The 116,106-nt window shown below is 38.2% G+C and overlaps 5 protein-coding genes and 3 pseudogenes across 7 annotated transcripts in view; all 8 read left to right on the forward strand.

Annotated features, from left to right (window-relative positions):
- The first annotated feature begins 6,321 nt into the window (after window positions 1–6,321).
- Window positions 6,322–6,419, forward strand: LOC131356981 (small nucleolar RNA U3; annotated as a pseudogene).
- Window positions 6,420–15,151: 8,732 nt separating this feature from the next.
- On the forward strand, window positions 15,152–55,423 carry LOC131356276 (basement membrane-specific heparan sulfate proteoglycan core protein-like; annotated as a pseudogene).
- Window positions 25,649–25,835, forward strand: LOC131356971 (small nucleolar RNA U3; annotated as a pseudogene).
- Window positions 55,424–57,663: 2,240 nt separating the features above from the next.
- LOC131356492 (calpain-1 catalytic subunit-like) lies at window positions 57,664–81,866 on the forward strand. 2 transcript variants are annotated; one of them, XM_058395552.1, is made up of 22 exons: window positions 57,664–57,819; window positions 62,719–63,143; window positions 64,404–64,473; window positions 65,545–65,663; window positions 70,760–70,893; window positions 72,209–72,377; window positions 73,078–73,161; window positions 73,658–73,743; window positions 73,826–73,900; window positions 74,117–74,277; window positions 74,442–74,602; window positions 74,700–74,711; window positions 74,875–75,086; window positions 75,901–75,940; window positions 76,626–76,691; window positions 77,453–77,510; window positions 77,698–77,762; window positions 78,652–78,720; window positions 78,933–79,011; window positions 79,235–79,351; window positions 79,479–79,537; window positions 80,173–81,866. In XM_058395552.1, the coding sequence occupies exons 2-22, from the start codon at window positions 62,892–62,894 to the stop codon at window positions 80,197–80,199; spliced, it is 2,115 nt and encodes a 704-aa protein (XP_058251535.1). In that variant the 5' UTR covers window positions 57,664–57,819; window positions 62,719–62,891; the 3' UTR covers window positions 80,200–81,866. The 2 variants fall into 2 exon arrangements, with proteins under 2 accessions (XP_058251535.1, XP_058251536.1); XM_058395553.1 differs by lacking the exon at window positions 57,664–57,819 and adding an exon at window positions 61,166–61,330.
- Window positions 81,867–85,386: 3,520 nt separating this feature from the next.
- LOC131356504 (uncharacterized) lies at window positions 85,387–86,135 on the forward strand. Its single transcript, XM_058395575.1, has one exon. The coding sequence runs from the start codon at window positions 85,425–85,427 to the stop codon at window positions 86,064–86,066; it is 642 nt and encodes a 213-aa protein (XP_058251558.1). The 5' UTR covers window positions 85,387–85,424; the 3' UTR covers window positions 86,067–86,135.
- Window positions 86,136–86,377: 242 nt separating this feature from the next.
- LOC131356502 (calpain-1 catalytic subunit-like) lies at window positions 86,378–92,268 on the forward strand. Of its 2 annotated transcripts, none has more exons than XM_058395572.1 (10): window positions 86,378–86,499; window positions 86,934–86,973; window positions 87,641–87,706; window positions 88,603–88,660; window positions 88,778–88,842; window positions 89,300–89,368; window positions 89,770–89,848; window positions 90,049–90,165; window positions 90,283–90,341; window positions 90,967–92,268. In XM_058395572.1, the coding sequence occupies exons 2-10, from the start codon at window positions 86,938–86,940 to the stop codon at window positions 90,991–90,993; spliced, it is 576 nt and encodes a 191-aa protein (XP_058251555.1). In that variant the 5' UTR covers window positions 86,378–86,499; window positions 86,934–86,937; the 3' UTR covers window positions 90,994–92,268. The 2 variants fall into 2 exon arrangements, with proteins under 2 accessions (XP_058251555.1, XP_058251554.1); XM_058395571.1 differs by having other exon boundaries at window positions 86,453–86,620.
- Window positions 92,269–108,869: 16,601 nt separating this feature from the next.
- Window positions 108,870–114,476, forward strand: LOC131356505 (calpain-1 catalytic subunit-like). Its single transcript, XM_058395576.1, has 10 exons — window positions 108,870–109,064; window positions 109,398–109,437; window positions 110,153–110,218; window positions 110,806–110,863; window positions 110,939–111,003; window positions 111,389–111,457; window positions 111,637–111,715; window positions 111,914–112,030; window positions 112,156–112,214; window positions 113,153–114,476. The coding sequence occupies exons 2-10, from the start codon at window positions 109,402–109,404 to the stop codon at window positions 113,177–113,179; spliced, it is 576 nt and encodes a 191-aa protein (XP_058251559.1). The 5' UTR covers window positions 108,870–109,064; window positions 109,398–109,401; the 3' UTR covers window positions 113,180–114,476.
- Window positions 114,477–115,530: 1,054 nt separating this feature from the next.
- dusp19b (dual specificity phosphatase 19b) overlaps window positions 115,531–116,106 on the forward strand; it is a 6,732-nt gene continuing 6,156 nt past the window's right edge. Inside the window, exon 1 of the mRNA XM_058395570.1 lies at window positions 115,531–116,071. Coding sequence (XP_058251553.1) covers window positions 115,852–116,071 — 220 coding nt within the window. The 5' untranslated portion in view covers window positions 115,531–115,851. The remainder of the gene's footprint in view (window positions 116,072–116,106) is intronic.

Genomic DNA, 116,106 nt, shown 5'->3' on the forward strand with positions numbered 1-116,106 from the left:
GCCGTATCATGGCTGACCCTGCGCTCTGACCCCAACCTCCAAGGATGGGATATGCGAAGAAAGAATTTCACTGTGCTGTAATGTATATATGACAAATAAAGGCTGTTTCATTTCATTTCATTTCAAGTGTGTGCTATCCTGAAGTTGAGAGACTCCGCCTTCAGAGCAGGGGACAGGGCGGCCTTAAATAGCAAGGGCCAAATTGTCCCGAGCCATCAGAGAGGCGAAGTGTGCACACGCCCAGAGAATCCACAGCCACTTCCAGAACAGCAGAGACTCCCGGCGCATGTGGTCACCAACTACAGGACAATTTCACCTGCCTGTGACAGTGATGCCTCCCTTCCAGCCTTCCCTTCTCAGAACGACTTCTACACTCGGTTTGAGGCACAGAACAACACAACAGCGAGGAAGACCATCCCTCCTCCTAATGCAATCCCCAAGACAATCCCTCCTCCTAACCATCCCTCCCTCCTCCCATCCCTCCTCCTATCCTCTGTCTCACCACGGCTGACGTGAGGAGAACTCTATGCAGAGTTAACCCACGGAAGTCTGCTGGACCAGACATTCCTGGCAAAGTTCTCAGCAGATGTCAGCGTCACTGACATCTTCAACATCTCACTGAGCAGCTCCATCATCCCTATGTGCCTCAAGACAATGACCATCGTCCCTGTGCCTAAGAAGTCTACGGTCTCCTGCCTCAATGGCTACCGTCCCGTTGCACTCACACCAATTGTGATGAAATGCTTTGAGAGGCTCGTCATGAGGCACATCAAATCACAGCTACCACCCTCGCTGGACCCCTTGCAGTTTGCATATCATCCTAACCGCTCCACGGACGACGCCATCACCACAACTCTCCATCTGGCCCTCACATACCTGGACTGTAAAGACTCCTACGTTCGAATGCTGTTCATAGATTTCAGTTCAGCATTCAACACAATCATCCCTCAGCAGCTGATTGAGAAGCTGAGTCTCCTGGGCCTGAACACCTCTCTCTGCAACTGGATCCTGGATTTCCTGACTGGGAGACCTCAGTCAGTCCGGATCGGGAGCAGTATCTCCAACACCACCACACTGAACACTGGAGCTCCTCAGGGCTGTGTGCTCAGTCCATTGCTGTGGTCCTTGGTGTCCATCTGGCGGAGAACTTCACCTGGTCACTCAACACCAGCTCCATCACCAAGAAAGCCCAGCAGCGCCTCTACTTCCTGTGGAGGCTGAGGAAAGCCCATCTCCCTTCCCCCATCCTGACTGTGTTCTACAGAGGGACCATCGAGAGCATCCTGAGCAGCTGCATCACTGCCTGGTTTGGGAACTGCACCGTCTCGGATCGCAAGACCCTTCAGCGGATAGTGAAGACAGCTGAAAAGATCATTGGAGTCTCTCTCCCCTCTATCACGGACATTTACACCGCACGCTGAATCCGCAAAGCTAACAGCATTGTGGCTGACCCCACACACCCCTCACACACACTCTTCACCCTCCTGCCATCTGGAAAGAGGTACCGGAGCATTCGGGCCCTCACAACCAGACTGTGTAACAGTTTCTTTCCTCAAGCCATCAGGCTCCTCAACACCCTGGACTGAACTTGTTCTACACTCTCTCACACACACACACACACACTCTCACTCAGGACTGAACTGTATATCAACTCTCTGTCTCTCTCACACACACACACTCTCACTCAGGACTGAACTGTATATCAACTCTCTGTCTCTCTCACACAGATACACACACTCTCTCGACTGTGTGGACACGCACACATAATTTATATTGTTCATTACTTATTGCACTACCTCAACCTGTCATCCGCTGCTATAGTCATGTTTATGTTTATTCCTATTTGCACTACCTCAACCGCTGCTGTGTATTTTTGCACAATTTTTTGCACAATTACTTTTTTTTTTACATCATTTTACTTTATCTTATCTTATTTCACTTACATTCCAGTACACATGTTCTTGTCTTTCTTTTCGGCGCTAAGTGTCCTGTGTTCTTTTGTGTTGTCTTTCTTGTATTTATTGTCTTTTGCACTGTCTTGTCTATGCTCTGTTTGCACCTAGCTGCACACTCTGCACTTTACGTGGCTAAGACAATCTTCTGTCCTAGCTCTGTGGTGTTGTTTTTATGTTGAACTTTGTTGTTGTATGTTTATGTAGCACCAGGTCCTGGAGAAACGTTGTTTCATTTCACTATGTACTGCGTCAGCTATATGTGGTTGAAATGACAATAAAGCTTCTTGAATCTTGAATCTTGAATCTTGAATCATAAGAAAATTTAGAATCCAAATTATAAAATCTACCATCTTCAGGATTTGAGAGTTATTTTTTGGTCACTGACTTTCTGAGGTGCTGAAAAGTTAAGCACGTACTTTCAGGAATCTTTTCTATTGTGTTTAACTTGAACTGAAAGTGTTAACTTGAACTGAAAGTGTATGTCCAGCTGCACTTTAAAGCATTTTACAATTCTTCAGTAACAGTCCATCTTTGTCACCCTTGGCCTTTGAAATAATGGCTGTTGGCAGAGTTTGTACACACAGACTACTTTTAGACCAATGATCATGAATGGTTTGATCCAAAGCTATATGCAAGAAGCAGTCTGACAGTTTGATATACACCGATCAGTCATAACATTATGACAAGATGGAAGAAGGCAAGTAGCCTGATCAGAGCCCTGACCTCAACCCCAGCGAAGATCTAAAATGAATTGGAGCAGCAACTCTCATGATGTTGATTTAGTATCTCAGGTCTACATTAAACGGTTTGCTTAAATATATAAGATGCATATTCATCATGGTGGTGCGCTGGGTAGAAATGCTGTCTCACAGCTCCAGGGTTCAATCTAGAGCTCATGTTACTTCCTTTCAGACACAGGAAGGTGTCCGTGTTTCATTTCTTCTGAGTAAAATGGACTGGTCACTCGATTTCTATCCCGGATATACTCCCATTTCTTGTCGAGTGGTCCTGGGATAAACTCCAGATCCATCAAATCCCTGATCAGGATAAAGCAGCTAGCAAATATGAAAGCAGGGACCCTGGAGCTTTGAGACAGCAATCATAGATAGATAGATAGATAGATAGATAGATAGATAGATAGATAGATAGATAGATAGATAGATAGATAGATAGATAGATAGATAGATAGATAGATAGATAGAAAGCAGGGAGCCTGGAGCCGTGAGGCAGCAACACTATCCTCTGTGCCACTGTGCCACCTATTGTTTATGGCATTCATACATATTTTATATAATTAATGGGTACAGTTTAAAAAAGGTTGTTTTTCCATAGAATGCCTCCGGTATTACAAATCACAATAATAAAAACAGCCCTGCACTTACACTTCCACTCTTACATGCTACTTTATTCAGCCTGTTACTTATTTCATATGCATTCATCAAAGTTTAATAAGGCCAGGTTAAACAGACTTATAGGCGTTAGTTTTTTATTTGACTGTTACACCGAAAATCAAATGATCTAGAATGAATGCTTGCGTCCAAATTACATCGCTAAGAAGGCCAGAACATGGCGACATTGTTTACGCTTCGCAATCACTGTTGACTAATTTTATTCGGGTAATTAATTCCCTCTACAATGCCGTTACCGCCAGCTGCGTTGGGAGATGTGACTGGGGTTGAATATGGAAAGAGTCCGATGTTTTTGCAGTGATGAATAAAAGAAGTGTAGCGCTGTCCCTCCGATTGGTAGAGACCAAAATAATTACCTAAACTGCTAAGTTAAACTGCTGCTTAGTGTCCTGGAAGGCAGGTTTTGTATTCCTATTCCATATTTATCCATTACAGAGTTATTCAGAAAAACGATAATAGAAGTGATGGAAAGGACAAGCTTCATGTTTTATATCTGTTTACACAAAATAGCTTTAACTAATAGCATTAACTTCGTAATATAAGATAACTCTCAGAGATAATCAATACTAATAATTGAGTGACACAGTGCTCGTGTGTGTGTGTGTGTGTGTGTGAGAGAGAGAGAGAGAGAGAGAGAGAGAGAAAGAGAGAGTGAGAGAGAGAGAGAGAGAGATCTATTTCATTTCAGCAGCTGTGTCTCCATGGCGATATTATGCTATTTATACATTTCATCAGTGTACAAAAACAGATTCATGTCACACACCAAGACATGAACCCATCTATTCAAACTCTCACACACATACACACACAGAGCACCGGTGTTACTTGTTAGATTTAAGAGTGTCTGACATCAAGGCACCTGTTCTGTCCGTTTTACTCCTGCACTTCGAGGCTTTAATCAGAGTCTGCTGAATCTATTATTCAAGACCATTAGCAGACTGCGAGCTCAGCTCTCTGGTTGCCAGGCACACACACTCGACACACTCCGACACACTCAAACTGTGGTGCTGGCAGGTTCGTACACAACCTCTCAGCTGTCTGCCTTTTCAACATAATCACAACATGGAGGGAAAAGTAGGGTGTGAGTAGTGTGTGTGTTTGTGTAGGTGAGAGAGAGAGAGAGAGAGAGAGAGAGATAGTAAGCGAGAAAGAGTGAGAAAGGAGTTTTCTTGGATTTTAAAATATCTGCCTTTATTTATTTGTTTATTTATATTGCCTCACATTGCCTCTGTACTGCTAACCCCACTTTACAACACCCAAATACATCTATTTTAAAACAGATGGCTCTGATTGGCTGAAAAACTGCTAAACAATTAGCCTGATATTTAACTTGATCATCTGTTATGTCAGCTGACAGGTAAGTCATATGAATCATGCCAACCAATCACATGCCTCTATATTTCATATTACAGGCCTTGGAGGTTTCACACTCAATAAAAATTGCAGCACACACACACATACACACACACACACACACACTCTGCAGCTTTATTATACCATATAAGCACCCAAAATCCTCAACTTTACCACCATCTCTCTCCCTATCGCTCTATTTCTTTCCTTTCGTCCTCACCTGAGAAGTCTAAACAATCTTCTAAACAATATGAACAGTTGGTTTTATAGGAACTGCTTCAGAAAACCTTCAGATTGCTGTGTCCATTTTGCGTAAACAAAAAATCAGGAAATCAATACTACTTTATAGGCCCAAACAAGACTGTGGTTGTTTTTTGAGTTTTTACTAACATCCCTTCTAGAAACCAAAATCAACAGGCTGTGAATGTAATCCATGCTATAACACTGATCTTTGAGGCTAGCAGACATCTTTTTAGATACACTATAAGAATACAGTAAATGCAGTATAACATTTAGAACTTTAGTTGCTTGTAGGGTTATAGAAAAATGTTGATTTCATAATAAATAAAATCATAACAAGCATAATATTCATTTATTCATTTTTATTTCACGTTTTCCAGCAAAGTGGCAACAGGCTGAGAAGGTCATCTCAGACTTGTTTGTACTCAACCTTCTCAAGCATCTATTGGGGAACCGTCAGATGTTTCCAAGCCAAGTGCCAGAAATAATACCTCCAGGGGGTCTAGGGTCAGCCCCGGTGTCTCCATCCATTGGGACGTGCCTGATATAGCTCTGCTGGAAGCTGCATACTTGTGCAGGAACCGTATTTCTATCTTCCATACTCCAAACCTATTCTTTCTGTCACTTCTCACAGCTCATGATTGCTGGTGAAGATACGGGATATAGATTGCCTGGTACAGTTTGACTGAACCATGCTCTGTTTTTCTATCACACATGAATAAGATCTCAAGATGCTTCAATTCCTCTTCTCTCACCACTCACCTGAAAAGTGTCTAGCAGTCAGAGTTTCTGATTCTCACTCAACAGCTAACCATTCCAGCGTGCGTCGTATAATATTAAAAATCCACTGGTGAGGCATAACTGAAGGCTGAAACCCTTCTACCTCTGGATGAATCCTGAGCTGGAAGCCACTTGCCTATTAAGGCACCTGTGAGGCCTTCCTTATCTCTCATGTGTGCAGATGCTGCCGAAAAATGCCGCCTGCCTTCTGAAGGAACCACATCTGTAGCATTTCCGATTACACCGGATGGTCATCGTGCAAAAGAGAACTCGTTTTTGCACATTGGATCCTTCTGCAACATCAGCATGACAGAGTCTGACAACTAACAAACTATATATTATTCACCTCTAGTTCTCAGGTTCTCAAGAGATGCAGGGACGTGAGTGTGTCCTTAGATGGTTGAGCTATAACTCATCCATGTCCACTGAGGCATGAAGGACTGCAGTACTATTTCCTGGCTCCCGTTTACCCTCTTCTGCTGCTTCTCACCGCTCTTTATACGTCGTGCTGGCCCTGGCCGAGATCACTGTTTTGTCAGAAGTGCTCTACTGTGTAAAGCATTTTGTAAGTCTTATGGCTCATCATGTACTCTTCAGAGCATGAATCAGATTTAAGATAATGATTCTTTGTGGGTTTTAATGTTTGATGAATGTTCTGTTTGAGAAGAAGAGTACATGATCTAAGTGGTTAAGGAGAAAACCTAAAAGCAGATTTACTCTTTTCTCATCTAGGTTGTAAGATTAATTTATTGTGGTTCACTGTCTGCTGCAATGTGTAGCATAATATCTCCATCTGATCACAAAGGTGGAACTCTCCTCAGACCAAGGAGGTCAGAGCTGGTACTGATTAGAGTAATGCCCAGCTGGATCATTACAGTATATCAATAAAGAAGAAAGACAACAACCAACGAATACATAAACTCAGGTTTTGTGTTTAATGACACCTTCATTTTTTGCCAATTACACTGATTACAAGAAAATAATGTAAACAATAAAGACATTTCCATATCCAAAACATCCAGAATTTTGTGACAATTTTATTTTTCACATACATTATGCATTCATTTACCTCCTTCACACAACACACATTAATTACCCAATTACATTATTCATTCCTCTTTTCCACTATAAATAAACTTGACTATCGTGACATTTCTTCTTACTCTTTTTTTTATTCCTATTTTTGCTCTATTCTCTTGCGATATAATCCACCACTTTGGACTGCTGTGTGCTATAAACTGTAACCAAAAATATAACATTGATGATGTAATGTTCTCATCCCTTATACATACATATTTCCCCACAATCAGAAACATATTGAACTTCAGTTGTCTCAATTTTGGTTAAGACTAAACTTCTAAAATTACCACATGGAAATTCCACCTGCTCTCAGTGAGCTTTACACATTTGTGACTGAAACTCATTCAAAACCAAAAAATACAAATATTAAATTATTGACATTCTTATAATTATAACAAACACCATGGGTTACCAAGCGGTATTTTTAAACACACTCAATTTCCTCACCTATATCAATAAAGAAGAAAGACAATGATTAGTAAAGACATAAACTCGGGCTTTGTGTTTAATTACATTTCTCTGCTTTGTCTGAACATGATCTGTATGTTATATTGATGTCTGTATCTTTACTGTTGTCCCCTACAGAGCCAGGCACCATCTAGAGGTGGGATTTATCAGCTGCATTTCTGTGAACAGCTTTACTTACACACTGTACAAATATATACACTGTACAAAGGGCAGCATATCTCTACTGGGATCTCAAAAATAATCAGTTTATTAACTTTAAAAATATTTGCTCATGAGGAGAAGACCAAAATACCTGTGGACAGGTGAAGAAGTCTCATTGAGCGTTACAGAAATAACTTGATTGCCTCAAAAGGTTGTGCGACAAAATATTAAGTAAAGTGTACCAGCATTTTTGTCCAGGCCAGTTTCATTAGTTTGTTTTTTTAAAGGTTCTGTTAAACCACAATCCAAAAGAAATGTCAGATTTTCATTAATCTAGTCATTTTTATTCATTATTACTTTTGTCAGTGTCAAGTTATTTCACCCATTGTGGTTTTTACCTTCTTTAATGGAAGGGTACTACAAATTTGTCCACGTGTGTAACTCAGTATTCGTGCCTTGGGTCACAATAAGACCCAGAATACATTTAATAAGAAATAATCTCAACAAAAAATAAGAAAACGATTCAGATATGCTCAGTGTGAGAGTAAAGAAAGGACAGAATTATGGATTTAAACTCTTATCAAAAATGAAACCAGTGGGAGCTAAACCACAAACATGTCATTTCGTACTTCTATTTATTTACACCATTATTATTAGTATTTTTATTATCCAAAAACCTTTAGGTCGATAAAAGATATTAACCAAAGAGTTAGAGATAGTGCTTCTGGATACATCGAGACACCCTGTATATTACATCAACAACTATTTATCAGTTTAACAAAATGGATTTCTGTTATTTTTTCCTGCATAAATGAAGAGTGCCTCTATATTTAAGACATTTTTAACCAAACAAATACAAGTTGTGTTATAACATGTGGTGAAATATATCTACAAAATAAACTGAGAGATCTTTAGTAGCTGACATGAAGTTTATCCTCTCAAGTTTCTCACACTTAGACACTAAATATTTTTATTATTCGACGTCAAGTGTATCATATATATCATACATATTTCATATATATATATATATATATTTATATATATATATATTTCTCTATAAAAAAGGTGTAAAGAGGTAAAGAGGACTTTTACCTGCATCATGTAGGATTTCAGTCTGTCTATTAACTCTTCTCTCGGGCCTACAGAAAGAACAGCACAACACAAGTTCAGCATTTATACGATAAAATAGATATATTTTATAAAAATCCTCCAGTAGAAGCACTGAAAGTGAGTTAAAAGTAGGATTAAACTCATTGCTGAAAGACTGAGTAAACTATCCAGGAGCTCTGGAGCTCAACATTAGCTTCTTCCCCGTTTGTTTTCCACAAACATGGCGGACAGCAGGAGTCATTATTAATGAAACAGTATCTTTAGTGGGATCACGGTGTACAATACAGATGCAGAACAAGTGTTTTGTGACAAGACACTAATTATTAAGTAAAGCACCAAACTGCAGCTGTTTTTCTCCATTCAAGCTAATGCTAACGCTAATATCTATATGTGCTGCTGCTTGTTGTTAGCCAAGCTAGCTAACTGGTGCACTAACGCCTGAGTTTGATTTAGATTAGCTCATTTTTCTCACCCAGGACCAGCGCTCCGATCTCCGCCAGTTTGGCCTGTAACTCGGGGACTATTCATCCATCCATCCATTCTTTCATATTTTTTACCACTTATTCTACCCAGGGTCATGAGGGTCCTGCATCCTTTTTCAGGGGATCCTGGGCACAAAGCAGGGGACAGCCTGGACAGGGGTCCAATACATCACAGGGCACGCACACACACACACACACACACACACACCTCCAACCTGATGAGGCCCACTGTGGGGTTAAAAAACTGCACACACACAAACCAGTATTTTATTATACTAGTTATGCCACAAGCATTATTGAATCTTGAATAATCATGACTTTTCATGGCTTTTTTATTTTACATTTTTTACTTAATAATTCAACATTCACTAAAGATTAAAGCCAATGAGGAAGAATTCATGCACTGAAGAGTTCATCAAAAATTATCATCATGGAAAACTGGACCGGTTTTTCGAAGCATTTCATCACCACTGGAGTGAGTGGAACTGGCCAGTAGTCATTGAGACTGGAGATGTGGGGTTTCTTGGGCAGGGGTATTATGGTGGAGGACTTCAGACAGGGTGGAACAGTGGACTGGTACAGGGAATGGTTGAATATCTTGGTGTAGACTCTAGCCAGCTGGTCCACACAGTCCTTCAGCACATGTCCTGGGATGCCATCGGGTCCTGCAGCCTTCCTCGGGTTGACGACCCGCAGCGTGCGCTTGATCTCTTGCTCCTCCACTGTGAGGGCGGAGCTGCTGTTTATTGTTCTGTTGTTAAAGTGATGCTAAAAGGGGTCCAATTTTAGAATTTAGGATATGAACAGAGATGTGTGTGAACTGTTCAGAGCATTTACAGAAGAAATTTTGGGTTAGTGTGTGAGCCGTGCCAAGTTTGGTGGGAAAGTTCATTTATCTTATCTGGGTTATTAGATTAATTTGATAAAATACAGCATCATATGTAGCATTGTAGCACATATCTCCTGGTCACAAAGACAGAACTGCAATGTGTGTGTGTGTGTGTGTGTGTGTGCTCACACACATCTTCTATTTGCAGTTGTGGTTAGTTTCTGTTGGTCTTTTATAGAAACAAAAGGACTTAACCAGTCAGCATTAGTGACTCGTACCAACTAGGCTATTTTTTGATTATTATCATGGTCTCTGCAGCAAAGAATTAACCTGAATATCAAACAAACAGCTATACTTACACACAGTACAAGTATATACACTGTACAAAGGGCACCATATCTCTGATGAGTTAATGAACTATAATAGTATACTAATATAGTTTTATATTATATATATATATATATATATATATATATATATACACTGTATTGCCAAAAGTATTCGCTCACCTGCCTTGACTCGCATATGAACTTAATGACATCCCATTCCTAATTCATAGGGTTCAATATGACGTCGGTCCACCCTCTGCAGCTATAACAGCTTCAGCTCTTCTGGGAAGGCTGTCCACAAGGTTTAGGAGTGTGTTTATGGGAATTTTTGACCATTCTTCCAGAAGCGCATTTGTGAGGTCACACACTGATGTTGGACGAGAAGGCCTGGCTCTCAGTCTCCGCTCTAATTCACCCCAAAGGTGTTCTATCAGGTTGAGGTCAGGACTCTGTGCAGGCCAGTCAAGTTCATCCACACCAGACTCTGTCATCCATGTCTTTATGGACCTTGCTTTGTGCACTGGTGCACAGTCATGCTGGAAGAGGAAGGGGCCAGCTCCAAACTGTTCCCACAAAGTTGGGAGCATGGAATTGTCCAAAATGTCTTGGTATGCTGAAGCATTCAGAGTTCCTTTCACTGGAACTAAGGGGCCAAGCCCAGCTCCTGAAAATCAACCCCACACCATAATCCCCCCTCCACCAAACTTTACACTTGGCACAATGCAGTCAGACAAGTACCGTTCTCCTGGCAACCGCCAAACCCAGACTCGTCCATCAGATTGCCAGATGGAGAAGCGCGATTCGTCACTCCAGAGAACGCGTCTCCACTGCTCTAGAGTCCAGTGGCGGCGTGCTTTACACCACTGCATCCGACGCTTTGCATTGCACTTGGTGATGTATGGCTTGGATGCAGCTGCTCGGCCATGGAAACCCATTCCATGAAGCTCTCTGCGCACTGTTCTTGAGCTAATCTGAAGGCCACATGAAGTTTGGAGGTCTGTAGCGATTGACTCTGCAGAAAGTTGGTGACCTCTTCGCACTATGCGCCTCAGCATCCGCTGACCCCGCTCCGTCAGTTTACGTGGCCTACCACTTCGTGGCTGAGTTGCTGTCGTTCCCAAACACTTCCACGTTCTTATAATACAGCTGACAGTTGACTGTGGAATATTTAGGAGCGAGGAAATTTCACGACTGGATTTGTTGCACAGGTGGCATCCTATCACAGTTCCACGCTGGAATTCACTGAGCTCCTGAGAGCGACCCATTCTTTCACAAATGTTTGTAAAAACAGTCTGCATGCCTAGGTGCTTGATTTTATACACCTGTGGCCATGGAAGTAATTGGAACACCTGATTCTGATTATTTTGATGGGTGAGCGAATACTTTTGGCAATATAGTGTATATAGTATAGTATATACTATACTTATAGTTATGAAATAAAGTTTTGTTTGCTATTTGTTGTTAGAATGTTTGCAGGCATAGATGTAGGTCTGAATATCACATCAACTTGCACCAAATAGAAATCTTCCTCTTTTTCTCTTTTTCTGTAAGATGACAGGAAGTGTAGAGGCTTTAACACAAGCTACTGATCAGTCAGTCGTTTATTAGTGTGACAGAATGGAGCTGTGGTCACTCTGTGTGATGATCTGTGAGTAAATCTGTTTTCTTTATGTCTTCATTAGAGTGAGTGGTGGGTTAAAAATGTTCAAATGAAGTCTGATGTCCTGTGTGATGAGGTTAATATGTGTTTAGGACATTGTCTAGATTTAGTCTCTTAGTCTTTTTATTGTATATCCATAACATTTGTGTTAACTAGTATAAACTTTTTTTACTGTGTTTTATTTTGGTTTGATTTCTATGTAGAACAGCATTAATTCCAGCATTAATCCTTACAAGGACAGTGAGATAAATGTGTGTGTAGGATATAGGATAGTCTGAGTGTATAGATGAGAGTATAAACTGCTGTGTTTCTGCTAATGTTCTCAGTGAGAGTGCTGCTATATAACTGCTATTTAATGTGACTTTAGTGACTTTTATGTCTTTAACCCACAATAAATTTGCTGCACCTCTGCATTTAGTCCCTAATCATTAACGATAATGTGACTGCAATAGATGTTCACTAACATTCAAGAGTTTAAGATCACCTGTAAAGCTCATTGTTTTCCAGTTGTACACCAGGACCTCCCACTCCTTTTTCTGTACTGGTGTGAGCAGTTCATTAAGATAATTTCTTAGTATTAATATTTTAAGCCTTTAAACAAACACACAACTCCTGATGCTCCAGATACTAAATTAACCTAAAGAAGGACATTTTTATTCCTCCCTTAATCAGTACAACAGTCTTCATCTGTGAGAGCACTAAAGGGGTTTCTAATAATCATTTAGCCTTATAAAATGAATAATTTGGATTAGCACACATAGCATGAGATTGAAATAGAGTACTGATGGTTGCTGATAATGGGCTTCTGTGCGACAATGTAGATTTTGAAACAGTTAAAAATGAGATTTTCTTTGAAAAAACAAGGAAATTTCCAAGTGATCCCAAACTTTTGAAGGCTAATGTGGGTGATTAAATAATTTATAGTAGTTAACATTTTATTAATAAATACAGTGCAATTAAATCTGATATGTGAAAATAACAACTTTACAAACAGTACAGACTTTCCAGTATGAACTTTTTCCAGTATGTAGTATGAACTTCCCAGTATGAACTTTTTTCCAGTATGAATGCAGTTCAGCTTCAGATTAGATTAGATTAGATTAGATGCAATTTTATTGTCACTGCACATGTGGGTACAAGGCAACGAAATACAGTTAGCATCTAACCAGAAGTGCATTTCGCAGTGCAAATAATTAGCATATATAATAAGTATATAACAATAAATTTTGCATGCTCTGGTGGGACAACGCTTCCTGTAAATGTCCTCGATCTTAGGAAGTGGCACTCCTACGATGTGTCGTGCAGTTTTCCCCACCCTCTGCAGCGCTTTCCAGGCTGACACAGTGCAGTTCCCATACCAGACAGTGATACAGCTGGTCAAGATGCTCTCGATGGTGCAACGGTAGAAGTTCACCAGGATGTCTGAAGAGAGATGGTTCTTCCTCAGAGCCTGCAAGAAGAAGAGGCGCTGGTGAGCCTTCTTGACCAGACTGGAGCTGTTGGTAGTCCAGGAGAGATCCTCGGAGATGCGGATACCCAGGAATTTGAAGCAAGTGACATGGTCCACCACCTCTCCATTGAGATGAATAGGTGTGTGTGTGTCACCTTTCTCCTTCCTGAAGTCCACTATGAGCTCCTTGGTCTTCGGGGTGTTGAGCAGCAGGTTGTTGCCAGCACACCACGCAGCTAGACAGTCCATCTCCTCTCTATAAGCTGACTCATCGTTGTCTTTGATGAGTCCAATCACCGTGGTGTCATCTGCAAACTTGATAATTGTGTTGGAACTATGTACAGGCTTGCAGTCATAGGTGAAGAGAGAGTAGAGGAAGGGACTCAGCACACAGCCTTGTGGTACTCCGGTGCCAAGGATGAGGGTGGAAGAGCATTGGTGATCTATCTGAACATGCTGGGGCCTGTTAGTCAGAAAGTCCAGGAGCCAGTTGCATAGTGATGCGTTGATGCCCAGGTCTCCAAGTTTGGTGACTAACTTGGAAGGGATGACAGTGTTAAACGCTGAACTAAAGTCCAGGAAAAGCATTCTGGCATAGGTGTCTTTATTGTCCACGTGAGAGAGGACTGAGTGCAGCGCTGTGGAAACTGCGTCCTCCGTGCTCCTGTTCTGACGGTAAGCAAATTGATGAGGGTCAAGGGTGGCAGAAAGACAGGTTTTGAGGTGTCTTTGGAGGTGGTCTTAAGGCAGGTGGGCACAATAGCTTGGGCTAGAGACAGGTTGAATTAGTCTGTTAGGACCCCCGCCAGCTCCCCAGCACATGCTCTGAGGACGCGCCCAGGGATACCATCAGGCCCTGCTACTTTCCTTGCATTGATCCTGCTTAGTACTGCACTGACGTCATTAGTGGAGAATGTGAGTGGCTGGAAGTCTGCTGGGAGCTCGATTTTGATTGCTGGCTCCAGATTATCCCTTTCAAAGCGAGCATAGAAGTTGTTTAGCTCACTGAGAAAGGAGATATCAGTAGACGGGGGTGAAGGGTCGATGGGCCTGTAGTTGATAATGGCCTGAATGCCCTGCCACATCTGCTGGGAATTGGAGTTGGAGAAGTGTTCTTCAATACTCAGCTTGTAGCAGTACTTGGCCATCTTAATGCCCTGTTTCAGATTGGCCCTGGCTGTACTGTAGGCCTGTGTATCACCAGATCTAAAGGCAGCGTTGCGGGTCTTCAGTAAGAGGCGAACCTCTTTGTTCATCCAAGGCTTAGCAGATGTGGATTAAATTATGCATGAGACAGTAATGAGCTGTGTAGTGACCTGAGTGAAAGTAGCTTCTTTAAACACCACACATTATTGGAACAGGTAAATATTTTGCCTGTCTTATAGCTGAAGTGAAACTAAAAATATAGTTTTTTTTATTTTCAAGATTTGTTTTCTTAAAACTGCTGAAACTATTCTTGTCTTTGCTTATATTTTATAAGAAAAGGTTATAGAGTAGTCCACTTAATTGTAAATATAAATATCCATTTCAGCTGAAACTTTCAGTGCCAAACTTTGACAAAAACAGAAATTCACAATATATTTTTTATAGATAGATCTCTGGCTGCTATCATGACGTTTGACACAAACACCAGAATGATCTCATGGTTTCTGTTTCCTCTCATGGCTATTATAAACAGACAGGAGATGAGTTCTGAAACCATCATATGTAGCAGAAAATAACTTGTCAGATCATGTTCATCAGGTTATATTAAGGTCTCATACTGAATCATCTATACTAGAAATATTTTACTATATATGTGAAAAATCAAATGAATTCTACACTTAAATGTGAAATACAAAAAGTGATAAATTTGACAACAATTCTCTGTTCCTCTTCCCTTTTTAGTGTTTATTTCAATTATCCAGGTTGGAAAAGCTCAAGGTGATTTCTATATATTTTATTGCTTATGTTGTGTTGATATTGGATTTGTATTAAGATGGAGAAGATTATGTTTGTACATTGTCATGCAGAGTTTAAGATATTTACATTGACAGTCTGTGTTTGTGTTTTGACTTTTCCAGCAGATAATAAACCACTTCTGACTGTGCAGCCAAATTTATCACAAATATTCAGAGGAGAGACGGTTACACTCTCTTGTAGAATTTTGGGAGGAAGTGGACCATACTACTGGTACAAAGATGGTGTTCATGTTCACCTCTCTGCTGAAAAGGACTACACTATAAAAATAGATCAGAGTCACAGTTACAGATGTTACGGTTTTAAGAATGGATGGTCAACAGCAAGAAGTAATGAAGTGACTCTCTCAGTGATAGGTACATGTCTGATCTTACACTCCTGTAACATGCACTCATACATAATCGTTACAAAACACACTGATTCAATATCAGATGGTCAGAGAAGGGTGTGTTTGACTGATTTGATGTATTTGGTGTAACTGCAAAGAGAGACCAAAAGCTGTTGTGACTCTGCAGCCTGATGGAGAGATATTCAGTGGAGAGAAAATCATTTTAACATGTGAAATATGAAGACATGCATACATTGTGGATGGGAAATGGATGTACAACTGGTATAAAGATGGTGTCCAACTTTCTGACCCTGTTGAGAACAGAGAATATTCATTTACTGCTGTAGAGTCTTTCAGTGGTAAATATACCTGCAGTGGACAGAGAAAAAGTGACTCACAGACGTCAGAGACCAGCACTGCTGTTACACTCACTGTGTCAGGTGTGTGTGTGTGTGTATGTGTGTGTGTGTGTGTGTGTGTCTTCTTCACACCAGTATATATTAACTTCAGCATCACATCACTACATTTAGTGCAGATTAAGATTACACGTTTACTTACACTCATGAAAATGTCTCTTTGTTCCTCCTGGATAACTTAATGGTTTGAGGTGAGTGAGCTCAGCACTTCCTTAGATATTAGTTTTAGTTCTTTATTTACTTCCTGTTCCAGTCATTCAATGCTCTTTTAGAGGAATTATGGCAGGTCTGCCTCTTTTTCTCATCTCTGCCACAGTTTCTTCTGATCATGGCACAGTGTGCTTCTTGTTGAAATCTTTTACTCTACTGTACACTGTGTGAAAGATTCTGTTTATATACAACACGAGCTGGCAGTAATCAAGCCTGGGTGTGTCTAGTCTGTTGAACTTAGCTATCAATAAAATCAATAAAAACAGAGTAACTGTTATAGTAATTTAGTAAGTTGGGCATTATATTTTTACACAGAGCCAAATGGTGTTGGATTTTTTCATTCATAAACAGTATTTAAAAAACCTGTATTTGTCTACTTGCCTTTGTCTTTTAATTTTTTTTTTTAATCTGAACTCTTTAATTTTGTATTAAAGTAGATGAAATCAGGAAGAGGGCAAATTCCACTGCATTTACTAAAAAATACTTTGACAGTTATTAATGGAATATTTATTCATGGGGAGTGTTTTTACAGTGTATTAGTAACAGCATGTCTCTGTCTGTAGCAGTGTAGTATTGATTAGTGAGATAAACACTCTGAGAGCAGCACATGAACTGTGTGTTTCACCTCCAACTACAGAAAAACCTAAACCTAAACTCACATCAAACCATGAAGGAGATGTACTGACAGGAAACTCAGTGACTCTGTCCTGTACACTGAAGCTACAGTCTGCTGGATTGAAGTTTTACTGGATCAAACCCACACAGAGCTCTGAGACTGAGACTGAAACAGACTCCTACACCATCAGTTCAGTTAGAGTCTCTGATGGAGGTCAGTACAGGTGCAGAGCTGGAAGAGGAAACCCAGTCTACTACACACACTACAGTGATTCACTCTGGGTAAATGTTACTGGTGAGTAGTGTTTAAAAAAGTTTGCAATGTTTAAATAAATATATACAACCTGTGCAAAAGTTTCTGAACCATGTAAAGAAATCATGTAAAAATGAACTAAAAATTATGAAATTAAATGTTTCTACATTAAAAAACAGAGAAAGAAAAGTGACTAGTAAGTCAAACCCCAACAGCTTAATTATGTTTGTCTGAAAAGGTGTTTATTTTGAAATATAATGCTTTTTTTTCCTATATATTTTAGGCAATGTTTGTAAAATAAAAAAATGTTTTTATTGTGGCTCAATAATGCAAAGGTCATAGAATAAATATCAATAACAAAATTTCTACTACAGCAGGGTGCTCAAGACATTTATACAGTACACTTGTTAATGAACTTTAGGTAACATTATTACATATACACTATACCATCACTAATTATTAGACTAATCACAGAGTAATGACAGTAGAATCAGAACTGTATTTATTACAGTGTTTATTTTGTGGTGTTAATAATAAGATTATGTTTCTACAGAGAGTCCTAAAGCTGTGGTGACCATAAAGCCTGACAAACATGTGTTCAGAGGAGAGACTGTGACTCTCAGGTGTGAAATACAGGGAGGAGGAGACACTGAGTGGACATACAGCTGGTATAAAAATTATGAACTCTACGGAGAACACAAAATACAGGAGTTCAGCATCTGGTCAGTTAGAAATGAAGACAGTGGTAACTACACCTGCAGAGGGAGGAGAAGCAGTGACACTCAGGGCTCAGAGATCAGTGATGCTGTTACTCTCACTGTATCAGGTGAGTGTGTGAGTTTGTGTTATCTTGTCATTAATTATATGTAAACTTTGTATGATTTTACATTTTTGTTGTCCATCAGATGTAGCAGAGGCAGTAGTGAGTGTGTCTCCATCGAGCTGGCTGACTGAAGGAGATTCAGTGACTCTAAGCTGTGAGGTTAAACACTCCTCTACAGGCTGGACATTCAGCTGGTACACATTTGTGTCCTACAGAGACAGTCAGGGTTTCATCAGGTACAGAGCATTGCTCCTCTCAGACAGCAGCAGAGGATCTGGAGGCTCCTACACTCTCAGTCCTGTTACTCTGAATCACACAGGAGTTTATGTGTGCAGAGCAGAGAGAGGAGTCTTTCACACACCTTACAGCAAACTACAGCCACTGTGGATCACTGGTGAGGAAATAAAACATTGTTGAGTTTAATCAGAGTAAATATGTGTAAATGAATGAATAAATGAATAAATAGTGAATTTATTAAATAAAGAGTAACACACATCTAGAGGAGGTTCAGGACTACATTATTTTCATATAGCAGTCTGGTCTGAAGAGGTTTATGTAGCATGTAGTTACAGGGGGTCTCCTTGTGGTCTGAAAAGTAGGCAAGTAACTGTCCAAAATTGTGCTTGCAGTTAAATGCATATGTTTTGGTGAGATGACAAATTATACAAAAACAAATCATTAATGATTTGATTTGTTAAATAAATTAGTAAGTATAAAATTGGTATTATGATCTACTGCTTGATTAAGCAATATTTAATATTATTTTAATTAATTTTAAGCAATATTTCCATATTAATAACTAACCATATTACTTCCCATCAGTGCTGACATCCTTGTGAGTTTTCATCATGTTAATACTACATGAATTAATCACACTTGATATACTTTTTAAACATTTTTTCTGCAAATTATGCATATTATTTTTTTCTAGAATCTAACTTACCACATATTCCTTTCTCTCAGTATTTGCTTAAATGTATTTTATTAGCCCTTCTTTTCCATAGTGAGATTATTTTCTAATCTCAGAGCCTATATGATTGTTGCTACATCTGATCTCTCTTGATTATACAAATTACTTTGTTAAACAAAAGTCTATTTCTAAACCTATTTTTTCTTCAGGGGTCTCCAACCTTTTTTCCTCTAATATCATTATCAATACATTGTTATATTATTATTAGATAGATAGATAGATAGATAGATAGATAGATAGATAGATAGATAGATAGATAGATAGATAGATAGATAGATAGATAGATAGATAGATAGATAGATAGATAGATAGATAGATAGATAGATAGACACTTTATTCATCCCACTCAGAAATTTACAAATGTATTTACATATCTTATTGCCATAAACCAAACCAGCTGAATAAGCTATTTTTCTGTAAACTTGAGTAAAAAATGTCAATAATGAACAGTCATAATTTGCTATAATTCATTTTAAATTCACATAAGCAGCATGTTAATTGTGGAGTTGAGTTAAATGATTTAACACAATGGGTTTGCTGACAAGATTTATTAGTTATTATTGTCAGATTTCATTCATTCACATGGATTGTTACTTATTAGTCCTCTGGCACATACCCTAATGACCCGAAGACTGCAAAAGACTCTTTTCTTAATAAATTGGACCACCTTTAATATTGAAGGTAATAATAATTTTGAAAACAGAGACCTGAAATTGTAGAGTATGATTTGTCTTTGATTTGATTTGATCAATTTTATACATATTTTATGTACTTTTAGGTGAACTACTCAGAAGTGAGATCGATGTGTTGGAGACCTCTGTCTTTGATTATTCATACTCTGCTTTACAACTCCCGGTGTATGAACATTCAGCTGTGCTGTCCTGTAACATAAAATAATATATCTCTGTTAATGAGTCCTGTAATAACTTTTTTTTTAAAGTAGTGAGGCGGGTGAAACAGACTCTAAATAATCTAATTGAAGCAATTAGGTTTAGTAATTGGATTAATTTTTAATTTTACACATGATAATAAACTGTACATATACAGGAACATTATAATAAAATCATTAAACATTTGAATCATAATGATTTCATAATAAAATGTAAATTATATGTGTATTTCAGGTGAATCTCCTCCAGTGTCTCTGATCATCAGTCCGAGCAGAACTCAACACTTTACTCCTGACTCTCTCTCACTGAGCTGTGAGGACCAGAGTGACTCTACTGGATGGACAGTGAGAAGATACAGATACAGTGAGGAATTGGTCACTTGTTCATCAGTTTCAGGATCTACATGTAACATCAGCTCCCTCTCTACATCACACACTGGAGTTTACTGGTGTCAGTCTGAATCTGGAGGATGCAGTAATCCTGTCAACATCACAGTGCACTGTGAGTCTTCAATGTTCTCATCTGTAACAGATTTACAATATACAGGACTAGAGATAACACTTTTAAACTCTACTGAATCAGTGTAAAGAAATGATCATTGTGTTACACTCTCTCTGATATTTACCACTGATAGAGCTCTCTGTGTTAAATTCATTACTGTATTTTACACACATTCTATTTTCAGTGTCTTCTTTCTCTTTCCTACAGATGGTACTGTGATCCTGGACAGTCCTGTCCATCCTGTGACTGAGGGTCATCCTCTGACTTTACGCTGTTTATCTCGCAGCAAAAACATCCCAGACTCTGGTGTTGATTTCTATAAAGATGATTCCATCCTCCAGTCCCAGACTACAGGAGAGATGACCATCAGTAGTGTCTCAAAGTCAGATGAAGGTTTCTACCACTGTAAACACCCAGAGAGAGGAGAGTCACTGAAAAGCTGGGTTTCAGTCAGATTGAAAAGTAAGCTGGATTTGATTTTTTTCTAACAATAATATTTAAAATGTGTAGTCATTACTACTACTACTGAAAGTAATGATAATAATAATAATAATAATAATAATAATAATAATAATAATAATAATAATAATAATAATAATAATACATTTAATTTATATATCAGGTAATATAAAAAGAGTAGGATAAAGACTAGCAGGAGTGAGGGTTAAGTGATGGCACAAAATTTGTTTTTAAGCTAAGTTAAAACCCTTGGGGTGGATGATACTAAATATTCTGCCCATTAATAGATCAGTAGTGGTGAACCTAAGACATAAGACATAAGCCATCTCTTGCTTACTGTGTGAAAAATAAGAGTTTCTTTCAAAGGAAGTAAAGGTTCATTTGAAGAGAACATTCGTAGAAAGTTAAACATTTGTAGAAAGTTGAACGTTTGTAGAAGGTTAAACAGTACTGAAATGTCAGCAGCTTTTTTATCTGTGTCTTTTTCTTTCATCTGTCTCAGGTCCTGGGTCCAACATTGTACCAGTAGCTGTGGCTGTGGGACTGAGTTTGGCCTTGCTGTTCATCATCCTTTTACTGATCCTGCTGTGGAAACACAAATCCAACAAAGGTCTGATAATTATGGTTTCACTAAATTCTACACTAAGCATAGTGGATAAATCATGAAATTATTTACATTACACAAATATGGGAATAACTTTTCAATAATTAATCTTATTACACTTTATTTTACATATTCTTAATTACAAATTAAATACAAAATAACACTTCTACTAAATATGAAATAGTTATAAGCTAATAAATAGGAAAATAATCACATTGTATTTACAGTTACACAGTTTGGTATTATTTATTAATCTTTACATTTAGATTTCACAAAATAGCGCTCCCTAAACTATTGTTTGTCTGGTTTGTAAATTGAAGAAATGAAGAATTTCTGTCTTGTCATACAGGAAAGGACAGAGGCATACAGCAGAACAGCAATCAGACACCAGGCCAGAGTCAGTCAGGAGCTGAGGATTCTCAGTCAGGAAACACACCGCTTCAAACCGGTCAGACAGTGTGTCACATCATCAATACTTTCCTTATGTATACAGTAATTCAATATAAGAATATATTCATACTAACAAGTTCAACAGCAATCATTTCACTGGAATTACTTTCAAAAAGGTCACAAAATCTACATTATTCTCTTTGATTTGATTTTTTTCTCTAGGGAGTGAACACATTTATGCCACCATGGACAATGCAGGTAAAAGTGAAATAGATTTCTCTATTTCATTATTTCATTTAAAATTTTTCTAATTACTCTCAAAGGAATAAATCTCAAAATAAACCCATACATTAAATACAGTAAATCTCCTGTCATGATTCCACTGTGAAAAATATTAACAAAAAGAAACACTTTCATTGAAATAATCACAAACAAAACACCAATTTACTGTAAATTAACAGACCAAGAAAATATAAGCATCATCTTAGGTCAGGGCCACACTGAAGCCTTCGCTGCAAAACATATGTAAAATATGGGTGGTGGTAAGACTCTGGGTTGTTGATTGGAAGGTCTTGGTTCAAGCCCCAAAACCACCAAGCTGCCACTGTTGAGCCCTTGACCAAGGCCCCAACCTCCCTGCTCCAGGGATGCTGCATCATGGCTGACCCTGTGCTAAGGGTGGAATATGTGAAGACAGAATTTCACTGTGTAGTAATGTATATGTGTCAAATAAAGGCTACTTAACTTATGTGACAGCCTGAGGAACAGTAAGAGACCAAGGGTCCTGCACACAATGAACATACACCATACAGAACATATCCAAACAGGTCAAAGCTGTGTTTGTTTTGTTTTGTTCACTGTCAATGCAGATCATGATGCTGGACCCAGTGATGTAACTTACGCTCAGCTTGAACTGAAGCCACAGAAAAAGCAAGGTAAAGACAAAAAAATACATATAATTCAGTCGAACACCTGTATGTACGTAACCTTTTAATGTTTACTGATAAATTAACCAATTTTAACCAATTTACTATTTGAACCAATTCATTTAGCTAACCTCTGTCATGCAATTCAGATGGATTTTAGTTGACTGTGGATATTAATTCAGGGTTTCTTGTTCTTGTTATCTAGTAAAAGCCATTGTTGAACCTGATACTGTTTACTCAGAGCTGAAGCAGAACACATAGGTAAGAACACATAGGTTGTCTGTTTACAAATCTCAAACTGAGTGAGAAATACTTTAATACTGTAATAACACACATGACAGTTTTTCCTTAAATAATAATTTAGCACTATTTAGTACTTTTTTTTTTTTAGAATTACCGTATGTAGAGAAATATGCATTTTTCCTTTTAAATGTTTCTTACTGATTTGCTGTTTGCTTAATATATAATAAATATATCTTTAAATATGTTAAAACCTGAAATCTAAAACATCTCTAAATGATCATTCATAGGTGCTGAAGGTGTGTGTAGAAATCTGAAGAGATGAGAGAGAAATCTGAAGAGAGAGAGAGAGTTCATCTTGTTCATGTGTGCATTTACAATAAAATTAGAGTGAGATTTGTTTATACATGAACTTTTCACTTAATTGGCTTAAACTGGATGAAGGAAGAGGAATATATTTTAGCAATGATCTAAAGTATTTAATCTAAACTAGAGAAAATAAAGAACATAAATAGTGAAAATAGTGTCTTTATGCTGGGTTTTATTTGTAAAACCTCTTTATAAAATATTTAATTGTGTGTATAGTCACATAGTTCAACCTCAGTCAGGCTTGTAAGTTATACTGCATTTAAGGCATTGTTACAATATGCAATTTCCTCCACATCTGGCTAAAACTCACCAAAAACACCTCCTCTAATAGAAATTTGTACTCGTCATCTTGGGGTCTTCTCAGTTATCAGTTCTTTCTCTGTTTACAGAAAGACATTAAATCATTAAACTGTGAACAGTGTAAAATCCCCCTTCTATACATTGTAATTAGTTTATAACAGTATTTGCTTTAGGTCAGTTAATATACAAACACCTGGGCATACTAATAGCTTGTTGCTAAGCTACTCACTGTTGTCCACTGTCCTTAAACTGTTTCATGAATGTAAATGTTAACATAGCTTTTTTATGAGCTTTACTGTACATGCTCCATCCTGATCCTACCCATTTACAGGCAGAAGCTGAAACAGGAAGCCCCCTCTCTCAGGAGAACACAAGTGCTGCTCGGACCAATCAGATTCTCTGATACAGGATTGTTTTGATCATTTGACCTGAGAGACTTTCTTATGCCTGCAGTGAGGCATATTCGGATACTGTAACGTGATTCTTCAGGAAATGCATAAAAGCTTTAAATCTCCCTAAATCAGAGCTTAATTAAAGGCACTCTTATAAAAACATCCTCTGTAAAACCATCAAAACAACAACGCAGTCTCACACAAGAATCACGATTCAACACCACAGACACAAGAGACATGTAGCATGTAATTAACAATATCACAATGAAATAAACACTCCGCTATGAACAAAGCTTCCTCTCTATGCTTGCTTCAACACAAACAACCCCACAACTCCCCACATAGAGAGCTCCCAATACTGCAGAGGTTACACACTCTGTCTCTGCTTCACTCACACTTAACCAATGATGAAGAAAGCTCACCAGCACCTCTTCTTCCTCAGACTGTGGAGGATGTTTGGTATGAGCCCCAGCATCCTGAAATCATTTATAACCTGCATCTTGACTGGCTGCGTCACTGTCTGGTACAGGAGCAGCACATAACCACAGAGCTCTGCAGAGAATCCTGCAGACATAGTTGGTCTGTTGGTCTTTCTTAGAAACAAATAAGGCCTGAACCAGTCAGCATTAGTGACTTATACCCACTAGGCTATTTTACGATTATCATGGTCTCTACAGCAAAGAATTAACCTGAATTTTGCTGTACTTACACACTCTACAAATACACACTGTACAAAGTCTCAAAAATAATCAGTTAATCAAACATTCCTATAGTGTTTAACTTGGTGAGGTGAGTTGAAAATGTTGTTTCTCTCTAACCATGATGAGGAGGAGTTGATTTGCTCTTCAAAGCATGAATAGGATTTAAACCAATGCTTCTTCATGGGCTTCAATCTTTAGTCAATGTTCAGTAGAAAAGGAAGAGTATGTGATGCGAGTGACTAAGGAAAAAATTAAAACAAACAAACAGAAAAACATTATAAGTCATGATTATTCACCTGTTATGCTTGTTGCATAACCAGTATAATAAAATATCGGTGTAAGTGTGTGCAATTTCTTAACCCCACAGTGGGCCTCATCAAGCTGGAGATGAACTGATTTATGTGGAAATTGTTCATGCAAGACTTAGGTATGAAATAGTTTCTTAGGTATTAAATAGTTCTTTATTACTTATGGAGTAAGCTTAAAGGGTCCTAAAAGGGGCTTACTTTAGCAATCAGGATATGAACAGATATATGTGTAAATTATTCAGAACATTTACAAAAATGTTGGATTAATGGGTGGGCCGTGTCAAGTTTGGTGGGGACGTGCACTTATCCTGTCTAGGCTGTAAGATTAATTTGACATAATACACTGTCTACTACTGTGTGTAGCATCATGTCTCCTTCTGAGCACAAAGAAGGAACTAAAATGTGTGTGTCTGTGTGTGTGCTTCATTAAGAGGTTGTGGTTAGTTTCTGTTCATCTGTTTACTCCCTGTGAGGAAAGGAAAGCCAAGTATGTGACCAGTTTATTTTTAAAAAACAAGAAACATTCCTGAAAGTGTATGGTTCAGTCTAGGTTTTGTTAGTGATGGTGGAAGAAACTGAGTATTTCTGATTGTTTTGAATATTTTAACTGAATGATTAATTTTCTGTTCTTTTAAATTCCAGTTATATTGAAAGAACAGGAAAGAGGTTTTACATATTCTTTTTAGTATAAAGACAGTCTACCATCTTTAGAATCTTTCAGGAATAATTTCTGTAGTGTTGGGGAGCATAAGTTATATTACGTCTTTCTAACCACAGTGGTTAGTTCTGATGTACTCTCCAGTATGTGAATCAGAATTAAGCTCATGATTTTTTTGTCCGCTTGAATCTTTGATGATTGTTCTGTATGTGATGAAAAGTACATGATCTAAATCGTTAAGCTTTCTAGAAGCTTAGTCTAAATAATGATTAAAGCTTGTGTTTTATTTTGCTCTTGTAGTTTGTGTTGATTTACTTGTGTTTTTTCAGGTTTCTTCATAGGAATTGTGTTTCAACAGCATTTCCTCATAAACTATGACACAATCTACATTTGTGAGAAAATCACAGGGAAGTGGTTTCTCTTTGCTTTTTGAAAAAGGAAAACATTTTTTTGCTTGAATATGAGTTGATTTCTGCAGCACAAGGACGATTGTAGTTTAACTGAGGCATGTTGGAACAACAGCAATGCTCAGAGAGATGTTGAAAGTGTCAGTGAACACATCCACTAGCTAGTCTGTGCATTCCCTGGGCACACTGACAAGAATGTTGTCTGGTCCAGCAGACCTCCATGGGTTAACTCTTTGTAGAGTTTTCCTCACATCAGGCATGGTTAGACAGGGCACCTGATTGTTGGGAGGGGGGATGGTCTTCCTTGCTGACACATCATTCTGCACCTCAAACCAAGTTTAGAAGTTTAGCGCATCTGGAAGGGAGGCATTACTGTCACAGTTAGGTAAAGTTGTCCTGTAGTTGGTGATCGCCTGGATGCCCAGCCACATGTTGAGTGTCACCTCTGTCTTGAAAATGGCTTTGAATTCTCTGGGTGTGCACCACATGAAGGGGTGGAAATTGTAAGTAATGTGAAAATGTGCAAGTATGGATAGCTTTTCCTTTCAGTGTGTGTTTAATTTGTGTTTAATTTTGGGTCACTGGCTTTCTGAAGCGTTGAAATTTCAAATCTCTTCTATCATTGATCGTTTGCATCTCTCTAATCTTTTCTTAAGTATATAGACAGTCTACCATCTTCAGGATCTGTGTGTTATTTGAGGTCACTCTCTCTATTAGAAGATAAAAAGTTCAGACTATAGTTTCAAGGATTGTTTCTATAGTGTTTTAATTGAACTTGTACATGAACTGTTAATCAGAAAATTTAGAAACAGCTTTGTAAGTACTCTTTAAAGTTGCATTTTTGTTGCTATAAACTTCCATGAAAAAGACTATCTTGAAAAACATGTGTTTTAATTTAATTTAATTTTAGTTTATTGTGGTTACTTAGTAAGCTCATGTGTTTGTGACAATCCCTTTTTTTGCACAAATGCTCAACTACAGTGAGAATGTACACTGGTTGGCACTATTTTTTCTGTCTGCGCTGTAGTGTTGTGTGTGTGTTATGTGTAGAATCTGGAATCTACCCTCTTTAGGGTTTGTGTGTTATTTTGCATCTTGACTCCACAAGGGGCTTCATTTTTCAAACCAGATATGATATAAATTGTTCTTAAGAGAATCCAGAATTTAAAATCTACCATCTTTAGGTAGGTAGTGTATTGTTTTTCAGGTGTGTGTTGTGTATTATTTTGTATTATGACTTTCTTAGTTATTAAATAGTTAAGGTTTTACATTGAGAGATCTGAGTGTGAATCAGCATTAAGCTCATGATTCTTTCATGTATTTATGATCTTTATTTCTTATAAAAGGTTCCTGATCAGTGTTGGCAACAAAACAGATGTTGTTTTTAGATTTATATTTTATGATTCTGTGGTTAAAGTGATGCTAAAATTTAGGCATTCTTCAGAGCATTTACACGAGTACATTTGGATTAATGGGTGAGTCGTGCCAAGTTTAATGGGAAAGTTCACTTATTCCATATAGGTTGTATGATTCATTTGAAGTAATACACTGTCCACTACTGTGTGTAGCATCATACACACTGGTGTGTGCGTGTGTGTGCATGTGTGAGTCAGTGTATGCATGTCCTTTTACAATTTGTGGTTAGTTTCTGTTGGTTATTCCTGGAAACAAAAAGTCCTTAACCATTTAGCATTAGTGACTCATACCCACTAGACTCTTTTGTGATTATTAGGGTCTCTGCACACATTAACCTGAATATCAAACATACAGTACTTACACACTGAACAAATATAAACTGTACAAAGGGCACCATATCTCTGCCAGAGTCTCAATCATAATTGGTTAATTAACTTTAAAATATATGTATTAATGTGAATGTTTAGTGTGTATGTCCTCCATCATAAATGAAAGAAAATGGCATTTCACTAGCCCATTTTGTGATTAGCAGAAGCCCAGCCTCAATAAAATTAGATAACTTAATATCTTGTTGAGACCAATTATAAACCTGGTTAAGGTAGCAGAGGAACTGTACAAGTTCATTCAGGGACATAAAGTTATGTTCTGCAAATTGCTATTTGTTGCTAGAATTTCTGGAGGCATAGAGGAGGGGTTCATTTAAAAATATCACATCAACTTGCACCAAATGGAAATTGTTCTTTCTCTTTATAAGTAAGAGCAGAGGAAGTGTAGAGGCTTTAACATAAACCACTGATCAGTCAGTTGTTTATCAGTGTGACAGAATGGAGCTGTGGTCACTCTGTGTGATGATCTGTGAGTAAAAATGTTTTCTTTGTGTCTTCATTAGAGTGACTGGTGGGTTGAAAATTTCCACATGAAGTCTGATGTACTGTGTGATGAGGTTAATATGTGATTAGGACATTGTCTAGACTTAGTTATGTGAGCGAGTCCATATGACTTTAGACCTTGTGATAACTTGTTTATTTGTTTAATATTGATGTTTTTTTTTTGTTTAATCTTAGTTTGATTTCTGTGTAGAATAGTATTAATTAGCTGTATTAATCCTTACAAGGACAGTGAGATAAATGTGTGTGTGTAGGATATACAGTGCTCAGCGAAAATGAGTACACCCCCTTTGAAAATTAACATTTTAAGCAGTATCTCAATGAACACAAAAACAATTTCCAAAATGTTGACAAGACTAAGTTTAATATAACATCTGTTCAACTTATAACATGAAAGTAAGGTTAATAATATAACTTAGAGTCTCTGGAGCAAATGTTTAATTTAACAAGAATTCAACCACAGGTGAGTGTAATTATTCATTACACAGGTCTCCAGAAGACAGTTGACTATAAAGGGGTGTTATTTAAAGAAAACCCCTTCCCATTTCATACGCACCACATGGAACAGAAATGTTACAAGACCTGAGAAAGAAAATCATTTCTTTACACCAGAAAAGTGATGGCTACAAGAAGATCAGCAAAGATTCACTTATCAGTCAGAATAATGTAGCAAAAGTGGTACAAAAATTGGTGCAACCATCTCACAGAGACGTCCAGGTCATGCAGGGAAGTTAACGCCTCGACAGGAGTGTTTTGTGATGAGAAGGGTTGAAGAAAATCGGCATGCAAGTTCACTGCAGTTATCTAAAGAAGTAGAAAGCCAAACTCTGGGGACTGTTTCCCATGACACAATACGGCGTACACTGCAGAGGAATGGCATGCATTGGTGCCGTCCATGAAAGAGGCCTGCCTAGAGTTTGCCAGGGCCCATGCTGACAAAGATGAAGACTACTAGGATTCTGGAGTGATGAGACCAAGATAAATGTTTTTGGAACTGATGGCTTCAAAACTGTATGGTGTTGCAAAGGTGAAGAATATGAAAAATGCATCGTGCCTACAGTGAAATATGGTGGTGGCAGTGTCCTTACATGGGGATGCATGAGTGCTGCTGGTGTCGGGGAGCTGCATTTCATTGATGGCATCATGAATTCACAGATGTACGGCTCTATACTGAAAGAGAAGTTGCTACCATCACTCTGTGCCTTTGGTCGTCATGCACTTTTCCAACATGACAATGACCCTAAACACACATCTAAGGCCACTGTTGGATTTCTGAAGAAGAAGAGGGTAAGAGTGATTCAGTGGCCAAGTATGTCTCCTGATCTGAACCCAATCGAACACCTATGGGGAATTCTGAAGAGACAAGTTGAGCATCACTCTCCATCCAGCATCCAGTCTCTAAAAGAGGTCATTATTGAAGAATGGAAAAAGATAGATGTTGCAAAATGTCACCAACTTCTTCATTCCATGCCTAGAATACTTGGTGCTGTTATTAAAAATCATGGAGGCATTGCAAAGTACTAGATGTAGTAGTTTTTGTTGTGGGGTGTACACATCACCCTAATTTGAGTAAAACTGAAAAATGTGTAATCTAAGTTATATTATTAACCTTACTTTCTTGTTATAAGTTAAACATATGTTACATTAGACTTATTCTTGTCAACATTTTGGAAATTGTTTTTGTGTTCATTGAGATATTGTATAAAATGTTACTTTTCAAAGGGGGTGTACTCATTTACGCTGAACACTGTAGGTTAGTCTGAGGGTTTAGATGAGTGTATAAACTGCTGTGTTGGGACTGCAATACATATATATGAGATTAATAATGTGTACTATTTGAACCTTTTATTAATAAACGCAATTAAATTCATTGAGTGAAAATAGACTGCTTCTTCTTTAGAGCAGCAATTAGCTTCTCTAACTCATCTGAACTTCCTAGGAAGTTCCCAAAATTGGTTTTGTGGTGCAGTTGAATATCTAAATTGTTTAGGCACAGAAGTTTCCTGGAAGCAAATTAAAGAAGTAGTTTTGTGGTTTATTTCCTAGAATAAATATCATTTATCTTTGTGGCAGAATGGAACTGTGGCCACTCTGTATGATGATCTGTGAGTAAAAATGTGTGATGGTGTAATATGTGATTAGGACATTGTCTAGACTTTAGTCACTTAGACATTTCAGTGTATATCCCTACCAATTGTGTTAACTAGTTTAAACTTTTTTTGCTTCATTTTGGTTTGGCAGTGAGATAAATATATGTGTAGGATATAGGATAGTCTGAGGGTAAAGATGAGTATATAAACTGTTGTGTTTCTGCTAATGTTCTCAGTGAGAGTGCTGCTATTTAACTGCTATTTAACGTGACTTTAGTGTCTTTAACCCACAATAAAGTGGCTGCACCTCTGCAATCAATCATAATCATAAACATAAATAATATAACTGCAATCGATGTACACTAACATTTAATAGTGTTTAATATCATTTGAAAAGTTCCTTGTTTTCCAGTTGTACACCAGGGCCTCCCACTCCTTTTTCTGTTCTAGTTAGAACCAGTTTGCACTGTTCTATGAAGGAAGTAGTTCACAGCATGGTGAAACTATACAATGCAAAAGAGGTTTCTAATAACCAATTAGCTTCACAAAATGAACAATTTGGATTAACAAATGTGAAATGAGCTTGAAACAGAGGACTGATGGATGGCTTCTGTGCGACAATATAGCTCTTACTTTTAAAATCATCTTTTTTTTGTTTGTTTGTTTTTGAAATGGACAACAATTGGTTTTTCTTTGAAAAGCAAGTAAATTTCCCAAGTTATCCCAAACTTTTGAATGGTTGTGTAGGTGATTAAATAATTTGTAGTAGTGTAAGAAGTGTAAGGTTACAGAGTTGTCCATTTCAGCCGAAACTTTCAGCGCCAACAAAAATAGAAATAGATCTGTTGTTTTTTTCATAGTAAAGATCTCTCATGACATTTGTCCCCATGTCATGCTCTAAGACACTGAGTGGGCGGTCCTCTCTGACACTCATGAAGGCTGAAACTCCACTTTTAGCAGTGTTGTCCTCGAAGCGCACATAGAAGGCTATTATAAACGGACAGGAGATGAGTTCTGAAACCATCAGATGTAGTAGAAAACAACTTGTCTGAGCATGTTCATCAGGTTATATTAAGGTCTCCTATTGAATCATCTATACTGAAATATTTGATTATATGAGTGAAAAATCAAATGAATTATACAATTAAATTAGAAATTTAATAAGTGATAAATTTGACATAAGAATTCTCTGTTTCTCTTCCCTTTTTAGTGTTCATTTCACTTATCCAGGTTGGAAAAGCTCAAGGTGATTTCTTTATTTTATTTCTAATGTTGTTTAAAGGTTGGATTTGTATTAAGATGGAGAAGATTGTGTTTGTACATTGTCATGCAGAGTTTAAGATATTTAGTCAAATGCACTAATACATAATTACATTACAAAACACACTGATCAAATATCAGATGGTCAGAGAAGTGTGTGTTTCGCTGATATGATGTATTTAGTGTGCCTTATGCCTGGCAGCTATTGTGACGTTTGTCACACACACGAGAATGAGCTTATGGTTTCTGATGTGTCTCATGGCTATCATAAAGTTATTCCAGTTGTCCTGGTTGTACCAGTTATTCCAGTTATTCCAGTCATCCCAGGTGTGCCTGTTGTTCCTTTTGGATTTGTGTTCATGTTGGATTTGTATTAAGATGGAGAAGATTGTGTTTGTACATTGTCATTCAGAGTTTAAGATATTTACATTGATTTTCCAGCAATGATTATACCACTTCTGATCGTGCGGCCAAATTTATCACAAATATTCAGAGGAGAGATGGTTACGCTCTCATGTAGAATTTCGGGAGGAAGTGGACCATACTACTGGTACAAAAATGGTTGTCTTATTTACAGCTCTGCTGAAATGGACTATACTATAAAAGTAGATCAGAGTCAAAGATACACTTGTTATGGGTTTAGTAATGGATGGTCAACTGCATGGAGTTATGAAGTGACTCTCTCAGTGAGAGGTACATGTCTGATCTTATACTCCTGTAACATACACTCATACATAATCATTACAAAACACACTGACAGAATAAACATATGTAACAAAATTTGTACAACAACAGAGTTCTCAAGAATTTTATACAGTACACTTCTTAATTAAGTTTAGGTAACATTATTACATATACTCTATACCATCACAAATGATTAAACTAATCACAGACTACTGACAGTAGAATCAGAACTGTTGCTGTGTTTATTTTGTGGTGTTAATAATAAGATTATGTTTCTGCAGAGAGTCCTAAAGCTGTGGTGACCATAAAGCCTGACAAACATGTGTTCAGAGGAGAGACTGTGACTCTCAGGTGTGAAATACAGGGAGGAGGAGACACTGAGTGGACATACAGCTGGTATAAAAATGATTACAAACTCTACTCAGAACACAAAACACAGGAGTTCAGCCCCAGCTCAGTTAGAAATGAAGACAGTGGTAACTACACCTGCAGAGGGAGGAGAAGCAGTGACACTCAGACCTCAGAGATCAGTGATGCTGTTACTCTCACTGTATCAGGTGAGTGTGTGAGTTTGTGTTATCTTGTCATTAATTAAATGTAAACTCTGTTTGATTTTTTTTCACATGTTTGTTGTCCATCAGATGTAGCAGAGGCAGTAATGAGTGTTTTTCCATTGAGCTGGCTGACTGAAGGAGATTCAGTGACTCTAAGGTGTGAGGTTAAACACTCCTCTACAGGCTGGACATTCAGCTGGTATGTAGATGCTTCCTACAGAGACAGACAGGGTTTCATCAGGTACAGAGCATTGCTCCTCTCAGACAGCAGCAGAGGATCTGGAGGCTCCTACACTCTCAGTCCTGTTACTCTGAATCACACAGGAGTTTATGAGTGCAGAGCAGAGAGAGGAGTCTTTCACACACCTTACAGCAAACTACAGCCACTGTGGATCACTGGTGAGGAAATAAAACATTGAGTTTAATCAGAGTAAATATGTGTAAATGAAAGTATCAATGAATAGATAGTGAATTTATTAAATAAAGAGTAACACACATCTAGAGGTGGTTCGGAGATACATTATTTTTTAAAGCAAATAAAGATTTAGTCTAGATAACAGATAATACAGAAGTATTATAATAAGTCATTAAACATTTGAATCATTATGATTTCATAACGTAATTTAAATTATCCATGTGTTTCAGGTGAATCTCCTCCAGTGTCTCTGATCATCAGTCCGAGCAGAACTCAACACTTTACTGCTGACTCTCTCTCACTGAGCTGTGCGGACCAGAGTGACTCTACTGGATGGACAGTGAGAGGATTCACACACACTGAGATGTTATTCTATTGTTCATCAGTTTCAGGATCTACATGTAACATCAGCTCCCTCTCTACATCACACACTGGAGTTTACTGGTGTCAGTCTGAATCTGGAGGACGCAGTAATCCTGTCAACATCACAGTGCACAGTGAGTCTTCAATGTTCTCATCTGTAGCATCTTTACAATACACAGGACTAGAGATAACACTTTTAAACTCTACTGAATCAGTGTAAAGAAATGATCATTATGATAATATTTTTATCCTCATCAGGTTGGTTGCCTGAAGACACTCCAAGTTCAGGGCTCAGACTGATCAGTAGTCTAGTGACGGTTTCTGTGTATCTGCTGCTGACCATTGTTGTGGCAGTGAAATGTTGCAGAGCTCGAGGTAAAAACATTTTCAGTCCATTTGTACATTTCACACAATAAACACACTGACATGCAGTAACAGGAGAAGTAGAAACATTTCCACAATATACACTTTAGTTACAGTATTAAAGCTCTAAAATGCAGTTACAGTCATGATTACATAATTAAAGTAGAGATGCTAAGAAATAACAGTTATGTACACTTGAATATGTGATTATGTGATTTAATGATTTCTGTATGATTCAGATGAGAGGATGTTAATGTGGTTGCAGGAAACCTTCACAAATTAGTTGTAATAATTGAAAGAGAGGTTTATGTAATTAATGTTTATTATTCTTGAACACAGGCATTTGTAGCCATTTTCTCTAAGCACTTCCATGAAAAGTGAAAACCCTCATCATTATCATGTATCAAATTTCATTCAATATTTGTCCATAAATACTGGTTTTTTTTTGACAGTTCAGATGGATGAAGACAACACCCAGAATGCTGTCATAGAGGAGTGAACAAAAAAAATTTTGAATTGTAAAATAATTTTGATTTCTCTCTCTTGAATATTTACTACTAGCCGTTTTTGTTCAACATATTTTAATGCAATGTACTGTAAAATGAACTAGATATTAAGACCACATTATTTTTTTAAATTAATACCTTAATAATCTCTCTATTGTTCATCTCTTTTCATATGTCTTCATCTAACTGGATAAAATATTTTGTAGATTTATTATTAACATTTTGTACATGTGCCATATATCGTATATGTATATTGTTAAATATAGCATGTGCTACAAAAGTTTGTGGACATCTGACCATCAAACCAATCTGTGGTTGTTGAACATCCCGTTCCATGTTATAACCATCTCCACTCTTCTGAGAAGGCTTTCCACTAGATTTTGTAGAGTAGCTGTGGGGATTTGGGTTCATTCAGCTACAATAGCATTAGTGAGTTCAGACACAGATCACAGGTCAGGTGAGGAGGTTTATTATTAGTTTATCATTATAGTTTATGATTAATCTAAATGCTTTAACCAAAAATCAATAAACTTTTTATAGTATTCATCTGGACTTTTTAGCGTGTGCTGGAAAGAAAAACCACACTGTCTTCTTCTTTTTTCGTCTTTTCCCTTCAGGGGTCGCCACAGCGACTCATCTCTCTCCACCTATCCCTATCTTCTGCATCCTCAACACTTGCCCCCACAAGTTTCATATCCTCATTTATTACATCCATATACCTCCTCTTTGGCCTTCCTCTTTGCCTCCTGCCTGGCAGCTTCATGTCCAACATTCTCCTACCAATATACTCACTCTCCCTCCTCTGAACATGTCCAAACCATCTTAATCTGGCCTCCCTAACTTTGTCCCCAAAACGTCCAACATGAGCTGTCCCTCTGATGTACTCGTTCCTAATCCTGTCCAACCTTGTCACTCCCAAAGAGAACCTCAACATCTTCAGCTCTGCTACCTCCAGCTCTGACTCCTGTCTCTTTCTCAGGGACACTGTCTCGAAACCATTGTCACCATTGTCTTGTACACCTTTCCTTTGATTTTTGCTGATATTTTTCTATCAAACAGAACTCCTGACTCCTTTATCCACCCATTCCAACCTGCCTGCACAGGTTTCCTACATCTGCTCCCTGCTCTTACTACAGATCACAATGTCATCTGCAAACATCATTGTCCAAGGAGACTCCTGTCTGACCTCCTCTGACAACTGGTCCATCACCATAGCAAACAAGAAGGGGCTCCGAGCCAATCCCCGATGCCGTCCCACCTCCACTTTGAACTCCTCTGTCTGACCTATAGCACACCTCACCACTGTCCTGCTCCACTCTGATATACTTCTCTGCTACTCCTGACTTCCTCATGCAGTACCACAGCTCTTCTCTTGGCACCCTGTCATACGCTTTCTCCAAGTCTACAAACACACAGTGCAACTCTCTCTGACCATCCCTATACTTCTCCATCAAAAGTCTGAGAGCAAAAATTGCATCTGTTGCGCTCTTTCTGGGCATGAAGCCATACTATTGCTCACAAATTTCCACTACCTTCCTTAACCTAGCTTCCACTACTCTTTCCTATAGCTTCATTGTATGGCTCATCAACTTTATCCCCCTATAGTTACTGCAACTCTGCATGTCACACTTATTCATAAAAATAATACACTACTTCTCCATTCCTCAGGTATCTTCTCACTCTCTAAATCCCTGTTAAACAAACCAGTTAAAAAATTCACTTCTGCCTCTCCTAGACACTTCCAGACCTCCACCAGGATGTCATCAGGACCAACTGCCTTTCCACTTTTCATCCTCTTCGAAGCTTTCCTGACATCCTTTCTAATCTTATCTACTTTCTGTTCCACAGAGTTCACCCCTTCTACTCTTTCTTCCCTCTCATTTTCTCATTCATCAGCTCTTCAAAGTACTTCTTCCATCTCCTCTGTACACTCTCCTCACTTGTGAGCACCCGTCCATCTCTATCCTTAATAACTCTAACTTGCTGCACATCCTTCCCATCTCGATCCCTCTGCCTAGCTAACCTGTACAAGTCCTTCTCTCCTTCTCTAGTGTCTAACCTAGTGTACAACTCATCATAAGCCTTCTGCTTGGCCTTAGACACCTCCCTCTTCACTCTGTGCTGTAACTCCTTGTATTCCTGTCTATTCTCTTCAGTCCTGTCCATGTCCCACTTTTTCTTGGCTAACCTCTTCCTCTGAATACTATCCTGAACTTCCTCATTCCACCACCAAGTCTCCTTATCTTCTTTCCTTCTTCCAAATGACACACCCTGCACCTTTCTTCCTGTCTCCCTGATCACTTCTGCTGTAGTTTCCCAGTCATCTAGTAAAATCTGACCACACAGAGCCTGCTTCAACTTCTGTCCAAATTCCTCACAACATTCCTCCTTTTTCAGCTTCCACAACTTGGTTTTCTTATCTATCTCAGACCATCAGGGTCATCCTACACACCACCATCCTATGCTGTCTGGCTACCCTTTCTCTCAATACCACTTTACAGTCACTAATCTCTTTCAGATTGCTTCTTCTACATAGGATGTAGTCTATCTGTGTGCTCCTACCTCCACTCTTGTAAGTCACTCTATGCTCCTCCCTCTTCTGAAAATACATGTTAACCACAGCCATGTCCATCCTCTTAGCAAAGTCCACTACCATCTGTCCTTCAAGTTTCCTTTCCTTAACTCCAAACTTGCCCATCACCTCCTCATCACCTGTGTTCCTCTCACCAACATGTCCATTAAAATCTGCTCCTATCACCACTCTCTCACCCGTGGGAATAGTCTCTATCACCTCATCTAATTCACTCTAGATTCTCTCTTTCTCCTCTAACTCACAACCTACCTGTGGGGCATAACCACTACCAACATTCAACATCACCCCTTTAATCTCTAACTTCAGACTCATCACCCTGTCTGACACTCTCTTCACCTCCAGAACATTCTTCACACACTCCTCCTTCAGGACCACACCTACCCCATTTCATTTACTATCCACACCATAATAAAACAGCTTGAATCCTGCTCCTATACTATTATGAACAAAGTCTTGTATTTTCTGTTTGAAGAGCATCAGTGCCACCTTTTGGGTATAATAATTTTGTTTTTCTTTTCATAAAAATCTGTTATTAAATTTTATTTTTTTAAATGAATATCTGTTGAATATCTGTTTTATTATTAGTTTTTTTTAATTTTGTTATATATATATATATATATATATATATATATATATATATATATATATATATATATATATATATATATAATTTTTTTTCCTGCAATCTAGACATCATAAAAACTGCTCTTGGACCTTTTCCTCAAATAAACTTTGACAAAGACAGCTTTTGACCTGTTACGATTAAGTTCTTTGTGTAAATACACATCTCTTTTTTAAATTATTCCTGTTGTATTTTGAAATTCATTTGATTATCCTGACTACTCATGACATCCTGTGACACAACTCACATTAATACAATAATCACAAGGCAATTTTTTTACATTTATTTTACAAGGTCTGAAGGTGAATACTCATATACAATATGAACTGAAGTCTGTTTATGTCTTTTGGAAGTGACCTTCATATTGTTAATAAATTTAATATTTATATATATATAAATATAATATGTAGATGTTCATGATCATTGATCTTGTGTTCTTCATGCTTCTTGTTCATGCTCTTCTTCTGCTCTAGCTTCAATAAAAATATATATTGCACTCTGACACCACTGACAATTCTGGGTGTTCTGGCCTAAGAAAAGAAATAACAGACTTTTTAGTTTCTTTATGATGGGTTTTACTTGTAAAACCTTGTTATAAAATATATAATTGTGTGTGCATAGTCAATTCAACCTCAGTCAGGCTTATAAGTTATACTGCATTTACGGCAAGGTTTCAATATGTAATTTTCTCCACATCTGGCTTAATCTAAATGAAAACACCTCCTCTAATGGAAATTTCTACTCGTCAACTTGGGGTCGTCTTACTTATCAGTTCTTTCTCTGTTTACAGAAAGACATTAAATCATTCAACTGTGGACAGTGTAAAATCACCCCTTCTATGCTTTGTAATTAGTTTATAACAGTATTTGCTTTAGATCAGTTACAGACACTTGACCATACTAATACCTTATTGCTAAGCTACATGCTGTTGTCCACTGTCCTTAAACTGTTTCATAAATATAAATGTTACCATTGCTTTTTTTATGAGCTTTACATGCTCCATCCTGATCCTACCCGTTTACAGGCAGAAGCTGAAACAGGAAGCACCCACTCTCAGGAGAATGCAGTGCTGCTCAGACCAATCAGATTGTATGATACAGGATTGTTTTAATCAAGTGGCCTAAGAGACTTTCGGATACTGTAACGTGTTTCTTCTGGATGTTTGGTATGAGGCCCAGCATCATGAAATCATTTTTTACCTGCATTATGGGGAGCATCCTCACTGTCTGTTACAGGAGCAGCACATAACCACAGAGCTCTGCAAAGTGTCCTGCAGAAACCCAGAATGTATGTGCTCCGTTAATAAATGAAAATGTTTCACTACCCCATTTTGTGACTAGTAGAAGCCCTGCCTCAATCTAATTTGATAAAAAGCTTTTCAGAAAGGTTCACTTAATATCTTGTTGAGACCAATTATGATCCTGAGTGAGGTAGCGGAGGAACTGTATAAGTCATTGAAATAAAGTTATGTTCTACAAATTGCTATTTGGCATAGAGGAGGGGTTCATTTAAAAATATCACATCAACTTGCACCATAACAGAAATCTTTCTCTCTTTCTCTTTAGGTGTAAGAAGACAGGAAGTGTAGAGGCTTAATCACAAGCCTCTGATCAGTCAGTCGTTTATCAGTGTGACAGAATGGAGCTGTGGTCACTCTGTGTGATGATCTGTGAGTAAAAATGTTTTCTTTATGTCTTCATTAAAGTGAGTGGTGGGTTAAAATGTTCAAATGAAGTCTGATGTCCTGTGTGATGAGGTTAATATGTGATTAGGACATTGTCTAGACTTAGTCTCTTAGTCTTTTCAGTATATATCCATAGCATTTGTGTTAGCTAGTAATTTTTCTTTGTTCATTTTGGTTTGATTTCTATGTAGAACAGCATTAATTCCAGCATTAATCCTTACAAGGACAGTGAGATAAATGTATGTGCAGGATATAGGACAGTCTGAGTGTATAGATGAGAGTATAAACTGCTGTGTTTCTGCTAATGTTCTCAGTGAGAGTGACTCTAGTGACTGCAATAGATGTAGACTAACATTCAAAAGAGATCACCTGTAAAGATTTAAGATCACCTGTAAAGCTCCTTGTTTTCCAGTTGTACACCAGGACCTCCCACTCCTTTTTCTGTACTGGCTAGAATCAGTGTGTGATGTTCTGTGAAGGGAGCAGTTCACAGCATGTTAAGATAAATTCTTACCATTAAAAACAAGGAAAGTTCTTTCTTTCTGGTCATTTTGAGCCTGTAAACAAACCCACAACTCCTGATGCTCCAGATACTAAAGTAATCTTTAAAAAAAGGTCAGCTGTGCTAGCACAAAAGGTGTTTAATATCCAATGGTGTTGTGCTAGCACAAAAGGTGTTTCTAATAACCAATAAGCCTTATAAAATGAATAATTCGGATTAGCACACATAGCATAAGATTGACACAGAGGACTGATTGTTGCTGATAATGGGCTTTTGTGCAACAATGCAGATCTTTCTTTAAAATTATGCAATTTTTTGTTTTGAAATAGATAAAAAAACAAGGGCATTTCCAAGTGATCCCAAACCTTTGAAGAGTTGTATGTGTTACTGAGATCCAGTTTTTCCTCATATATGATACATTATCCTGCAGGCTGTATGTATTGTAATGTAATGTTAGTGCACATGAGCAACTTTGTAATGTGAGACAAAGAGAAGGAAGTGATGCTTCAGATTAGCAGATGTGGATTAAATTATTACATGAGACAGTAATGAGCTGTGTAGTGACCTGAGTGAAAATAGCTTCTTTAAACACCACACATTATTGGAACAGGTAAATATTTGCCTGTCTTATAGCTGAAGTGAGACTAAAACATTTGATTATATGAGTGAACAATCAATGAATTGTACAATTAAATGAGAAATATTATCAGTGATAAATTTGGCACAACCATTCTCTCTTCCTCTTTCCTTTTCAGTGTTTATTTCACTTATCCAGGTTGGAAAAGCTCAAGGTGATTTCTATATATTTTATTGTTTATGTTATGTTCATGTTGGATTTGTATTAAGATGGAGAAGATTGTGTTTGTACATTGTCATGCAGAGTTTAAGATATTTACATTGACAGTCTGTGTTTGTGTTTTGATTTTTCCAGTAGATAATAAACCACTTCTGACTGTGCAGCCAAACACATCACAAATATTCAGGGGAGAGACGGTTACACTCTCATGTAGAATTTTGGGAGGAAGTGGACCATACATCTGGTACAAAGATGGTGTTCATGTTCACCTCTCTGCTGAAAAGGACTACACTATAAAAGAAGATCAGAGTCACAGATACAGATGTTATGGGTTTAAGAATGGAGAGTCAACGACGTTGAGTAATGAAGTGACTCTCTCAGTGATAGGTACATGTCTGATCTTACACTCCTGTAACATGCACTCATACTTAATCATTATAAAACACACTGATTCAATATCAGATGGTCAGAGAAGGGTGTGTATGACTGATTTTACGCATTTGGTGTAACTGCACAAAGCTGTTGTGACTCTGCAGCCTGTGTGTGTGTGTGTGTGTGTGTGTGTGTTTCACATCACTACATGAGCTGCACATTAAGAAAGCACAATTTATAATAATGAATACACTCATGAAAATGTCTGTATGAATAACTTTGGTTTCTCTCATATATATAATTTTTGCACAGTCTCTATCTACACCATTACTAATTATTACACTAATCACAGACTAATGACAGTAGAATCAGAACTGTATTTATTTTGTTTTTTTGGGTGTTAATAATAAGATTATGTTTCTGCAGAGAGTCCTAAAGCTGTGGTGACCATAAAGCCTGACAAACATGTGTTTAGAGGAGAGACTGTGACTCTCAAGTGTGAAATACAGGGAGGAGGAGACACTGAGTGGACATACAGCTGGTATAAAAATGATTACAAACTCTACTCAGAACACAAAACAGGAGTTCAGCCTCAGCTCAGTTAGAAATGAAGACAGTGGTAACTACACCTGCAGAGGGTGGAGAAGCAGTGACACTCAGAGCTCAGAGATCAGTGATGCTGTTACTCTCACTGTATCAGGTGAGTGTGTGAGTTTGTGTTATCTTGTCATTAATTATATGTAAACTAATGTTTTTTTTTTTCACGTTTGTTTATCAGATGTAGCAGAGGCAGTAGTGAGTGTGTCTCCATCGAGCTGGCTGACTGAAGGAAATTCAGTGACTCTAAACTGTGAGGTTAAACACTCCTCTACAGGCTGGACATTCAGCTGGTACACAGATCTTCCCTACAGAGACAGTCAGGGTTCCATCAGGTACAATAGAACGCTCCTCTCAGACAGCAGCAGAGGATCTGGAGGCTCCTACACTCTCAGTCCTGTTACTCTGAATCACACAGGAGTTTATGTGTGCAGAGCAGAGAGAGGAGTCTTTCACACACCTTACAGCAAACTACAGCCACTGTGGATCACTGGTGAGGAAATAAAACATTGAGTTTAATCAGAGTAAATATGTGTAAATGAAAGTATCAATGAATAAATAGTGACTTTATTAAATAAAGAGTAACACACATCTAGAGGTGGTTCAGAGATACGTAATTTTCTAAAGCAATTAATGGTTTTGTCTAGATAACAGATAATACAGAAGTATTATAATAAATCATTAAACATTTGAATCATTATGATTCCATAATGTAATTTAAATTATCCATGTGTTTCAGGTGAATCTCCTCCAGTGTCTCTGATCATCAGTCCGAGCAGAACTCAACACTTTACTGCTGACTCTCTCTCACTGAGCTGTGCGGACCAGAGTGACTCTACTGGATGGACAGTGAGAGGATTCACACACATTGAGATGTTATTCTATTGTTCATCAGTTTCAGGATCTACATGTAACATCAGCTCCCTCTCTACATCACACACTGTAGTTTACTGGTGTCAGTCTGAATCTGGAGGATGCAGTAATCCTGTCAACATCACAGTGCACAGTGAGTCTTCAATGTTCTCATCTGTAACAGATTTACAATATACAGGACTAGAGATAACACTTTTAAACTCTACTGAATCAGTGTAAAGAAATGATCATTGTGATATTTTATTCTTCATCAGGCTGGTTGCCTGAAGACACTCCAAGTTCAGTGCTCAGACTGATCAGTAGTCTAGTGACGGTTTCTGTGTATCTGCTGCTGACCCTCGTTGTGGCAGTGAAATGTTTCAGAGCTCGAGGTAAAAACATTTTCAGTCCATTTGTTCCTTTCACATAATAAAAAACACTGACATGTAGTAACAGAAGTAGAAACATTTCCACAATATACACTTTAGTTACAGTATTAAAGCTGTAAAATGCAGTTACAGTCATGATTACATAATTAAAGTACAGATGCTAAGGAATAATGATTATGTACACTTAATTATGTGAGTATGTAAATAAATAATTTCTGTAAGATTCAGATGACAGGATGTTAATGTGGTTGTAGGAAACCATTGCAAATTAGTTGCAATAATTAAAAGAGAGATTTATTTAATTAATGTTTATTATTCTTGAACACTGGCATTTGTAACCATTTTTTCTAGATACATTACAATAATATGTATTATTACCATGTATAAAATTTCATTTCCATTTGTCCATGAATATGTTTCTTTCGAAAGTTCAGATGGATGAAGACAACACCCAGAATGCTGTTATAGAGGAGTGAAAATAAAAAATCAGATTTTGCGATTGTGAAAAAATTTTGATTTCTCATTTTTGAATATTTACTACCAGCTGTTTTTTTTCTGAAGGTTACTCACCTCTTCTTGGGGTCACAACTTACATTAATGCAGTGTACAGTAAAATTACCTAGATATTAAGACCACATCATTTTTTTTAATTAATTGATTAATTAATAATATTTTTTAATATTAGTGAGGTCAGACACAGATCACAGGTCAGGTGAGGAGGATTATCTTAAGTTTATCATTATAGTATTTGATCATAAAACAATAACATTTTTAAAGTATGTATCTGGATTTTTTTAGCGTGTGCTGGAAAGAAAACACACCCAGTCCTCCTCATCAGTGTCACGTTCATACATTTCTGATATATGAAAAAAAAAGTAGAAAAAAATCATTAAATATATGTTGGAAAGTGATGACTTTCAAAGTGATGAAATTGCAACACCTTGAGCAAAACTCTTTACCCTGAACTGCTTTTTTGCATCTTGTCTCTGCTATAAATTGTCAGCAAATGTAAAATGCAAATATTTGGTATTTTATAAATTTTTATATCATTTTTGTTTATAATATACAAAAACATTTCCAAAACCAGTATCAGTAGTTTAACTATAGAGTAGACCAGGTCTTTTCAAAAGGCTTATATTACAGTTTTAAAAAGTAAAGAACTCTTTGGCTTTTTTCTTTCTTTCTTTCTTTCTTTCTTTCTTTCTTTCTTTCTTTTCAAGAAAATGCCTTTTCTAAAAATTTTACTTTTGAATAAATTATATGCAAGTTAAACTTTTTTCAGAGTGCATTTCTTCCTAGCTTACATTACATTTCTTATGCAAGTCATTTTAATTGATTTAAAGTGCTAATATCACAGCGAACTGCAACTGTGTGTGTGTGTGTGTGTGTGTGTGTGTGTGTGTCCAGGATAAGCCTCAGTTTCAGACAATGAGCGGTTGAGTATACAGCACGTTGCCTCTTTGTGTGCCATTAATATGTTTAACCGGACGATGTCGCTGTTGAGCGTTTCAAATAACTGAACCCTGTTTCGATAGAGTCTATTCAAATATGTCGATTTGCTGGGAGGTTTCTTTCAGTACCGGTTTTTATACCAAGGTTAGGCTTCTTTACTTTTTACGTTAAATATTAAACTGAAAATTTGTGAAAGTGTGACATAGTTTCATTTGAAAAGGAGTGATTAATGAAGCAGGTCTTTTAACAACCACGGTAGAAGAAACTGCACTGTAAACATATAGAGGGTTTTACAATCAAGACCATCAAGACTCCAACACCAACTCACATGATTTATTTTCTTTTGCTTTTTTCCCCTAAATTGTACAAAAGTTCTAAAAGGCCATGGATTATTTTTTTTAATTCTTCTTATTATTTTTTCCATTTTTGTTTTCTCGTGATCGTTACTTAATTTTCCTGTGTATTCAGTATAAGAACATTTTCTAGAGGCAGCAAAAGTGCAGAATCACCAGGTTGTGGAGGTGACATTAAGTCATGAGAAAACAGGTGGTTGTTATGTGGGGAAAATAACTTTTATTATTGTGATGAAACAGATGGGAAGGCGGTTAAACCCATTTGCAGATATTATGTAAATATAATAAAATATATACAGAACAGCAAACAATCTAAACAATCTAACCCAAAAAGAGTAAACAAGCAAGAACCATAGAAACTCAGTCTGCAAATGAGTTTCCAAATCACTATCCAAATACGAGAGAAAACGAGAAACAGAGCAATAGGTCAAAACACAGGTAGGCAATGGCAATAAATCAGTAAAATGGATCAGTAAAGTAGGCAAGCTAAAATTACTTGTAAAAAGGCAAGCTATCTGGGTGAATTATGGACTGTGGAAAATATTTTTATCCGATACTATAACGCTCTATTTAATACTACTCAATTAATGCTTTACTATTATCTAACTCCAACTCCACATTTACCCGACAGCTCAGCTGAGCAAGACTCTAACTAAAGAAGCCAAACTACGCAGACTGGATGAATGCAGAGACTGTAACGTCCCGTCAGACGTAGGAGTATTAGAATCCATTCGCGGATGATGTAAAGGGCCAAAGGCTAAGATCTTGGTCGAGGTCACGGAAAAGACAGGGTCAAAAACCAGAAAGCAATGAAGAGAATGTCAAAACCAAAACGCTAGTCCAGAAAACGAAGTCAGAAGAAAACGATCAAGGTCATACACGAGGAAACGAGACAATCGATAAATCAAGGCTTGGCAGGTAACACTAAGGAAACAATGCTTCGCGATGAGACTGAGACAGCGTGCAGCTTATATAGGTCACTGAACCGGAAGTGAGCAGAAACAGTTAATATTCGGGCGATGGCTCCCTCTGGTGTTTAGGCCTCGTGACAGAGACAAGGTTTTATCTGCAATCAGCACTGGTTACAAGAATTGAGCTGCTCACGAATGAACATTCCAACAACCTCGCAAATAACATCACAAAACATTGTCTTTTTTTTCTTTTCTCTTATCTTTTCATAATATTAAAACCAAACCCTCTTAGCTGGGAAAGTCCCTCCCATTTTCTTTTTGGAATTTCAAGTTCTTTTTGGCAGTGGCGGGCCATGCATTTCACACATAGGCCTTCACTGGTGTCCTTCCTGAATTAATCCACCTCTATAGCCTCATTATGATGCCACGGCAATAGATACTAATCAACCATTAAATAGCAAAGTAAAAAAGAAATTAGGCGACAGTATTTCACACCTCACAAGGAATAGTCCATTTTATTACGGTTACTTTTCTCAAAAAAGACATTCTTGATGTCATATGCAGCAAACTACAATCTCCAGAGGATGCAGCAGTGCATTGTGTCACAGGTTTTTGTAGTGAACATGAATAAAATTACATTACATATAGCAAAAAAACAAATTAACAGAGTTCAGTCTCACAAGTCTCCGTTCACTGCAGCAAAATAAATAAATAAATAAATAACCCATTGTCCACCCCAGGGATCTGGAATGAAGGCAAACTGTTTTGTGCAAAAGAAAAAGCTTGAAAAAGCTTACCAACTATTTTGAAGGATCAAAATGATTCTCTTGAAAAGTCTTTTTGTGGCAATTCAACCATGCAGGTCATTTGTGTTCAAGTACCTCCTTATTGTGCTCCTTGAAACAACACCACTTTTTTCCAGAACAGCCTATATTTCTCTGGAAGTTGTTTGTGGGTTTTTCTTTGTGTCCCGAACCATTTTTCTGGCAGTAGCGGGTGAAATCTTTCTTGGTCTACCTGACCGTGGTTTAGTATTAACAGAACCTCTTAGTTTCCATCTCTTTATCAGAGTTTGAACATTATTGACTGGCATGTTCAAGTGTTGAGAGATCCAGCCAAGTCAATGCATCACCTCATGAGCTTAGAAACTCCCTGACTATTTATGCAGAGAAACTAATTACAATTATGATGAGTCACAGGTGTGGAAACTTCCCTTTAATAGCCATTTAAACCTCTGTGTGTCAACCTGTGTGTTTATAATGTGGCCAAACTTTCAAGGCCAAACTTTCAAGGACATGTAAACTCAGTTATCAGTAGGTTTTAAAAAAAGGGAAACAACTATGTGATAATTAATAACTTCATGCAACCACTATACTTAAAAGAAATACCTTTGCATTATCAGTCATATTTTCCAAATAAATGGCAACATTTAACAGTTTCTTTTAGGGTATGCAAACTTATGAGCACAACTGTAGATAAAAATGGGTTTTTCTTTAAAAAACAAGGGAATTGCCAAGTGATCCAAAGTTGTGATGTTTTATTAATAAACACAGTGTAAATAAATCTGATGTGTGAAAACCGACTGCTTGTTCTACTGAATTTTTTTCTTCTTAATCAGTTTTTAAAATTTTAAGCAATATCCTGGGAGCAAATTAAACAAGTGGGTTTAGGTTTATTATTTCCTAGAAAAAATATATGGTTGTGTATTTTATATTGCTGGCTGCTATGAGAAAGTTTGTCACAAACACCAGAATGAGTTCATGGTTTCTGTTGCCTCTAACAGCTATTATAAAAGGGCAGGAGATGAGTTCTGAAACCATCAGATGTAGTAGAAAATAACTTGTCACAGCATGTTCATCAGGTTATATTAACGTCTCATATTGAATCATTTATACTAAATATTTGACTATGTAAGTGACACATTTGACACAACAATTCTCTCTTCCTTTTCCCTTTTTAGTGTTTATTTTGCTTATCCAGGTTGGAAAAGCTCAAGGTAATTTCTCTATATTTTATTGCTTATGTTGTGTATACATGTTGGATTTGTATTAAGATGGAGAGGATTGTGTATACATAATCATTACAAAACACACTGATTCAATATCAGATGGTCAGAGAAGGGTGTGTTTGATTTGATGCATTTGGTGTAACTGCCCCCTGTATGTGTGTGTGTGTGTGTGTGTGTTTTCCTCCCGCCAATACTTTAGTTTCACATCTCTACAGGAGCTGCACATCAAGAATGCACACTTAATTTCTAAAATTCATAATAATGAATACACTCATGAAAATGTCTGTACGAATAAGTTTGGTCTTTGACTTTCTTTCACATGTCTGCCACAATTTCTGTTTTTCAAGTTTTCTATTAAAATAGATGAAATCTAATGGAATATTTAATTTAATGGAATATTTATTTATGGGGAGTGTTTTTACAGTGTATTAGTAACAGCATGTCTCTGTCTGTAGTAGTGTAGTATTGATTAGTGAGATAAACACTGTGTGTTTCACCTCCAGCTACAGAAAAACCTAAACCTAAACTCACATCAAACCATGAAGGAGATGTACTGACAGGAAACTCAGTGACTCTGTCCTGTACACTGAAGCTACAGTCTGCTGGATGGAAGTTTTACTGGATCAAACTCACACAGAGCCGTTGGACTGAGACTGAGACAAAGTTCTACATCATCATTTCAGTTACAGTTTCTGATGGAGGTCAGTACAGGTGCAGAGCTGGAAGAGGAAACCCAGTCTACTACACACACTACAGTGATGCACTCTGGGTAAATGTAACTGGTGAGTAACAAAGTTTGCAGTGTTTAAAAAATATATACAACCTGTGCAAATCCAAATCCAAGGCAAATCCAAAGAAATCATGTAAACATGCCTTGTGAAATAAAATGTTTCTACTTAAAACCCTAAGAGGCTTAATTCTAGTAGTCTGGAAAATGATCTATTACATAATATGATGCTTTCTTCTATCAAATCTTTTGGCTAATGTTTGGAAATCTAAAATGTTCTTGCTGTGTCTTCATAATGCAAAAGTCAAAATAAACATCTGTGACAAAATTTGTACAACAGGGTGCTCAAGACCTTTATACCTGTATACAAGTATATAACTATTATTACATATACACTATGCCATCACTAATTATTTGACTAATCACAGACTAATGACAGTAGAATCAGAACTGTATTTATTGCAGTGTTTATATTGTGGTGTTAATAATAAGATTATGTTTCTACAGAGAGTCCTAAAGCTGTGGTGACCATAAAGCCTGACAAACATGTGTTCAGAGGAGAGACTGTAACTCTCAGGTGTGAAATACAGGGAGGAGGAGACACTGAGTGGACATACAGCTGGTATAAAAATTATAATGTATTCTACTGAGAACACAAAATACAGGATTTCAGCCTCAGCTCAGACAGAAATGAAGACAGTGGTAACTACACCTGCAGAGGGAGGAGAAGCAGTGACACTCAGACCTCAGACATCAGTAATGCTGTTACTCTCACTGTATCAAGTGAGTTTGTGTTATCTTGTCATTAATTATTTGTACACTCTGTATGATTTTTTTTCACGTTTGTTGTCCATCAGATGTAGCAGAGGCAGTAGTGAGTGTGTCTCCATCGAGCTGGCTGACTGAAGGAGATTCAGTGACTCTAAGCTGTGAGGTTAAACACTCCTCTACAGGCTGGACATTCAGCTGGTACTCATATGTTCTCTACAGAGACAGTCAGGGTTCCATCAGGTACAAACGCTCCTCTCAGACAGCAGCAGAGGATCTGGAGGCTCCTACACTCTCAGTCCTGTTACTTTGAATCACACAGGAGTTTATGTGTGCAGAGCAGAGAGAGGAGTCTTTCACACACCTTACAGCAAACTACAGCCACTGTGGATCACTGGTGAGGAAATAAAACATTGTTGAGTTTAATCAGAGTAAATAACTTTAATAAGGGCAGTTACCACAAACCACATTGCATAGGTGCACCACAGTCTGAATGTGTGCTGTGTTTGATGTAAGTCACACTCATTATTAAAAAATCATGTCATGTGCTTGCAATTCAATTCATATGTTTTGGTGTGACGAGGAATTATACAAAAACAAATCATGATTGGTTTGATTTGTTAAATGAAATTAGTAAGTATGAAATTGGTACTATAATCTACTGCTTTATCAAACGATATTTCCATACTAATAACTAACCACATTACTTTCTATCAGTGCTAACATACTTGTTCAATTTCATAATGTTAATACTGCACAAATTGATCACTCTTGATATGCTTTTTATATATCTTTATGCAAACCATCTAATATTTTGCATGATATATTTTTTAGAATCTAGTTGACCAGTTATTATTGGTCTTACATTATTTGGAGCATAATCTAGCCATGGGGGTCACAGTGACTTCTGTGCCAGTCCCTAGCCCAGATAAATAGAGAGGGTTGTGTCAGGAAGGGCATCCGGCGTAAAATATTCCAAATTTAATCATGCGAATCGTCAGTACTCTGAATTTCATACCGGATCTGTCGAGGCCCGGGTTAACAACGACCACCATCGGTACCATTGACCTACAGGGCGCCGGTGGAAATTGGGCTACTGTTGGTTCAAGAAGTGCTGTGGTACTGTGTGAGGAAGTCAGGAGTAGCAGAGAAGTATGTCAGAGTGGTGCAGGACATGTATGAGAGGAGCAGGACAGTGGTGAGGTGTGCTGTAGGTCAGACAGAGGAGTTCAAAGTGGAGGTGGGATTGCATCAGGGATCGGTGCTTAGCCCCTTCTTGTTTGCTATGGTGATGGACCAGTTGTCAGAGGAGGTCAGACAGGAGTCTCCATGGACAATGATTTTTGCAGATGACATTGTGATCTGTAGTGAGAGCAGGGAGCAGATGGAGGAAACCCTGGAGAGGTGGAGGTTTGCTCTGGAGAGAAAAGGAATGAAAGTCAGTCGTATATTAGACTGAGTACATGTGTGTGAATGAAAGGGAGGGAAGTGGAACAGTAAGATTACAGGGTGAAGAGGTGAAGAAAGTACAGGAGTTTAAGTACTTGGGGTTTAACGGTCCAGAGTAATGGAGAGTATGGGAAAGCGGTAAAGAAGCGAGTGCAGGCAGGTTGAAATGGGTGGAAAAAGGTGTATGGTTTAGAGACAGTGTCACTTGAGTCAGAACTAGAGGTAGCAGAGCTGAAGATGTTCTCTTTGAGAGTGACAAGGTTGGACAGGATTAGGAACGAGTACATCAGAGGGACAGCTCATGTTGGACGTTTTGGGGACAAAGTTAGGGAGGCCAGATTAAGATGGTTTGGACATGTCCAGAGGAGGGGGAGTGAGTATATTGGTAGGAGAAGGTTGGACATGGAGCCAGGCAGGAGGCAAAGAGGAAGGCCAAAGAGGAGGTATTTGGATGTAATAAATGAGGATATGAAGCTAGTGGGTGCAAGTGTTGAGGATGCAGAAGATAGGGATAGGTGGAGAGAGATGATTCGCTGTGGCGACTCCTGAAGGAAAAGCCGAAAGAAGGAGAAGAGTATTTGGAGCATCTGCTTCACAAGTCCCTGTGTATGAGCTGTTATTATAGACACAATAACATATTAGAACAAGCACTTTAATATGAATCTATTTATAGTTACAGCTGTAACTAACTGTGCTGCATAATTTCATAATGAAATTTTATTTATATGTTTATTTCAGGTGAATCTCCTCCAGTGTCTCTGATCATCAGTCTGAGCAGAACTCAACACTTTACTGCTGACTCTCTCTCACTGAGCTGTGAGGACCAGAGTGACTCTACTGGATGGACTGGGAAAGGATACAGATACAGTGAGGAACTGTTTGAATGTTCATCAGTTTCAGGATCTACATGTAACATCAGCTCCCTCTCTACATCACACACTGGAGTTTACTGGTGTCAGTCTGAATCTGGAGGACGCAGTAATCCTGTCAACATCACAGTGCACTGTGAGTCTTCAATGTTCTGTAACAGATTTACAATATACAGGACTAGAGATAACACTTTACTGAATCAACTCTATTGAATCAGTGTAAAGACATGATCATTGTGCTACACCCTTTCTGATATTTACCACTGATAGAGCTCTCTGTGTTAAAATCATTACTGTATTTTACACACTTTCTATTTTCAGTGTCTTCTTTCTCTTTCCTACAGATGGTGCTGTGATCCTGGACAGTCCTGTCCATCCTGTGACTGAGGCACATCCTCTGACTTTAGGATGTTTATCTCGCAACAAAATGATCTCAGGCTCTGGTGTTGATTTCTATAAACATGATTCCATCCTCCAGTCCCAGACTACAGGACAGATGACCATCAGTAGTGTCTCAAAGTCAGATGAAGGTTTCTACCACTGTAAACACCCAGAGCAAGGAAAGTCACAGAAAAGCTGGGTTTCAGTCAGAGGTGAGAAATATTTATTCAGTTTATTTGTTAAGTCATAAAACCAAATGGGATTATAGTAAAATTAAAAGTGATGTGGTGGTGTGATGAAACTCAACATTAATAAAGAAAGCAGATGCAGTATCTGGCACCAAGATGTTAGCAGCAGATCCTTTAAGTTGTGTAAGATACGAGGTGGGGCCTCAATGGATCAGACTAGATAGTCCAGCACATCCCACAGGTTTAATTATGATCTTTGGAATTTGGAGGCCAAGTTAACATCTCAAACTCGTTGTTGTGCTCATCAAACCATTCCTGAACCATTTTTGCTTTATGGCACGGCGCATTATCCTGCTGAATGAGGCCACATCCATCAGGGAATGCTGTTTCCATGAAAGGGTGTACATGGTCTGCAACAATGCTTAGGTAGGTGGTACGTGTCAAAGTAACATCCACATGGATGACAGGACCCAAGGTTTCCAAATAGAACATGACTTTACCTCTACCGGCTTGCCTTCGTCTCAGTGCAACCTGGTGCTATGTGTTCCCCAGGTAAGCGACACACGCATCCAGCCATCCACATGATGTAAAAGAAAATGTGATTCATCAGAACAGACCACCTACTATTGCTTTGTGGTTCAGTTCTGATGCTCAAATGCCCATTGTTGGTGCATTTGGTGGTGCACTGTGGTCAGCATGGGCACACTGACTGGTCTGCAGCTATGCAGCCCATACGCCAAAGAGTGATGCACTGTATTCTGACACCTTTTTATCAGAACCAGCATTAACCTCGTTAGCAATTTGAGCAACAGGGCCACCTGGGCCAGCCTTTGCTCCTCAGGATCAGTGAGCCTTGGCCGCCCATGACCCTGTTGCTGGTTCACCACTGTTCCTTCCTTGGACTACTTTTAATAGATACTGACCACTGCAGACCGGGAACACCCCACAAGAGCTGCAGTTTTGGAAATGCTCTGATCCAGTCATCTAGCCATCACAACTTGGCCCTTCATCAAGCTCGATCAAATCCTTATGCTTGTCCATTTTTCCACAGCAACTTTAAGGACAAAATATTCACTTGCTGCCTAATATATCCCAGCCACTAACAGGTGCAATGATGAGGAGATAATCAGTGTTATTCACTTTACCTGTCAGTGGTCATAATGTTATTGTGTGTCTGTATACACACACACACACACACACATCACATATATATATATATATATATATATATATATATATATATATATATATCAAAAGTTTGGACACATCTTCCCAAGGTCCTTCCTATTGTTTATTTCTTTCTATATGCTTTCAATGCTGAAGGCGGCCAAAATACACAATAATCTTGTGTGAACAGTTGATATTGAGATATGTCTGCTACTGATGCTCTGTAAAGCCTTCATAACGGCTCTAATCTGAGGTGCTGTTAATTGGTGATTTCTGAGGCTGGTAACTCTAAATGAACTTCTCCTCTGCAGCAGAGGTAAGTTCTGGTCTTGCTTTCCTGGGATAGACTTCATGTGAGCCATTTTCATCATGGTGCTTGATGGTTTTTGCAAATGCACTTGACAATACTGTTCTTGCAAGAACTATTCCAGAACACCTATATATATATATATATATATAAATATATATATATATATAAATATATATATATATATATATATATATATATATATATATATATATTTATATATATATATATATATATATATATATATTTATATATATATATATAAAGTATATATATATATATAAAAGTAATAATTACAAATTAATGAAAATCAGACTGCTTTTGAATTGTGGTTTAACATAATAATAATAATAATAATAATAATAATAATAATAATAATAATAATAATAATAATACAAATAATAATCTAATGTCAAAACAGATAGTACACTTAACTTAATATTTTATTGCACTACCTTTTGAGTCACATCAGCTCTATGTCACAGATGTAAAAATGAAGCATACAAAGAAAAGAACACTGTACCTACTGTGAAACATGGAGAAGGCTTGGTTACGTTCTGGGGTTGGTTTGCTGCATCAGGCAGAGGGTGTCTTTGTATCTGTGCAGGGTACAATGAAATCTAAAGTCTATCAAGGCATTCTGGAGCGAAATGTGCTGCCCAGTGTCAGAAAGCTTGGTTTCCTCCAACAGGATAATGATCCAAAACACTCAGCTAAAAGCACCTAAGAACTCAACATTGGACTATTCTGAAGTGTCCTTCTATGAGCCCTGATGTAAATCCTAAAACATCTGTGGAATCAGCTGAAACATGCAGTCTGGAGAAGGCACCCTTCAAACCTGAGACAGCTGGAGCAGTTTGCTCACAAGGATAGGTGCAGAAATCTCATTGAGAGTTAATCACTTGATTGCAGTGATGGCTTCAAAAGACTGTGCAACAGAATATCATATTAAGAGTACCTTTATTTTTGTCCAGGCTACTTTCATTAGTTTGTTTTTTAATGCTTCATTTGAACAACAATTCAAAAGCAATGTCTGATTTTCATTAGTCAATTTTCAATACATTTTAACTTTACTTTTGTCAGTTTTAAGTTATTTCAGTGACCATTGTGGGTTTTACTTTCTGTACCAACAATTTTGTCCATGTGTGTATATAATAAGAAATGTCAATACATTAGAATCACATTGAAATAAACATTTGATTTAAATTACAGTCAGATTCAGGATTTCAGCAGCTCTGTGGTATTTTTGCAGGTACAGTATGTTATATGTCTTCATCTGAATCTTGAATTTATTTACCTTGAACTACACTTTCAATAATATAATTAATATTTTACTCGTCATCAGCAGAAGCTTCAAGTTCAGTGCTCAGACTGATCAGTAGTCTAGTGACGGTTTCTGTGTATCTGCTGCTGACCATCGTTGTGGCAGTGAAATGTTTCAGAGCTCGAGGTTAAAAACATTTCCAGTCCATTTGTTCCTTTCACAGAATAAACACACTGATTTAAATCTGTATTACCATTTTTACCTGAACATTTCCACAATATACACTTTAGTTCATTTATTAAAGCACTATAATGCAGTTACAGTCATGATTACATAATTAAAGTACAGATGCTAAGGAATAATGATTATGTACACTTGAATATGTGAGTATATAAATACATTATTTCTGTATGATTCAGTTGACAGGATATTAATGTGGTTGTAGGAAGCCATTACAAATTTGGAGTTTTATGTAATTAATTCTTATTATTTTTTAACACAGGCATTTGTAGCCATTTTTTCTAGATATGTTCATGAAAAACAATTTGTCTATAAATACTTTTTTTTCCCTTTATTTGACAGTTGAGACAGATGAAGACAACACCCAGAATGCTGTTATAGAGGAGTGAAAAAATAAATAAATAAAATTTTGTGATAGTGAAATAATTTCTCTCTTTTGAATATTTACTACCAGCCATTTGTTTCTGAAGGTTACACGCCTCCTCATGTGGTAACAACTTATTAACTTATATTAATGCAGTGTAAAGTAAAATGACTTAGATATCAAAACCACATAATTTTATTTTACTCGATTAATTAATCTTTGCTGTCCATAGTTTCATATGTCTTCATATAACTGGATAAAATATTTTTTAGATTTATTTTCTAAATTTAACATTTTGTAAGATATCACTGACATACAGTATATTGCTAAATGTATTGTATGACACAAAATTTTGTGGACATCTGACCATCACACCAACCCGTACTTGTTGAACATCCCGTTCCCTGTTATAATTGTCTCCACTCTTCTGAGAAGGCTTTCCACTAGATTTTATAGAATGGCTGTGGGGATTTGTGTTCATTCAGCTACAAGAGCATTAGTGAGGTCAGGTGAGGAGGTTCATCATTAGTTTATAATTATAGAATTTGATTCATCGTAATTATTTATCCATTATCGAATTAGCATTTTATAGCAGGTATCTGGACTTTTTTAGGGTGTGCTGGAAAGAAAACACACCCAGGCCTCCTCAATGAATTTCCCTTTATACATTTCTGTTAATAGTCAATAATCTATAGATTTTGAATAGAATCTGTAGAAAAAAAATCACTTAAAATGTGTTGGAAAGTGATGATTCAGTGCAACGGTTTTTGTATTGACCAGAATGTTGTGATTTTAAATTGCACCTTGAGCAAAACTCTTAACCCTCAGCTGCTTTTTTTTTAATTATCTTGTATCAAATGTATAATGCAAATATTTGGTATTTTAACAATGTTCAAATATATATATATATTTTTTTGCAATGTGCAAAAACATTTCCAAAACCAGTATCAGTAGCTTAACTATAAAGCAGACCAGGTCTTTTCAAAAGGCTCCTATATTATAGTAAGAATCCCTTGGCTTTTCTTTCTTTCTTTCTTTCTTTCTTTCTTTCTTTCTTTCTTTCTTTCTTTCTTTCTTTCTTTCTTTTTTACATTTAAATAAATAATATACCATTTTAAAACACTGTTTTCAGTGTGCATTTCTTCTTATCTTACATTACATTTCTTATTCAGCTCATTTTAATTGATTTGAAGTGCTAACTTCCCAGCAAATTAGCAATTTGAAGGATAACTGGGGTATGTGTGTGTGCGTGTGTGTGTGTGTCCGGGATAATCTTCAGATCCTCAGGTTCTGAAGATTGAATATACAGAACGTTGCCTCGCTGTGTGTAATTCATTTGTATAGTCGGAAGGTGTCGCTGTTGAGTAAGTATTCAGATAACTGACTCAGTTTTCTGAGAAAGTCTGTTCAAATATGCCGATTCGCGGGGAGGTTTCGTTTATACCTTACTACCAGTTTTAGTTTTATGCTACTTTACTTTTTTTCAAATCGCATATAGTTTGATTTAAAGGGGGTAATTAAAGAACCAGGTCTTTTGACGACCACGGTAAAACTTCAATGCGAACATACATGGGGTTTTACGGTAACCGTCAAGGCTGCAAGACCAAAGCACGTGCTTTATTTTCTTTTACTTAATTCTTGCATTTTTTTAATCGTCACAGTAAATTGACTTCACATTAAATAACAGAAAAATACAGCATGTGGCATTAATAAATCCTTTATTTGATCCAGTGATTTGAAAATATTCATCTGATATATTTATTGTTTTGTATATTGTATTTACATAAAATGAACTTCGCGGCAAAGGAAAATTCTATACAAGATTAAAAAAAGAAGATGTTACGTAATTTTAAAAAGTGTGCATATAACTTTTTCTGTTGTCTACATTTTACATAATACAGACGGCAGAAATCTTTCCCACCGCCAAGCATCTAGTGGAAAACCGTAAAACCTCGCATATACACGCGATGAAGTTTCTCCAGCTGCTAGAAGGCACGCCTGCTAGTAAACAGCGTGGTTTGCTGACCACAGAACCCTCCTCTGAACAAAGCCAGCAAAGGAAGTAGAAGAAAAACACATACAATGTTTCTTTAACGCTAAATAGATTCATATAAAACCAAAAAATACTTTACACCTCAGTAAAAAAAAAGTTTACACAGCTTCATTAATACTGCAGAAACAATACTGTGTTTCTATACTGAAGTACGTATATGTATACTGTTTAGTAAGGTAGTAGGTGACACTTTTGAGTTAAAGCTCCAGGGCATGCTGATTTGATTGCGCATGCGCACAGAGTTAGGGCGGTTCTGACAGCAGGGCTTAACACTGGCGGTGTGGAAATCTCTCAGAATCCGGATGGCCATAAAACATAAAACTCTTTACTAACACTTTTGTTCCGAAAAGTGCAACAGAGAGGCTTGGGTAAGTTGTTTTGTTTGGATGTCTGCTTTTAAAAAACTTACTGGATTGCTTGCCGAGTTTTTTTTTTCCCTCTAGTGCTGACTTAAAGTTAGTAACGTTGTACATGTTGCCTTTATTATGCAACTATGTAGCCTGAGGAGTTACTTTTTACTTTTAAGACGCTCTTATCCAGATCGACATACATTTATATAATTTTCTTTACTACTAAGCAGTTAGGGGTTAAGGGCCATTCTGAAGGGCCCAGTAGTGGCGGCTTGATTTGACTTCACATCCTTCTGATCAACAGTCCATCTCCTTAAACAATGAGCTACCACTTTTTTCATGTGATGCCAGGACAGTTTGTTAATGTTTTGGCAATCCGTCCTTATAGTCAGGATAATAAGATGTTTCAGCTGAGATGGTTTGCAGGAGATGGTTTGCATCTACATTAAGTTTGATGAACAGTGCCTTCTTGGGTTTATCATGGGATATTAATGCGGAAGTGGGTAACGTTCAGCTTGACACATGCCCTAAAATAAACACTTACATTTCTTATCTCTACTACACATGCCTAACTGCACTGTAAACAAGAACCTCCAGCCATGCCTGTGTTGCAGTAAAGACACCATCACCCTTAAATTATGTGTTTTGGTGTCACAATATGATCTTAGAGAATGATTTAGTGATTTTTGTGACCACTTTTTGCATGTGTTTATGTCTCACTACCTCAACAGGAAGTGCAGGCTTTCGTCAGTAGTGTGTGTTGGTGCTTTTGGCACACAGATGGCTGCTCAGCTTTGCTGTGAAGAGCAGTTTATGCTGTGTGATCAACATTGACTAGAGTGTCTGCAGGGATTGCTCTGCACATGATAGCATCAACAATGGTCCAACTACTGACATCTTTAGAGGAAACATAATACTACACATTGCTGGCATAATTCAGTTCAAGTTTAGTAAAGGGCATAGATAACAACTGTTGTGTGTATAAATGTTTTGGGCTTCTCTGTATGTATATGTGTGTGTGTATGTGTTACAATGTTTGCTCCACCTCTCAGTATTGGCTGAATTCCCAAAACTGATCAGCTGCTGCTCACAGTCCAGGTAGACAGTTTTTAACAATACTGAGTTGTGGTAACAGTTATAGTGTAATGCTTAAACTTTATAAAGTAAACTTTTTTTTAGTAAATTTATTTACTAAATAATTTTAAGACAGTTTTCAGGTTGCTATGTTTTGTTTTGTACTGGCACTACACGTTAACACTATTGATTAGAGCCGTAAGTGCTGAAAAGATGAGACCCCTGGGACATGAGATGGAAAATAAATGCATAGGTCTGTTTGTCTTTAAACCAGAGAGAGAAATAATCTGGAAAATTATTAAGTCTTCCTCCCCCTTCCGAAATAACTTCTCCTATGTGTGATTAGGTGTGTTTATGATGCCAGTGTTCCTGGGACTCCTGATCCTAAAAAGGTTGAAGGAATGTATATAATTGTTCATAATCTAAGCTAAGACCTGGGATTGGTGCTAATTCAGAAAAAAAAATCTCTCAAATAAATAATCTGATTTTTAGAGGATCAAAAGAGACAGTGTTTGTCTAGACAGTGTTGTACTGAATAGCAGAGATTCATGTGAGTCGTGTGTGATTTCCTGGATTTTTTTAATGTTAGAATGGGAAGTGGTAAAAGTTTCATCTTTTCTTCTTTAAAATACAAGTGCATACAAGCCTACTGCAGTAATTTTGCCTGAAGGGTCAGCTGCATAGAGTCCACACCCACAAGTAAAATTTACCCACATACCTGGAATCAGGATTATATGATATGATCTAATTAACGCAATGAATGTGCAGGCGAATCTGTTTGTGTGTGTGTATGTGTGTGCATACACATGAATATGTGTAGTGTGGGTGGTAATTTTGGAACACCAGTTGTTATAAACTTAAAGCACTTAAGCAAGTCAAGACATGAGGTCCTGTACTATGGTCCATCTATTTTATAATTAGTCAACATCTAAAGTTGCATTGTTTATCACATCTAACGATGTATCACTCTTTAAGCAGATTGTAAACTAAAGACACACCTGCTTGGATACATCATAAACAAGCTATTATCAGGCCTCACACCCTGCAGGCCTTTGGACAGGGCTCTTTTAAGTAGATGACTGAATCATTTAACCCGCTACACATTTCTTGCATTTTCAGCTTTTGTATGAAATCCTGTACTGTTCTCCTGGTGTGTGTGTATATATAACAGAGTTTGTGTGTAGTGTCTGAATGTGTGTGTGTGTGTGTTTGTGCATGTGTATAAATATATACCAGAAGTTGTGCAATATGCCTGAACTTGCTATCATATTTTTGTCATTACAAATCCTCATTGTGTGGTGTAGAATATAAAAAAAAAACCCTGCCTAATATTGTACTTAATGCATAGATTCTGAACTGGGAGGATGATTGCATCTGTTTTCTGACTGAAAATATCAAGGCTTAACTGAGATTATAGTGTAAAATAGTGAGGTGAACAAGTCAGATCTTGTCAGATCAATGTTAACAGCCTACTTGCATATATGAGCTGATTGTTTAAATTTCCATTTTCTCTTTTTTTTTTTTGCCTGGTATAAAATGGCATGTAATAGAAATTAAAGATTACAAGACTTAGAAATTACAATTACAAATAATCAGTAGATAAAAGACCAATAGTCATGTCTTATTTGTGAGCTGAGTCAAATGATCTGACTCAGAATTCCAGTCACTAGATTAGAGCACTATAATGTGTTGTGTTTAGAGCATTGCATGAGAGAGATTGGTGTAATGAGAAGTTGTGGCTTGTGGTCAAACCTGCTGTTTGTCTCCAACCAATAAGAAGCAGAGTAACAGAAAAAAAATTGCAAGATGAGCAGAGAGAGAGAGCGAGCAGGAAAGGAAATACTAAAGAGTACAAACATGGATGAATTATGTTCATGGGATAAGAGATCTCAGGTTATTGGTGGCGATATGATCCTAATGCAAATTCATTGTGCAAATTCTCGTTGCAATATACTCCAACTATACACACACACACACACACACATGGCAGCTATTCACTGCACTGTTTCCATGTGAGAAAACCACACCCTCCCAGCTGCTTTAGCTGTTTGGCATTGTGTGTGAGGAGTCCCAGCTCAGCACAGCAGTTTGAAGAGTGACTAATCAGACCGTATTTCAGGTCTTGGCTATACTAAGTGGGTCAAGGAGGAGGCAAATGAGCAAAAAAAGAAAAAAAACACAGGATCCTAGAACAGGCTTGGCTTGAATTTTTAAAAGCATTTTTTAAGACTGTTGAGTCCCTCCTTCAGCTCCCATGTAGAGACGCTGGTCAAATACAACTGTTGGCCCAGAACACAGAAACAAGCACATTGATTCATACACTTACCACAGTGTTGAAGAACTCTAGTTTGTGTAGGATTTTAGACACAACGTGTACAAGTTGAGACCAGCTGTAGTGAAACTGCAAAAAGTGTTGTTGACTGAAACAGACTGGATGGTCCTTATACAAGTCAAGGTAAATTTCAGAAAACTAGATGATGTTTAAGAGCTGTTAGGCATTATAGTGTTGTATAAAGGTGGACAAATTGTGAATCTATTAGAGCTCTACAAGTCTTGTTTTTGTTCATTACTGTTTCCATATCCAAGGTGTTGCTACTTTGAAAAAAAGTTATTTAGTAAATTGTGAATTAAATAAATTATTTAAATAGTGAAAACAATTCCTACCAAAGATCCTGGATTGATGTTTATGTTATTGGAGCTTGCATACATATCTACCATACCTGTTAACTAAAAATAGTTCCTGAAAGTCAACAGGGAATTTTTTCAGTGAAGCATGCTGGTGGTAGCATTAAGTTCTTATTTACTCTTGACTTCTTGGTTGTTGTTTTTTTTTTTTGTCCAAGTTGTTTTTTTTAACCAGTGACTGACTGGCTTTATCTAGGATGTGTTGCAGTTCAGGACACAATGATGATCTGATGGTTATTCAATGATCTCGAGATATTACAATAACCAAACTGATACTTTTCCAGGACTTGATTTGTCCTGGATTTGTTTTGATAACTCCTTGTTTTTTATGATGGTGCTGTTTGTTTAGGCATGTTCTCTGACACACTCTGGGGCGTTCCAAGAACAGCTGTCTTTATATTTAGATCATGTGATCATTAGATAGTTAATTGCCGAAAATGAACTCAGTTCAACTTGTCATGTGAACGGGTAGGAACTGGTTAAACCAGAACTAATTCAGCATTAACACAGCAGTAAGAGTGAATATTTATGTAGTCTTATGATTACATTATTTGACTGTAAATATTTATTTACAATTTTGGCCTATTTTACATAGATTTGTGCATTTCGCTTCCAACATGTGGAAAAAGTGAAGTCGAATACTTCTGCAAGCCAACTATTAATACTAAACCTATTTAGTTAAAACCTAAACCTATTTATGCAATTATTGATTAACAGTAATAATAATAATAATAGTAATAATAATAATATACCAGAAAAATCTGCTGAATGTCACTGGCACCCAAGCAGCTGTTTTTCTCTCAGACTGTATTGTACTGTCTTGGGCTTGTTTTGGAAAAATATGTCTTTCAAAAAATGAATGTAAATGACTACAGCAAGGCATTGTGTTTCCCTCTAGCTACTGAGTAAAATACATCTTTCCCACAGTTTCAAAAAGAATTTGCAGAAATTTGAGGAACAGTAACAATCTTGTCTGGCTGTTTTGCATGGTGATGGTGACTTGCGTCATGTGTATAAGAAAATATGTGCTTTTACAGATCTGTAGTGTCTATTCGTGCTGTATATATTTGACTTCCGACCTCTTTCCTGACACTGAAGTGACATTTCAAGTCTTATCTTCAGTAAAAATTTAGTCTTATCTCTGCTTGTCTGTTTTAGGAGTTTTGGGACCAGCCTTCACTTTTTCAACACATGAACCAGCTTCCAGCTTTTCCTTCACTCTTCACTCCCTAAAACAGTCACAGGGCCATCCGGATCCTCATTGGCTTAACCCTGCACCATCTCCTGTGTTGTCATCTCCATTTTTTGGATAACTCAAATCTGCAGCAGTCATGGAGCCCATGTACGCTACGGGAATGGCGGCTAAGCTGCGCAGTCAGTGGGACCGAAATGAAGGCTTGGGCCAGAACCATAACGCTGTCAAGTTTTTGGGGCAGGACTACGAGATGCTGAGGGCACAATGCCTCCAGAGCAGGACCTTGTTTGAGGATTCCTACTTTCCTGCCTGCACCTCCTCACTGGGCTTTAATGAGCTCGGGCCCCGTTCCTCCAAAACACAAGGTGTACGCTGGATGAGGCCACCGGTAAGCAAGTATATCCTCTCTCTGGTTAAACAAATCAAATGAAAGTTATGCTAGTCAAATTCTAATAATAATTTTTTATATGCATTGTGAGAGTACAGCCCCATATCATATAGCCAGAATGACTATTTTATGCCATTTATGGTACATTTCTTTCTCATTGGAGCTTCCACTTAAACTTGTGATTTGTTCACCTCTGTCAAGGGATTTAATTTCTTTGTTTGCTACATATTTTTTTTAAAACAAGATGCCATCTTTGACTGTCTTGAGTACTTTATATATATTAGACATATTTCCACCAAGGTTACAGAACTATTTAAGGAGCTAACTGGTTCTCAAGCTTTAAGGTGAAGTTTCCAAACATCAAACATGGAGGTGGTTGAGACTGGAGTCGTGTTCTGTTCTGTTTTGTTGCATGAATATGATATTAACTCACCAACAGTGTAAAAACAAAAGTATTCTTGTTGGATAAACATAGTATCTCCAAATCATGTACAGAGAGTGTAAAAATTCTTTAATGCACGGGTTTGGAAAACGTTAGCATCATCTGAGTAGGCCCTGGTTTACATGAATAAATACTTAAATTGGAGCAGGCAGTTAAAAATTTGCTGGAACTAGAAATTGTCTGGGCTTCTCTGGTGGAAATGCACCATAATTCATTAAGTTTTTTAATAAGTTCTTCAACACCTGAAATCCTTGTTTCTTTGGCACTCAAGTGTCTTAGAGCTGCCTCTGTGTTAGAATACAGAGGTTCTTTGCTGTTATGGATGTGTGTGGGTCAGAAAAAAGGCAGTATGTGTTTTTTGGTCTGTGCCAAGCTCTAAGTGATTTTTGGGAAACAAAAGGCATGGGTGCTGGTATGGTAGTGATTTAGCGAGATTGCTTGTTGACTGACAGCAAAAAGGCTGCAGCAGGACAAAGAACTGGACAAATGCGAGCCATTCTGACCAAGTTTTGATTATGTAGCACATTTCCAAGGAAATGTGTAAGGGGTGTGTTAGGAAAGGCTGGCTCATGCTTCCTTCTACACAAGCTTCCAAACCTTTAAGGAAATCGTAAATGTAGTTGGTGAGGTGAAAGTTTACTTAAGCCACTCCTCAAAACAGAAACGAATTGATTCTTTGACTCTTAGTAGTGGTGTATGGAGGAGGTTGTTGTTGCTCAACAATGTGGCCAATGAGTTTCATTCTGTGTTTTGTTAACATACAGAATTCTGTGTCTGTGTCTGTGTGTGTGTGTGTGTGTGTGTGTGTGTGTTTGCAGGAGTTCTGCTCTCGCCCCCAGTTCATCATGGATGGAGCCACTCGTACAGATATCTGTCAGGGAGCACTGGGTGAGTTCACAGTGCTGACAGATCAGCCAGAAAGAATAATGTACATCCAGTCGAGTGACAAAAGAAAACTGACATAAAGTAATCCTTAAAAGGTTTTTGGGCTAGCACAAGCCTCCAGAGCAGCTTTAATATAATCAGTATGAAGCAATAATGAATTTTTTCATAAGTAATTCCTTCATTTGGTGTTTTATTGATAGTGGTGAAGGGAGTTATCAAACATATTGTTCTATCATCCTCCATAGGTGTTCAGTGGGGATCCGAGCTGATATTTGTGTAGGCAACATTTGACTTCCCTCATACTCATCCTCATGCTACTCCTTATGCCCTGAACTTTGTATTGATTTGCAGTGACACTTTAGTCTTAGAGGACAAGTGGACACGTATCATGCCATAAAAAATTAAAAAATGCCTCCTACAGCATATCCTAGCAACCTTATTTACCTTTAATTTGTCAAGCTTGAAAAGAAGGCTGCCTTTTGTTTACAGTCACCTTTTATTAGGTTGTGGAGTTGCACTAAAACGCCTGCATCTGCAAAACATTTATCACCGAAGAGGTTGGGTGTAATTAATGTTTCTGCATCTGGAGACCTGCTTCAGCTTGTTTATAACCCTGGCATTTATTAACTGCAAACCAAATCACCGCCTCTCTGTCTTGAGTTATTGTGTGCTATATAAGTGCTTTGGTAAATCTCGGTGTAAGTTCTGTTGTATTTTGGTGCTGAATATCTTTTGATAAATTTTCACAGGACGTCCTATTTTGGCAAAAATCAAAACATAAAGTTGCTTTGTCTTTATCTGGAAATTAAACATGAGTCAGTGTGTTGCTTTTAGAAATGGTCTTTTGGCTCATGTTAGTCTGAAACAGCATAAGAAATGCATGACAGATCTTGTTAAACAGTGCACATGGCCATAATTAGAATACTTCAGAATTCGAATACTTTGTTAACCAACTTTACTGATAGAGCAGATTCAAAAATTAGGTGTGTTGGAGTAGAAATCCAAAACCTTAACAGTACACTCTCTTCAATATAACCATCACTAAATAAATAATTGTGTATGTGTGTGTTTCAGGTGATTGTTGGCTGCTGGCTGCTATCGCCTCTCTTACCCTTAATGATAACCTGCTGCACCGTGTGGTTCCACATGGACAGAGCTTTAGCGAGGGCTACGCTGGGATCTTTCACTTCCAGGTATACACACACACACACATATGCAGACTAAGCTTTACCTCCAAGATGTTAAAGCCAGTGGTGTGGGGTAAAATGGATTAAATAGAGTAATGGAATATAATAATTAGAAAAGATTGGGATAAAATAGAATATGGGATAATATTGAATATATTTGATGAGGGAAGATAATATATAAAAACATAAAGTGAAAATAAGTGGAATGGATAGAAACAGAAGAAATGGATTTGAATAAAAATGTGGCATGGAATGGAGTGAGTGGCAGAAATATGAATAGGTGGGATGGAAGAGGATAAAATGGAACAGAGTAGAAAAAGAGTGGAGTTGAATACAGCAGAATTTAGTAAAATGGAATGAAGTTGAGAATGGAATTGAACAGAAAACTGGAATTATATAAAATGGGTAGAAAGGAATGGAATAGAATAGAAAATAGAATGGATGAAACGATATGAAAATAAAGCAGATTCTTAAAGAATCTTAAAGAATTCTTAAAGAAAGGGTATTCAATAGAATGAAAATGTAATAGAATATAACTTATTGGTATGGAATAAAGAGCAAATGGATTATAAATGAAATAAAATGAAAGGGAAATGGTTGTGATAGAATTGCAGGAAGTAGAATGGATAGGACAGACAGAATGCAGGAGAATTGGGTTTAGAAATTGAAATTAGAATAGAATGGAATTCATTAGGTATAGTAAGAGTGTTAAAGGGATCGGGTTGGCAGCTGTAGCTGTAGCTTACTGATCAAGGTTCTGCTCTGGAAAGTTTTTGGACAGATGTTTCTGATTAAAGGAGATATTGTTTAGATTTTGGAGAGAAGAGCAGGTTTAACACACAAGCTGATGTGAGGATAATCACAATGAATGGAATTAAAGTTATTTAGCATTATGAAGAAGTATATAGGCTTCACTCAGTATATTTAGCACACACAATGCATACACATACCCTGTGTCCATGCTGGACTGAGCAGGGTGTGTGCATGTGTGTTAATTGTGTTAAATGTAACATTTAAATGTGTTAAATATGGGTCTATTCACCCTCTTTGTATTCACTCCTACTTCTCTTTATGGTTCACTTATCTCTTTTCATGCCAGGGGGTTTTACTGCATGCAAACTCAAACAGAAAGCACAGTGACACACAGCTGCATGTACAAGAGGGTGGAGTCTTCTATGGATCACTATTGTGTGTGTGTGTGTGTGTGTGTGTGGGTGGCAGTTACTATGTGTACAGTTCAGATCAGGTGTGTAAGTCGCTGTAAAATGGGTGTTTCCTCCTCCAGGGTGTTTCTCACAGACTGGGAATAAGAAAAAGCTGGTATTTCAGTTTGTGTATTAGTTTGTGTATTTAGTGTGAGCATAAAAGCATTAGTACAAGAGTTAGAGAATGGAGTGTTTTTCTAAGCAGGTCTACTGGAATTCACTCTCTGTAAGCAGTCACATATTTCAGCCACTTTGATCATTCAGGGACGGAGAGAGAGCATGACAGAAAGTTTACCAGCCTTACAGTAGATACACTAATGTTAACATGTGGCCTATGTTCTGAGACACTCAAGCTTTCTTTCTCTTTTTTTTTTTTGTTTACTCAGGTCTCAGGTTGTCACCGTACACGAGTTCTGCTTGTTTAGACATAGTGTTATTTGTCATGCCGAAAGATTCCTGGAAAACTAGAGAATAGGGAAAGCATGGGCATTTGGTACAAAATACAAAACAGTATAGCGTGTTGGTTACACAAAACAGTACAGCATCGTCAGTAACCATGTACTGGAAATTTTTGGATGACTCTTTTTGGTAAAGGGGTAAATTTGCAAACACAGTTCACATTATTCCATTTAAACACTAGAATTTCACAGAATTTAGGTATTCTTGTGAATGGCTTCACAGGATATAATTTCCAGTTATAAGAAAATTAAGCAAAATCTGGAAACATTTAGCTGCAGTCTCTGTGCAGCCTGATGTGAAGCGAACTTACTGTTATACAGATAATTATTTTCCCACATCCGCATGTCCCAGCGTTTTGTTCCTCTGATATGAACAAATCTTCATCCCTTTCTTTCTTTATCACTTCCTTTAAAGCCAAACAGCTAGTCTCTCACTCGGCTTTCTTGATTACTCTTTTGAAATTAAATAAAACTAGCAGCAGGTTTTGGTTCTGTCTTTGTTACAAAACACAGACACTGGAGACTCTTTCCAAAAATGTAAAAGAACCATTTCCTCACAGAAAACTTCACTATATTAACAATTAAACAAATACAATGTGTATTTAACTGGTTAATATGTAGCGTCTGTGTGTAAGTAGTTACTATAGAAATGATAATATATTAGATCGAGCACACTAATATAAACCTTGCAGCTGTAACTATTTCCAAAGCTGCTTTTGTAGAAAATTTAACACTTCTTCTGACTAATCAGATTTAAGAATTCTGCAGCGCTGTGGTGTAATGGTTAGTAACTGACTGAAAATATTGCGATCTCCTAGTGTATGAAGGGAGAACACACAGAACAAAACAGCACACTGTTCCTAATCCCTAATCCAGGCTGCTACCAAGCTGCTTACAGCGTTAGTATCTGCTCAGTCACTCCTCCCAGTGTACTGTTAGTTCATACTGGGTGTGACACCTAACATACACGCACACACACACACATAATCTTGTATTTCATAAACCCGGTGCTGCTTTCGGACAAGGATGATTGTCCCAGCTTTGTTCAATCTCACATATTAGTTGATCTTGACAAGTAGTAGGTTGGGATGTTGGAGAATATTTTTGTTCTTTTGTTGTCAGTAATACATAACTTTTTGTAGATGTTAATAAAAGTAGGAAAACCTGCTTTATAAACAAAGCACTTCTGTTTTGCAGAAATCTAATACTGCATTTGTGGTGCCTATTAATTTGCAAGTTGTAACAATGTCATTTCCCAACCTTTGGTTGTTTGACAACCAAAAAAAAAAAAAAAGCTGATTAGCTTCTCAAAACAAGCGTTATATGGCCAGTGTTACTGTGTAAGTACTGCTATGTACTCATTTATAACCACAGAACAAGGACATTAAGCTGTTCAAAGTGTATATTTACCAAAAGTTGAAAAGTTGAAACCGCAAGTTGAGGAGATGAGGAATTAAATGTTTAATATTGTGATGTTTGTTGTTGTTGTTGTTGCTTATTAATAACATGCATTCAGTTATCATGATCAGATATTTTTGCCTTAAACCACAGCACTACTCAATACTCTGGTCTGTTTTGGTCAGAACGTAGAAGGTGCTCTGATGTTTTTAACAAAGAAATATATGGGATTCCATTCATTTGAAGTGTCAGAGGCAAAGCTGTAACTTCAGGGCAGATCATAACTTCAGGACTGTTTATACTTCATAATTTGTCTGTAACAGGACACGTGGCATTTTTCTTTTGTGTTATTAACCTCAAGAGAGTTAAAGAAAAAAAAGGAAGCAGGCGAGGGAACTTATTGTAGGTGGCATATACTGTAATGTAAGTGATAACAGGACCAAACAGGTTATGTAGGACATTCCTCTTCATTAAATGTAATTATACAGTAAACATTTAAGAACTAATATATGTCACTCATTAATGAATAAAAAGTTTTAATCTCTTAACACTTCAGGATATGTATAGTGTGGAAGAGCTTATATTCACTCTGGCGTCTTCACACTGTAAAATCACACCTGCTCATACACATCACACATGAAGAGTTTTGTCATGGATTATGGTGTATGTAGCACTACGGTTGGACTCAGAAAATCAGTTATTTTCTGGTGCAGAAAATAATGACAAAGACTGAGGAGTTTTCAACAAATATATTCTCTCATCACCTCATCTGCCTTTATGCTGCTTTCCATCCATGCTCTTTTGCTTTTCAAGTTAACATGCGAGAAGAATCAAGAGTCAAGAAGCTTTTATGGTCATTTCAAAGATATATAGCTGGTGCAGTACACAGTGATATGAAGCAATGTTCCTCCAGGACACTGGTGCTACATAAAACACAGAAATACATTAAACAACACAGAGCTAAGCACTAAGTAAATATGAACACAGTTTCACATACTGTATGTATGCAAACTTGTGCAAACAGTACAAAACATAATACATTACAGTAGTGTACACAGAACAGAACATATTTTTACAAAATAGTGCTGTATGAAATAGCTGTGTGAGTGTATGTGTGTGTCATATCAAATGATAGATCAAAAGATTATAAATTGCCAAGCTTGCATACACATTTGATGAGTTGCCATCTTAATATTTCTTTGATAGGTTGTTGTCTTTAATCGTTTCCTTTTAAAGCATTTGGCAGTCGTTCTTATCCAGAGGGACTTGTGCTTTAAAGTCTTTATCAGTAAACACATCCTGCTACTGTACTAGGCCAAGAGTACGACGAGTATAAACACTGTTGCGGGGGAAATAGCATATTATAGTATGAAAAACACACATGACAACCAAGGAATTGTATTTATTTAGTTATTTATTTATTTATTGGTATATACCCAAACTCACAATGTTGCATCAGAGACTAAGCTTACAAAGCAACATGCACTGGAGCAGAAAGGATTTAATGACATGGTATGAGTAGGAACAGTACAGCATGGATTGAGGGTCAGAATGAAGCTTTCCAGAGACTCAGTGTAACTCTACACAGATGTCCTGCTGAAAGAGATCAATACAACTGCTTAGAGATAACACAATCGTGGGATTTCATTATTAGATCAGTGTGACTTATGTGTGACTCCTGCTTTGCTTTCTGACTGTGAGATCGCATCAATGTCTCAGGGCGAGCAAAAATGTGCATGTGGTATATGAAGCCGTGTGTGTGTCTGAGTGTGTTTGTATGTATTCTTGTATGTACATGTACCGTCTGCATTCTAAAATAAGATGTAGTCTTGTGCACATGGTGTATGAAGTAGTATGTGAGTGTGGATGTTTGGGTGTGAGTGAGAGGTTGTCTGTGCAAGTGGTGTGTGTGTGTGTGTGTATTCTTGTACAGTCTACAAGTCTACAAATGACATTCTGCCACCTGGTGGTTGTAGCCTCTATATTTGAGATAACCTCTCTCTGTGTCTCCCTGTCTCTGTCTCCCTTTCTCTCTTTGTAGTTCTGGCAGTTTGGTGAGTGGGTTGATGTGGTGATTGATGACAGGCTGCCGGTTAAAGACAAGAAACTGCTGTTCGTGCACTCAGCGGAAGGCGGCGAGTTCTGGAGCGCCCTAGTGGAAAAGGCCTATGCCAAGTAAGACACACACACACAAAAAAACATTTTTTAGACATACAGTCTGGCTGAATGTGTGGACATGTGCAGATTTTCAGGTTGAGATGAGGAACATTTCCTGGCAAGTAAGTTGAGATCATTGTTCAGTGGGATTTAGTGGGACATGAAGTTTTTACTCTCCTGCATGTGGGAGCAGTTAGACATAATAATTACAGAAGAGTGAGGTTGAATATAAATGTCCGTTTTTTCTACGTTGGCTTGTGCATCCAAGGTTCAGATTCACAGTGTTTCTTTAGAACACATCTGACCTCTGATATTCTCTCTTATTCAGCTAAATTCAGTTTTATTTTAATTTACATCAAGTTTGACTATGCATGCTTTGTAATTGAAAATACTGCATTTGGTGTGAGCAGAAGGCAAAACTTTAAAACAGGCCCAGACATTTGGATCTAATCAGCAATATCTTAAATCTATCTAAGTTGGTACTTAAAGCCCATGGCATTTATTTGATCACATTTTTATATATTTTATCGTTACGTTTACGTTGTTATCGCTACTTTGCAGTGAATTAATAAAGCAGATCTGAAAGATGTACAGTTCTCCAAAATCACCTGAAACAGCCTTGTTTCAATAATTTTTCCTGTATAAGATTACTGTGGATAGTATCACCTAGGACTGCAACTGCCATGAACACTTTCGCATTCAAGTCCAGACCAGCTGATAGACTTCAATAAGACAGACCTCAGGTTAAAACTGGAATGAATTTCCTGTTTACATAACTGCACGTTTTGACCATATAGTACATAGTTATAGAAGGAAAGTGATTTATTTTTTATTTATTTTTTATATGATTATTCATATAGTCTCAGGGAGTTTTTACTCACCACCATCACCTCTAACTTGCTCATTAGGGATTAATTGATAAATGTATAGATTTTACATTTTTATTCTTAATTTACATATTTGTGTAAAGCTGGTTTGAGACAATGTCCTTTGTTAAAAGTAATATACAAATGCAGTCGAATTGAACCGTATACTGTAGACTTGTACGGTCTAAGAACCGCTGATGTAATCAGCACCACTGTCTTCTCAGGATTTTATTAATAATATACCCACACACAGCAATGATTTGTCTCACTATCCAAGGTGCCTTTCTTTTATCCTGCCTTTCTCAGTAGGGATCGAAATCTACAGCCAGATCTTTAAAGCTGCTTTGTGACATATTGTTAAAAGAGCTGTTAAAAGTAAACTGTTCTTTATTTAATTGTCATTCATAATTATTTGGTACTAGTAGTGACTAAGCTACCATTTTGGCGTGTTTGTATGTGTGCATCAGGCTGAATGGCTGCTACGAGGCTCTGTCAGGCGGCAGTACATCCGAAGGCTTTGAAGACTTCACGGGTGGTGTGACGGAGATGTACGAGCTGAATAAACCTCCTGCTGATCTTTACAACATCATAAAGAGGGCTGTGGAGAGAGGATCACTGCTGGGCTGCTCCATAGACGTCAGCATTGCATACTTACACACAGACTCCACCGTCTATTTTAAAAATATAAACAGGGGTGACAGCATAGGTCCTGGAGAAGCAAAACTCTGCAGCTCTCATTGTTTATCTTTAACCTCCAGTCAGAAACATGGCTGAAACACATGTTTAATAATTCATAAGAGAACTTAAGTCTAGGGTGATTAGATTAGAAATATGCAGTTTGGATTTGACTTGTCTGCTGTTTCTCAGTTGAAACTCAACAGATGTGTTAAAAACAGTTCAGAAGGAGTATTTTCAATGAAATAGTTATTTGAAAATTAACTTTTAATATTCATTTAATATTCATATTTATTAATTCAGACATGCTCTGCAGTTTTAGGATCTGAAGTGCAAATATATTTTCCGTATATATACATATATGTTTAACTAACGTGTCTTAGCTGATTGACTACAATTCATATAAGGGAAAAATAGCATAAACTTTAGGAAAATTTGATTTCCAGCACAGGCAGGCATAGATCTGTACCAGTAAAATATTTACCTGCTTCTCGCTTGGGACCAAAATCATATAAGTCTAAAGTTCATTAAGTACAATACTACTTTACTAAGTACTACTTTACTTTAAAATGTATTCGACCATAATTCCTTTTGCTTCCTATATACACTGACTCTCAGAACCCAGTAGTCATTGATTTTTGTTGTGTTTTGTATCCTGTAGATCACCAGTTCTCGTGACATGGAGGCTGTCACCTTTAAGAAACTGGTTAAAGGCCATGCCTACTCTGTAACAGGAGTGGAGGAGGTGAGTTAGTGACGAATGGTCGTGACAATAGAAGTGAGGAGTGAAATTTCTATAAATAGCTTAATGATGAGTCTGTTCGGGTTGAGCAATGTATTATGTCACGAGGTCTCACAATGTGGTGCGAACGTTATACAAAAAATTTAAAGGTACAGAGACAGCTGTTTTTTTAAATATTTAGTCTGTAATGCTCTACTGGGTCTTTTCTCTGAAATCAAACCATCTGAAAAAAATTATATACTCATTTATCCTTTTGTGTAGTCTATTTATATTGTGTTTGTTACTTTGTCTACATTTTGTTTTTCTTCAAATGCATATCTGGAGAAAATCCAACCAATTTAAGCCATATTGGTTTTTAGAATTAGATGATGATTTCATCTGCACTGAAAGTGTGATGTACAGTGCACAACATGTAAGCACTCTTTCAAGACTTTCTTGTATGCCTGTTTTGCTATACAACTGTATACACACAAACAAATTGTGAATGGGTGTGTGTTAGGTGGTTTTCAGGGGAACCCCCACCAAGCTGGTGCGCATCAGAAATCCCTGGGGAGAGGTGGAGTGGACTGGAGCTTGGAGCGATAAGTAAGAAGGAGAAACCTTTAAGCAAAACATAAGATAGAATGCTGATGATGTAATGGTGCTCATACTGCTGTGCTGGTTTCAGTGCTAGAGAGTGGGACAGTGTGGATGCGTCCAGCAGGAGCAAACTGCAGAACCGCAGCGAAGATGGGGAGTTCTGGTAAGTGTGTGTGTGTGTGTGTGTGTGTTGCTTTATTACTTATTTCTGATTTTGTGCATTCTCTTCTTCTCTCTGTTGCTGTTTTCTGTCTATCTATCTGTCTGTCTGTCTGTCTGTCTATCTATCTATCTATCTATCTATCTATCTCTATCTTCCCATCTCTGTCTCTCTCTCTCTCTCTCTCTCTCTCTCTCTCTCTCTCTCTGTTTCTCTCAGGATGTCTTTCCAGGACTTCCTGCAGGAGTTCAGCAGGTTGGAGATCTGTAACCTGACAGCAGATGCTTTGAATGTTAGTCAGGTGAAGAAGTGGAGCACGTCTCTCTACCAGGGTGAATGGAGGAGAGGCAGCACGGCTGGAGGCTGCAGGAACTTCCCAGGTGTGTGTGTGTGTGTGAGAGAGAGAGAGAGAGAGAGAGAGAGAGAGAGAGAGAGAGAGAGAGTGCGAGTGAGAGAGAGAGCTACACAATGAGATAAAGTCAACATTGACAAGTTTCTCGTCCAAGCATTAATCCATCTCTTTCAATTTACCCACAATCCTCAGCTACATTTTGGCTCAACCCTCAGTTTAAGGTCAAGCTGACAAACCCGGATGTAGCAGGACATAGCGATTGCACCTTCTTAGTGGCTCTGATGCAGAAAGACCGCAGGAAACAGCGAAAAGAGGGCAAAGACATGGAGACCATCGGCTTTGCAATATACGAGGTGCGTTTATAAACCAATTTACAAGCTCTAAATCAAATGTTGCTGATTAATATTGCTTCCATTTTTTTTCTTACTATCTCATGTCCCTCCCTTACAGGTTCCCAGTCAGGTATGATGATGGCTCCTGAGGTTGCGTGTGAAATTCTGTATGAAAAGTTTAAACTAATCTCTATGAAATAACTTCACATGGAAATGTATGTGTTTGGGTGAGCCTCAGGTATGTAGACCCAAAAGCTGAGCAACCTTAAATTCACTGACGTGTCGTCTGGCAGTTTGTAGGTCAGTCAGGAGTTCACCTGAAGCGAGATTTCTTCCTCACACATGGCTCCACTGCTCGCTCAGAGCTCTTCATCAACCTGCGTGAGGTCAGTTCACGCTTCCGCCTTCCTGCTGGAGAATACATCGTTGTCCCATCTACGTTCGAGCCGCAGAAAGAAGGTGACTTCGTGTTGCGTGTCTTCTCTGAAAAACCCGCTGACTCAGAGTAAGTGATAAGGAAGAGTATTATATATAATGCTGTTATACTATTCATGTCATAAAGTGTGCTTTTAGTCAGTAGAAATTTTTTTCTCTGTAAGCTCTTGTTAATGTAGATAATTTAGTAGGTTACATGGTTAGAAAACAAGTCCTGTCTAGTAAATCATCTGATTATGTTATAAATATTATATAAATTAAAACCCCAAACTCGTTCACAGAGACAGCTTTTGTTGTCCTTGTATTGCAACTTAAATTATGTCGGTCAATAAATATATTTTTTTTTATGCCGTGTACACCGATCAGGCATAACATTATTATCACCTGCCTAATGTTGTGTTGATCCCCCTTTTGCTGCCAAAACTGCCCTGACCCATTGTAGCATGGACTCCACTAGATTCCTGAAGGTGTGCTGTGCTATCTGGCCCCAAGATGTTAGCAACAGATCCTTTAAGTCCAGTAAGTTGAGAGGTGGGGCCTCCATGGATCAGACTTGTTTGTCCAGCACATCCCACAGATGCTCGTTTGGATTGAGATCTGGGGAATTTCGAGACCAAGTCAACACCTCAAACTTATTGTTGTGCTCATCAAACCATTCCTGAACCATTTTTGGTTGCCCATTTTTTCTGCTTCTGACACATCAACTTTGAGGACAAAATGTTCACTTGATGCCTAATATATCCCACCCACTAACAGGTGCCATGATGAGGAGATATTCAGTGTTATTCACTTCACCTCTTAGTGCTCATAATGTTATACCTGATCAGTGTATAGTTATTGTGATTGAGCACAAACTGAGACAAACGTATTTCTTCCTGCTGTAGGGAAATGGATGACGAAATCAAAGCTGATCTTCCCCAAGTGGTGAGTTGGGGAACATCCAGATGCACAAATCTTAAGTTGTGTCCCAAATTGCACACTGCACAATTTGTAGTACTAACAGCTAAAAGAAATAAAAAGTGATGTGTTGAGACTGCAAGTGCTAACAGGAAGAAGAGTGCTTCATTTACCTTGATGATGGACTTTTTTTTATTCAAAAAGTGTGGAATGTTGGACACCTTTTGCACCCAACCCTCACAGCTTTGATTACTTAGCAGAAGAGGGGCGGAGCTACCAGGCGCTGGTCCTGGATGAGAAACATTTTTAAGATGGCAGATGACATTGTGTTGGCAAGAGGTCGTACGAATGTTTTTTTAAAATTAGCCCATGTTATGTGATTTATTTTTTAACGTTTTAAAAATTCTGCTAATGCTAGCAGTATCACGTTAGATGTCATTTGCCATTGACTAGGAAAAGATTTATACTTCTGGTTAGTACAAAAAACTTTTGAGATGATGCAACCCTTCTAAAATTCATACACTGGACGTAAAGTACCTAGCGCATAGTGCAAGTGTGTGACTAATCATTTGGGATACAGCTTTACTTTAACCTGCATGCTTGTGTCCTTAGATATGATGTCAAGAATCTCACCAGTGATAAAGAAAGTTAATGTTAAGATTTTGTTGCTAACTTTTACTGTTTCGTATTATATCATTCTTCTTTCTGTCAGAATTATTTGGATGAGAGTCAAATTGATGCCGGATTCAAGAGTCTCTTCAGACAGCTGGCAGGACCGGTAAGAACCAAGAGGATGTGTGATAAGCAGGGTTTAAGCGGTATTCTCAAATACTCTGCAGCTTTTTATTCCATGGATTCCCTATTTATGTTAGGAATCTTCTACACCTATACTGAGATTATGCACATTATTTAAATGTGTACGTCAATGTTTTGGCTGTTTATTCAAGAAATGGAGCTTTCTGTTCCTGAACTTTTCACCAATAAAATACATTTTAATAGGCAGCTTTTGGGCCCCTGTTAAGTGAATAGTAGATAAGTACAATATATGGTTTGCAGGAGTGGACAAAGTAGTGAGAAATATTTGTCAAAATTGTCCAGTGAAAAAAGTTCCTGCTTTAAAACATATTCAAGGTTTCAGAAGTATGAAGTAAAGGTTGTAATTGTGTTAATGCAATGTTTTCATTTGAAAACTTGTATTATATGTTTACATTATTAACCGTTAGCTTTTAGCCAATTAAGTTAGCTATGCAAAGGAAACTTAAACTTATCCTAGATATCCATTTAATGTTAGAAAACTTGCCAAACTTAATTTAACATGCTTTTTTTTCCAAATTAAATGGAGTTCGTTTTAGAGAGGCACAGTTTACTTTATACAAGTCTTTCCTTTTTCCAGCATATTGATGTAAAAGATCCTCAAGTTCCAAGATTAGCTATAGCGCTACAATTTTGGGGGTGGGGGAAGGGAAGGTTACTTTTTAAAAATTCTGAAAGCATCCTGAACTATTTCATATGTGAGAATATTTCACATGTGTTTTTTAGGACATGGAGATCAGTGTTATAGAGCTCCAGACCATTATGAACAGAATCATCAGCAAGCGTGAGTCTTCTCAACAGAATTTGGTTCATTTGCAGTGTTATATTTTGCTGTATTTGGCTGAGCAGTGGTTTGGGTGACTCTCCAATGAATTAGATTTCTCAGCAGTTCATTATAAGTAATAAATATCTTATCCTAAGAGAGTTACTGTGTGGTGTTTGTAAATGTAAACTCTCCTGCTTTCTTATAGATAAAGACCTGAAGACAGATGGCTTCAGCCAGGAGGCGTGTCGCAGTATGATTAACCTCATGGATGTATCCTTAATTCAGGGCTTCACACACAGAGCTTTCTTTCTTTCTTTCTTTCTTTCTTTCTTTCTTTCTTTCTTTCTTTCTTTCTTTCTTTCTTTCTTTCTTTCTTTCTTTCTTTCTTTCTTTCTTTCTTTCTTTCTTTCTTTCACTTTTTTATCTTTTGTTTGTTTGTCCTTCCTCCCTTCCTTCCTCCCTTCCTCCTTTCCTTTCTACTTGCTATGTAAATATACATTTTTATTTGTTCATTCAAGCCTATGATTTATTGTTCTTCTTCTTCGTCTTATTATTATTATTATTATTATTATTATTATTATTATTATTATTATTACTACAGTAATCCCCTGTTTATCGCAGGGGTTACGTTCCAAAACCAACCGCGATAAATGAAAATCTGCGATACACAGACGGGTCTGTGTACTTTTTGGTATTTGAAGTTTCTTTTTATAAACAGAAACAAAAAAACGAAAATTAAATTGTTTTTTAATTATGTGATGAAAATGTCAGACACCTTTTTAAAATAAGACTTGATTTTCTTTCCTCATTTATACTTTAAATAAAGAAAGTTCTATAGCATAGAAATGGAAAAACAGCTGCATTTTCTTTGTCTAAAACCGGGCGTATCTCTTCTTCTGTCATTTGTGGCAACGTGCAGTGTTCTACTGCGGTGAAGTTACACAGCATACACAGAACAAAATGAAACACTCGGGACAGTGACACGCACAGCCAGCAGCCAATCACGACCGTGATTTAATTAATGGGGCATTCCGATTGGCCAGACTCGTTCCTCCAGCCATACTGTATTTTGATTTCAGCATTTGTTTCATCAGTCTGTCCATACAGCATGTCTGTGTCTCTTTCTCCACGTGTTATTCTCTGTGACAGACATGTTCAGACAGATGGCAGCGGCAAGCTGGGACTCACAGAGTTCCATGTGCTGTGGGAGAAAATCAAAAACTATCTGGTGAGTTGGATTAAAGTCTTTACTTGCTTAAATAGTTCTATAAAAGAGAAAATTTTTAAGTAATTTTATAACAAGTACCATGTCCGTTACACTAGCTAGATCATTCGACTAAACCTGCTACCTGACATATGCTTTACTTTGTGTCAGGACATTTTCCTTCTGGATGGAATATAAAACAACTTAGAATTGGTTTATTTCTTCTCCTTGTTTAGGAAGTGTTCAGGAAGTTTGATGTGGACAAGTCTGGTACAATGAGCTCATATGAGATGCGTATGGCCCTTGAATCAGCAGGTGAGTCCTTTTATTTATTATGTCATCTACCTGTACAATTGTCCATCCAGGGATGAGGCTAGGAAATATGAACCTCGGGAGAGAAGCACATGCTCCAGGACCTTGAATCATTCAATAACTAATACTTAGGGTCTATCTGCACCTCTCTGTGATCAGTGTATTATAGTGTGTTTGTGTGTGTCCAGGTTTACATTTGTAATATTGTTTCTCCCTTTCTCACCAGGCTTCAAACTGAACAATCATATATTCCAGCTGATTATTCTGCGCTACACAGAGAAAGACCTGACTGTCGACTTCGATAACTTCGTCACCTGTCTAGTGCGCCTGGAGACTATGTTCAGTGAGTCTCTTAAATAACACTCCATTATATTTAATCCCTAAACTTCTGTATTCAATGACATTATACTCTATGACTGCAAAAATCTAACATCAGGGTAACTTTCTTATTCTGACATTTGTTTACACAGAAACCTTTTACACGCTAGACACTGACACTGATGGATTCATCTCCCTAGACTTTAACCAGGTTTGAGCCTCAACTTTCTCCTTATCTGATAGAATAAAATATGAGTTTCCTACTATACATCACACCCTGTGTTTTATTTCTCTCATACCACAGCTATTTGTCAACATATTATTTTTTATATTAATTTAAGAGCAACATCATACTTTTGTCTTCATTTAGAGTGTTGTCTAACAAACTTGAAACCAATTAGTTCCTGCTATGGCTTACATTATAGCAGCTATAATCAGTCATTAGTTCACCAAACTCTGTTTTTTCTTGATCTTGTTGGTAATGAGACAAAAATGCAGCGGCATACATTTTTCAGAAAGCAAAAATACTGTCTATTCTGCGACATTTTCCTGTATTGACAAATCTGAAAAACTGACTGTTACCAAAAAAAAAACTGTCACAGAAAGTAATGATAACAATCAGAAAATGATTTGTTGAAATGAAAATAACCATTAATTCAAAGTGCTTATTAGAAAGAAATGAGATACTAAGTCCAAATACTAACTGCTATTTTAGAGCTAAGAAAAAATGAATAAACACCTTCTGAGAAATCCGGATCGAGAATTCAGCAGCGCTGTGCTATAATACGTACAATAATACTGTTTGATTTATTTAAGACTAACCATTTTCCTATTTCTCGTTTTCAGTGGCTATCTTTGACAATGTTTGCTTAAACAGACGGACATCTGGATGCCTGTCTTCTTGCACTGAGACCCATATCTCCCTCCATCTGGTCCAGAAGTGCCTTCTTCATATTTTTTTATTATTATTGCTCAAGGTGATGGTATGCAATCAGTATTTTAGTCCAGACTTTCTCTTTCTCTTTTTAAAGGTGTACTGATTTAAGGAGTGGTTAAAGGGTTTATGTTCTATTGTGTCATATAAGAAACCAGTCTCTGTTCTGTGTGTTATTTACTCATAAGCCAGATCAGTAAGCCACAATCTGAGAACACCATACATGTAAAGTCATTAGTTTCTGCCTTATAAAAAAAAAAAAGTGCCAGACAGTGTAGTGTTTACAGCCTCTCTGACCAGCCATTTGAAAGCAAGCATACTTTTCCTGCCAACTGAAAGGATTCTGAAACTTACCTTGTTACCAAATGTTTTCACTTCCTGTGCCATAGGGATCACTATCTTTTCAGTCTTATCTGTCAGTCAATTCCAGTTCAGGCTGTTTCACTGTGTGTGAGGAAAGATTCCGTAATTGACATTATTTAAAAAGAGGAACCAAAAGAGTCAGCATTAATACATCATAAATACAACATAGTACATAACATTTAATATACACTTAAAAAAAAATAAACCAAATAAGCTAAATTATCAACAACTGCATTAATCAATATTTATACTATCAGTAATTAAAAGTGATTCCAACATGACCAAGAAAACAACACCTTCATGAGCCCAGATAAAAAACAGGGCTGCATCAGGAAGGGCCTCACTGATGGTATAAATATTGGATAATGCAAGTGTTGATAATACCTTATTTGGTATTCCTGAACAGGGAGCAGCTGAAAAAACAACAACAATTTATGGTCCATTCTAACTGACATTATTGGTTGTTTATGTTAACTAATGCATTGGGAAAAGAGAGGGTTAATATAGAGTGATAGCAGGAATTTGTCTGTCTTTTATTGTGTGTGTATGTGGGTGTGTGTTCGTGCAAGCTTTTGAAACACAGTCTGGTTATTGTAACTAATTTGTTAAATACAAAAATAAATACAAAAATGTTTAGATGTTTATGGAACTGTAGGCAATGTAACCCAAAACCTGCATGAACTGTGATTTCCTGGGTACTATGCGATCTGGGAATTTGGATGCCATTTGGTTCTTATTTTTTTAGCATGTCTGGTAGGTTTTGTTTTTGTTACTGGCCAGGAACATTAAAAAATAATAATAATTACAAATCAGCAATCAATTTCATACCTAAAATCTGCTAAAGAAATCTCCACTTAGAATGCAGGAGGATGAAATTGCCCGTTACTACAGTAGCTTTGGTGAGATTTCTGCAGGGAACAGTACTTTTTGTTATGAAAGGCAATTTTACAGACAGTTCTAGTTCCTATCAATCTGATTTGAATATTCATACAAAACAAATGGCAGGGGTGAAATGAAATGACTTCATGTTTAAATGCTGATTCAGAGACAGATATGTGGAAATAAATAGATGATTTTATATTACATTGCCAAATACATTATTCTATAAAAAGCCATGAAGACATGCTGTTAATTCTGTTCTGTTCATGCCTGTATTGTGTTCTGTGCAGTGGTCAAAAGGCACTTGCTGAGTTTTATGTATTCAAAAATGTATCTGTTCAGTAAATATATTTTTAAAATACAATTTTTGTGTCAGTTTCTGGTTAATATAGAAATACTAGAGTAATGGATGGATGGATCAATTAATGGATGCATGGATGAATGATTGGAATGGATGTATGGATTAGATGGATAAATACTTTGGATTTAAAGTATTAGGGTGGATGGATAATTGGATTGGATGGATGAATTGGTGGGAGAATTGGATGACTGGATTGGAAAGGATCAGGATGGATAGATTTAATAGATGGATGGGAATGGGTAGATTAGAACTGGATGGATGTACAGATGAATTAATTGAATCTGATAGGTGGATGAATGGTATATTGCCTCAACCCTCAGTTAAGATCAAGCTGACAAACCCAGATATCACAGGACAAATTGACTGCACCTTCTTAATGGCTCTGATGCAAAAAGACTTAAGGAAACAGTGAAAACAGAGCAAAGACATGAAGACCATCAGCTTTGTGATATATGAGGTGTGCACGCTAGCCCCCAAGCTCAGCCACCATGTGTTCGAGTTTTCCCCAGTAAACGAGAGGGTGGTTTCCCTGTGCCTTTGGGTCGGGGATAGGTGTCTCACTGTTGTTTCGGCTTATGGGCCGAACAGCAGTGTGGTGTACCCAACCTTCTTGGAAACCCTGCGAGGGGTGCTGGAAGGTGCCCAGACTGGGGACTCCATAGTTGTACTGGGGTCTTCAACACCCATGTGGGCAATGACAGTGTTAGCTGGAGGGGCATGATTGGGCATGACCCCCCCCCCCCCCCCCGATCTGAACTCGAGTGGTATTCTGTTATTGGACTTCTGTGCTGGCCATGGTTTGTCCATAACGAACAAGCATAAGGGTGCCCATCAGTACACATGGTAGCAGGACACCCTAGGATGGAGGTCGATGATCAACCTTGTGGTCGTGTCATCTGATCTTGGACATGCGGGTGAAGAGGGGGGCTGAGCTGTCAACTGATCACCACCTGGTGGTGAGCTGGATCCGCTTACGGTGGAGGATGCTGGACAGACTTGGCAGACCCAAACATATTGTGGGGATCTGTTGGGAATGTCTTGCTGAACCCTCTGTTAGAGGGGTCTTCAACTCCCACCTCCAGAAGAGTTTTGACCAGATTCTGAGGGAGGTTGGGGACATTGAGTCTGAGTGTACCATGTTCTCCTCCTCCATTGTTGACGCAGCTACACTATATTGCCAAAAGTATTCGCTCACCTGCCTTGACTCGCATATGAACTTAAGTGACATCCCATTCCTAATCCATAGGGTTCAATATGACGTCGGTCCACCCTTTGCAGCTATAACAGCTTCAACTCTTCTGGGAAGGCTGTCCACAAGGTTTAGGAGTGTGTTTATGGGAATTTTTGACCATTCTTCCAGAAGTGCATTTGTGAGGTCACACACTGATGTTGGACGAGAAGGCCTGGCTCTCAGTCTCCGCTCTAATTCATCCCAAAGGTGTTCTATCGGGTTGAGGTCCAGACTCTGTGCAGGCCAGTCAAGTTCCTCCACACCTGACTCTGTCATCCATGTCTTTATGGACCTTGCTTTGGTCACTGGTGCACAGTCATGTTGGAAGAGGAAGGGGCCAGCTCCAAACTGTTCCCACAAAGTTGGGAGCATGGAATTGTCCAAAATGTCTTGGTATGCTGAAGCATTCAGAGTTCCTTTCACTGGAACTAAGGGGCCAAGCCCAGCTCCTGAAAAACAACCCCACACCATAATCCCCCCTCCACCAAACTTTACACTTGGCACAATGCAGTCAGACAAGTACCGTTCTCCTGGCAACCGCCAAACCAAGACTCGTCCATCAGATTGCCAGATGGAGAAGCGCGATTCGTCACTCCAGAGAACGCGTCTCCACTGCTCTAGAGTCCAGTGGCGGCATGCTTTACACCACTGCATCCGACGCTTTGCATTGCACTTGGTGATGTATGGCTTGGATGCAGCTGCTCGGCCATGGAAACCCATTCCATGAAGCTCTCTGCGCACTGTTCTTGAGCTAATCTGAAGGCCACATGAAGTTTGGAGGTCTGTAGCGATTGACTCTGCAGAAAGTTGGCGACCTCTTCGCACGATGCGCCTCAGCATCCGCTGACCCCGCTCCGTCAGTTTATGTGGCCTACCACTTCGTGGCTGAGTTGCTGTCGTTCCCAAACACTTCCACGTTCTTATAATACAGCTGATAGTTGACTGTGAAATATTTAGGAGTGAGGAAATTTCACGACTGGATTTCTTGCACAGGTGGCATCCTATCACAGTTCCACGCTGGAATTCACTGAGCTCCTGAGAGCAACCCATTCTTTCACAAATGTTTGTAAAAACAGTCTGCATGCCTAGGTGCTTGATTTTATACACCTGTGGCCATGGAAGTGATTGGAACACCTGATTCTAATTATTTGGATGGGTGAGCGAATACTTTTGGCAATATAGTGTATCTGGAGCTGTGGCCTTATGGTCTCTGGTGCCTGTCATGGTGGCAATCCCCAAACCCCGTGGTGGACACTGGAAGTAAGGGATGCAGTCAAGCTGAAGAAGGAGTCCTATCATGCCTGGTTGGCTCGTGGGACCCCAGAGGCAGCTGATGCATACCAGCAGGCCAAGTGAGCTGCAGCCCGGGTGGTTGTGGAAGCAAAAACTCGGGTCTGGGAGGAGTTTGGTGAGGCCATGGAGAAGGACTATCGCTACAAGTGCCTCAGAAGGGGTAAGCAGCTCTCTGCCAACACTGTTTACAGTGGAGGTGGAGAGTTGCTGACTTTGACTGGGGATATTGTCAGACGGTGGAAGGAATACTTTGAGGATCTCCTCAATCCCACTGACACACCTTCTGTAGAGGAAGCAGAGGCTGAGGACTCAGAGGTAGATTCATCCATCACCCAAGCTGAAGTCACTGAGGTAGTCCAGCAGCTCCTCAGTGGCAAGACACCAGAGGTGGATAAGATTCGCCCCGAGTACCTCAAGTCTCTGGATGTTGCGGGGCTGTCTTGACTGACACGTCTCTGCAACATAGCGTGGTGGTTAGGGACTGTGGTGGTGGTCCCTCTTTTTAAGAAGGGGAATCGGAGGGTGTGTTCCAACTATAGGGGGATCACACTCCTCAGCCTCCCAGGGAAAGTCTATTCCAGGGTACTGGAGAGGAGAGTCCGACCGTTAGTCGAATCTCAGATTCAGGAGGTACAATGTGGTTTTGTCCTAGTCATGGAACACTGGACCAGCTCTACACCCTCCACAGGGTGCGTGAGGGTTCATGTGAGTTTACCCAACTAGTCCACATGTGTTTTGTGGATTTGGAGAAGGCATTCAACTGTGTCCCACGTGGCATTCTGTGGGAGGTGCTCTGGGAGTATGGGGTCTGTGGCCCTATTAAGGGCTGTTTGGTTTCTGTATGACCAGAGCAGGAGCTTGGTTCGCATTGCTGGCTGTAAATCAGACCTGTTCCCAGTGCACGTTGGACTCCGGCAGGGCTGTCCTTTGTCACTGGGTTCTGTTCATTATTTTTATGGACAGAATTTCTAGGTGCAGTCAGGGGCTGTAGGGAGTCTGGTTTGGGGACCACAGGATTTCATCTCTGCTTTTTGCAGATGATGTTGGCTCCTTCGAGCCAGGACCTAGAGCATACACTGGGGTGGTTTGCAGCCAGTTGTGAATCGGCTGGGATGAGGATCAGCACCTCAAAATCCATGGCTATGGTTCTCGACCGGAAAAAGGTGGTTTGTCCCCTCCACGTTGGATGGGTGTTCCTCCCTCAAGTGGAGGAATTTAAGTATCTTGGGGTCTTGTTTACAAGTCAGGGAAGAATGGAGTGGGAGATTGACAGATGGGTTGGTGCAGCGGCAGCAGCAATGCAGTCTGTGTACCGGTCTGTTGTGCTAAACAAGGAGCTGAGCCTAGGCTCTACTCTGAGCCTTCCTATTCTCACTTATGGTCATGAGCTTTGGGTCATGACCGAAAAGACAAAATCCCGGATACGAGCGGCCGAAATGAGTTTCTTTCATAGGGTGGCGGGGCATTCTCTTAGAGATAGGGTAAGGAGCTCTGTCACCCGGGAGGAGCTTGGAGTAGAGCCGCTGCTCCTCCACATCGAAAGGGGCCAGTTGAGGTGGCTCGGGCACCTGTTTCGGATGCCTCCTGGACGTCTCCCAGGGGAGGTGTTCCGGGCATGCCCCACTGGGAAGACACCCCAGGGAAGACCCAGGGCATGGAGGGACTTGTCTTTCGGCTGACCTGGGAACGCCTTGGAATTCCCATGGAAAAGTTGGAGGAAGTGTTTGGGGGAGGGAAGTCTGGGCATCCCTGCTTAGACTGTTGCCCCGCAGCCCAGCTCCGGATAAGTGGAGGACAATGATGATGATGATGAGGTGCGCACCGATTTATAAGCTCTAAATCAAATGTTGCTGTTTAATATTGATTCAGTTTTTTTTCTTACTATCTCATGTGAACTTCTGTATGAAAAGTTTAATCTCATCACTATAAAATCATTAAACATGGAAATGTTTGTGTTTGGGTGAGCCTCAGGTATGTAGAAGCACAAGCTGAGCAACCTTAAATTCAAGGGCGTTGTCTGGCAGTTGGTAGTTCAGTCAGGAGTTCACCTGTAGCGAGATCTTCCTCACACACGGCTCCACTGCTCGCTCTGAGTTCATCAACCTGCGTGAGGTCAGTTCACGTTTCTGCCTTCCTTCTGGAGAATACATCATTGTCCACCATTGTCATTTGAGCCGCAGAAAGAAGGCAACTTCTTGTTGTGTGTCTTCTCTGACAAAGCCACTGACTCTGAGTAAGTGATGAGGAAGAGTGAGGAAACTATACAATATTAATACTGTTAAACTATTCATGTCATAAAGTGTTCTTTTACTCAGGAAACATTTTTTACTCTTTAAGTCTTGTTAATGTAGATGTAATAGTAGGTTAGAGGTCCTATCTAGTAAATCAACTGATTATGTTGTAAATATTATACAAATTAAAACGACAGACTGGTCACAGGAACAGCTTTTGTTGTTCTTGTATTGTAAATAAATTTTTTATGCTGTGTACACGTATATAGAGTGATTGAGCACAAACTGATGCAAACGTATTTCTTCCTGCTGTAGGGAAATGGACGATGAAGTCAAATTTGCTCTTCCCAGAGTGGTGAGTTGGGGACAATGCAGATTCACAAATCACAAAGTTGTGTCCCAAATCGCATACTTACGCATTTTGAAGTATTAGTAATTAAACTAATGTATTGAGACTGAAAGTTCTAACAAGATCACTTCATTTACCTGGATGATGCACTTTTTTATTTAACCGGAAAAATGAAGTGTGGAATGTTAGACACCTTATGCACTCAACCCTCAAGCATTGGAGTGGAAAAGGGTGAAGCTACCATGCACTGTTCCTGGATGTGAAAAATGTTTTAGATGGCTGATGACACTGTGGTGGCAAGGGTGGTACAAAAGTTTTTTTTTTAATTAGTCCATATTGTGTAACTTATTTTTTAACATTTTAAAAATTCTGCTAAAGCTAGTAGTATTACGGAAAAGATTTATACACTAGACATAACATACCTAGTGCATGGTGTAAGTGTGTAGTGTCTTGTCATTTGCGACAAAGCTTTTCTTTAACTTGAATAAAAAAATAAAATAAACCTCCTAATATCTGTTTCTAAATTTCCTTCTGAACATCCTGAATGATCCATAACCTGTACACTCATGACATTAGATGTCAAGAATCTCACCAGTGATTAAGAAAGAAAACATTAAGAATTTGTTGCTAACTAGCACTGTTTCTCTCTGTATATCATTCTTCTTTCTGTCAGAATTATTTGGATGAGAGTCAAATCAATGCCAGATTCAAGAGTCTCTTCAGACAGCTGGCGGGACCGGTAAGAAGCAAGAGGATCTGTGTTAAGCAGGCTTTAAGCGGGATTCTCAAATGTTCTGCAGCTCTTTGTTACATGGATTCCCTCAGTACATATTTATGTTAGGAATCATCCACACCTATACAGAAATTATGCTCATTATTTAAATATGTACATTAATTGTTTTGGCTGTTTATTCAATATATGGAGCTTTCTGTTCCCAGACAATTTCATCAACAGAATACATTTTTATAGGCTGCTTTGGGTCTCTCTCAAGTGAACAGTAGATCTGTACAATATATTGTTTGCAGGAGTGGACAAAGTAGTGAGAAATTGTACTTATACATAGATAGATATTTGTCAAAAGTATACCGAGTGGAATAATCCAGCCAAAAAGGTTTCATGGTTTCAGAAGTATGAAATAAAGGTTGTAATTGTGTTAATGCAATGTTTTCATTTGAAAACTTTTATTATGTTTACAATATTAGCCATTAGCTGCTGCCAATTAAGTTAGCTACTTGAATCAATGCTAATCCAACCTAGTGTTAGCAAAGATGCTAAGATAGCAAAGATGTTAGCAAACATGCCAAAATTAAATTAACAATTTTTTCAAATTAAAGAGTTTTTTCTTTTTAGAGAGGTAGAGTTTACCTTTTTTTTCTTCAGCATATTGATGTAAAAGATCCTCAGGTTCCAAGATTAGCTATAGTGCAAACATTTTGGGGGTGGAGGAAGGGAAGGTTACTTTTTTAAAAATTCTGTGAGCATCCTGAACTCACAAATTCATAAATGTGTTTCAGAATATTTCACATTATTTATAATATAAATTATGTGAAATATTCTGATACACATTTATGAATTCTTGAAATAGTATATAACGTGAAATAATATAACACATTATTTGTGTGTTTTTTTTTTAGGACCAGAAGGTCAGTGTTAAAGAGCTCCAGACCATTCTGAACAGCCTCATCAGCATGCGTGAGTCTTCACAACAGAATTCGGTTCATACACAGTTCATTATAAGTGATAAATATCTCATCCTAAGATAGTTACTGTGCGTTGTGTGTAAATTTAAACTCTCCGGCTTTCTTATAGATAAAGAACTGAAGACAGATGGTTTCAGCCAGGATTCATGTCGCAGTATGATCAACCTCATGGATGTATCCTTAATTGAGGGCTTCACACACATTTCTTTCTTTCTTTCTTTCTTTCTTTCTTTCTTTCTTTCTTTCTTTCTTTCTTTCTTTCTTTCTTTCTTTCTTTCTTTCTTTCTTTCTTTCTTTCTTTCTTTCTTTCTTCCTTCCTTCCTTTCTACCATCCTCCTTTCTATATAAATTTACATTTTTATTTGTTTGTTTGAGCTTATGATTTTTTTTATCATTATTATTATTAGTAGTAGTAGTAGTAGTAGTAGTAGTAGTAGAAGTAGTAGTAGTAGTAATAGCAGTAGCTGTTGCAGTAGCACACACTTTAGGTTTTGTCCATTTATTGAAATTTGCACCTGTCTGTTTTTCTCTCTTGAGTGTCTCTCAGTCTGGACTCTGTTTCTTCAGGTCTATACAGCATGTCTTTGTCTCTTTCTCCACATTTGTTATTCTTTGTGACAGACATGTTCAGAGAGATAACAACAGGAAGCTGGACCTCACAGAGTTCCATGTGCTGTGGATGAAAATAGAAAACTATCAGGTGAGTTGGATTAAAGTCTTCACCTGCATAAATAATTCTATAAAACAGAAAATTTGCAGGTAATAACACGTACCATGTACATTACACTAGCTAGATCATTTGACTAAACTTTAACAAAATAGCGAATAAATGTTTTTTGGGCTACCTGACATACAGTATCTCACAAAATTGAGTACACCTCTCACATTTTTGTAAATATTTTATTATATCTTTTCATGTGACAACACTGAAGAAATGAAACTCTGCTACAATGTAAAGTAGTGAGTGTACAGCCTGAATAGCAGTGTAAATTTGCTGTCCCCTCAAAATAACTCAACACACTTTATTTTGTGTCAGGACATTTTCCTTGTGGATGGAATATAAAACAACTTAGAATTGGTTTATTTCTTCTCCTTGTTCAGGAAGTGTTCAGGAAGTTTGATGTGGACAGGTCTGGTACAATGAGCCCACAGGAGATGCGTAGAGCCCTTGAAGCAGCAGGTGAGTCCTTTCATTTATCATGACATCTACCTGTATAATTGTCCATCCAGGGATGAGGCTAAGAAATGTGGATCTCTGGAGAGAAACACATGCTCCAGGACCTTAAATAACACAATACTTACGGTCTGTCTGCACCTTTCTGTGATCAGTGTCTTATAGTGTGTGTGCATTTGTAAGATTGTTTCTCCTTTTCTCACCAGGCTTCAAGCTGAACAGTGATATATTCCAGCTTGTTATGCTGCGCTACACAGACCAGGACCTGACCGTCAACTTCAACAACTTTGTCGCTTGTCTAGTGCACCTGGAGACTATGTTCAGTGAGTCTCTTAAATAACAATCCATTATATTTAATCTCTAAACAATGTTATTAGATGCTATGACTGCAAAAATCTAACATCAGGGTAACTTTCTTATTCTGCCATTTGTTTCTGCAGAAATATTTCACTCCTCAGACACTAACAATGATGGACTCATCACCCTAAACTTCAAACAGGTTTGAGCCTCAACTTTCTCCTAATCTGATAGAATAAAATATAATGAGTTTCCTACAGTATCACACCCTGTGTTTTATTTCTCTTATAGCACAGCTATTTGTCAACATATTATTTTTTATATTAATTTAAGAATAACATCTAAGAAAAACTCAAAACCAGTTAGTGCCTGCTGTTACATTATGGCAGCTCTAATCAGTCATTCCCTCACCAAACTCTATTTTGTCTTTGATCCTATTGATAAAACAAAAAAATGTATTGGCATGCCTTTTTTGGAGCACAAATGCTGTATTCCCAGAGACTCCTGTATTAAAACCTACTGACTGTTATATGAAGCTGTTATATGCTTATATGAAGCTTAGTCTAAATAATTACCTATTCAAAGTAACTATTTATTAAGCAAAACAGAAATGAGATTCTAAATCAAAATAAACATTGGATTAAAATAATAAGATACGACATACAAGTCAGAATACTAAGGATTACATTTGCCTTTTGGCTAAAGCTAGTTTAGAGCTGAGAAAATGAATACAAACCTTGAGAATTCAGCAGTGCTGTGCTATAATACATATAATAAGACTGTTTGATTTATTTATGACTAACCATTTTCCTATTTCTTGTTTTCAGTGGCTATCTTTGACAATGTTTGCTTAAACAGACAGACATCTGGATGCCTGTCTGCTTGCACTGAGACCCATATCTCCCTCCAGCTGGTCCAGAAGTGCCTTCTTCACATTTTTATTATTATTGCTCAAGGTGATGGTATGCAATCAGTATTTTAGTCCAGTTTCTCTCTTTTTAAAGGTGTACTGGTTTAAGGAGTGGTTAAAGGGTTTATGTTCTATTGTGCCATATAAGAAGCCAGTCTCTGTTCTGTGTGTTATTTACTCATAAGCCAAAACAGTAAGCCACAATCTGAGAACACCATACATGTAAAGTCATCAGTCTCTGTCTTAAAAAAAGTGCCAGACAGTGTAGTGTTTACAGCCTCTCTGACCAGCCATTTGAAAGCAAGCATACTTTTCCTGCTAACTGAAAGGATTCTGAACCTTACCTTGTTACCAAATATGATTTCACTTCCTGTGCCAAAGGGATTACTTTCTTTTCAATATTATCTATCAGTTAATTCCAGTTCAGGCTGCTCCACTTTGTGTGAGGAATGTTTCCATAATTAACATTATTTAAAATGAAGAGAAACCAAGAGAGTCAGCATTAATACATCATAAATGCACCATAAATACAGTAAATAACATTTAATATACACTTTTAAAAAATGAACCAAATAAGCTAAATTATCAACACTTACCTTAATCAATATTTATACTTTTAGTAATTAAAAGTGATTCCAATGTGACCAACAAAACAACACATTCATGAGCTTGTTTTCACACTATGGGTGCCATTTGATTCTTATTTTTTGGTGTGTTGGTTTTATATTTGTGTTTGGCCAGGAACATTTAAAAAAAAAAATAATAATTACAAATCAGGAATCAATCCCATACCTAAAATCCACTGAAGAAATCTCCACTTAGAATGCAGCAGGATGAAATTGCCTGTTACTACAGTAGCCATTGTGATATTTCTGCAGGGTACAATAAATGAAGTACTTTTCTTATGAGAGGCAGTTTTCCAGACAGTTCCAGATTCATCAGTCTGATTGAATATTCATACAGAACACATGGCAGGGGTGAAATGAAATGACCTTGTTTAAATGCTGATTCAGAGATAAATATAAGGAAATAAATAGATGATTTCATATTTCATTGCCAAACACATTATTCTGTAAAAAGCCATGAAGACTTGCTGTTAATTCTGTTCTGTTCCTGCCGGTGCCTGTATTGTGTTCTCTGTGCTCTGGTCAAAAGACACTTACTGAGTTATATGTATTCAAAAATGTATCTGTTCAATAAATATATTTTTAAAATACAATTTTTGTGTCAGTTTATGGTAAGCATGGAAATACTAGAATTGTCAAGAATCATTGGAACAGTTCCCTGCCAGACCACTGGAGGGGGTGCTGGTAGATGAATCGGCGGAGCCTGCTTTACTGCTTGTTTTCCCTTGTACTTTGTGCCACACCCTTCTTACTGTTCTGCATTCCCGCCTTGTCACCTGTTCCCCATTTTACCTTGATGTTTTGCCCTATGTTATGTTTAGTTTTGTTTTATGTTTTGTTTTTGTCCTGACTTACCCCTGTGGATAAAGCAGTGCTTCATTTAATCCTGCACATGGGTCTGGCTTTCCATGGCATGCGGGTGCATGTGGTTACGACAGAGATCTGTTACGTTCAAGCCCTGCAAGAAAGACCCGGATGTTACAAGAGTGATGGATGGATGGATGGATGGAGGGAGGGAGGGAGGGATGGATGGATGGAACAGGTGTATGGATTAGATGGGAAAATTACTTTGCATTTGGTGTATTTAGGATGGATAGATGATTGGACTGGATGGATGAATTGGTAAGAGAATTGACTGTAGTGGATGGCTGTATTGGAAAGGATCAGGATGGATAGATTGATTAATGGATGGGAATGGGTAGATTAGAACTGGATGGATGTACAGATGAATGAATTGAATGTGATGGATGGATGAGTGGATGGATGGATGACATTTTGGAATGACATCTCAACCCTCAGTTTAAGATCAAGCTGATGAAGCTGGTTATGACAGGACCAAACTATTGTACCTTCTTAGTGGCTCTAATGCAGAAAGACCTCAGGAAACAGCAGAAAGACCTCAGGAAACAGCAAAAAGAGGGCAACAACATGGAGACCATTGGATTTGCGATATACGAGGTGTGCACTGATTTACAAGCTCTAAATCAAATGTTGTTATTTAATATTGCTTTAGTTTTTTTTCTTACTTTCTCATGCCCTTCCCTTTCCGTTTCCCAGTCAGGTATGATAATGACTGCTGAGGTTGCGTGTGAAATCCTATATGATAAGTTTAAACTAATCTTTATGAAACAATTACACATGGAAATGTATGTGTGTGAGTGAGCCTCAGGTATGTAGATGCACAAGCTGAGCAACCTTATATTTACTGATGTGTCGTCTGGAAGTTTGAAGTTCAGTCAGGAGTTCACTTGAAGCAAGATTTCTTCCTCAAATGTGGCTCCACCGCTCCACAAATATGTTTTCACTTCCTGTGCCAAAGGGATCATTTTGGTGAACAAGAACCCGATGGTCACTTTGAACAAGCTCCAGGGTGTCTCTGTGGAGAGAGGAGAACCTTCCAGAAGAACAACCATCTCTGCAGCACTCCAGCAATCAGGCCTGAATGGTAGAGTGGCCAGACAGAAGCCACTCCTCAGTCCTGAAGGACTCTCAAACCATGAGAAACAAAATTCTCTGGTCTGATGAAACAAAGATTGAGCTCTTTGGCCTGAATGGCAAGCATCATGTTTGAAGGATACCAGGCACGGCTCATCACCTGGCCAATACTATCCCTACACTGAAGCATGGTGGTGGCAGGATAATGCTGTGGGGATGATTTTCAGTGGCAAGGAACTGGGAGACAGTTAGTCAGAATTGAGGGAAAGATGAATGCAGCAATGTAGTAAGACATCCTTGATGAAAACCTGCTCCAGAACGCTCTGGACCTCAGACTAGGGCGATGGATCAGAACAACAGGACAACAACCCTAAGCACACAGCCAAGATAACAAAGGAGTGGCTAAATGAATACTTTCTGGATGCACTGCACACTTAAAAAAATAAACCAAATAAGTGCAATTATCAACACTTATATTAATCAATATTTTTTTCTACCAGTAATTAACCCTCTGATGCATGAATTATGAGAATTGAGAGTGTTTGTATTCTTCTTAGGGCAAGAAAAAACAAATATTCACTTTTTTTAATACGAATTTTTACAGAAGGTTATAGAAATATCCATTCCAGTGGACTACATGCATCTGAGCACTCAACATAAAACAGTATGACTTTAAGGTAAAAATGAATGAAATAGTTTTTTATGGTAAATCCATGTACAATTATTCCATTTTAAGCTTTGAAAAACATTTTAACACATTTTCACACATTTTAACATTGTATACGCCTATTGTTTAGTTTACCTGTCAACTTTTTCACATTTTGTCATGTTACAACCACAAAACTAAATGTATTTTATTGTAACATCGGACCTGGCATCAGGCCAACAGAGGGAGCCATCCCACAAGTTTCCACAAAGGAAAACGTTCTTCCGTTTTTTTCAGCCTTTTTATGCAGCATGTTTGCAACGCCACAATGCGAAGTATTGTTCTTTGAATTTACCAAGCCTTGTCAGATTACCGCTAGTTTGGATTATACTGTGTATGGACTCTATTGCAATGTTTATTGGGATTACGAGTTTTGGTTTGCGAGTTTCTGTTTTGTTTTTCAGTGCACACTGTGTTTTCCGGTTTTTGACCCTTTTTTGCTGGTGGAATGACACCGCATTGTTAGCACTGTTTGGCATGGCATGTCGGGACACCAACGTATCCCTCTCCAGTTACATTACCACCGCCATTCGGCTGGATAACTTGCTGCAACAACATTGAGGCAACACCCGCCTTCGCCTTGACAGAAGTAGCCAGGAGACAGCGCCGACCCCTCGGGGGGAGGGCCCTGAACCCATGCAGCTGGACCGAATTTCACCCAAGGAACAACAAAGCCGCGATCACCTGAGGCTGTGTTTTTATTGCGGTGGTCACAGAGTGGCAGAATGCCCAGAGCTGCCCGCTACTACATCTAACGTGGGAAAAATTTTGCATCACTCTTTTAACCTGTAAGGCTATACACTGAGTACATGTCCTATGTTGTCACAGCACTGATTGACTCGGGTGCGGCCTTCAACCTGATCGGCCAACCTCTCATAGAGAAACTCAACCTTCCCACCATTCGCTGAACAACCCCTCTACGAGTGAAGGCCATAGACACTCAACCCATCGGGGAAGGATACTTGACCCTCTCACTCTGCAGATCGGGCTGTTCCACACCGAGAAGCTGGCGCTCTATGTTATTTCTTCCCCCAAGAACCCCATTATCCTTGGTTTCCCTTGGCTTCAGCAACATAATCCCAATATGTCCTGGAAAGAGGGGGAATTAGTACGCTGGGCACCTCATTGTATAACAAATTGCTTCCAAAACCATGTATCACGTGCTTGTTTCGCTATGTCAGTGGAAAGCCCTGAAGGAATAGGAGTAACTGGCATATCAAGAGAATACCATGACCTCAGCGAGGTGTTCAGTAAGTTAAAAGCTACGTGCCTCCACCCCCCCACACCACCGCCCCTGGGACTGCACTATTGACCTCCTGCCCAACGCCATGGTGCCCAAGGGCAGGATTTATCCTCTCTCGCACCCTGAAAGTAAGGCTATGGAGGACTACATACCGGAGGCATTAGAGGCAGGCTATATTTGACAATCTACCTCCCCTGCTGCTGCAAGTTTCTTTTTTGTCGAAAAGAAGGACGTGGGCTTACGGCCATGTATAGACTACCGGGGACTAAATGCCATCACTGTCCGATATCCCTATCCACTCCCTCTAGTTCCAGCAGCTCTTGAACAGCTCTGTGAGGCTCGCTACTTCACAAAACTGGATTTACGCAGCACATACAACCTGGTGAGGATTCGAGAAGGTGATGAGTGGAAAACTGCCTTCCACCCGATGAGAGGCCATTATGAGTATCTAGTGATGCCCTTTGGGCTTACCAATGCCCCAGCAGTGTTCCAGGCCTTTATCAATGAGGTGCTTAAGGACTTGTTGGATAAGTACGTCATCGCCTATATAGATGACATATTGATCTACTCCCCACCTATCAGGACCATGTGCAGCATGTCCACACTGTACTTTCCTGGACCAAGCAGGCTAGAGTGGCATTCCAGCAATTAAAGCAGCGATTCACTACCACACCCATTCTTGGCCACCCGAACCCAAATCATCCCTTCGTGGTTGAAGTGGACCACCAGTTGTGGGAAAGGCGCAGTCCTGTCACAACGCCATGGGGACCCCGGGAAATTGCATCCATGTGCGAACTTCTCCAGGAAGTTGACCCCGGCAGAAGTTAACCCTTAGGAGTCTGCAGGTGTTTTGGGGCCCTGAAGAAGTTCTGACATGTCCTGACATTTGTGTATTTTTCAGTTACTTATAAACATATAAATGGCTAAAGTCTGATTACACTGTATGCAGCACAAACTGGGCTACAATAATATGTGAGCAGTATGTATGTACAAGTTTGTATATTGGAGAAAATAACAGTTATGCGTGATTATTGAAAACAACAAAAAAACAAGTCACTGAAATAAGACCACAAAACACATTCATAACATTTGTGTACAAGACTTTTGTGAGCTGGATCGTGTAGCCTGGAGTTTTTACTTCGAAATGATGTGACAATCATCCTGCTCACTTATTCATAGAAACAATACATTCATTTAAATTTTCTAAGACACTTTTTGTTTAGAAAGGCTATATGCGAGGAGGTGTGAATGATCATGAATAATGCTGTAATTCACACCAGAGAAGACAAAGACGCACATAATGAGCTGCATACTTACCCCTTTCAGTCAGGTATGTGACTGAGGAAAGTGCTACAAGAAAATAATTTGAGGACAAAAACAAACATATTTCTTTGTTTGTAGTTTATTTAGAATAACTCAAGATTCACTTGCAAGAATCCCAGGAACAGTTCAAGATAAATAAAAAGTGTAAACAGATATTCAGAGTAAAATGGTGCAAACAAAAACAGTGTAGGATATATATAATATATATATATATTATTTTATATATATATATTATATATCTATATCCTACACTGTTTTTGTTTGAGTAAAATGGTGAGTATTTGTTTGAGTGAGTATTTGTTTGTTTGAGTAAAATAGTTCAGAGTAAAATGGTGCAAACAAAAACAGTGTAGGATATATATATATATATATATATATATATATATATATTAAAAAACTCTCCAAAAACATACATGCAGGGTAAAACTGCAACAGGAACAGTGCAAAGTAAAAACCGGAAAAAAAGACATTCAGTGTAAAACAGTGCAAGATAAAAAAAACTGTGCAAAAACATGCATGCAGGGTAAAACTGCAACAGCAAGCCGGTGTCCAGGGGCGTGGCGTGTTTTCCCTGTGAATAGCGTCTGGGCGTGTCCTGCCTCAGATAATGAAGTGCGACAGAAATTATGTGCCTCTCCTTGGTTTCACATGGATTACATAAACTGAGAATATTTGTTTTCGACGTGACTTGCATCATTTAAAAGACCTTTTAAGCTTTCTATAGATATATTTCTCATGTCTGTGTGTGCACTATTCGCGGAGTTTCAGTTCATTTAGTGATGCGTTTCAAAAATATTTTCGCAGAGACTGAGACGGCTGAAAGCGCACCCTGTTTATTTTCTTTATTTTACAAAAGCACAATGTTTTGTGGATATTGTGAGTGTACATAAATAAAAGTAGACCCTTTACAGATTCAAATGATGTACTACACTTATGTGTATGATCAAAAATAACGGAGCATTTTAAGTTCTTTTCACGGTTACCAGAAAAAAATGCAAGTGTTCCCGCCATCGGGTTGGCCGACTCCTAAGGGTTAACTATGATGTGGGGAACCGGGAGCTGTTGTCAATAAAAGCTATGCTGGAAGAATGGAGGCACTGGCTTGAAGGAGCACAGCACCCCTTTGTTGTACTCACGGACCACCGTAACCTGGAATATCTGTGCAACGCCAAAAGACTGAACCCCTGTCAGGCCCACTGGGGCTTGTTTTTCACTCGTTTTCAGTTTACAGTAACCTACCACCCTGGCACAAAGAACAGTAAGGTTGATGTGCTATCCCGCCGTCATGACCCCATAAGCTCCTCAACTCAACAAGCCAGAATGATCCTAGCTCCAGTTGTTTGGGATTTAATGGAGGAGATTCAAAGAGCCCACGCCGGGAGCTGCCCCCACCAGCCTGCCCACCTTCCAAGGTCTACGTACCCTTGTCCCTCCCTTGCTGTGTTCTACAGCGGGTACATGACGCCCCCAACTCTGGTCATCCGGGCATCCGCCGCACCATCACCCTGCTAAGAAATAAATTCTGGTGGCCTTCCCTAGCTCCTGATGCTGAAGCTTATGTCCAAGCCTGTTCCGTCTGCTCTCAGTCCCGAACCAGTCGTCAACTCCCCACAGGCTTACTGGAGCCCCTGCCCATACGTAAACGACCCTGGTCCCACATTGCGATTGATTTTGTTACAGATCTACCCAGCACAGGGGGTTGACACCATCCTAGTGGTCATTGACTGATTCTCTAAGGGATGCAAACTGGTGCCACTAAGAGGTCTACCTAATGCTATGAAAACAGCCATGATGTTATTTCACCACGTTTTCAGGAACTATGGTTTCAGACCGGGGCTCTCAGTTCACCTCCCAGGTGTGGCGGACCTTCTGCGACCATCTGGGGATTATCATAAATATGGGGGTGGGGGGATGGGGTTCTGTAACATCGGACCTGGCATTGGGCCAACAGAGGGAGCCGTCTCCCGAGTTTTGATGCTACGACGAAGGAGACCGTTCTTCCGTTTTTTCAGCCTTCTTATGCAGTGTGCTTGCACAATGCCACAATGCAAAGTATTGTTCTTTGAATTTACCAAGCCTTGTCGGATTACTGCCAGTTTGGATTATACTGTGTATGGACTCTATTGCAACGTTTATTGGGATTACGAGTTTCAGTTTGCGAGTTTCGGTTTCGTTTTTTGCAGACTGTGTTTTCCGGTTTTTCACCATTTTTTGCTCGTTCAGCTTTCGCCTTTGTTTTTGTGACTAATCGTCATTAACGATTGAGCTCATGGATCCTCAACCCTCTGTCTCGGGCCAGTCATTACATTTATTGGGATTTTATGTGACAGACCAACACAAAGTGGCACATAATTGTGAAGTGAAAGGAAAAAAGATAAATGGTTTTCATTTTTTATTTATTTATTTTTACAAATAAATATCTGAAAAGTGTTGCATGCATTTCTATTCAGCCTCTTTACCCTGATGACTATAACTAAAATCCACAGGATCCAATTTTCTTCAAAAGTCACCTAATTAGTTAATCTAGTAGTAAGTCTAGAGTCTAATTAGTAAATCTAGAGCCTGTGTGTAATTTCAGTATAAATACAGCTGTACTGTGAAGCCCTCAGAGATTTGTTAGAGAACACTAGTGAATAAACAGCATCATGAAGCCCATGGAACACACCAGACAGGTCAGGGTTAAAGTTGTCAAGAAGTTTAAAGCAGTTAAAAACATCCCAAGGTTGAACATATCACAGAGCACTATTTAATCCATCATCCAAAAATGGAAAAAGTATGGCACAACTGCAAACCTACCAAGACATTGCCATCCACCTAAACTGGCAGGCTGGGCAAGGAGGGCATTACTTTTGCCTTACTTTTGTAAGGCACTATACAATAGCTAAAGACCAGAAAAACTCAAGTACAAAAAATTGATTGATTAATTTGATCAATCATTTTCAACCACTGTGCCACGGCACACAAGCATGCCATAAGAAATCGTTGGATGAGTGACTGGCAGACTAATGGACATGCTCCTCCATGTCAGTAGGTAGCCCAATGAGTGGTGGCCAATAGAAAGCAGAAACTGTGAGCTCGATGCAGTACAATGAAAGTTATCTTTCGTTTGGATTTACTTTTACCGGGGATCTGACTGCACTGACTCTGTTATGCTTGGTATGTGGGGAAAAGTTATCCAACAGTGCCATGGTCCCCAACAAGCTTAAACAACTTAATCAGGTTAAATGTTTAAATCTCCAAACGAAACCCTTCACTTCATAACAAGAATGCAGATTATTTTGTACATTTGCATGAACACACTAAGAAACAGGCAACTTTAATGAAAAAAAAACAGAAAAGTGAATGAGAGAGCTCTCTAAGCTAGCTACCTAGTAGCTAAACTCATAGCCAAATTAAAAAAGCTACACAATGTTTCAGAGTCATTAATATTACCTGCCTGCAAAGCCAATGTCAACGAGATGCTTGGCCCTGATGCAGTTAAAGAAATAGCTAAAGTATCTCTCTCATATGACACAATTGCCATTGTCGTTGATGACATGTCTGCAGATATCAAAAGTGTTGTTTTGAAAACATACGCATCACTGGGAAATTTGCACTTCAACTTGATGAGTCTACAGATATTAGTGGACATTGTAAATTGAAATTCTCAACTCTTGGCCAATGTGCATTTTGTGGACGTAGACACCATAAGAGAAAACTTCCTATTTTGCAAGGAATTGACAGAAAAACAGCAGGGGAGGAAATTTTTTTGTCAGAATATTTTGAACAAAGAGGACTTGGGAAAACTGTGTCCGCACTAATGGAGCAGCAGCAATGGTCGGACGGACCAAAGGCTTCATCAACAGGGTGAAAGTGAGAAACCCGGATGTTAATTTTACACACTGATATTTGCACCGTGAGGCACTCGTTGCCAAGACTTTACCAACAGCTCATATGTTGGATGGTGTTGTGTGTATAGTAAACTATGTAAAGACAAGACCTGTAAAAAACTGCATCTTTGTGTGAAGAAATGGGCGCAGATCATAAAGCATTATTGCTCCATACAGAGGAACTAAAAGTGTTTTGACTAATGAGAGGTGCGATGATGCAAAGCTGCTTGCAAGTGATGAGTGGTGTGCAAAGCTGGTCCAATATATTCCAGCATTTAAATTAACTAAACACATGAATGCAAAGCCAAAATAAAAACCTGCTTACAGATAAAATAAATGGATTTCATTCAAAAGTGCTCCACTGGCAATATCTGGAAAGTGCCAACCTTGGCATGTTTCCACTCACCCAGAATTGGCAAGATGTCAGCACTGCTGCACTATGTGAGATAATAGGTAAACATTTGAAAACTCTTGAGGAGAAGTTGTCGTTTTATTTCCCTTCAGCCTCCACTGATTGCCTTGACTGGGTTAGGGACCCAAATAGCTCAGCAGCAGTTTTTGGAAATGACATGACTTTGCAAGAGCAGAAGGAACTAACTGAACTGAGAGAAGATCGTGGTTTGAAGCTAAGCTTTGCTGATCTACCTTTGGACAGTTTTTGGTTGACTGCTGCGAAGAAGTTCTCCATTCTGGCAAACAGCTATTTCGATCTTGCTCCCAGTTTCCAAAAAATATCTATGTGAGTTGAGCTTTTCAAGCATGACTGCAATAAAAACTAAAAACATAGAGAGACTGAGAGCTGTTGAGCAAGAGCTTTGTGTGTGCCTTTCTTCAAATCCTGTCAGGATATCAGTTTTGTGTTCATCACAGCAGTTATAGGTTTTACACTGAGTGAGTGTAAACAAACTGAGAGATTAAACTGTCATTATATATACTGTGTTAGGCTACAGTGTGTCATTTTGTAAAATTTTTGGTTGGTGATGTGGCATGGGATGTTTTTAATGTAAAAAATGTGCCGTGGCTCAAAATGACTTAAATGTTACTGTATATCATCATCATCATCTTTTTTTTTTTTTTTTTAACTCTAGGGTCCTTCTGGAATAGAAGGAATGACAGGATATGCCAGCAGAAGTCAACAAGTGTGGCTGACTGTCAGCAATCTTGGATTCAGAGGAAATTCACTTGCAGTCATAATGACTGACCACTGAATAAGCCTCAATGGAGTTGTGCAGCAGAGAGCTCACTAGAAGCTGATATTCTATTCCACCATAGAAACTAATGCACTGAGGAGAAAAAGACTTGTAATTAGCTGTCCACTGCAGTGACTACTATATGTCAGGGGTTAAAAGTGATTCCAATGTGACCAACAAAACAACACCTTCATGAAAATCCGAAAATCAAGGTTTCATCTGCACATTTTCAGCATTATGGAACATGGTGTTAAAATAAATTTTTGTTCATTTCTCCTCATTCCTTCACTCATTCCATGGTGGTCCAGTGGCAGGATTCACGGCTGCAACCTAGGTTTGATTCCTGAGCAGATGGATGACTGGGATGGGTATATGGCTTAGATGGATAAATATTTTGGTTTTAATGTATTAGGATGGTTTGATAATTGGATTGGGGGGATGAATTGGTGGGAGAAATGGATGACTGGATTAGAAAGGATCAGGATAGATAGATGGATAGATTTGATGGATGGATGGGAATTAGTAGATTAGAACTGGATGGATGTAGAGATGAATGAATCAAATGTTATGGATGGGTGGGTGGCATTTTGGTTCAACCATTTGGCAGGACAAGACTATTGCACCTTCTTAGTGGCTCTGATGCAGAAAGAACGCAGGAAGCAGTAAAAAGAGAGCAAAGACATGGAGACCATCAGCTTTGTGATAATACGAGGTGTACACCAATTTATAAGCTCTAAATCAAATGGTGCTTCAATATTTTTTTCTTACTATCTGGTCCCTCCCTTACAGGTTCCCAGTCAGGTATGATGATGGCTGCTGAGGTTGCGTGTGAACTTCTGTATGGAAAGTTTAAACTAATCTCTATGAAATAACTTCACATGGAAATGTATGTGTGTGGGTGAGCCTCAGGTATGTAGATACACAAGCTGAGCAACATTACATTCACTGACATGTCGTCTGGCAGATGGTAGTTAAGTCAGGAGTTCACCTAAAGTAAGATTCTTCCTCACACATGGCTCCACCGCTTGATCTGAGCTCTTCATGAACCTGCGTGAGGTCAGTTCATGCTTCTGCCTTCCTGCTGGAGAATACATCATCCCATCCATGTTCGAAGTGAAAGTAGGCCACTTCATGTTGCGTGTCTTCTCTGAAAAAACCCACTGACTCAGAGTAAAAGATGAAGAAGTGTGAGGAAATAATAGAAGATTAATACTGTGTTTGGTTGGTTGTTCTTGTTATTGGCCAGGAATATGTAAAATAATAATAATAATAATAATTACAAATCAGGAATCAATCCCATACCTAAAAACTGCTGAATGAATCTCCACTTAGGATGCAGCAGGGTGAAATTGCCTGTTACTACAGTAGCTATGGTGAAATTTCTGCAGTGAACAATAAATAAAGTACTTTTGTTATGAGAGGCAGTTTTCCAGACAGTTCCTTTTCCTATCAGTCTGATTGGATATTCATTCAAAACACATGGCAGGGGTGAAATGAAATGACTTTGTGTTTAAATGCTGATTCAGAGAAAAATATGAGGAAATAAATAGATGATTTCATATTTCATATTTCATTGCCAAATACATTACTCTATAAAAAGCTATTAAGACATGCTGTTAATTCTGTTCTGTTCATGCCAGTGCCTGTATTGTGTTCTCTGTGCTCTGGTCAAAAGACACTTACTGAGTTTTATGTAATCAAAAATGTATCTGTTCAATAAATATATTTTTAATATACAAATTTTGTGTCAGTTTATGGTAAGCATGGAAATACTAGAATGATGGATGGATGGATGGATGGACGGATGATTGGAACGGGTGTATGGATTAGATGGATAAATACTTTGTATTTAATGTATTAGGATGGATGGATAATTGGAATGGATGGATGAATTAGTGGGAGAATTGGCTGTAGTGGATGGCTGGATTGGAAAGGATCAGGATGGATGGATATGATAGATGGATGGGAATGGGTAGATTAGAACTGGATGGATGTACAGATTAATGAATTGAATGTCATGGATGGATGAGTGGATGGATGGATGGCATTTTGGCTCAACCCTCAGTTTAAGCTCAAGCTGTCGAAGCCGGTTATGACAGGACCAAACAATTGCACGATTCTCAGTGGCTCTGATGCAGAAAGAACACAGGAAACAGCAAAAAGGGAGCAAAGACATATAGATCATTGGCTTTGCAATATACGAGGTGGGGCCCGATTTATAAGCTCTAAATCAAATGTTGCTATTTAATATTGCTTCAGTTTTTTCTTACTATCTTATGTCCCTCCCTTTCAAGTTCCCAGTCAGGTTTGATGATGGCTGCTGAGGTTGCGTGTAAACATATGTATGAAAAGTTTAAACTAATACCTATGAAATAATTACACATGGAGATGTATGTGTGTGGGTGAGCAACCTTAAATTCACTGATGTGTCGTCTGGCAATTTGAAGTTCTGTCAAGAGTTCATATGAAGCAAGATTTGTTCCTCACACATGGCTCCACTGCTCACTCATGAGCTCATCAACCTGTGTAAGGTCAGTTCATGTTTCCGCCTTCCTGATGGAGAATACATCATCATCCCATCCAAGTTGTAGTGTCATGTTTTCCTTTGGTTTGTTTGTCCATCCTACCTTCCTTCCTTCTTTCATTCCTTCCTACCTGATAAATAAATTTACATTTTTATTTGTTTGTTTGAGCCCACAAATTAATTAATTAATTTATTTATTTATTTATTCCCCCACATGTGTTATTCTTTGTGATAGATATGTTCAGAAATACACTATATCGCCAAGAGTATTCGCTCACCTGCCTTGACTCGCATATAAACTTAAGTGACATCCCATTCCTAATCCATAGGGTTCAATATGACGTCGGTCCACCCTTTGCAGCTATAACAGCTTCAACTCTTCTGGGAAGGCTGTCCACAAGGTTTAGGAGTGTGTTTATGGGAATTTTTGACCATTCTTCCAGAAGCGCATTTGTGAGGTCACACACTGATGTTGGACGAGAAGGCCTGGCTCTCAGTCTCCGCTCTAATTCATCCCAAAGGTGTTCTATCGGGTTGAGGTCAGGACTCTGTGCAGGCCAGTCAAGTTCATCCACACCAGACTCTGTCATCCATGTCTTTATGGACTTTGCTTTGTGCACTGGTGCACAGTCATGTTGGAAGAGGAAGGGGCCAGCTCCAAACTGTTCCCACAAAGTTGGGAGCATGGAATTGTCCAAAATGTCTTGGTATGCTGAAGCATTCAGAGTTCCTTTCACTGGAACTAAGGGGCCAAGCCCAGCTCCTGAAAAACAACCCCACACCATAATCCCCCCTCCACCAAACTTTACACTTGGCAAAATGCAGTCAGACAAGTACCGTTCTCCTGGCAACCGCCAAACCCAGACTCGTCCATCAGATTGCCAGATGGAGAATCGCGATTCGTCACTCCAGAGAACGCGTCTCCACTGCTCTAGAGTCCAGTGGCGGCGTGCTTTACACCACTGCATCCAACGCTTTGCATTGCACTTGGTGATGTATGGCTTGGATGCAGCTGCTCAGCCATGGAAACCCATTCCATGAAGCTCTCTGCGCACTGTTCTTGAGCTAATCTGAAGGCCACATGAAGTTTGTAGCGATTGACTCTGCAGAAAGTTGGTGACCTATTCGCACTATGCGCCTCAGCATCCTCTGACCCCGCTCCGTCAGTTTACGTGGCCTACCACTTCGTGGCTAAGTTTCTGTCGTTCCCAAACACTTTCACGTTCTTATAATACAGCTGACAGTTGACTGTGGAATATTTAGGAGCGAGGAAATTTCACGACTGGATTTGTTGCACAGGTGGCATCCTATCACAGTTCCACGCTGGAATTCACTGAGCTCCTGAGAGCGACCCATTCTTTCACAAATGTTTGTAAAAACAGTCTGCATGCCTAGGTGCTTGATTTTATACACCTGTGGCCATGGAAGTGATTGGAACACCTGATTCTGATTATTTGGATGGGTGAGCGAATACTTTTGGCAATATAGTGTATATACTCCATGTGATATGGGAGAGAATCAATATATATAATAAATTTACATTTGTATTTGTTTGTTTGAGCCCATGAATTATTATTATTACTATTATTATTATTATTTCATTTATTTATTTATTTTAATTTAATTTTTTTATTTTTTCCCCACACGTGCTATTCTGTTTGACAGATATGTTCAGAAATATATACTCCATGTGATAAGGGAGAGAATCAATATGTATAATAAATTTACATTTTTATTTGTTCGTTTGAGCCCATGAATTATTATTATTATTTATTTACTATATACTATATATTTATTGTATACTCCATGTGCTATGGGAGAGAAAAAAAAAAAAAAAAAATATATATATATATATATATATATATATATATATATATATATATATATATATATATGTATGTACTCAAATTCAAATTTGATTTGTCACATATAAAATCATACACATGTGACACACATATGACATGTAGTGAAATGCTTTTTTTTGGCTGTCCTTGAATGATAAACAAGACTTAAAGAAAAGTTGAAATATAAAACTAACAAGTAGTACAAATATATATTAAAAAATATGATAATTTTAAAAAATATATAAAAATATTAAAGAATGTGATAAATTAATGAAAGGCCAATGAGATATAGGATATTGGATATGCATATACAAATATATATATATATATATATATATATATATATATATATATATAAATATAAACACAGTATATACACTACTCACAAAAAGATATTTGGCTTTTGGGTGAAATTTATGGAAAATGTAAAAAGTTCACGTTACAGTGATATTATATCATGAAAGTAGGGCATTTAAGTGAAATCATGCAATGGTGATTTCCTCATCTCAAACAATTTATTGAAACAAAAGCCAACAACAGTGGTGGGTATACCACAACAAAAAATATCAATGTCTCAATAATTTGTCATGTGCCCTTGACCATCAATTACAGCTGGACAACGACGTCTCATGCTGTTCACGAGTCGACTTATTGTCTGCTGAGGCATGGCATTCCACTCTTCTTGAAGGGCGGCCCTCAGGTCATTGAGGTACTAGGGTGCAGGGTTACAAGCCTCTACACGGTGACTCAGCTGATCCCATAGGTTTTGTATGGGATTCAGGTCTGGAGAAAGTGCAGGCCACTCCATTTGAGGTACCCCAGCCTCCAGCAACCGTTCCCTAATGATGCAACCTCAATGAGCTGGAGCATTGTCGTCCATAAAGATGAAATTAGGCCTGTGTTGTTCATGCAGGGGCACAATGACTGGATTAATGATGTTATTCAGGTAGTATTGGCTTGTCACTGTAACATTCACAAGATGTAGGACAGTTCTCTGTTGAGTAGACACACCTGCCCAGACTGTAACAACAACAGTGGCTGATGCATAGTGCTCCCCTTGGCGTCTCCAACATCGTTGGCGGCCATCATTTCTGCTCAACGTGAATCGACTTTCATCAGAGAACAGCACTGATGCACACTGGTCCCTCGTCCAGCGTAAATGCTCCATGGCCCATGCAAGACAATTATGCCTGTGCCTGGTGGTGTGGTCAGGTACCCTTGCAGGTCATCTAGCACACAGACCACACTGATGTAAACGGTTTCAAATGGTCTGACGTGACACTTGGGTGCCTCTCACCTCCCTTAAATGTGCCTGGAGTTGAGTGGCATTCATCATCCGGTTCCGCAGGGCCCTGTTCACAATGAAGCGTCATCAACATGGGATGTGGCCAAAGGACGTCCACTTCTATGCCTTTCTCTGACTCTTCCAGTCTCTCTGTATCTCAGTCGCAACCTGCTAATGACACTCTGTGACACTTTAAGCTCAGTGGCCACTTCCCTCTGAGAACATCCTGTTTGAAGCCTTGCAATGGCGAGGTACTGTTGATCAGTTGTTAGATGTTGTCTTGGTTTCATGATGTCAAAATGTGAACAGCATGATGAAGAGGACTGTTTAAATACCAATTCTAATTGAACCAGAAAATTTATTGGTTGATTCATGGATCAAACACCAGTTGTGTATTTTGTCGTTAAGCACCTTGTTAGAGAACAGCAAGTTATGCAAAAAGTACTGAAACACTGAACAGTTGGACATGTGCATTCAAAAGTGTAGAGAAGGTCAAATTAAGTTCACCTGTACTAGTTATAGTGCATTTTACTGTAGGTGCATCCTGAAATGCCAAAAAAAAAAAAAGCCAAACTATCCTTAACTTTTTGTGAGTAGTGTATATATATATATATATATATATATATATATATATATATATATCAGTGGCAGGTCGTGCATTTCACCAGTGTATATATATATATATATATATATATATATACACACACAACACACAACATATAATATATAAGAAAATATGATATATACATGAGAGATAAATATATAAGACATAAATATGAATATCCAATTTAACAGTAAATGTAAATGTAAACGGTAAAGTGACAGTGCAAAATCAAAGTGTGACCTGTGCAGAGTAGTGCAGTTATGTGTGTGCAACAATCTGCTGAGGTAGAATGTGATGTGTGAGGAAGTCCAGAGAAAAAGTCCAGAAAGTCCAGGTCTAGGTATAAAAAGATATGTATGTATATAATGCTTCTAGATTTATATATGACTAACCTTTTTCCTATTTCTCATTTTCAGTGGCTATCTCTTTATTTTTTGTTACTATTGTTGTTCTTACTATCTCATGTCCCATCCTTTCAGGTTCCCAGTCAGGTATGATGATGGCTGCTGAGGTTGTGTGTGAACTTCGAGTTGAAAAGTATAATCTTATCTCTATGAAATCATTAGACACGGAGATGTTTGTGTTTGGGTGAGCTTCAGGTATGTAGACGCACAAGCTGATCAACCTTAAATTCAAGGGCGTGTTATCTGGCAGTTGGTAGTTCAGTGAGGAGGTCACCTGAGGCGAGATTTCTTCCTCACACACGGCTCCACTGCTCACTCTGAGTTCTTCATCAACCTGCATGAGGTAAGTTCACCATTCTGCCTTCCTTCTGGAGAATACATCATCATCCCATCCACATTTGAGCCGGAGAAAGAAGGCGACTTCTTGTTGCGTGTCTTCTCTGAAAAACCCGCTGACTCAGAGTAAGTGATGAGGAAGAGTGAGGAAACTATAGAATATTAATACTGTTATAATATTCATAGGATAAAGTGTTCTTTTACTCAGGAAACATTTTTTACTCTTTAAGTTTTGTTAATGTAGATAATCTATTAGGTTAGAGGTCCTATCTAGTAAATCAACTGATTATGTTGTAAATATTATACAAATTAAAACCAAAAACTGGTTTACAGAAACAGCTTTTGTTGTCCTTGTATTGCAAATTAATTTACGTCTGTCATTACATATTTTTATGCTGTGTACACATATATAGAGTGATTGAGCGCAAACTGACTCAAATGTATTTCTTTCTGCTGTAGGGAAATGGATGATGAAATAAAAGTTTCTCTTCTCAGAGTGGTGAGTTGTGGAACATGCAGATGCACAAAGTTGTGTCCAAAATTGCATACCTACGTATTTTGTAGTATTAATTGTTAAAGTAATGTGTTGAGACTGAAAGTTATAACAAGAAGATCACTTCATTTACCTGGAAGATGCACTTTTTTTATTTAACCGGAAAAATTAAGTGTGGAATGTTGGACATCTTATGCACTCAACCCTCACAGCTTTGATTATGTAGTGGACAAGGTGGTGCTACCAGGTGCTGCCCCTTTATGAGAAAAATTTTTTAAGATGACACTGTGTTGGCAAGAGGTGGTACAAAAGGTTTTTTTTTTAATTAGTCCATGTTGTGTGATTTATTTTTTAACATATTAAAAATTCTGCTAAAGCTAGTAGTATCATGTTACGTGCATTTGATGTAATTTGCCATCGACTGGGAAAATATTTATACACTAGACATAACGTACCTAGTGCATGGTGTAAGTGTGTAGTGTCTAGTCATTTGGGACCCAGCTTTTATTTAACTTGAATAAAAATAAAATAAAATAAACCTCTAATATCTCTTTCCAATAAAATTTTAATCAAATTTCCTTCTGAAAATCCTGAAAGAGCCATAACCTATACACTCATGATGTTAGATGTCAAGAATCTCACCAGTGATAAAGAAAGTAAATGTTACGATTTTGTTGCAAACTAGCACTTTCTCTCTGTATATCATTCTTCTTTCTGTCAGAATTATTTGGATGAGAGTCAAATCGATGCCCAATTCAAGAATGTCTTCAAACAGCTGGCAGGACCGGTAAGAAGCAAGAAGATCTGCGTTAAGCAGGGTTTAAGCACGCATCTCAAATGTTCTGCAGCTCTTTGTTACATGGATTCCCTCAGTATATATTTATATTAGAAATCTTCTACATCTATACAGAAATTATGCTCATTATTTAAATGTGTACATTAATGTTTTGGTTGTTTATTCTAGACATGGAGCTTTCTGTTCCTGAAATTTTCACCAACAGAATACATTTTTATAGGCTGCTTTTGGGGACCTGATAAGTAGTGAGAAACTGTGCTTAAATGAAAGAATAGATATTTGTCAAAACCATACCCAGTGGAACTATCCAGCCAAAAATTTATGAGTGAAAAAATATTATGTTTACAATATTAGCCATTAGCTATTAGCCAATTAAGTTAGCTACTTGAATCAATGCTAATCCAACCCGGTATTAGCAAAGAAATCTGGCAGTTTTTACCTGTCTTTCCTTACTCCAGCATATTGATGTAGAAGATCAAGTTCAAAGATTAGCTATAGCGCAAACATTTTGGGGGTGGGGGAAGGGAAGGTTACATTTTTAAAAATTCTGTGAGCATCCTGAACTGTGTTTTTTTTAGGACCAGAAGGTCAGTGTTAAAGAGCTCCAGGCCATTCTGAACAAAATCATCAGCAAGCGTGAGTCTTCACAACAGAATTTGGTTCATACACAGTTCATTATAAGTGATAAATATCTTATCTGCTTTCTTATAGATAAAGACCTGAAGACAGATGGCTTTAGCCAGGAGGCGTGTCGCAGTATGATCAACCTCATGGATGTATCCTTACTTCAGGGCTTCACACACTTCTTTCTTTCTTTCTTTCTTTCTTTCTTTCTTTCTTTCTTTCTTTCTTTCTTTCTTTCTTTGTCCTTCAGTACTTCCTTCCTTTCTTCATCCTTTTAGCTATATAAATTTGCATTTTTATTTGTTTGTTTGAGCCTATAATTTATTATTATTATTATTATTACTATTATTATTAGTAGTAGTAGCAGAAGTAGTGGTAGTATTAGTACTAGCTTTTGTAGTAGCACACACTTGAGATTCTGTCCATTTATTGTACTTTGCACCAGTCTATTTTTCTCTCTTTTTCTTCAGTCTGTCCGTACAGCATGTCTGTGTCTTTTTCCCCACATGTGTTATTCTCTGTGACAGATGTGTTCAGACAGATGGCAGCAGGAAGCTGGGACTCACAGAGTTCCATGTGCTGTGGGAGAAAATCAAAATCTATAATGTGAGTTGGGTTAAAGTCTTTACCTGCTTAAATAATTCTATAAAAGAGAAAATTTGCAGGTAATGTTATAACACATACCATGTCCATTACACTAGCTAGATCATTTGACTAAACTTTAAGAAAATATGGAATGGAATATAAAACAACTTAGAATTGGTTTATTTCTTCTCCTTGTTCAGGAAGTGTTCAGGAAGTTTGATGTGGACAGGTCTGGTACAATGAGCCCACAGGAGATGTGTAGGGCCATTGAAGCAGCAGGTGAGTCCTTTCATTTATCATGACATCTACCTGTATAATTGTCTTTCCAGGGATAAGGCTAAGAAAAGTGGACCTCTGGGGAGAAGCACATGCTCCAGGACCTTAAATAATGCAATACTTGCAGTCTGTCTGCACCTTTCTGTGATCAGTGTCTTATAGTGTGTGCATTTGTAAGATTGTTTCTCCTTTTCTCACCAGGCTTCAAGCTGAACAGTGATATATTCCAGCTTGTTATGCTGCGCTACACAGAGCAGGACCTGACCGTCAACTTTGACAACTTCATCACCTGTCTAGTGCACCTGGAGGCCATGTTCAGTGAGTCTCTTAAATAACACTGCATTATATTTTAGCCCTAAACTTGTGTGCTCAATGTCATTAGACTCTGGCTATGGCTGCAAAAATCTAACATCAGGGTAACTTTCTGCCGTTTGTTTCTGCAGAAATATTTCACTCCTCAGACACTAACAATGATGGACTCATCACCCTAAACTTCAAACAGGTTTGAGCCTCAACTTTCTCCTAATCTGATAGAATAAAATATAATGAGTTTCCTACGGTATCACACCCTGTGTTTTATTTCTCTTATAGCACAGCTTTTTGTCAACATATTATTTTTTATATTAAATTAAGAATAACATCATACTTTTGTCTTCATTTAGAGTGTTGTCTAACGAACTTAAAACAAATTAGTTCCTCTTATTGCTTACATTATCACAGCTATAATTAGTCATTCCTTCACCAACCTCTGTTTTTTCTTTATCCACTTGGAAACAAGACAAAAATGTATTTGCATGCCTTTTTTGGAGCAAAAATGCTCTATTCTGAGAGATTTTCCTGTAATAAAAACATACTGACTGTTACAAAAAAACAAAAAAACAAAACAAAAAAAACTGACACCGGTAACTTCTTTCCATAAATATTATATAAATGTCTAATTATAGAAAACTATTATGACTTAGTTAAAAAATTATTTGCTTATATGAAACATTCTAAATAACTACCTATTCAAAGTAACCACTGATTAAGCAAAAAGAAATGCAATTCTAAATCAAACACTTGATTAAAATAAGAAGATACAAGAACAAGAGCTATTTTAGCCTCCTAAGACCTGAGCTTGCTTTTTAGATTTCTTCTACCTATTTGGGGTTGGGAGGAACCAATTAATACAATAACCAGATATTATCTTTGAACATTAAGCCACTTCTTTTTGTGTACAACAGGTTCCAGTTACAAAGAATTAAGTATTATGATGCACACAACCAAAAACGTGATGTCCTCGTATGAGGACGCCAGGTTGTAGGAGGTTAGAGCTGAGAAAATGAATAAACACCTTCTGACAAATCCAGATAGAGAATTCAGCAGTGCTGTGCTATAATACGTACAATAATACTGTTTGATTTATTTATGACTAACCATTTTCCTATTTCTCATTTCCAGTGGCTATCTTTGACAATGTTTGCTTAAACAGACGGACATCTGGATGCCTGTCTTCTTGCACTGAGACCCATATCTCCCTCCATCTGGTCCAGAAGTGCCTTCTTCACATTTTTATTATTATTATTGCTCAAGGTGATGGTATGCAAGTAGTATTTTAGTCCAGACTCTCTCTTTCTCTTTTTAAAGGTGTACTGGTTTAAGGAGTGGTTAAAGGGTTTATGTTCTATTGTGCCATATAAGAAGCCAGTCTCTGTTCTGTGTGTTATTTACTCATAAGCCAAAACAGTAAGCCACAATCTGAGAACACCATACATGTAAAGTCATCAGTCTCTGTCTTAAAAAAAGTGCCAGACAGTGTAGTGTTTACAGCCTCTCTGACCAGCCATGTGAAAGCAAGCATACTTTTCCTGCCAAGTGAAAGGATTCTGAACCTTACCTTGTTACCAAATATGTTTTCACTTCCTGTGCCAGGATTCTTTTCAATCTTATCTATCAGTCAATTCCAGTTCAGACTGTTCCACTGTGTGTGAGGAATATTTCCATAATTAACATTATTTACCATGAAGAAAAACCAAGAGAGTCAGCATTAATACATCATAAATACATCATAACAAAGTAAATAACATTTAATATACACTTCAAATAAATGAACCAAATAATATAAATTGCATTAATCAATATTTATACTTTTCATTATTAAAAGTGATTCCAATGTGACCAAAAAAACAACACTTTCAGGAACATAATTTTTTTTTTTTCAGCATTAAGGAACATAGTGTTAAATACATTTTACTTATTCCTCCTCATTCCTTTTATTGTTCCCTTTGGGTGCCATTTGATTTTTATTTTTTAGTGTGTTTGGTTGGTTTTATACAGTATTTGTGATTGACCAGGAAAATGTAAAAAAATAATAATAATAATTACAAATCAGGAATCAATCCCATACCTAAAATATGCTGAATGAATCTCCACTTACGATGCTGGAGGTTGGAATTGCCTGTTACTACAGTAGCTATGATGAGATTTCTGCAGGGAACAATAAATAAAGTACTTTTGTTATGAGAGGCAGTTTTCCAGACAGTTCCTGTTCCTATCAGTCTGATTGAATATTTATACAAAACACATGGCAGGGGTGAAATGAAATGACTTTGTGTTTAAAAGCTGATTCAGAGATAAAAATTAGCAAATAAATAGATGATTTCATATTTCATTTGCCAAATACATTACTGTAAAACAAGCCATTAAGACATGCCGGTGCCTGTGTTGCATTCTCCATGCTCTGGTCAAAAGACACTTACTGAGTTTTATGTATTCAAAAATGTATCTGATCAATAAATATATTTCTAAAATACATTTTTTTGTGTCTGTTTATGGTAAGCATGTAAATACTAGAGTGATGGCTGGATGGATGGATGCAAGTGCAGGGACAGACATCAGACGGGGTTTATTATAAAATAACAAAAGAACAGACACCAGAAAACATTGGGGAAGAAGTGGACAAAATACCAAACCAAAACCAGAGAACACAGATTAACAAAACAGCGCCCAAAGATAAGGATTCAGCAAACAACAGATGCAAGACAACCGGTATAAATAGGGGACCTAATTAGTGAAACACGAGGGACAGGTATGCAGAGGCGTGAACGGGCTAAGGATCGGGTGGGGCAAACACGTGAGAGCACAAAACATAAACAAAGACACATGGCACAGGGTATAATGCCCGCTGGTGTTCCAACAGGGAATTAACCAAGCCACCCATGACAACAGGTGTATGGATTAGATGGATGAAATGTATTTGGATAGATGGATTGATGAATTAGTGGGAGAATTAGCTGTAGTGGATGATTTGGATTGGAAAGGATCAGAATGGATAGATTTGATGGATGGAGGGGAAGGGGTAAATCAGAATGAATCGCATGTGATGGGTGGATGGATGGCAGTACATACTCGAGTGTGTGTGCGCTATAATTTATAGTTTATCAACAAGAGTTTATGAGTATTTTATATATCTCGGTCCTCTCCAGCACCACTTACAGATATGATCCAGTGACAACACCTGCCGTCTGAACAAGTAGCCTACCACAACACGTCTTACTTTATTTACTACTAATGTTACTGATGCCTGAGTGGAAATTTAAAAACTGGCAAATAATAAATACAGAGTGCATTTTAATCCCTATTAAGCAAGCCAGAGCAAACAGTGATGAAGTTCTGAAACCCTGTCCTACTAATACTAGGTATATCTTTATGACTGAAGCAAAAGTTTTTAGGTTTAAGGAGTTAAAGTATACGTGCGCCAATTAATTTAATTGATTAAATCACAATAGTTACTAAAGTGGCTTTAATTTAGGACTTTTATTTTGAAATGTAACACCGTTTTGTGTCTCGCTTCACTCGTCATGAGTTCAGCAGCAGATTGACTTCAATTGAAAATAAGGCGTAGAACAGTAAAGCAGCGGTTAATATTGCTATGGCAACAACGACGTTTCTGATTGGCTGAAATCCCGTGCTAAAAAATAATGGAACTAGTTACAGGAAAAATAAGGTCGTTTTTGCTCTTAAACGCAGAGCTGCTAGTGTGCTAGAGTTTACATCCGGGAATCTGTGTATTTGGAGAAACCTCGTTTTTGTTTGTTTTATTTGCTAGAGGGCAGTTCTTAGGCGTAAAGGGGAGAAAAAGCAGCTTGATTTTTTTCAGCATGCAGTCCTTCTCGCACGAGCTGCAGAATTTCTCTCGAGCGCGCCTCAAAAAACAGAGCACGCGCATCACTACAGCAACCGGGAAGGTCCTTGTGGAAACGCGAAGCGCCGACGACGGTTATATAACAGTAGTCGCAGAGGAGAGCGCCGCCTGCGGGTTTGTCCAAGATATGTGTTTAGACCTTCAGGTGGGAGTCATTACTCCCTTTCTCCTGCTCTGTAAGATCGATACTGTTATTAAAAACCCCACACAG

The sequence above is a fragment of the Hemibagrus wyckioides genome, linkage group LG07 (assembly GCF_019097595.1).
Source record: "Hemibagrus wyckioides isolate EC202008001 linkage group LG07, SWU_Hwy_1.0, whole genome shotgun sequence".
Taxonomy (NCBI): domain Eukaryota; kingdom Metazoa; phylum Chordata; class Actinopteri; order Siluriformes; family Bagridae; genus Hemibagrus; species Hemibagrus wyckioides.

Bases quoted from the DNA above. Each gene is read 5' to 3' on its own strand.
- LOC131356492 (XM_058395552.1), top strand. From the start codon at position 62,892: ATGGAGCCCATGTACGCTACGGGAATGGCGGCTAAGCTGCGCAGTCAG. The intron at 79,352-79,478 runs GTGAGTCTCTTA...TTGTTTACACAG, and splicing joins GCGCCTGGAGACTATGTTCA to AAACCTTTTACACGCTAGAC. The intron at 79,538-80,172 runs GTTTGAGCCTCA...TCTCGTTTTCAG, and splicing joins TCTCCCTAGACTTTAACCAG to TGGCTATCTTTGACAATGTT.
- LOC131356505 (XM_058395576.1), top strand. From the start codon at position 109,402: ATGGATGATGAAATAAAAGTTTCTCTTCTCAGAGTG. The intron at 110,864-110,938 runs GTGAGTCTTCAC...GCTTTCTTATAG, and splicing joins GAACAAAATCATCAGCAAGC to ATAAAGACCTGAAGACAGAT. The intron at 111,458-111,636 runs GTGAGTTGGGTT...CTCCTTGTTCAG, and splicing joins AGAAAATCAAAATCTATAAT to GAAGTGTTCAGGAAGTTTGA.
- LOC131356504 (XM_058395575.1), top strand. From the start codon at position 85,425: ATGATGTTGGCTCCTTCGAGCCAGGACCTAGAGCATACACTGGGGTGG.
- LOC131356502 (XM_058395572.1), top strand. From the start codon at position 86,938: ATGGACGATGAAGTCAAATTTGCTCTTCCCAGAGTG. The intron at 88,661-88,777 runs GTGAGTCTTCAC...GCTTTCTTATAG, and splicing joins GAACAGCCTCATCAGCATGC to ATAAAGAACTGAAGACAGAT. The intron at 90,166-90,282 runs GTGAGTCTCTTA...TTGTTTCTGCAG, and splicing joins GCACCTGGAGACTATGTTCA to AAATATTTCACTCCTCAGAC.